The sequence below is a fragment of the Muscardinus avellanarius genome (assembly GCF_963383645.1).
Source record: "Muscardinus avellanarius genome assembly, chromosome: 16".
Lineage (NCBI taxonomy): Eukaryota > Metazoa > Chordata > Mammalia > Rodentia > Gliridae > Muscardinus > Muscardinus avellanarius.
The window spans coordinates 26,144,199-26,267,157 of record NC_137802.1 but is presented as its reverse complement, the minus strand read 5'-3'; the positions used below and the strand labels follow the sequence as shown (position 1 = coordinate 26,267,157).

Sequence of the window (122,959 nt, the reverse complement as noted above, 5' to 3'; positions counted from 1 at the left end):
AGCTGAGGCTATCTGAGAACTTTGATCCTCCTGTCTCAACCTCCCTAATTCTCCCCAGCCCTTTAAGCTTTTCGATTTTTTGTTTGTTTATTTTTTTGTTTTTGTACTTGGAATTGAACTCAGGGATATTCTACCTCTGAGCTATACCTGCAACCCTACTGTAAGATTGTAGAAATGCGGGTGTGCCCCATTAGCATAGAGACACGCCGAGATCCATAATAAGTTACGAGAGGCTTTATTCGTGGGGAGTCAACCCCCAGCCCCCGCGTGGCCGCGGGGGCCGGTGGCCGGCGGGAGAATGCCTCCCTCCCTCTCCGGGTCCTCTCTGAACTCTCTCTTCCGGGGTGGGAGGCCTGGTCCCCGGAATCGCAGGGCTCCGCCTCCTAGCTTCCGGCCCTGCCTCAACTTTACATTCCGACCTCTTTGACTCAGGGGTGCAGAAGGGCTTTGACTAAGGGGTGCAGAAGGGCGTGGTTTTTGCTCATCTAGCGGCTTCAAGCTGAGGCTGGGCGACGTCAATCAAGGGCCCCAGTCAAAGGCCCCAGGTCGGGAGAAGTCGGAATTTGAGCCGCTGGAAGGGAGCAGGTGGCTGTGGTCGCAGGGAGAGTTGGAGGTTACCCTGGAGAGCTCGGTGACTGGTTTGCTTTGAGGAGACTAACAGGCAAGGTGCTATTAAAGAAAAAGAAAATTGTGAGAGCGGAACCCAGGCTGGGCAGAAGCCCTTTTAGACGCAAGGCAGTCACTAGATCTACTAACTTAAATAGCAACATTTTCCTGAGGAGAACATCTACCGCCCCTTTAGCAGTTTTTCATTAGACCAGAGTTATTAATAGCAGCAACTCCCGAAGCAGACCCCACACCACTCTTTTTAGCATTGAGTGAGTATGGATTTGTCTGGTCAAACACCTGTCACTGCATTGGGAGCATCAGTTACCCATTTTAGAAGTTTAGTACTTAGGCAATTTGGCATCCGAGGAGGGAGAGCACCATAGTATGTAAACAAGTGGACCTGCTAAAATATAAACATCAAAGAGAGTTATGTTGAGAGAAACAAAGTTTAGTGGATCCCAACACTGTGCAAGAGAATTTGTCCCTGGAGCTGTTGTAACAGAGCCCTTTTAGATATGGCCTAAGCTGTGGGCAGAGGCTGGAGGGCTTGCCTCATCATCCTGAACCGAGACTTGAGAAGGAAACTAAGGCCTGAAAGATCGAGCAGGCCACCAAAGAGGAAACTGGCTTACCCTGTACCTGCAGTTACCCTGGGCCCGCAAGGAAGATGGAGGAAGGAGGACGAGGGATTCCAGGAGCTGTCAGTCCTTGGTCAGACCAAATAGGGCCAGTGGCGGGTCCTTGTCCAGAAGGGTAGACCCCCTGTAGTGAGGTACCTGAGGTCCACCGCTTTTTAAAGGATACTCGCCTTTCAATGGCCATATACTCTACACCTGAAACAGGCTCCTGGAGGTGGTTGTCTTTACTGTCGTCCTCTCCTGGGTGGCGCTTGCCACCCAGAGAGCTGGCCTTCCTCCTCCGGCCTCAGGGCTGCAATCAGGGCCTGGGACTGTAAGTCCGCCATCTGACGAAGATGGAGAGTACGTTCCGCTTCGGCCTGTTCCTCTCTGGAATTAAAGACTTTAAATGCCATGTTCATCAAGTCTCGAATAGGAGTCTGCGGGCCATCCTCAACTTTCTTTAGCTTTTTTCTTATATCAGGAGCCGCTTGCCCAATGAAATGGGTGGCCAATATGATCAAGCCTGCCTCAGAGGATGGATCTAAACGGGTATAGTGTGTAAGAGCCTCTTGCAACCGATTAAGAAAAACTGCTGGGTTTTCATTTGGACCCTGGGTGATTTCCCTGAGCTTATCATAATTAACCGCCTTATGAGAAGCATCTCGCATACCATCAAGAAGACATTGTATCATATAATTTCTCATTTCTATTCCCTCCTTTACATTATAATTCCAATGGGGCTCCTCAGATGGAACTGCAGCTGCACCGATAGGAAGCCCTGGATCTGTTAAATGACTCTGGTCAGCCCTCTCTCTGGCTGCCTTCAGGATCCGATCACATTCATCTGGATTTAGAGAAGAGGTTAGAATGACATGCAAATCCCGCCACGTTAGATCATATGCCTGCACAATATGCTGGAATTCCTTGATAAAACCAGAAGGATTGGAAGAAAAGGATCCCAGTCTCTTTTCCAGTTGAGAGAGGTCAGGAAGGGAAAAAGGAACATGGACCCGGACCACCCCTTCTGCTCCAGCCACTTCGCGAAGTGGGGCCAGGAGAGAGGAAGATGGGGCTTGTAACCCAGCTGGGTTAGACCCCGGCTGTCACGTGCAAAATTCACTGAGAGCCATCAGCGTCCTAGGGTCTAGCGTGCCCATGGCAGGCCATCGATTATCATTGGCTAAATCATATGTCGGCCAGACCTTAGTGCAAAGAGATACGAGGTTTTGAGGAGACAGTTCTCCAGAGAATCCAAGAGCCTGCAGATTAGATAATACACGGCCCAGCGGGGATTGAGAATCAATCTCAATCTTAGATGGCTGACTTCCCCCCATGAGTTGTAAGTGGGCGAGAACAAAGGCAGGAAACTCCAGCGTCCCAGGGCCCTGCCTAGTTCGGTACAGAGTAGGAGTGCCAGAGAGAAGACGTCTCTTCTCTCTTTTACACACCTCGCAATCGTCCTGGACGATCGGAGAACTGGAGGATACCGGTATACCGGGTTTAATAGCAGTCAGTCAGTCAGAACCCTCCGAGTTAGGCGGAACCCACTTACTCACTTAAGAGGAATCTTATCGCTGGGAGGCTGCTGTGGAGATCTGGCCTGAAGATGGCTGCGAAAAGTTTTTTTTAAAAATGGCCGCCGACTCCTAGGATTGGTTAGGAATGGAAAGTGGGCGGGAATAAAGATGGCGGGGCCTCCAGCAAGGCCATGAGGTGGGAGGGGTCAAATATGGCGGGGCCTCCAGTGAGGCCATGAGGGGGGAGGGGTTAAAGAAACATGGCGAACCTCCAGCGAGGCTGTGAGGGGGAGGGGTTAAAGAAACATGGCGGCTCCTCAGTGATTACACGTGGGCCAAAGATGGCGGGCCTCCCCCCCACAGTGATGCCCTGTGGGTGCTTACCAAAATGGTCGGGTCCAGGCAGCGGGGGTGGGCGGGCAGAGGGTGAAGGAATCGGCAGGAATGCAGGAGATCAGCAGAAAGCGGGCGCAGGGGCCTGCGCCATCTGGCAGGCAGGGGCGGGCGGGTCTAAGCACGCCAGGCGCATAGAAAGCATGTGCAGCACAGGCTGGACTTGGCGGGTCGGGGGAGAGCGGTCCGCGGGGCCGCGGGCCTGCCCCGGTGATGGGAGCGCGCGCGCCCGCAGTGCGGCCCCATCCTGGGTCCGCGGGCGCGGCAGCGCGGTCGGGCGCCCAGAGTGGCGTGGGCGCGGCGCCAGGCGCAGAGAAAGCCAAGGCGCGCCAAGTGGCACAGTCCGGTGGGGTCCGCGGATGCCGCGCGAGCGGGCGGCTGGCGGCTCGGGGCCGCGGGCGTGCTCGTGGCGCGGCTCGGCCGGTCGCACAGCCCGGGCTGGGGCGCGGCGGGGGCGGGCGGCATGAGCGCCCATTTTAGGAGAAGCGGCTCAAGCCGCAGCGTGCCGCGGGCGGGCGGGCGCCGCAGCCCATCCCGGCGGCGCCGCGTACCTTTTTTCAGCTTTTTGCAGAAGTCCGCGGGCCAGGCGGGCGGGCGCATAGAGAAGGGATGAAAAGTCTGAGTCCAGTAAGCGCAGATTCAAGCCAGGTCCCATAAGTCCGAGACGAGTTTCGACACCAAAATGTAAGATTGTAGAAATGCGGGTGTGCCCCATTAGCATAGAGACACGCCGAGATCCATAATAAGTTACGAGAGGCTTTATTCGTGGGGAGTCAACCCCCAGCCCCCGCGTGGCCGCGGGGGCCGGTGGCCGGCGGGAGAATGCCTCCCTCCCTCTCCGGGTCCTCTCTGAACTCTCTCTTCCGGGGCGGGAGGCCTGGTCCCCGGAATCGCAGGGCTCCGCCTCCTAGCTTCCGGCCCTGCCTCAACTTTACACCTACTTTTTATTTTTTTGTTTTGAGACAGAGTCTTGCTAAGTTGTTAATGGCCTCACTAAATTGCTGAGGCTGTCCTTGAACCTGTGATACTCCTGTTTCAGCATTTCAAGTACTAGGATTATGAGAGTGTGCCACATCTAGCTAATTTTTATTTTGAGACAGGGTCTCACTAAGTTGTTGAGATTGGCCTGAAACCTAGATCCTCCTGTCTCAACCTCCCAAGTACTAGGACTACAGGCATAGTCCACTGTGTGTGATTTGATAGGGTTACATTTTGATGAGTCTATCACAAATAGAAAATATCAGAAGTCAAAAAGGCATTTAAAGCCAGGTGTGGTGGTGCATGCCTGTAATCCCAGTACTTGGGAGGCTGAGACGGGAGGGTCACAGGATCGAGATCAGCCTCAGCAATTTAGCCAGGCCCTCAGCAACTTAGTGAGACCTTGTTTTAAAATAGAAAATAATCCAGGCGTGGTGGCACACACTTGTAATCCCAGCATTCAGGAGGCTGAGACCAGAGGATCTTGGTTCGCGGACAGCCTCAGCTACTTAGTGAGGCCCTCCACAACTTAGTGAGACCCTGTTTCAAATTAAAGAATAAAAACTAGGGCGGCAGGGAGTGTAGCTCGGAGGTTGAATGCCCCTGGGTTCCATCCCCAGACTCACAAAAAAAGAAAAAATAAAGAAAGAAAATAAAAGATCTGGGCGTGGTGGCGCATGTTTGTAATCCCCACACTTGGGAGACTGAGACAGGAGGATCGCACAGGTTCAAAGCCAGCCTCAGATACTGAGTGAGGCTCTCAGCAAAGTCTGGGCATATAGCCTGGAGGTAGAAAGCCCTGTGTTCCACTCCCAGTACCACCAAAAGAAGAAGAAGAAGAAGAAGGAGAAGGAGAAGGAGAAGGAGAAGGAGAAGGAGAAGGAGAAGGAGAAGAAGAAGAGGAAGGAGAGGAAGGAGAGGAAGGAGAGGAAGGAGAGGAAGGAGAGGAAGGAGAGGAAGGGGAGGAAGGGGAGGAAGGGGAGGGGGAGGGGGAGGGGGAGGAGGAGGAAAGAAAGGAAGAGAGAGAGAGAGAGAGAGAGAGAGAGAGAGAGAAAGAAAAGCAAAGCTGGGCGTGGTGGTGCACACTTGTAATCCCAGCATTCGGGAGGCTGAGACGGGTGGATCGCGGTTCATGGACAGCCTCAGCTACTTAGTGAGGCCCTCTGCAACTTAGTGAGACCTGGTTTCTAAAGAATACAAAACAGGGCAGGGGGTGTAGGTTAGAGGTTGAATGCCCCTGGGTTTCATCCCTAAACCTCAAAAAAAAAAGAAAGAAAGAAAGAAAGAAAGAAAGAAAGAAAGAAAAGAAAAGAAAAGAAAATAGAGCTGAGACAAAGCTCAGTGGTAGTGAAAGGCTCCATTTAGAAAAAAAAATCATAAGCCCCTGGCAGCCAGCTAATAGTTAAAAAGAAAAGTATATTTTACTGCAGCTTACAGCTTAGGAATGTAAAATATGCGATAAGCCCACCCCATCTTATCTATACTGTCTGGGTCAGAGCGCCTTGACCCGGGAGCTTACTGACTACACCTGGTATTTTATCTAACACTTGACTACAGAATGTACTTTTCAAATGATTCTGTAATTTTCTGTAAACGCATGCAATCTAGCCCAAACCCCCCTAACTAGTGGTCTTTTCCCTATAAATACCCTCAGTTTCAGTGGCTCGGGGCCGAACTCCTATACGAGTCGGCCCCAGTGCACTGGCTCCTTAATAACCTTTTACCTTTTGCTTTTGCATCAAGGAGAATAAAGTTTCTCGTGTGTTCTTGCTGTCGTTGCTTATCCCGAGGCTGATTGAGGGTCTCCCCTTGGCGGGGGTCTTTCAGTAGAATGTCCCTGGGTTCAATTCTCAGTACAACAAATAAATAAAAATAATAAATAAGTAAGTAATAAAAATAGCACTTAATATGCTGAAACTAAACATTAGAATTCAGCCCAGTTTACCTTAAACCTGCTCAGAATACTTACATTAGCCTGCAGTTGGGCAAAAACATCCAACACAAGCCTGTGCTATAATAATCCATTGACTCATGGTTTTTTTTTTTTTGTTTGTTTGTACTGGGGATGGAACCCAGAGGGATTCTACCTCTGAGTTACAACCCCATCCCTATTTATTTATTTATTTATTTATTTATTTATTTTGGTGGTACTGGGGATGGAACTCTTCTACCCCCGGGCTACACTCCCAGACCTATTTTATATTTTATTTGGAAACAGGGTCTCTTAAACCAGAGAATCTGGCTTCGAATCTGTGCGGAGCCTCCTGTCTCCGCCTCCCAAACGCGGGGATTACAAGCGTGCGCCACCACGCCTGCCCAACTTATTTTTTTATACTTTATTTGGAACAGCGTCTCACTGAGTTGCAAAGGGCCTTACTAAGTAGCTGAAGCTGTCCTTGAACCGCGATTCTCCTGTCTCAGCCTCCCAAATGCTGGAATTAAAATGCTGGGATTACTAAGCGTGCACCACCGTGCCCCACCGTGCCCGGCTCAGGTCTTTCCTTGACTACAGCCTGCATCGCAGGGCTGGCTGGACACCGCGGCTTACTGCTGCTGCCCAGCGTCCTGTCACAAATCACTAGCCTGGGAAAAGATCAAATTCAGAGTTTGGTTTTTATGAATGTATTTTGCTTTCGCACATTATAAAGCTGAGAAATTGTTAAGTTAAACCATCTTGAGTCATGGAGTATCTGTTGATTTTGTATCACTGGTTTTGTAATTATACCGTGAAGAGCACAATTAAGTAGCAGCATACCTGTGTTAAAATGTGTTAATTAGTGGAGTGCAGTGGCAGGACCTGTTCTTGGGAGGCTGAGACAGAGGCAGGTACGAAGGCGGCCTCAGCAATTTAGCAAGAACCTGTTTCCAAATAAAAAATAAGAGCCGGGCGTGGTGGTGCACACTTGTAATCCCAGCATTCGGGAGGCTGAGACCAGAGGATCGCAGTTCGCGGCCAGCCTCAGCTACTTAGTGATGCCTTCCGCAACTCAGTGAGACCCGGTTTCAAATAAAGAATAAAAAAATAGGGCAGGTGATGTAGCTAGGAGGTTGAATGCCCCTGGGTTCCACCCCCAGACCCGCAAAAAAAAAAAAAAAAGAAAAAGAAAAAAAGAAAAAAAAAAAGGCAGAGGGTGTAGCTCAGAGGTCAAATGCCTCTGAGTTCCATTCCCAGACCTCCAAAAAAATAAATAAAAAATAAAATAAAATATAAAAAATAAAATAGAGCTGGGGGTGTAGCTTAGAGGTAGAATGCCCCTGGTTCAATCTCCAGAATGGCAAACACACAAAATTGTTTATTTATTATTACTGGGGATTGAACTCAGGGGTGTTCTACCTCCAAGCTACACCTATAAGCTTTTTATTTTTTGTCTTTGAAACAGGGTCTCATTAGGTTGCTGAAAGTCTCACTATGTTGCTGAGACTGTCTTTGAACCTGTTATCCTCCTGTCTCAGCCTTCCAAGTACTGGGATTACTGTTGTATGTCATCACACCCAATTTATTTCTTTTTTTTTTTTTTATGTCTGGGGATGGAACCCAGGGGCATTTTACCTCCGAGCTACAGCCCCTGCCCTATTTTTTATTCTTTATTTTGAAACCAGGTCTCACTGAGTTGCAGAGGGCCTCACTAAGTAGCTGAGGCTGTCCGCGAACCGCAATCCTCCGGTTTCAGCCTCCCGAATGCTGGGATTACAAGCATGCGCCACCACGCCCGGCTTATTTCTTGTTTTTGAAGCAGGGTCTTCCTAGGTTGCTGAGACTGTCTTTGAATCTGCAATCCTCCTGTTTTAGTATCCCAGTTACTGAGATTGCAGGTGTGCACCATCTCACTCAGCTATGTTAATTTCTTTTCTTTCTTTCTTTCTTTCTTTCTTTCTTTCTTTCTTTCTTTCTTTCTTTCTTTTTTTGGTAGTGGGAATGGAACCCAGGAAAGAGCATTGTACCTCCAAGCTACCCCCCAGCCCTATTTTTATTCTTAATTTTGAAACAGGGTCTCACTGAGTTGCAGAGGGCCTCACTAAGTAGCTGAGGTTGTCTGAGAACCGGGATTCTCCTGTCTCAGCCTCCCAAATACTGGGATTACAAGTGTGTGCCACCATGCCCCGCTCCAGCTATGTTAATTCTTTTCTTTCTTTTTTTCTGGTACTGGGAATTGAGCCCAGAGGCATTCTACCTCCAAGCTATACCCCAGCCCTATTTTTTAGTCTTCCTTCCTTCCTTCCTTCCTTCCTTCCTTCCTTCCTTCATTTTATTTTATTTTATTTTATTTTATTTTATTTTTTTGGTGGTACTGGGGGTGGAACCCAGAGGCTTTCTACCTCCAGGCTATACTCCCAGACCTATTTTATTTGGAAACAGGGTCTCACCAAGTTGCTGAGAGCCTCACTGCTTTGAACCTGTGTGATCCTCCTGTCTCAGCCTCCCAAGCTCAGGGATTACAAATGTGTGCCACCACGCCTGGCTTATTCTTTATTTTGAAACAGGGTCTCACTAAGTTTTGAAGTCCTCACTAAGTAGCTGAGGCTGCCCACAAACCTGCGATCCTCCTGTCTCAGCCTCCCAAATACTGAAATTACAAGTGTATACTATCATGCCTAGGTATATTTTTTGTTTTGAAACAGTACCTCAGCTGGTGTGGTGGTACATACCTGTAATCACAGTACTTAGGAGGCTGAGACAGTAGGATCTCAGGTTCAAGGCCAGCCTCGGATACTTAGTGAGGCCCTCCACAACTTAGTGAGATCCTGTTTCAAAGTAAAACATAAAATAAGGCTGGGAATGTAGCTCAGAGGTAGAATGCCCCTGGGTACCACAGTACACAGTACACAAAAGAGAGAAAGAAAGAAAGAAAGAAAGAAAGAAAGAAAGAAAGAAAGAAAGAAAGAAAAGGAGAGAAAAAGAAACAGGATCTCACTAAGTTGCTGAGAATCTTGTTAAAATGCTGAGTCTGGTCTTGAACCTGCCATCCTCCTGTCTCAGCCTCCGAAGTATTGGGACTACAGGCCTGTGCCACCATCTCTAGTTTATATTAATTTTATATTAATTTTTCTTCTTTTCTTTTGTGCTGGGGATGGAACCCAGGGACATTCTACCTCTGAGCTAAACCCCTAGGCCTATTTTTATTCTTTATTTTGAAACAAGGTCTCAATCAATTGCAGAAGGCCCCACTAAGTAGCTTAGGCTCTTGGTGATCCTTCTGACTTGACCTCCCAAGTACTGGGATTACAAGTGTGTCCTGCTCTGTTAATTTCTTAAGTGTAAATACTTAAACTGGGCGTGGTAGAGTACCTTGTAATCTCAGTACTTGGGAGGCTTGAGACAGGAGGGTCACAGGTTCAAAGCCAGCCTCCGCAGGTTAATGAGTTCTTTCACAACTTAGTGAAACTCTGTTTCAAAATAAAATAAAATTGGGCTAGGGGGTGTAGCTCAGAAGTAGAATGCCCCTGGGTTTAAACCCCAGTACCACAAATAAAAGAAATGAAAAGAAAGTTGCTGGGTGAACCAGGAATCCCAGCCAAAAGAAGGAGGACGGCTTGGGGTCCTGAGCACTTCCTTCAGGCACAAGGGCGCCACACCGAGGACACTAAGGGATTGACATGCTGCAGCCCTGTGAGCTGCACTCTCCTCCTCGCGGTGCTCACTTACCCTATTTCTCTTTTGAACAAGTATCAGTAGTGCAGATTGACTCCAGGACACGCCAGAGGTTAAGGGTGCAGCTTCAGCTCCCCTCTCCCCCTTTGCGGGGCCAGAGGTGTATATGGGGCACCCCCTGCAGGCCACTCGTAACACCTCGGCCACTGCCACCGGGCACTCTCCATGGGGAGGGGAGGAGGAGCTCAAATACACAAGTACACAAATAAAGGATGAAGTATTTTATGAAACAAATCTTTAATTAAACATAACATTTTGATGCTTGGCATTAGACTTCCTTGTGCCCTCAGCAGATCAAAGCTTCAGCAACTTAGCAAGACCCTTTGCAACTTAGTGAGATACTGTTTCAAAAAAATAAAAAGCCTGGAGTGGTGGCACACGCTTGCAATCCCAGCATTTGGGAGGCTAAAACGGGAAGATCGCGGTTCAGGAAGATCGCGGTTCGCAGACCGCCTCAGCTACTTAGTGAGGCCCTTTGCAACCCCTAAGACCCTGTTTCAAAAATAAAGAATAAAAAATTAGGGCTGGGGAGTGTCACTCAAAGGTAGAATGCCCCTGGTTTCCATCCCCAGTACCGCAATGAAGAAATAAATAAATAAATAAATAAATAAATAAATAAATAAATAGGTTGGGGTGTAGCTCAGAGGTAGAATACTCTTGGGTTCAATCCCCATTACCACACACACGCACACACATGTGTATACACATGTGCACACACACATATGCACATATACAAAAACCTATAATCCCAGTACTTGAGAGGGACAGGAGGATCGTGGGTTCAAGGCCAGCCTTAGCAACTTAGCAATACTCTCAGCCATCTAGCCTTCTTGTTTCCAAATAAAAAATAAAAAGGGCTGGGAGTATAGCTTGGGGATAGAATGCCTCTGGGTTCAATCTCTCTAACACAACACACACACACACACACACACACACACACACACACACTGTATTCCCCCACTTTTAAATTGATTTATTAGCTATAGGGAATGCCTCGGTGTTTATCAAGGACAATTTGATGTTTCTGGTGTTGCCATACTTTATAGCAATGAGGAGAGTGAGCCTAGAGAGGTCAAGAACAAGAAGCCAGCAGGGCCAGATGTTGCCTCTGAGGAATCCAGTTTGGATCCTACAGGCTTAGAGGTGCCCAGGTACAGTCCTGGCTCAGGGGCGGTGGTGCAGAGCTCCCAGGCAGGACAGGGCGGGCGGGAGTCATGTCACGCGTGTGGTACCTGTGGCTCATCCTGTGAGCACAGGCCAAGTGACAGAGAGCCTGGGAGGGGCCTGTTTCAGGAGAGACCGAGAGAAGGAAGCCAAGCAGGCAGAGAGGGAGAAGGAGAAGCGAAAGAATTTTGAACAAATCAGGAAAAAAGGATATGCTGGCAGGGTGGGGAGGGTGGGGCGACAGGCTGGGTCTGAGGTGAGGAGGCCGGGTGGCTGATGGCTGCAGACCTCGCTCCACGGCCTTCCGTGCCCAGGGCCAGCTGCCTTCGGTGGCTCCAGAAGTGGCCGTCACCTACTCACACACGTGTCGGAGGCCAAGCGAGGATACCTCCGCCACCTGTGGAAGCAAACACTTCATGATGCTTCCTCTACTTCTACCTTTTTCACACTTTTAGCTTTCCTTTCCTTTTTTCTTTCCTTCCTTCCTTCTTTCTTTCTCTTTTTCTTTCTCTTTTTTTGTTGTACTGGGGATGGAACCCAGGGGCATTTTACCTCCGAGTTACACCCCCAGCCCTAATTTTTAGTCTTTTTATGTTTGAAACAGGGTCTCACTGAGTTGCAAATGGCCTAAGTAGCTGAGGCTGTCCGCGAACTGTGATCCTCTGGTCTCAGCCTCCCAAATGCAGGGATTACGAAGCATGTGCCACCACGCCCGGTTCTTTCTTTCTTTCTTTCTTTCTTTCTTTCTTTCTTTCTTTCTCTCTTTCTTTCTTTCTTTTTTCTTTCTTTTTTGCGGGTCTGGGGATGGAACCCAAGGGCATTCGACCTCCGAGCTACACCCCCTGCCCTATTTTTTATTCTTTATTTTGAAACAGGGTCTCACTGAGTTGCAGAGGGCCTCACTAAGTAGCTGAGGCTGTCCACGAACCGCGATCCTCCAGGTCTCAGCCTCCCGAATGCTGGGATTACAAGCGTGCTCTACCACTCCCGGCTTCTTCCTTCCTTTCTTCCTTTCTTCCTTCCTTCCTTCCTTTCTTCCTTTTTCTTTCTTTCCTCAGCCCTATTTTATTATTATTATTATTTTTTGGTGGTACTGGGGGTGGAACCCAGAGGCTTTCTACCTCCGGGCTATACTTCCAGACCTATTTTATATTTTATTTGGAAACAAGGTCTCACTAAGTTGCTGAGAGCTTCACTAAGTAGCTGAGGCTGGCTTTGAACCTGTGCAATCCTCCTGTCTCAGCCTCCCAAGCACGGGAATAACAAGGGTGTGCCACCATGCCCAGCTTATTTTTTTAAATTTTGAAACAGGGTCTTGCTAAATTGCTGAGAGCCTCAAAGTTGCTAAAGACCTCACTAAGATTCCTGCCTCAGCTTTCCAAGTACAGCGATCACAGGTATGCCCCCACCACATCCGGCTGAGACCCTGTTTCAAAACCAAAAATATAGCTGGGTGCGGTAGTGCACACTTGTAATCCCCGTACTTGGAAGGCTGGGACAGAAGGATCGCAGGTTCGAGGCCAGCAGCTCATGAGAACTTAGTGAGACCTTATTTCAAAATAAAAAATAAAATAGGGGGTAGCTCAGAGATAGGATGTTCCAGATTCAATCCCCAGTACCAAAAAAAAAAAAAAAAAAAAAAAAAAAGGAATCCCATCAGGTACCTGGCAGCTTGGCTGGAGCTGCAGATGGGTGCTCACAGGATGCTGAGGTTGGGTGATGTGTGTGTTCAGTAGGCAAAAGGCAGATTTAAGGGCCACTTAGAAAGAATGGGACTGCACATCAAAGAGTGGGTCTGAAACAGGAAGAAATGGGCAGCCTCTAAGTGATGACTGAAGGTCACATTCACCTGGAGCCAGGACCTGCCGCCTTGGGTCTGCTGGAAAGCGCGTGAATGAAGACGAGAGAGCCCCTGGGGCAGATTCCTACAGGAACCCTAACTCTTATTTACTTATTTATTTATTTATTTATTTTGGTGGTACTGGGGTTCCTGAAAACCCTTCCACCTCCGGGCTACACTCCCAGACCTATTTTATATTTTTATTTGGAAACAGGGCCTCTTAAGCCAGGGAGGCTGGCTTCAAACCCGCGCGATCCTCCTGTCTCTGCCCCCCAAGTGCGGGGATCACAAGCCTGCGCCACGCCCACCTCGGAACCCGAACTCTTGACCTCCGTTGTGGTTGGGGTCAGCCCCTGCCAGCGCCTGGCCCTCCTCTGCCCACTGCTCGCGGTGCCCCTCTCCCTCCAGGGTCTCTTCCAGAGTGATTATGGTCCAGCAAAGTATAAAGTCAATGTGTGGATTGTCCACTCTGAGACAGGGGAGGTGTGGCTTTCACAGTCAAACCATCTTATGTCACATATTCTAAGATTTAACAACAGTGAACCAATATTGTTCACTGTTTTTGGTGCTGGGAATTGAACTAGGGTTGCTCTACCTCTGGGTTATGCTCCCGGCCATATATATATATATTTTAAATTTTGAAATAGGGTCTCACTAAATTACTGCATGCTGGTCTTGAACCTGTGATCCTTTTCTCAGCCTTTCAACTACTGGGATTAGGAGATGTGCACCAGTGCACCCAGCTACCCTTCAATGCGCACCCGAGCCTGCTTTCAGATATACCTGTCCTCTGTAATTACCCCTCATTTTTGAAATGTATATTTAATCTATTTATTTATTTATTTATTTATTTAGTACTAGGGATTGAACACAGGGATGCTCTAACTCCAAGCTACTCCTCCCAGCCCCATTTTTTGCTTTGAATCGGGGTCTCACTAGCTTGCTAAGAGTCTCACTACATTGCTGAGGCTGTCCTTGAACCTGCAATCCTCCTGTCTCAGCCTCCCAAGTACTGGGATTACAGGCATGCATCACCAAGTCCAGCTCTTAATCTCTCTCTCTCTCTCTCTCTCTCTCTCCCTTTTCCAGTCTGGGGATGGAACCCAGGGGCATTTTACCTCTCAGCTATACCCTCAGCCCTATTTTTTATTCTTTATTTTGAAACCGGGTCTCACTGAGTTGCAGAGGGCCTCACTAAGTGGCTGAGTCTGTCCGTGAACCGCGATCCTCCAGTCTCAGCCCCCCGGATGCTGGGATTACAAACGTGCATCACCACACCCAGCTTGGCATATACTTTTTTTTTTTTTTTTGGTGGTACTGGGGTTCCTGGAAGCCCTTCTACCTCCAGGCTACACTCCCAGACTTATTTTTACATTTTTATTTGGAAACAGGGTCTCCTAGGCCAGTGCACGAGGCTGGCTTCAAACCTGCGCGATCCTCCTGTCTCTGCCTCCCAAGTGAGGGGATTACAAGTGTGCGCCACCACGCCCGGCTTTTTATTATTTGCACTCAGGTGCTTTTTTTTTTTTTTTTTTTTTTTTGTGGTACTGAGGGTGGAACCCAGAGGCTTTCTACCTCCGGGCTATACTCCCAGACTTTTTATATTTTATTTGGAAACAGGGTCTCACTAAGTTGCTGAGAGCCTCACTAAGTAGCTGAGGCTGGCTTTGAACCTGTGCGATCCTCCTGTCTCAGCCTCCCAAGCGTGGAAATTACAAGCGTGCGCCACCACGCCCGGCTACTATTTCTAAAGTATATGTTTGAATAACTTTCCAAATATATACTCTTAAGTGCATTAATTGTGAGTTGCAGGCCGGGCATAGTAGTATATGACTATAATCCCAGTACTTGGGAGGCCGAGGGGAAGATCACAGGTTTGAGGTCAGCCTCAGAAATTTAGCGAGAGCTTTGGTAACTGACCCTGTTTCAAAATTTAAAAAGCTGGGGGAATAGCTCAGAGACAGAGCACTCCTGGATTCAATCCCCAACATACACACACACACAAAAATGTGAGCTTCAAGAACCTCTTTCCACTGTGGACCCTAAAACTGGACAGGGTGGCACACACTTGTAATCCCAGTGCTTGGGAGACCAACCTCGGCTACTTAGTGAGGCCCTCCGCAACTTAGTGAGACTTTGTTTCAAAATAAAGAATTTAAAAAAAATCAGGCTGTGGGTGTAGCTTGGAGGTAGAATGCCCCTGGGTTCAATCCTCAGCACCACAAAAAACCACAACAAAACAAAAAACAGACCTTGGAAGATGGTGGTGGTGTGGAGAGAGCCTGACTGATCCCCATGAATTATAGAAAACTGTAAAACCTGGTGCCAGCTGGCACCCAGCTTCCAAAGGGTGGAATCTTGCTATTTCCTGTTTGTAATTACCCCCTCCCCCCAACTGGGGGTTGAACCCAGGGTCATTCTACCATACCCAGCCCTATTTTTGAACCTAGGGGCATTCTAAGGCCTATTTTTATTTATTTTTTTATTCTTAATTTTGAACCAGGGTTTCACTAAATTACAGAGGCCTCACTAAGTAGCTGAGGCTAGCTGAGAACCTGAGATCCTCCTGTTTCAGCCTCCCAAGCACTGGGATTACAAGGGTGCACCACCATGCCCGGCACTTCCTGTGTGCAGTTTTTTAGGAAACTGCGAATGTCACATTACAAAAAATAAGTAATGAGGACAAAGAAATGTCAGTGACCCAAACGTAATAGAATAAGAATACTGGAATACTAAGCCCAGCATGGTGACACATGCTTGTGAAAGTTCTTGTCTACAATGAGTGAAGAATGACACCCGCAGACCTCAGGAAGAGGAGTAAAAGGTTTATTGGAAGCAGCAGGGAATGGGGCAAGGGTGGCTGAACACCCCAAAGGGGCTGGAACTCTGGGGTCCAGCAGCTGCCTTCAGGATAATACTTGAGAGTAGCCCAAGCCGAATTGCCTTCAGGTACAGGCTGCTTTCTTCCGGAGTCCACGCGATCTGCCAGAAGGGAATAGAGAAAAGTGGCCGAACACCCCATAGGGGCGGTCGGAACTCCGGGGTCCAGTAGCTGCCTTCAGGGTCACTACCCGAGTGTCACCCGAGCCAAGTGCCCATCAGTTGCAAAATATTTTCTCCCAGAGTCCACGCGATCTGCGAGAAAAGAGGTGCAGGTTACCCCTAGGGGCCTGGTCAGCCTTGATGTCCAGCAGAGGCCTTCAGGTCACTACTTGAGAGTTGCCTGAGCCTGCAAGAGAGAGAACAGCTCCCCAAAAGGGGAGGGGGTCCCGAGAGGGAAAGTCCCAATTTGTCATCTGGTCAGGCAAGGCCTGACCGCTTGCAAGTCCGCTTTTGGTTAGGGTGACTTTTGGGATTTCTGGGAAGCAGCTCTCAGGATTTGCATAGGGTATTTGCAAGTCCTTTGAAGGGTCTCATCTCCTTTCATTTAGTAGGAGTATCCACTTGCTCTGTGCTGGCCCCTGGGTTTGCTGATTAGCAAACAGATGGCTTTGTGAAACTCTGGCCTTCTTATCTCTGAGCCTTTGGAATTTCAGGCATTTGTCGCCCCTCAGGAAACTCAGGAAACTCAGAAAATTAACTTTTTCTACCGAGGCCTTTTCCCTATCTGCCTATTTCCTTTTTCTCTCCTCCCTTGTAATACCAGTACTTGGGAGGCTGAGACAGGAGGTTCACAGCTTTAAAGCCAACCTCAGCAACTTAGTGAGGCTATCAGCAATTTACTGAGGCCCTCTTTCCAAATAAGATGTATCCTGGAAGTAGAAGGCCTCTGGGTTTCATCCCCAGTACCACACAGACACACACAAAAAAAGAATACTGGCTAGTGGTTGATGAGTGTTTACCAAGAATTAGGCACAGAAATAGCTCAATTTATCCTGATAGCATCTTATATACAAGCTGGCTATTATTTCTATTTATAGAACAGGAGACGGGTTTATGGAAGGTGAGTGACTCAGCAAGGTTCTTGTGACTAATTAAGGGTCAAAGTAGGAACTGGAACCCCAGTCTGTCTGGTTCTTCTTCTTCTTTTTTTTTTTTTTTCGGGGGGGGGGTGGTGGGTTTAGGGATGGAACCCAGGAGCATTTGACCTCCGAGCTACACCCTCTACCCTGTTTTTTAATCATTTATTTATTTTTGGTGGTACTGGGGGTGAAACCTGGGCCTTTTTTTTTTTTTTTCGAGTCTGGGGGTGGAATCCAGAGGCATTTAAGCTCCGAGCTACACCCCCTGCCCTATTTCTTATTCTTTATTTTGAAACAGGGTCTCACTAAATTGCTGAGGGTCTCACTAAGTAGCTGAGGCTGTCCGCGAACCGCGATCCTGAACTGGGATCCTCCAGTCTCAGCCTCCCAAGCACTGGGATTATAAGCGTGCACCACCACACCGGGCTTATTCTTTATTTTATTTTATTTTATTTTTTTCAGGTCTGGGGATGGAACCCAGGGGCATTCAACCTCTGAGCTACAACCCCAGGCCTATTTTTTATTCTTTATTTTGAAACAGGGTCTCACTGAGTTGCGGAGGGCCTCACTAAGTAGCTGAAGCTGTCCGCGAACCACGGTCCTCCAGTCTCAGCTTCTTGAATGCTAGGATTACAAGCGTGCGCCACCACACCCGGCTGTCTGCTTCTTTTGTGTGTATGTGTGTATCACTGGGGATAGAACCCAGGGGCATTCTACCTCCAAGCTACACTCCCAGCCCTATTTTATTTTTATTTTGAAACCGAGTCTCACTAGGTTGCTGAGGCTGCCCTTGAACCTGCAATCCTCAGGCTCCAAAGTACTGGGATTATATATAGGAGTGCACCACTGCACCTTCCTTAAAGCAATTTATTTGAAAGTTCTAGACAGGTGACTCTGAGAATATACGGAATGCTGACCAATCAGCTCACAAATAGGACAGGGAGCAAGACAGTTCTGGGAATCAAGACTGCAGGAGTCAGACTTTCAGGACATGGTTGTCAGGAAAGATCAGCAGTAACCCAATTCGGTCACTCCACTCTATTCAAGATTCCTGTCCCCAGGGTACAGAGGCCACCTGGCCAGCCTGTGGCCCACACCTGGCCCCTCTGGCAAGAAAGGGTAGGTTGTCATCGGATCCTCTAAGTCTATGCCCAGAGGTACAGAGACTGTTGTCAGAAAGTAAGTTCATCATTAGTCAGCAAGAACATTCAGATACATACACACCGCTGTCCTGTCCACTGTGGAGATCATGGGCTACACTCCCAGACCTATTTTATACTTTATTTGGAAACAGGGCCTCACTAAGTTGCTGAGAGCCTCACTAAGTAGCTGAGGCTGGCTTCAAACCTGTGCAATCCTCCTGTCTCAGCCTCCCAAGCACCGGGATTACAAAAGTGCGCCACCATGCCGGGCTTTCACATGTAAATTTTATGGTTCCCTCATTTTATTGATCTGGGAACAATAAAGGCACGTGAACTGCCTTTTATTAACTCACAGCAAACAACTGACTCTCTTAAACAAGTACTGTATACTGGTTTCAAAAACAACTGGGCTTTAGCCAGGCGTGGTGGCACACGCTTGTAATCCCTGCACCTGGGAGGCAGAGACAGGAGGATCGCACAGGTTGGAAGCCAGCCGCGCTGGCTTAAGAGACCGTTTCCAAAAATAAAAAAGGCATAAAATAGGTCTGGGAGTGTAGCCCGGAGGTAGAGGGCTTCCTTCCAGGAACCCCAGTACCAAAAAAAAAAAAAAAAAAAACACAAAAAAACAACTGGGCTTTGACAACATACATATGCGTAATCGCTGGGTTTTGGCATGCATAGCCAACCATTGTCACTGAACTGAAAGGACCACCATGTGAGACAGTGGCAGAGGATTCTTTGCATCATGAGTCTCGGTTTTCTAACAACAGTTGCTCTCAATTCCCGTGCATCAATTCAACGTCCTGCTGAAAGATGCTAGAGACGCCTAGAAAAATTAGTAAGTCTTTCTCCATGATCATGAAAACAAAGAGTAACAGGAAGTCAGTCGTCCATAGGCAGCTGTCTACTATTCACAGGATCTTCAGAATCCATTTGCAGGAGGCTAAGGACAATTTGCTTTATCACTAAATCTGACCCATACTGAAATTGCACTTGGAGACAGGCGTGGTGGCGCACACTTATAATCCCAGCACTTGGGAGGCTGAGACAGGAGGATCGCAGAGGTTCAGAGCCAGCCTCAGCTACTTAGTGAGGCTCTCAGCAACTTGGTGAGACCAAGTAAAATATAAAATAGGTCTGGGAGTATAGCCCGGAGGTAGAAAGCCCCTGGGTTCCATCTCCCGTACCACCAAAAAATAAATAAATAAATAAAACTGCACTTGGGTAACTAGTCTCAAAGTGGGCCTATGGCTCTGTCTACGTTTACTGCATCCACGCTGTGTGTGACTTCTGATGCTGAACAAAAGAAATACGGCAGTCGAAGGCTTCCCCACACGCGTCACATTGGTGGGTCTCTTGGGTTTTCACTCTGCGTGGATCTTCTGGTGGTTGACCAGGCCACGTTGTTGACCGAAACTTTTGTCACACTTCTCACATGTATAAGGTTTCTCCGTGTGTGTATTCTTTGATGCTGAATAAGACCTGAGTTCTAGCTGGAGGCCTTCCCACATTGCTACATCTATGGGGTTTATTACCAGTGTGAACACCCTGATGTCAGATAAGATTACAAAGCTGACTGAAGCTTTTGCCACACTGTCTGCACAGATAAGGTCTCTCGCCAGTGTGACATCAACTGATATTCAGTAAGAAATGAGCTCCTAGCCGGGCATGATGGCGCACGCTTGTAATTCCAGCTTTCAGGAGGCTGAGACCGGAGGATCACGGTTTGGGGACAGCTTCAGCTACTTAGTGAGGCCCTCTTTCAAAATAAAGAATAATAAAATAGGGCAGGGAGTATAGCTTGGAGGTCGAATGCCTCTGAGTTCCATCCCTAGACCCACCAAAAAAAAAAAGAAATGAGCTCCGACTGAAACTTTTTCTGCATTCAATACAAAGAAAAGTCTTCTCCCTGGTGTGGAGTTTTGTTTGTTTGTTTATTTGTTTTTGTTTTTTGCGGGGCTGGGGATGGAACCCGGGGGCATTCGCCCCCCAAGCTACACCCTCTGCCCTATTTTTTATTCTTTATTTTGAAACCGAGTCTCACTGAGTTGCAGAGGGCCTCACTAAGTAGCTGAGGCTGTCCGCGAACCGCGATCCTCCATTCTCAGCCTCTCAAATGCTGGGATTACAAGCGTGCGCCACCACGCCCAGCTTCAGTGTGGAGTTTTTGGTGCTGTATAAGGTATGTACTTAGTCTAAAGGCTTTCCCACACTCACCACATTTATGCGGTCTTCCTCTAGTGTGAATTCTCTGATGTTCAAAGAGCAATGAATTTTGACTGAAGCTTTCCTTACATTTGGTGATAGGATTTCTCACCAGTGTGAGTTCTCTGATGCTTGATAAGGTGTAACTTCCAACTGAAGGCGTTCCCACGGTCACTACGTTTATGGGGGTTCTCACCTGTATGAATCCTTTGATGTTCCACAAGGCTCCTTCTCTGGCTGAAGCTCTGTTTACAGGTAGGGTCTTTCTCCAGTGTGGATCCTCTTGTCTAATACGAGTTGAGCTCACACTAAAGGTTTTTCCACAGTAATTACACTCATACGGCCTTTCCCCTGTGTGTATTCTCTGATGTTCAATAACAAACGAACCATGACTAATCCTTCTTCCACATTCACTGCATTGAGAAGGTTTCTCACCAGTACGGACCCATTGATGGTGGATGGAATCAGCCTTGTGGACAAAACCCTTTCCACATTCTTCACACTTATGACATTTTTCTTCTGAGTTTGTTCTCTTATGGATAATGTCAGTGTTTCCTCTGAATATTTTCTGTTCTTGGGTCAAAGATTCCCGTGGTATTTCCCATAAAAAGATCCCTCTCTGTTTATCTAACTTACCCACAAGTTCAAAGGTTTCTTTACCCATAGCGTCTCAATCAGTTTCACTTTTGATTCCTGTAACAATTACCCCCTGTGGTTCTACTTCTTCCTCAATTTCTCCAATTTCTTGTTTCACAATTGGCTCTTCATCCTTACCTTTGTTCAAAACATCCAGGGAGACCAAGCTCCCATAATTCTCCATCCTAACAGACCATGTTTCTAAATAAGTAAAAATGAAAAGGCTGGGGATGTCGTTCAAAGGTAGACTGTCCTGAGTTCAATCCCTAATACCAAAAAATAAAATCATTTAAGGACTTTGTTAATATACTTACACACACATGCACACAGAGGATTCCTTCCATAAACCATTTTGGTCATCGAAGCCTTAATTGATCATAATTTTCAATGAGAATGTCAACTCAAGAGACTTAAGATTTCAGAGAAATGACTCCTCTAGGGGATTCCAGGCATCAAATTATTTCAGTAGGTGGAGCCATGTGGTCAGGAAACCATATGATGACCCCCCAAACCCCACTGGTTGATGCTACTGTTGATTCCTGCTAGATGTGGGGCTTCGGGGCCTGCCTTGTCTGTAAAGTGGGTTTCAATGAGATAGTGATTGTTAGATAATGACTGTTAAAGGTTTAATATGGTGGTTTGGCTGAGACAGGAGGATTGCAGGTTTGAGCCTCAGCAACTTAGCGATATCCTCAGCAATTTAGCAAGACTGTGTTTCGAAATTTAATAAATAAAATAAGCCCAGCGTGGTGGCGCACACTTGTAATCTCAGTACTTGGGAGGCTGAGACAGAAGGATCACAGGTTCGCAGCCAGCCTCAAAAATGTAGTGAGGCCCTCTGCAACTTAGTGAGACTCTGTTTCAAAATAAAGAATGAAGACAGATGTGGTGGCACACACCTGTAATCCCAGCATTTGGGAGGCTGAGATGGGAGGATTACAGTTCAAGGACAGCCTTAGCTACTTAGTGAGGCTCTCTACAACTCAGTGAGACCCTGTTTCAAAATAAAGAATAAAATATAGGTCTGGGAGTGTAGCTCAGAAGTAGAATGCCCCTGGGTTCCATCCTCAGTAATGCAATAAGATAAAATAAAATAAAAATAAATACAGGTGTATTCATTTCGAGTCACCCCTCCATGCCAGTCTGGTATGGAGCTGTATTTCTATTTTCTGTATTTCTATCTTTCTAATAAACTTCTTTAAATCTTCAAGAAAAAAAAAGCCAGGCATGGTGGCACATGCTTGTAATTCCAGCATTTGGGAGGCTGAGACAGGAGGATCGCAGTTCACAGCCAGTCTCAGCTACTTAGTGAGGCCCTCTGCAACTTAGTGAGACCCTGTTTCGAAATAAAGAATAAAAAATAGGACTGGGGATGTCACTTGGAGGTAGAATGCCCCTGGGTTACATCCCCAGTACCACCAAAAAATTAAAAAAATAAAAATAAAAATAAAGAACGAATGAAAAATAGGACTGAGGATGTAGCTTGGAGGTAGAATGCCCCTGGGTTCACTCCCCAGTACTGCAAAAAAAAAAAAAAGAAAAAAGAAAAAGAAAAGAAAAAGAAAAAGAAGAAATGAAAGAAAAGAAAAGAAAGAAAGAAAGAAAGAAAGAAAGAAAGAAAGAAAAAAGAAAAATGGGTTAGGTATTCATTCAGATGCTGTTGGCCAAAAATTATAATGTTGATGAATCAACAGTATAATAGATGAGATATCTTTAAATCGAAACACAGTTATGACAAGGTTGTGTATTGATCAAAATATTGTGATTAGAGGCTCAAAGAATTTATCCTTGTATGCCGGGCGTGGTGGCTTATAATCCCCCTGCTTGGGAGGCAGAGACAGGAAGATCACGCAGGTTCGAAGCCAGCCGCGCTGGCTTAAGAGACCCTGTTTCCAAATAAAAAAGTATAAAAATTGGTCTGGGAGTGTAGCCTGTAGGTAGAAGGGCTTCCAGGAACCCCAGTACCACCAAAAAAAAAAAAAAAAAAAGAAATCCCAAGGAGGGGAGTGAATGCTTAGTAGACAAAAAGACAAATGTCCCTAAGTGTGTATATGTGTGCATGCTACTAGGGATGGAGCCCAGGGGCATTCTGACTTTGAGCTGCACCCTCGCCCATTTATTTATTATTGATTGATTGATTGCTATTTCTGAGCTACCTTCCCAAGCCTTTTTTTTTTTTTTTTTTTTTTTTTTTTTTTTTTTGCGGTACTGGGGATGGAGCCCAGGGGCATTCTACTTCTGTGCTATGGCCCAGCCCTATTTTTTATTTTTTATTTTTATTTTGAAACAGAGTCTCACTGAGTTGCAAAGGGCCTCACTAAGTATTTGAGGCTGGCCGCAAACCTGGATCCTCCTGTCTCAACCTCCCGAATGCAGGGATTACAAGCATGGGCCACCACTCCCAGCTTTTTTTTCTTTTTCTTTTTGAAACAGGGTCTCACTAGGTTGATGAGAGTCTCACTACTTGCTGAGGCTGTCCTTGAACTTGCAATCCTCCTGTTTTAGCCTCCCAAGTACTTGAATTCACACTCAGTTATTAATTTTTACTTTGAAACAGTGTCTCACTTAATAGTGGAGGGCGTACTTAAATTGCTGAATTTGGTCTTGAATCTGCAATCCTCCAGTTTCAGCCTCCCAAGTACTAAGATTACAGGCTGCATACTCCTATTTTACATGACAGACAGTGATTTAATTTAGAGATTAGGTAAAGGTAGGACTGTGATGGGTATGAGTGAGGGTTGTTTGGGCGGCTAAATCAGCCTACTTAAATAAGAATGCACTCAGCCGGGCGTGGTGGCACATGCTTGTAATCCCAGGATTCGGGAGGCTGAGATAGGACGATCACGGTTCACAGACAGCCTCAGCTACTTAGTGAGGCACTCCTTAACTTAGTGAGATCTTGTTACAAAATAAAAAAAAAAAAATGGGGTAGGAGCTGTAGCTCGGAGGTCAAATGCCCCTAGGTTCCATCCCCAGACCCAGAAGAAGAAGAAGAAGAAGAAGAAGAAGAAGAAGAAGAAGAAGGAGGAGGAGGAGGAGGAGGAGGAGGAGGAGGAGGAGGAGGAGGAGGAGAAGGAGGAGGAGGAGGAGGAGGAGAAAAGGAGGAGGAGGAGGAGGAATGCATTCAGCTGGGCGTGGTGGCGCACTATTATAATCCCAGTACTTGGGAGGCTGAGATGGTAGGATCGAGGTTGGCGGCCAGCCTCAGCTACTTAGTGAGGCTTTCTGCAACTTACTGAGAATTTGTTGCAAAATAAAAAATAAGTTGGGTGTGGTGGCCCACGCTTGTAATCCCAGCATTTGCGAGGCTGAGACAGGAGGATTGGGGTTCTCAGCCAGCCTCAGCTACTCAGTGAAGCCCTTTGCAACTCAGTGAGGCTGTGTTTCAAATTTAAAAGAATAAAAAATAGGGCTGGGGGTGTAGCTCAGAGGTAGAATTCCCCTGGGTTCCATCCCCAGTACCACACACACACATACAAAAGAATGCTCTCAAGGTCATTGAGGAAAGCACAGAATGAGCTGGAAAACCAGAAGGCAGGCCTGGGAAATAGCCAGGAGCCACAGCTACCCTAAGAACTATTCAGTGGGGACATCAGTGGTCACCTCCGTGACGAAGGCACTATGGGACACACACCCTCCTGTTGACACTACCACTGGACATTGACCCCATGGATGGAATGTACTCTTTCTTATCATCAGACATAAAACTGTACATGTGGAGCTGGGCGTGGTGGCACACACTTGTAATCCTAGTACCTGGGAGGCCAAGACAGGAGGATTGCAGGTTCAAAGCTAGCCTTGGCAATGTAGCAATGATGTAGGATAGAAGAAATAAGTAGGTAGAAAGGAGACAGACAGGAAGGAAAAGTAAAAATATAACTTTAATATAAGAACCTAGAGCTGGAATGCTTCAGCCTCTAGTCCACAAACCAGTTCTCTTTCCCAGGCCTGACTCTCCCATAAATTCTTGGGAAACCTGTAGATCCTAGAGTTAACAATATTTCCGAGAAAACCTATAATTTAGGATATTATAGCTTATCCATCAATCAACTAATGAGGACCCCAATCAACCCAAGATCATCCACCCTAAGGCTGACCAGACCACAGACCATCAGGAAGCGCCTCGGGACTACTGGACTGAGCTCATCCACCCTAAGGCTGCCAGACCACCTGCCCACCATAAACCGCTTTGGGACTACCGCGCTGAGCTCATCCTCGCATACCGTCTCTATCCCACCCCTCACGAAAGTCCCCTATAAGAAGAGAACCCTGAACTCCCCAAAATGCCTTCCTCATCTTGAAGTGGCCCGCATTCTCTCTTGAATGTGTTATTTCCTCCCCTTTTCCCCAAAGAAACCTCTGTCTATGTCTCTAACTGGCACGTGCTGAAATTCTTTTCCATCACGTTAGCCAAGGACCCTGCAGACCCCGAGTTCCTGAGCCGAGAACTCACCCCAACAGCAAGGCTCTCAGAAACCTAGTGAGACCCTATTTCCAGATAAAGAAAAAAAAAAAATCAGGCTGGGGCAAAGTTTGGAGGTAGAATGCCTCTAGGTTCCATCCCCAAGCCAAAAAATCAAAACTGTACATGTGGGCAGATGTGGTAGGCGGGCTATCACACCCACAGTCCAGTTGAGCCGGGTTAGTGAGGTAGGTATGGACAGACCAAAGACCTTAGTTTATTGGGAAGCTTCTAAGAGATGAGTGACTGGTCTAGGAAGAGTTCCGGGACTGGGCGACAGACCGACAGGTGGCTCCTCACAGGGGGTTTCTTGAGAGAAAACCCCAGCGAGTTCTTGTCTACGGTGAGCGAAAAATGACACCCGCAGACCTCAGGAAGGGGAGTAAAAGGTTTATTGGAAGCAGCAGGGAATGGGGCAAGGGTGGCTGAACACCCCCAAAGGGGCTGGAACTCTGGGTCCAGCAGCTGCCTTCAGGACAATACTTGAGAGTAGCCCAAGCCGAATTGCCTTCAGGTGCAGGCTGCTTTCTTCCGGAGTCCACGCGATCTGCCAGAAGGGAATAGAGAAAAGTGGCCGAACACCCCATAGGGGCGGTCGGAACTCCGAGGTCCAGTAGCTGCCTTCAGGGTCACTACCCGAGTGTCGCCCGAGCCAAGTGCCCATCAGTTGCAAACCACTTTCTCCCAGAGTCCACGCGATCTGCGAGAAAAGAGGTACAGGTCACCCCTAGGGGCCTGGTCAGCCATGATGTCCAGCAGAGGCCTTCAGGTCACTACTCGAGAGACACCTGAGCCACGTGCCCTCAGATGAACTCTGCCTTCTCTCAGGGCCAACACGACCTGCGAGAGAGAGAAAAGCTCCCCAAAAGGGGAGAGGGTCCCAGAGTGGGTAACTGATCTGCTAGGGGGGACTAAGGCTTTGTCAATTCCTGGGAATCCTCTCTTGGTTGTGGTGACTTTGGGATTCCAAGGAGAATTTGCATAGGGCATTTGCAAGTCCTTTGAAGGGTCTCCTTTCAGGAATGCCAGACTTGCTCGGTGGGTTTGTTGATTAGGAAACTCAGGATGGCTTTGTGAAGCTCTGGCCTTCTTATCTCTGAGCCTTTGGAGTTTCAGGCATTTGTCACCCCTCAGGAAACTCAGGAAATTAACTTTTTTCTACCAGGCCTTTTCCCTATCTGCCTATTTCCTTTCTACCTCCTCACTGTGGTTTGCCTAGCGACAGCCAGCTGGATGGCTGCCGCGTCCCCTCCATGGTGCCCTGTGTCCCCGCCCCACTCACAGCAGCTCCATCTGCGAGGCTGCACACGCCGTGACATCGCCAGCACCAGCTTGTTTAGTTTGCTGAGGTGACCAGCACCCCAAGCAGCTGTTCTAGAGTACAGATGAAAAAGTAACTTCTACAGGTGCTGTTAACTTGCTCTAGGTCCCAGTGTGTGTAGGAGAAAGCCATTTTTTTTTTCAGTACTGGGGGTGGAACACAGGGGTCTCCTACCTCTAAACTGCACCCTAGCCCTACCTTTTATTTTGAACCAGGGTCTCAGTGGTGGTGCACACTTGTAATCCCCGTGCTTGGAAGGCTGAGAGAGGAGGATCGCGCAAGTTCGAAGCCAGCCTCAGCTACTTAGTGAGGCTCTCAGCAACTTAGTGAGACCCTGTTTCCAAATAAAAATATAAAATAGGTCTGAAAGTATAGCCCGGAGATAGAAAGCCTCTGGGTTCCACCCCTAGTACCACCAAAAATAAATAAATAAATAAATAAATAAATAAATAAATAAATAGTATGGGAATGTACCAGTATTGAAAAATGCCTTCAAAATGTATTTAAAAACAGCTTGTGTGATTAATGTGCTGGTACTGGAAAATGACTTTGGTATCAATGTATTGGAAAATGAATTTGGTAGTATTGAAAATTGGTTTCAAAATGTAAAAAGCAGGGCCTGGTTACTGCCAGGCACTCAGGCAGCTGATATAATGCAGAGTCCCCTCACTAAAAGTAATTAGCAAGTAGACAGAAGAGCTGAGACCGAGGGCCTTCATCTCTAACACCTGATTTACATAATAAATGACATCTAGCAGAAGAGCTAAGAATCCCCCAAGGGGAGGGGGTCCCGAGCGGGAAGTCCCTCCTTTTGCCATCTGACTGGCCGATGCCTGACCGCTTGCAAGTCCGTTTGTGGTTGTGGTGACTCCAAGGAGAATTGCATAGGACATTTGCAAGTTTCCTTTCTATCTCCTCATCTTCTTTTGTGGCACTGGGGGTGGAACCCAGGGGCATTCTACTTCCGAGCTACATCCACAGCCCTATTTTTATTCTTTTTTTTTTGTGGTACTGGGGTTCCTGGAAACCCTTCTACCTCCAGGCGACACTCCTAAACCTATTTTTTATACTTTTTAATTTGGAAACAGGGTCTCTTAAGCTAGCGCACAAGGCTGGCTTAGAACCTGCGCGATCCTCCTGTCTCCGCCTCCCAAGTGCCACCATGCCCAGCTCTATTTTTATTCGTTATTTTGAAACAGAATCTCATTGAGTTGCAGAGGGCCTCACTAAGTAGCTGAGGCTGGCCGTGAACCCCGTCCTCCTGTCTCAGCCTCATAAGTACTGGGATTATAAGTGTATGCCACCATGTCCAGCCTCAATTTTCTCTTCTTTCTTTCTTTCCTTCTTTCTTTTCATTTCTTTCTTTTTTTTCCAGTACTGGGGATGAAACCCAGAAGCTAAGCTACAACACTAGCCCTATTTTTATTATTATATTATTTTATTACTATTATTATTATTTTTTTTTGTGTGTGTGTGTGTGTGTGGGTCTGGGGATGGAACCCAGGGACAGTTGACCTCCAAGCTACACCCCCTGCCCTGTTTTTTATTCTTTATTTTGAAACCAGGTCTCACTGAGTTGCAGAGGGCCTCACTAAGTAGCTGAGGCTGTCCACAAACCACGATCCTCCTGTCTCCGCCTCCCGAATGCTGGGATTACAAGCGTGTGCCACCACGCCCGGCTCCTCTATTTTTTTATTCTTAATTTTGAAACAGGGTCTTACTGAGTTGCAAAGGGACTTACTAAGTATTTGAGGCTGTCCACAAACAGCAATCTTCCTGTCTTGGCCTCCCAAATGCTGGGATTGTAATGGTGTGAGATGGAGCTGCGGGTTCTTGTTCTTAGCTACTTTTAGGGGAAAAAAAAGATAGCCAGAATTGTTGCAAGCTTATGCAATCTTTATTATTACAAAAGTAGAAAGAAGGGACAGAGGTAAAGCACAGTATCAGAGAAAATGTGGTGGAGTGTCTTGAAAGTAAGACACTGAGGTTCTAAACACAGAACAGTTTTTATAAAGATTCATTATTTTCCATTTTGCCTAACCAATAGTCTTTCTGACCCGACTAGGTGTGAGCCCACCCATTAACTCAGTGCAAGTCTTTTTTTCTGATTATGAGGATTTCTTGCTTAACCTGCCTTGATGCAGGTGTAAGCCCAGGTCTTTGTTAAGACCGGAATGTGTCACTTGTAATAAAGTCAACCTGGTACAAAGACCTGTACCATCCTCCTGCATCCTTGGGGAATTTTAACCTATCTGCTAGAGATTATTTGTTATGTAAACCTGTCTTTAAAATATGAAGACCCACCGGGCGTGGTGGCGCACACTTGTAATCCCCGCGCTTGGGAGGCAGAGACAGGAGGATCGCGCAGGTTCGAAGCCAGCCGCGCGCGCTGGCTTAGGAGACCCTGTTTCCAAATAAAAATGTAAAAATAGGTCTGGGAGTGTAGCCCAGAGGTAGAAGGGCTTCCAGGAACCCCAGTAGCACCAAAAAAAAAAGAAGACCTTGGGCTATAACTCTTCTGTGTTTTTGCTAATCATTTTTGGTGCAGGGGAGCTCTGCACGGTAACAGCTGCTTCCTTTCCCTGCCTGATTGCCTGCTCTGACTACTTTTACATTTTAAAATTAACGTGAAAGCATTTGAAATCAATACATTTTTGAAATTAGTACCAAAGCTATTTCCCAAGACTGGCACAGGGATTACTGAGGATTTGCTTCTCAAGCTCCAGCTGCTACTAGGTCCCTGAACATCTCCAAGGTGGTGATATGCTACTTGGGTCTCTCCAAGGAACAAATTTAAAGGAAGAATATTGAGCAGAGAAATAGGAAACTTCTCTGTGCCTTCAATCCAGTCAAATCTTGGACTGTAGGTAGATTTTTAGTAATCCACGAGCTGTGGATTGGGAGAACCCAAGACTTTTCTTTGACTGGGTTATGTCATGGGACATCATGACAACTTCTGTGGGCTCTTGGCTTCTGTAGTGAAAAAATATTTTGACACATTTCAGTCAGAGATAAAGGCAGAGGTTTTAATTCAAGTAAAGTACATGTTCAGAGGAAACGCAGGCCATCTCGAAGCATGAGAGTGGCACAGGGAGAGAGACCAAGAACTGCAAAAGTTACCCCAGAGCTGCCCAAAATGGCCAGAGGCACAAATGATGGCAAGCTCCTTCTTTGAAGCTTTCTGGTTCTCAAAAGGTGTGAATTCCTTTTGGGACAGGACTCCTCCAGACAGGAAGCTGGGGCTGTCAGGGGTGCAGGGCTCTTTAATAAAAGGTGTGACTTTTGCTGGGGATGTTCCTGGAGGTAGACAAAAGGTGAAGCTCTAATCACGTCAGGAATTTCCTGAGCCAGCCCCTTATGATTTAAAAGTATGGGCCTGGCTTCTTAAGAATAACCAAGCTCAGCCAGGTGTGGTGGCACACCAGCTGGGTTACAAGCCCCATCTTCCTCTCTCCTGGCCCCACTTCGCGAAGTGGCTGGAGCTGAAGGGGCGGTCCGGGTCCATGTTCCTTTTTCCCTTCCTGACCTCACTCAACTGGAAAAGAGACTGGGATCCTTTTCTACCAATCCTTCTGGTTTTATCAAGGAATTCCAGCATATTGTGCAGGCATATGATCTAACTTGGAGGGATTTGCATGTCATTCTAACCTCTTCTCTAACTCCAGACGAACGTGATCGGATCCTGAAGGCAGTCAGAGAGAGGGCTGACCAGAGTCATTTAACAGATCCAGGGCTTCCTATTGGTACGGCTGCAATTCCATCTGAGGAGCCCCATTGGAATTATAATGTAAAGGAGGGAATAGAAATGAGAAATTATATGATACAATGTCTTCTTGATGGTATGCGAGATGCTTCCCATAAGGCGGTTAATTATGATAAGCTTAGGGAAATCACCCAGGGTCCAAACGAAAACCCAGCAGTTTTTCTTAATCGGTTACGAGAGGCCCTTACGCGCTATACCCGTCTAGATCCATCCTCTGAGGCAGGCTCGATCATATTGGCCACTCATTTTATTGGGCAATCAGCTCCTGACATTCGGAAAAAACTAAAGAAAGTTGAGGATGGCCCACAGACTCCTATTCGAGACTTGATGAACATGGCATTTAAAGTCTTTAATTCCAGAGAGGAACAGGCCGAAGCGGAGCGTACTCTCCATCTTCGTCAGATGGCGGACTTACAGTCCCAGGCCCTGATTGCAGCCCTGAGGCCGGAGGAGGAAGGTCAGCCCTCCGGGTGGCAAGCGCCACCCAGGAGAGGACGACAGTAAAAACAACCACCTCCAGGACATAACTCTCTTTGATGTTTATATTTTAGCAGGTCCACTTGTTTACGTACTATGGTGCTCTCCCTCCTCGGATGCCAAATTGCCTAAGTATTAAACTTCTAAAATGGGTAACTGATGCTCCCAAGGCAGTGACAGGTGTTTAACCAGACATATCCATACTCACTCAATGCTAAAAAGAGTGGTGTGGGGTCTGCTTCGGGAGTTGCTGCTATTAATAACTCTGATCTAATAAAAATCTGCTAAAGGGGCGGTAGACGTTCTCCTCAGGAAAATGTTGCTATTTAAGTTAGTAGATCTAGTGACTGCCTTGCGTCTAAAAGGGCTTCTGCCCAGCCTGAGTTCCGTTCTCACAATTTTCTTTTTCTTTAATAGCACCTTGCCTGTTAGTCTCCTCAAAGCAAACTGGCCACCGAGCTCTCCAGGGTAACCTCCAACTCTCGCTGCGACCACAGCCACCTGCTCCCTTCCGGCGGCTCAAATTCCGACTTCTCCCGACCTGGGGCCTTTGACTGGGGCCCTTGACTGACGTCGCCCAGTCTCAGCATGAAGCCGCTAGATGAGCAAAAACTCCATCCTTCTGCACCCCTTAGTCAAAGCCCTTCTGCACCCCTGAGTCAAAGAGGTCGGAATGTAAGGTTGGGGCAGGGCCGGAAGCTAGGAGGCGGAGCTCTGCGATTCCGGGAGGGGACCAGGCCTCCCGGTCCGGAAGGGCAGAGTTCAGAGAGGACCTGGAGAGGGAGGGAGGCATTCTCCCGCCGGCCACCGGCCCCCGCGGCCACGCGGGGGCTGGAGGCCAATCCCCCACGAATAAAGATATCCATAAGACCGATTATAGATCTCGGCGTGTTTCTATGCTAATGGGGCACACCTGCGTTCTACAATCTTACAACCCTGTTTCAAAATAAAGAATAAATAATAGGGCAGGGAGTGTAGCTCAGAGGTCAAATGCCCCTAGGTTCCAGCCCCAGACCTGAAAAAAAAAAAAAAAAAAAAAAAAAAACCAAGCTTGAGCCTGGTATGGTGATCGTGGTTTGCAGACAGCCTCAACTACTTAGTGAAGCCCTTTGCAACTTAGTGAGACCCTGTTTCAAAATTAAAAAGACTAAAAAAATAAGGCTGGGGGTGCATCTCAGAGGTACAATGCCCCTAGATTCCATCTCCAGTAAAAAAAAAAAAAAAAAGAATAATCAAGCTCTCTTGTTATTAATCTGAAGATTTCAGATTTTAAAGCCATATTTCCCCTTTTCTTCCCAATTTGTCTCTTTTCTACGTAAAATTTTATTTCCTCTGTTCTGCCTCATCAGGTTAAGTGTTGCTGAATGCCCTATGAGCTATTAAATGTGGGTCCTACATTATGCTAAGTGAGATTAGTCAGTCACAAAAAATAAGAAATCAGATGCTTTCCCTAATATGTGAGAGTTAGGGAGAAATGGGTCATAGGAGGAACTCTTGAAAGAGGAAATCCTATAGAGGAGCAAACAAGACAACCTAAAGGAGGAGAAAGGAGGGGGGAAGAGGAAAATCTCTAAAACACACAAAGTACTTAAACATATAGAAGTCAATCACTAAGCCAAGCAAGGGAGGGAGGGACGGGGAGGGAATGGGGTGGGAATTGGGTAGGGGTTAAATCAGCGATGAGTACATGTTTGTACACACAAGTTTTTTACCCCAATATGTTGTAGGAATATAATGCACCAATAAAAAAATTTAAAAGAAAAAAAAAGTACATAGAAAAAAAAAATAAATAAATGTGGGTCCTAGTGTTCAGCGTGTGTGTGTATGTGTGTGTTTTGTTGGGCCGGGACTATGCGGGAACAAAGAGAGCCACACATCAACAGGTTATTAAAAATTTTATTAAAAGAACTTAGAAGAATTTAGTATAAAAGGAAAATTACCAGCTAGCTGGGGCTACAGCTCTTGAGCTAATTATTAAAGGTGCACACCCCTCTGATAAGTCGGGTCCCTCCTCTCCCCTCCCCCACGTGATCTTGCACTGGGACAGGAGGCAGAACCCTGGGAAGAGGAGATACCGCGAGACTCCAGGTGCCTCAAGACATACTTGAGATCGCGAGACCACAGATGTCGTGAGAGAATTGGCCTATAATTTCAGGAAGACAGTGCAAAGGTTAAAACGGTTTCGGCAGGTACCTACTTTCCAGAGTAACAGCACTGAGTTATAACAGTCTATACAAGATGGAGTCACGTTGGCCCTTCATTGTGTGTGTATGTGTGTTACTAGAGATTGAATCCAGGGGCATTCTACCTCTAAGCTACATCCCCAAATCTTTTTTTTTTTTTTTTGGTGGTACTGGGGTTCCTGGAAGCCCTTTCTACCTCCGGGCTACACTCCCAGACCTATTTTTTTTTATTTTTGGAAACAGGGTCTCTTAAGCCAGCGCGGCTGGCTTCGAACCTGCACGATCCTCCTGTCTCCGCCTCCCAAGCGTGGGGATTACAAGCGTGCGCCACCACGCCCGGCTATCCCCAAATCTTTTTAATTTTTTGTTTTGAAACAGGGTCTTGCTAGGTTGCCCAGAGTCTCTCTATATTGGTGAGGCTGGTCTTGAAGCTGTAATCCTCTTGTCTCAGCCCCCCAAGTACTGGGATTACAGGTATGTGCCACTAGACCAGGCTTAGCATAATGTTTAAATGTTTCTTTTTATCCTTATTTGATAGTCTGTCTTCCTCCTCAAACCGCAAACCCTTTGATGGCAAGGGATGGGCCTGTTACATTGTCCAGCATAGTGCCTTCCCCATAGAAAGTACTCAGCAAACATCAGTTAAGTGGGTAAAAGTGGAATTGATACATTTTCCCCAGCTGAGATCTTTCTGGACTCTCCATGATGCTGCTGCTCAGTAACTAAGTACCACCGGAATTAAACAGTTAGGTTTATCATCTTCTGCAACAAAGGAGCACCCACATCAAGGGGAACTGCTGGGTCAAGGGGAACTGCTGGGGCACTTTTTTTTTTTTTTTTTTTTTTTTTTTTTTTGCAGTACTGGGGATGGAACCCAGAGCATTCTACCTCAGAGCTACAACCCCAGCCCTATTTTTAATTCTTTATTTTGAAACAGGGTCTCACTGAGTTGCAAAGGGCCTCACTAAATAGCTGAGACTGTTCTTGAACCTCGATCCTCCTGTCTCAGCCTCCTTAATGCTGGGATTACAAGTGTGTGACACCACGCTCAGAGTGGGGCATCTTGATAAGAGACAGTTAAGATGGGCTTGTTTGAGACATTGTGCTGGGTGATTTTAGCATGTACTAAGGAAGCGAGGGTAATCATGATGATTAGGTATTTATTTATTTATCTATTTTAGGTACTGGAGATTGAACTCAGGTATTCTACTTTTGAGCTACACTCCCAGCCTCTTTTTAAATTTTTTTTTTTTTGTTGTTGTTGTTCTGAAGCAGAGTCTCACTAGGTTGATGAGTCTCACTACTTGCTCAACTGTCCTCAAACCTATGATCTTCCTGTCTCAGCCTCCCAAGCCCGGCTAAGCCTGGTCATGTTTCATAGTGTCCTGTGTTTATCTCACTCTGTCATGGTCCCAGAACAGCCTCCTCTGATGCTGATATTCTGTCATATAAAGCAAGAGAACACCACAGCCCAACTGCTGGTTACCAGGCCAGTGTGAAGTGATGGCTCGGCACAAAGGATAAGAGAGCCAGGAGGCTGCTCCAGCAGGAGCAGATCCATTGTGGGGTAAGCGACCAGGCTGTCACCAATGGAGCCTGCTTCAAAACCTAAGAGCCAGCAGGGTGACCAACCACCTCTGTATGCCTGGGACTGAGCACTCACCCAGGATATTAGATTTTCAGTGCAAAAACTGGGAGAGTCCTGGAAAAACTGGGATAGCTGATTTCTCTATGAGCCACTATAACTCCAAGCTCTCTTTCTCCTTGGGCGCCGTGGTTCTTCACAGGGTACGTGGCCACTGAATCACTGGAATGTATACATGAAGACACATGCATGTGTCTACCACACACACTAACACTGATACATGCCTCCACATGCACACTCAATATATATACATATAAGACACACACATGAGCATAGATAAAACACACACATACAGTCCTGTACTCCATAAGGACGTTTTTTTCAATGATGAACTGTCTATACAATGTTTTTGTTTTTTGTTTTTTTTTGTTTTTTTGTTTTGTTTTTTGCAGTAATCCGGATGGAACCCTGGGGCATTCTACCTCAGAGCTATACCCCCAACCTGTTTTTTATTCTTTATTTTGAAACCGGGTCTCACTGAGTTGCAAAGGGCCTCACTAAGTAGCTGAGGCTGTCCTTGAACCATGATCTTCTCGTCTCAGCCTCCCCAAATGCTGGGATTACAAATGTGCACCACCACGCCCGACTTATACAATGGTATTTTTGTAAAGTTATATCATCTAGTGACACTGTCACCAATTTAGTTATGGACGTTGAATAACCACATGCTACGATGTTTGCACAATGACAGAATCAACTAATGCAGCATTTCTCAAAACACATTCCTGTTGTTAAGCAACACGACTGTATTAATAAATTTCGTATATATATTAATATACGCATCTAAACATGCATAAAAATATAACATAACCAAATGCAAGCATGTGCAGGAAGGCCACTGGAGAGGCAGGAGAGCTATTCCAGGCAGTGGACACAGAGGACTGGAGAACGAGGACTGAGAGGCTGAGTGAATGATGCTGGGTTGGGAAAGTGTTGTGGTTTGTGTGCCGGTATCGGGAAACATCGTCGGTAAGATAGTGAATCCCCACATCAAAAGGATTGCCTCGGAAAAGGGGTGGATCTATGGGGTCAGAATGACTATTGGTTAAGCAAAGATGGGAGATAAATTCTTTATAAAAACTGTTCTATATCCAAAAACTTCAGTAACTTATTTTCAGTTTACTCCACTACATCCCTCTTAGGTAGTGCTTTTATTCTGTCCCTTCTTCCTGCCTTTGTAATAATAAAATTGCTTAAGCTTACAGCAGAAGAATTCTGGCTATTATTTCCCACAAATAGCTAAGAACAAGAACCCGCAGCTACATCTCATGCCAGTACAGTTTTGCTGTGCCTCCATAACAGTTTGAATGTCTCCACCCAAACTCATGTTGAAATTTATTTATTTATTTATTTATTTATTTATTTATTTATTTATTTATTTTTGGTGGTACTGGGGTTCCTGGAAGCCCTTCTACCTCTGGGCTACACTCCCAGACCTATTTTTAAAAATATTTTTATTTGGAAACAGTGTCTCTTAAGCCAGCGCGGCTGGCTTCAAATCTGCGTGATCCTCCTGTCTCTGCCTCCCAAGCGCGGGGATAACAAGAGTGTGCCACCACGCCCGGCATCATGTTGAAATTTAATCCGAGGGCTGGAAGTGTGGCTCAGTGGAAAGAGCTTGCCTAGCATATGTAAGACCCTGGGTTGTATCCCTAGCACTACCTAAAAGAGGGAGGAAGAGAGGAGAAAGGAAAGGAAGAAGGAAGGAGAAAAGAAAAAAAGAGAAACTTAATCTCCATTGTGAGGTATTAAGAGGGTAGAAATAATTAACTATGGTATATAGGAGTTGGGAACTTTGAGAGTTAAGGTTAACTGAGGCCAGGTGTGGTGGTGCATGCTTGTAATCTGAGTACTTGGGAGGCTGAGATAGGAGGATCGTGGTTTGCGGCCAGCCTCAGCTACATAGTGAGGCCCTCTGCAACTTAGTGTGACCCTGTTTCAAAATAAAGAATAAAAAATAGGCCTGGGGATATGGCTTGGAGATAAAATGTGTCTGCGTTCCATCCCCATTACTGCAAATAAATAAGGCCAGTCCTGAATATAATGGGACTGAGGCTTTATAAGAAGAGAGCCAGGTGTGGTGGCGATTGTCTATAATCACAGTACTTGGGAAGTTGAGACAGGAGGATTGCAGGTTTGAGACCAGCTTCGGCAATATAGCTAGACTCAGCAACCTAGTGAGACCCTGTTTCAAAACAAAAAGCAAAGGAGGATGGGGGTTGTAGCTCAGAGATAGAATGCCTCTGGGTTCAATCATCAGTACAAAAAAAAAAAAAAAAAAAAAAGGAAAGAAAGAAAGAAAAGAAAAGACAAGAGAGGAGAAATCTGTCCTGCTCTGTCTCAGCATGGGTGCCCTGCACTACTTAGGGTTCTGCAAATTCCCCACCAGCAAGAAGGAGCTGGCCAGACATGGATGCCTGGCCTTAGACTACCTTCAGAACCATGAGTAGAATAGACTATTTATTATTTATTTATTTATTGTGGTACTGGGGATGGAATCCAGGGGCATTCTACCTCTGAGCGACACCCCTAGCCCTATTTTTTATTCTTCATTTTGAAACAGGGTCTCACTAAGATACAGAAGGCCTCACTAAGTAACTGAAGCCATCCGTGAACCACGATCCTCCTGTCTCAGCCTCCCAAATTCTGGGATCACAAGCGTGCGCCACCACGCCCGGCAAAAGCAAACTCTTAAAAGGGACTTGATTCCTTTGTTCAGAGAGAACCCAGGGCTTGTTCTTAAATGCTTAAATTCAGTGTTTTCTCTGATGTGCTAGCAAGTCAATAAATTTCTTTTTCCTTCTTCCCAAAGGATGGTCCCAGTTACTTGATTTGGCAAATTGGGGCAGGTACCAGGATTTGGTTACACAAGTACTGGGTAAATACACAAGGCATGGCCACTGTTCCCACAAACCTTTATTTATTTACTTTAAAATTTCTTCCAAGCTGGGTGTGGTGGCGCACGCTTGTAATCCCAGCATTTGGGAGGCTGAGACTGGACGATTGTGGTTCACGGACAGCCTCAGCTACTTAGTGAGGCTCTCCGCAACTTAGACCCTGTTTCAAAAACAGGAAGATTGCAGATTCAAGGACAGCTTCAGCAATTTAGCAAGACCTTATTTCCAAATAAAAAATAAAATTGGGCTGGGGGTGTAGGTCGGAGGTAGAATGCCCCTGGGATCAAATACCAACACCACTAAATAAAATACATTATATATAATGTATACATACATGCATGCATGCATGCATACATACATACATACATACATACATACATACATACATATGGTAAAAATACTGTCCCTAGGGTTGGGTGTGGACGGTGCTTGCAGCACGGGAGGCGTCCAGCAGGGGGCGTGCGGCGGTGCGGCCCGGGCGGCCCTGGGGCTGCCACCCGGCCTCTTCAGGCCCTGGGAGCTGGCAGCTGTCCTGCAGCATTCCTGCGGAGTAGGAGATCTGCCAGCAGGCCACTGTTCTGGCCCTGCCGTCTCTGCCACCCACTGCTGTCTCCAGTGGACCTCACACCCTGACGCCTCTCATCAAGGCGTGGGTGCCCTCAACCCCAGTAATCTATTGCCAGGGAGGGGCTGCAGGATGGTGGGGAGGTGCTGAATCGGCAGCTGAAGGAGCCGGGTTCAGGGCCTCCACGTGGGCCTGACGCCAGTTGTTTCCCTTTTCTGGCACGAGTTTGCCTCTCTGTTCAGCGATTTGGGTTTGTTTTTGTTTGTTGGTTGGTTGCTTGGTTGGTGCTGGGGATTGAACCCAGGGGCATTCTACCTCCGAGCTACACCTCCAGGCCTGTTTTATTTTAATTTTGAAACAGGGTCTGTGTTAATGAGAGTCTCACTGCTGCTGAGGCTGCCCTCACACCTGCGATCCTCCCAGCTCAGCCTCCCAAGTACTGGGATTACAAGCATATATCACCATGCCTGGCTCTGTTCAGTGATAACGACACGGACCTCAGGCAGTGTGGTGAGAATTCAGTGTAGTAACGAGAAGCCAGGGTTTGGCCCACTGTGGGGACAGGCTCGGGCTGGCTGAATGCTTAAAGTGAAATACATAGAGGAAAAGCCCCGAGTTCTAGCCCAGAATAGGCATGTGAATGAACTTTAGAGAATCTCAATCTCTCTCTCTCTCTCTCTCTCTCTCTCTCTCTCTCTCTCTCTCTCTCTCTCTTTCTCTCCCCCCCCCCTCTCTCTTTGATAATGGGGACTGAATCCAGGGCTATTCTATCTCTTAGCTACATCTCTAGTCCTTTTTATTTGAAACAGGGTCTTGCTAAGTTGCTGAGGCTGACCTCAAACATATGATCCTCCTGTTTCAGCCTCCCAAGTATTGGGAGCCTCTTGACTTCTCTGTTTCCTCAGCTGGAAATGTAAAAATCGGGCCTGGATAATCTCTAGCTCCCTTTTCAGCTCTGCTATTGTAGAGCTCTGTGACTGCAGCTTCGGGGCATCCTTTGCTTCCTCAGGGCACACTATAGAGGGTCAGGGATACCGAAGTTGGGGACAGACCCCAGAGCAAAGATATACCCCTGCCATAAAGACCTGTATACTTTGTGGTCTGGGGATCGAACCCAGTGCCTTATGCATGCTGGGTAAGTGTTCTACCACAGAGCTACAACCCCAGCCTATAACCTGTACACTTTGCAAATGAAATGGCAAGGGCTCCACTTGCGGTGCACACAGGTGGGTGCTGGTTAAGGACACCCCGGGGTCCGTCTGGTGGTCGTGTAGAGTCTGCCTGTCAGCTGGCGCCACCATCCTTCAGGCCCAGGGTTCCGAGAGGAGCACTGGGCTGCAGCACACTTTGAACCATCCGCCCAAGGGAGGCAAATCCCATCCCTGCTCTCACGAACTCCTAGAGGACGTGCCAGGGACAAGTGAAACCACCAGAAGTACACTTTGTACCAGAAACCAGAGCAGTCAGTGTGTCCTAAAACGGGTTCTGGGGCCAGTGTGGTCAAGATGGGCAGAGACATTAAGCAGAGATGGCAGGTGTGATTGGCTCTTGGCAAGTGGGGAGAGTTTTCCTGGGGGAAGAAGAGGGTGGACCACATATTCAGCCCGCCAGGGAGGAGCGTGGGGAGCCCTAGCGGGGGTTAGGACGGGTTGTGCACTTATCTGAAGGAAGCTTGGGAGGAAGGAGCTGAAGCTGATGAAAGGGACCTTTGCTTGAGGACCTACTGTGTGCAGGGTACTCTTCATATATTCTTTCCCATAAGCTGCACACCTTCCAGGTATTTTTCCTCCTGTTCATTCTGCGAATGAGTCAGCAGAGACTCAGAAAGACCAAGTGTGGTTCATGCAGCTGGCGAGGAGCAGATCCAAGATGGGAAGTGGGGTCTGGAACCCCAGAAACTTGACCTTCCTCCTGCAGAGGGGAGGGCCCTGTTTTTCCCAAAGACCTCAATCTTCTTCTGGGCAGTGTTCCAGTGGCTCACCTTGCTGACGGAGTACCACAATTCAGGTTACACTGTACCCAGCCACCCCGGCCTTATCACCACCCTCACCCAGGACAAGTTGATTAAGTCCTGCTGCCGTTAGGGAAAAGTCCTTCACCAAAGACACCCACTGCCTGGTTGGGTGTGGTGGTGCACACCTGTAATCCCAGCTACTCAGGAGGCTAAGGCAGGAGGATCTCAGATTTGAGGCCAGCCTGGGCAACTTAGCAGGATGCTGACTCAAAGTAAAAAGGGCTGGGGATGTAGCTCAGTGGCCTGGCATGCCCAGGGCCTTGGATTCAGTCCTTAGTATGAAAAGGAAGGAAGGGAGGGGGATTGGAAATGGAGGAAGGAAAGAAAGAAGAAAAAACAGTGTTCTGTTCTTCACAAACACAGGCCTTCAAGGTCAGAACATTTGAGAGGAGAGAAACTGTCACTGTCACCGTGGGAAGAGGCTTGGTCAGTAGCTGATGATTTATTGGGCAAATAAACTAAAGCTGAATTCTGAGAAAGTACCAGTTTCTTTTTCTTTTCTTCTTCTTTTCTTTGTTATATTTTTGAGACGGGGTCTCTGTATGTTGCCCAAGCTGGCCTCGAGCGCCTGGGTTCAGGGATCCTCCTGCCTCAACCTCTGGAATGCTGGGACCATAGGTATGTACCGCCATGCCCAGCCACGCGTTTCTTGATCCCAAGACTCAAAGGACCCTGGAGAAGGGCTGATCCCACCCGGTGGGGACCGCTGCTTCCACTTACTGAGTGCCCACCCAGAGGTCCTTTCTGTGGGCGCTTCTAATTCTTCTAACAGTCCCTCAGGGGAGATTTAAGACTTTTCTTTGTCTTGCAGGGCGCAGGATGGAACCTAGGGCCTCATCTGTGTTAAGCAAATGATCTACATTGAGCCGTACACCCCCTAGTCCTCAATTCTTTTCTTCTGACTACATTTCCTGTTTCTTCATTGCTTTACAGAGAAAACTTGAAACTCAGTTATCTTGTCCGTGGTTATGCAGGTGCTAAGTTTACAAAGCCTGGTCTCTTAGATTCTAAAACTCTGCTTTTGCCCTCCACCAGTGTTTGCTGAATGAATTAATGAATGGATAATGAATAAATGAATGGGGTTCATTCAGGGACCCAAAGATTGGAAGTCAGAATTCATCTTACCACCATCTTCTGCTATTTCTATGGCCTTCCCACAGTATTAAGATAGATAAAATTAGTTTAAAATAAAATAAACATCAAAGAAAACTGTGTGTGTGTGTGTGTGTGTGTGTGTGTGTGTGTGTGTGTGTGTGACTGGGAATTGATCCCAGGGGAATTCTACCTCTGCACTACACCCCCAGCCCTATTTTATTTTTATTGTGAAACAGAGTCACACTAGGTTGATGAGAGTTTCACTACTACTTGCTGAGACTGTCCTCGAACCTGTGATCCTCCTGTCTCAGCCTCCCAAGTACTGGGATTAGATGTGTGTGCCACCATGCCTGGCAAGAAACTTTAACTGAGATAACAGAGATGCTTCAATAGAACTGAGCATGAGTTGGGCCTGTTGGGGCACACCTATAATCCCAATATTTGAGAGGCTGAGACAGGAAGATCACAGGTTCATAGCCAGCCTCAGCAATTTAGCTAAGCCCTCCAAAATTTAGTGAGATCCTGTTTCAAAATAAAATAATAAGGAGCTGAGCATGGTGGTGCATGCTTGTAATCTCAGTATTTGGGAGGCTGAGACAGGAGGATTGCACTGGTTTGAAGCCAACCTCAGCTACTTAGTGAGGCTCTCAGAAACTTAGTGAGACCCTGTTTCCAAATAAAATATAAAATAGGTCTAGGAGTGTAGCCCGGAGGTAGAAAGCCCCTGAGTTCCATCCTCAGTACCATAAATAAATAAATAAATAAATAAATAAATAAATAAATAGCTGGGCATGGTGGTACATGCTTGTAATCCCAGTATTTGGGAGGTTGAGACAGGAGGATTACAGGTTCTAGGCCAGCCTCAGCTACTTCGTGAGATCCTATTTCAAAATAAAGAATTAAAAATAGGGCTGAGCCGGGCGTGGTGGCGCACGCTTGTAATCCAGGAGGCTGCATTCAGGAGGCTGAGACTGGAGGATCGCAGTTCGCGGACAGCCTCAGCTACTTAGTGAGGCCCTTTGCAACTCAGTGAGACCTGGTTTCAAAATAAAGAATAAAAAATAGGACAGGGCAGGGGGTGTAGCTCAGAAGTCAAATGCCCCTGGATTCCATCCCCAGACCAGAAAAAAAAAAAAAAAAAGGCTGAGCTGGGCATAGTGGCTCACGCTTGTAATCCCAGCATTTGGGAGGCTGAGACAGGAGGATTGTGGTTCTCAGACAGCCTCAGCTACTACTACTTAGTGAGGCCCTCTGCAACTCAGTGAGATACCATTTCAAAATAAAAAATAGGGCTGGGAGTGTATCTCCTGGGTTCCATCTCCAGTACGAAGAAGAAGAAGGATGAGGAGGATGAGGATGATGATGATGATGAGGAGGAGGAGGAGGAGGAGGAAATAATAATAATAATTATAATAAGCCGGGCGTGGTGGCGCACACTTGTAATCCCCGCGCTTGGGAGGCAGAGACAGGAGGATCGCGCAGGTTCAAAGCCAGCCGCGCGCGCTGGCTTAGGAGACCCTGTTTCCAAACAAAAATGTAAAAGTAGGTCTGGGAGTGTAGCCCGGAGGTAGAAGGGCTTCCAGGAACCCCAGTACCACCAAAAAAAAAAAAAAATAATAATAATAATAATAATATAGGGCTGGATGTTTAGCTCAGAGGCAGAATACTCCTGGGTTCAGTTCCCAGTGCCCTCCACCACACACACACAGAGCTGAGCATATACATCTAAGATCTAAGGACACATGTGATAGAGTGAAAACTCAACCCTTGGAGTGGGAGAAAATATTTGTAAGTCATATATTTGAGAAGAGGTTAATATCCAGAATATATTGAAAATTCTCACAATCCAACCTCAACAACAAAAATAACCCAATTTGAAAATGGGCTAAGCATGCTGGGCGTGGTGGCACACGCTTGTAATCCCCGCGCTTGGGAGGCTGAGACAGGAGGATCACGCAGGTTCGAAGCCAGCCTCAGCTGCTTAGTGAGGCTTTCAGCAACTTAGTGAGACCCTGTTTCCAAATAAAATATAAAAAAGGTCTGGGAGTATAGCCCAGAGGTAGAAAGCCTCTGGGCTCCACCCCCAGTACCATAAAAAAATAAAATAAAATAAAAAGAAAATGGGCTAAGCCAAGGATGGTGGCACATACCTGTAATTCCAGTACTTGGGAGGCTGTTATTGGGAGGACACAGGTTTGAGCTTCAGCAAGTAGTGAGACTCTCAGCAACATAGTAAGACCCTGTTTCAGAAACAAATAAAAAATAAAAAAATTAAAAAGGCTGGGGAAAACCACGGGAGTAGTGGCACATACCTCTAATCCCAGTACTTGAGAGGCTGAGACAGGAGGATCTCAGGTTCGCAGCCAGCCTCAGCAACTTTGTGAGACCCTCACAACTCTTTCAAAATAAAATAGTGAAGCTGGGCATGGTGGCGCACACTTGTAATCCCAGTACTTGGGATTGCAGCTTCACAGCCAGCCTCAGCTACTTAGTGAGGCCCTCTGCAACTCAGTGAGACCCTGTTTCAAAATAAAGGGGAAAAAAGGTCTGGGAGTATAGCTGTGAAGTAAAATGCCCATGAGTTCAATCTCCAGTACTGCAAATAAATTAATTAATTAATTAAATAGGGCTGAGGGCGTAGCTCAGAGGTAGAATGCTTCTGGATCCAATCGCCAGTATCACATACATACATACATACATACATAAATAAATAAATAAATAAATAAATAAACAACTGGGGGTATAGCTCAGAGGTAGAATGCTTCTGGGTTCAGATACTACAAATTAACAAAACAAATAGTACACAGGGGTTCTGATTCTCCACATTCTTGCCAAAATGGTATACTTGTTATTTTATTTATTTATTTATTTATTTGTTTGTTTATTTATTTATTGTGGTACTGGGGTTCCTGGAAGCCCTTCTACCTCCAGGCTACACTCCCAGACCTATTTTTTATATTTTTATTTGGAAACAGGGTCTTGTAAGCCAGCGCGGCTGGCTTTGAACCTGCGCGATCCTCCTGTCTCCGCCTCCCAAGCGCGGGGATTACAAGCATGCGCCACCACACCCGGCTTATTTATTTATTTATTTATTGTAGTACTAGGGATGGAACCCAGGGGCATCCTACCTCCAAGTGACACCCCCAGCCCTATGTTTTTATTCTTTATTTTGAAACAGGTCTCACTGAGTTGCAAAGGGCCTCACTAAGTGGCTGAGGCTGGCTTCGAACCTGCACAATACTCCTGTCTCAGCCTCCCAAATGCTGTGATTACAAGCATGGGCCACCACGCCTGACTGATTTTATTTTTTTAAATAGCAGTCATTCTGCCGGGCGTGGTGGCACACGCTTGTAATCCCAGCGCTTGGGAGGCTGAGACAGGAGGATCGCACAGGTTCAAAGCCAGCCTCAGCTACTGAGTGAAGCTCTCAGCAACTTAGTGAGACTCTGTTTCCAAATAAAGTATAAAATAGGTCTGGGAGTGTAGCCCGGAGGTAGAAAAGCCCCTGGGTTCCACCCCCAGTACCACAAAATAAATAAATAAATAAATAAATAAATAAATAAATAAATAGCAGTCATTCTAATGAGTGTGAGATGATATTTCATTGTGATTTTTATTCATATTTCCCTAGTGATTAGTAATGTTGGGCATTTTTCATGTATTTGTTAGCTTATCTGTACATCTTTTTTTGAGAAATGTTTATTCAAATTCTTAGCCTATTTTAATTTTATTATTTATTTATTTGGTACTGGAGATGGAACCTAGGGGCATGGCATTCTACCTCTGAGCTACACACCCAGCCCTTTTTGACCCAATTAGCATACTGGTCTTCAGTAGGTGCTCTATAAACCGACCCTCTCCCTGTGCTCACCCCGTAAAAATGTCCACCCTAAACTGTACAGGTGGCTCTCTCTGTTCTGCCAGAAAAAGTCTCTCTGATCAAAGAGAAAGCATTACAGCTTGTCCTTCTTTTCCTAACATAATGGTGCCAAAACTCTGGACAGGCACTGGAGTGGAGACACTTTCTTACAACCCAGGAAGTGGTGGGCAGCGCAGCTCCTCCTGACGAACTCCTGGAACCTTAAAGTTCTCTGACCTCCACCCTGTCTTCCCTCTTCTCTGCCTATGCCATCGGACTCATTATTCTGGCTGGTTTTCCTATTAGGAATCTTATCTGTCATTTTTGTTCTCTGCCAAAATCTTTGTCTTCTCCCTACTTTCCTACTGGCTGGAATCACTTTTATTTTCATCATCATCATCATCATCATCATCATCATCATCATCATCATCATCATTATTTGAAGGTCTGGGGATGGAACCCAGGGGCATTCGACCTTCGAGCTACACTCCCTGCCCTATTTTTTTTTTTTTATTCTTTATTTTGAAACAAGGTCTCTCTGAGTTGTAGAGGGCCTCACTAAGTAGCTAAGGCTGTTTGCGAACTGCGATCCTCTGGTCTCAGCCTCCCGAATGCTGGGATTACAAGCATATGGAATCCAGGAGCATTCTACTTCTGAGCTATACCTCCAGCCCTATTTTTATTATTTATTTTGAAACAGGGTCTCACTGAGTTGCAATGGGTCTCACTAAGCAGCTTAGGCTGGTCGCAAACCCACGATCCTCCTGTCTCAACCTCTCGAATGCCTGGCTTTCTTGTCCTATTTTTTTATTTTCCGGGTCTGGGGATGGAACCCAGAAGCATTTGACCTCTGAGCTACAACCCTTACCCTATTTTTTATTCTTTATTTTGAAACAGGGTCTCACTAAGTTGTGGAGGTCCGCACTAAGTAGCTGAGGCTGTCTGCAAACTGTGATCCTCTGGTCTCAGCCTCCCAAATGCTGGTATTACAAGGGTGTGCCACCACGCCCAGCTTCTGGCCCTATTTCTTTCTCTTTTTTTGGTGGTACAGAGGCTTTCTACTCTGGGCTATACTCCAGCCCTATTTTATATTTATTTGGAAACAGGGTCTCACTAAGTTGCTGAGAGCCTCTCTAAGTAGCTGAGGCTGGCTTCGAACCTGCGTGATCCTCCTGGCTCAGCCTCCCAAGCGCGGGAATTACAAGCATGGCCACCACGCCTGGCTTCTTGCTCTACTTCTAAAGCGTGTGTTCCCACCCCTGACTGCGGGGTACAGGCGTCTCCGTTCCTCACACTGGCTCCAGCTGTAGAAAATGCTGTTCCTTGTCTTTGCATCCATCAAAGGTCACTGGTTTGTCCCCTGTAACGCTGCCTGGCCCCAATACCATCTTGATAAATGGCAGCCATTGGCCTGAAAATGGAACTTTCCATTCCCGAAATCTTCAGGATTTAGATTACTTCCTCCAGACAAGAGGCACTGGGAGGCGATGGCATATACCCAAGCCTTCTCTCTCAAAGGCAAGCCCTCTCTATATAAATTTGTGGTCCCATCAGGCTCTTCTCCAGAGTTATGCCCCTCCCCAAGTTTCCACACCACCCAATTATACCCCTCCCCATGTCCTCACTGACAAACCCACCTTACTGCCCCGACCCCCACCTACTCCTTCTCCCTCCAACCCCGATATTCTCCCTCCCCCATCTCAAGCGACCCCATCCCCTCTCCCTGCATCTCCATCAGCTCCAACCTCCTCCCCCTCCTTCTGCCTCTTCCCTCCCCGTTTGCCATCTGGCACTGCTGGACCTGTTCTCCCCTCTGAGATGGCAGGAGCCCAGGACGTTGTCCAGGTCCATGTCCCCTTTACCGTTTCTGACCTTTCCCAAACTGAGCAGCAATTGGGATCCTTTTCTGAAAATTCCTTCAAATTTCATAAGGAGTTTCCTTCAGTGACCCAGTCTTTTAATCTCAATCGGAAAACTTCTATACTATCTTAAATAATACCCTTACTGCTCATAAAAAAATGATATGATTTGGCACACAGTAGAGGCCCACGCAGACCAGGTACACGGCCAGGCCCCTGACCGACAGCTTATTGCTGGAGCTGCTGTCCTAGCACTGAGCCCAACTGGGACTTCCTGCCTTCTAGCTGGCCTAAAAAGAAAATCCATAGGTCTGTTGGTTATGAGAAATTAAAGGAGATTACCCAACTACCAGATAAAAACCCAACCCTTTTCCTCTCTCGCTCAATGGGAGCCATGGTTCAACACACCGACTTAACACTCGCTGGCAGAGGCCCAACATTTCCTGCACCACCACCTCATCACCCAATCAGCTCCAGACGTGCGTCAAAAACTAAAAAAGCTTAAGGATGACCCCTTAACTCCCTGCAGAGAGCTCCTCAAATGGCCTTCAGGATCTTTAATGGCAGAAAGAATGAATAAGAGCCCAAGAGGAGAGACATCTCTTCTTTAAATGTCAAACGCTGGCTTCAGTTTTGGCCTGTCCCACCTCCAGCCAGATCCAACAGCCACACCTCCTTCCAGACTCCGGGTGTCTCCTGAAACGATATGGGCTTGCCCTAATCTGTGCCCACCCACCCAGGCCTGTCCACTTTGGGGACAATAAAAATAGAAAGCCCCCAGGCAGAGCATCCCCCACCCCTGTCCACTCAAGCCTGCCTTGTCCTCTAAAAGACCCAAACACTGATTTTACCTCACTCAGGGCCATGACTTCGGATTGAAATCACCCAGGATGTGCAGTGACTGAGCCCAAAGAGCCCAGGGTGATTGTTACAGTGTACAGTAAGCAATTCTCTTTTCTTCTGGATATTGGGGCTAGCCTTCCCATATTAACTAAATTTTAGGGGCCCCTTTTAGTCTTCTGTATCTGTAATTGGCATGAGGGGCACTGAGGAACACTCCTGCAGACGCTTCCTCTTTTCTGCTCCTTTGGAGTGATTACTAGCCCACCTCTTTATGGTTAGGTTGAGATCTCTTACATTAATTAGGGGCCTCCATCTGGTTGGAGGGATTGACGCAAACTCATCTTTATATATCCCTCTGCAAACAGAAAATCCCATCCCCACAATCTTCCTCTATTAAAACAGTTCTTGCCAGGTGTGGTGGCACATGCCTATAATCCCTGTGCTTGGGAGGCTGAGACAGGAGGATCGCAGGTTCAAGGACAGTCTCAGCAAGTAGTGAGACTCTTGTCAACCTAGTGAGACCCTGTTTCCAAATAAGAAATAAAATAGGGCTAGGGATAGCTTGTAGGTAGAATGCCTTTGGGTTCCATCCCCAGTTCCACACACACAATTTTTTTTTTTTTTTTGGTGGTACTGGGGTTCCTGGAAGCCCTTCTACCTCCAGGCTACACTACCAGACCTATTTTTACATTTTTATTTGGAAACAGGGTCTCCTAAGCCAGCGCGCGCGGCTGGCTTCGAACCTGCGCGATCCTCCTGTCTCTGCCTCCCAAGCGTGGGGATTACAAGTGTGCACCACCACGCCCGGCGATTTTTTTTTTTTTTTTTTTTTTTTTTTTTTTTTTTTGCGGTACTGGGAATGGAACCCAGGGACGTTCTACCTCCAAGCTATACCCCAGCCCTATTTTTTATTCTTTTTTTTTTTTTTTTTTTTTTTGTGTGTGTGTGTGGTACTGGGGATGGAACTCAGGGGCTTTCTACCTCCAGACTATACTCTCAGACCTATTTTATATTTTATTTGGAAACAGGGTCTCACTAAGTTGCTGAGAGCCTCAATAAGTAGCTGAGGCTGGCTTCCAACCTGTGCGATCCTCCTCTCTCAGCCTCCCAAGCCCTGAGATTACAAGCGTGCTCCACACTGGCCTATTTTTTTATTCTTTATTTTGAAACAGGTTCTCACTAAGTTGCCAAGGGCCTCACTAAGTAGCTGAAGCTGCCTGCGAACTGTGATCCTCCTGTCTCAGCCTCCCAAATGTGGGATTACAAGTGTGCGCCACCACGCCCGGCTCACAAAAAATTCTTGATCAGGCCGGTCCCCAAGTCTAGAAAACTGACCCCCTGTTCATGGCCACACACCACACTCCTATTCATATCTCATGTAAGGATCCCTCCTGCTCAGTTATGGTTCCCCAATCCCCCCCTTAAACCTGATGGAATACTCGGGCTCAACCCCATCATTTCTCACCTTCTTGCAGCTCATATCCTCATACCCACCCACTCTCCCCATAATACCCCCATCTTTCCTGTTAGAACCCAGTTGTTCTTACTGCCCTGTTCAGGACCTGTGACTCATTAATGTAGCTGTCTGCTCACCTTCCCAGTGGTGCCAACCCCCACACCCTACTCTCCCAAACCCCTCTCTCCACTATGTGCTTCTCAGCATTACACCTAAAAGATGGCTTCTTTACCTGCTGATGCTTCTTCCTGCACCTGTTTGCCTTCAACTGGCCCAACCCGCACACTCCCACTCCATAACAGCTCCTCCAGGCAGTCCCTCCCTCGGGGTGTCAGGGACAGTCCCCATTTCTTTGGGCAGGCTCTACGCAAAGAACCTGTCCACCACAGACCTTACCTCCAGTTGTCTCTTCCAGAAACAAGGTCACTTCTTTGCCAACAAATCAGGCTTAGTAGCCAGGCGTGGTAGCACATGACCGTAATCCTAGTACTTGGGAGGCTGAGACAGGAGGATCACAGGTTCGTGGCCAGCCTCAACAACTTTAGTGAGGCCCTCTGCAACTTAGTGAGACCCTGTTTCAAAATAAAGAATAAAAAATAGAGCCGGGCGAGGTGGCGCACGCTTGTAATCCCAGTGCTTGGGAGGCTGAGACAGAAGGATCACAGGTTCAAAGCCAGCCTCGACAAGTTAGACAGGCCCTCCACAACTCAGTGAGACCCTGTTTCCCCAAGCAAGAAATAAAAATTGGGCTAGGGGTTTAGCTCAGAGGTAGAATATCCCTGAGTTCAATCCCTAGTGCTACACACACACACACAAAATAAAATAAAAAATAGGGCTAGGTGTGTAGCTTGGAGGCAGAATGCCCCTGGCTTCAATTCCCAGTATGGAAATAAATAAATAAATAAATAAATAAATAAATAAATAAATAAAAAGCTTGATTAGAGATGGTGCCACCTGTCTCAAAACTCAGACAAAGGATATCTTCAAAAGAACTTAAAAAAAAAAAAAAAGCTGAGAGTGATGGTGCGGGCTTATAGTCCCAGTACTTGGGAGTCTAAGACAAGAGGATCACAGGCTCATGGCCAGCCTCACCTACCTAGTGAAGCCCTCTGCAACCTAGTGAGACCCTGTTTCAAAATACAAGAATAAAATAGGACTTGGGGTATAGCTCAGAAGTAGAATGGCCCTAGGTTCTATCCTCAGGACCACAAAAAAGAGCTAAAAAGAGACTATAGTCCCCCTCCAACAAAGGCTTGCTCCCCTCCTGGTTCCCCTCGGTATGCTCATCTGACAGCTGATGTTCTTAGCATGCACTGTGTCTTCCAGAGATTCCTGACTGGCTGCATCACCTCACTCTCCCAAGCAATGACCCCAAAGCAAGTGGCCGCTGCTCCCCTCCTTCAGACTCAAAGAAGAGCCCCTCTACTCCCTTGGGAAGATGACCCTCTTGCCAGCAGAAAGTAGCTAGAAAAAAACAGAGAGTATTTCCATTATTGAACAAGAGTCTGAAATGTAGGAGGCAGGCTGCAGCATCTGCTAGAATTTTTCTTTCTCTGACCTAGTACAACAGGGAAGCCACAAAGAAAAACAGATCATTCTATACCTGTAATGGCGCTTCCCAGCAGGAAAGCTCCTGACTTGTTCTCTGCACTGTCCAAATTGCAACCTGTCACCTGATGGCCTGATATGATAATGAAGTCTGACCCGATCAGCATCTGCCTATACTGGTCATCAGTTAGGTTCTTTATAAACCGACACTTTCCCTGTCCTTACCCCATACAAATTTCCACCCTAGGCTGTACAGGTGGCTCTCTCTGTTCTGCAAGAGAACGTCTCTTCCAGGCTTGTGTTAAAGCTTCCTCTTTATGCTGTTAAGCCACATCCCTTGTCTTTTTCCTAACAGTCTTGATAAGTTGCTGAGGTTAGATTCCGACCTTCAACCTCCTGTCTCAGCCTCCCAAATACTGGGATTGCAGGTGTGTAGCACCACACCCGGCACCCATGCTCTAATAGAGGGAATGTAAAATGCTGTAGCCATTGTGGAAAATAATATAGATGTACCTCAAAAATATAAAAATGATCCAGGCATGGTGACGCACACTTGTAATCTCAGTATTTGGGGGGCTGAGACAGGAGGATCGCAGGTTTGAAGCCAGCCTCAGCAACTTAGTGAGACCTTGTTTCCAAATAAAATATAAAATAGGTCTGGAGGTATAGCACTGAAGTAGAAGGCCCCTGGGTTCCAATCCCCAGTACCACACACGATTTTATATATATTAGGCTGGGGGAACCAGGTGTGGTGGCACACACTTGTAATCCCAGTATTTGGGAGGCTGAGACAGGAGGATCATGGTTTGAGGACAACCTCAGCTACTTAGTGAAGCCCTTTGCAACTCAGTGAGACCCTGCTTCAAAATAAAGAATAAAAAATAGGGCCGGGTGTGGTGGCGCATGCTTGTAATCCCCGCACTTGGGAGGTGGAGACAGGAGGATCACGCAGGTTCGAAGCCAGCCTCACTGGCTTAAGAAACCCCGTTTCCAAATAAAAATATAAAAATAGGTCTGGAAGTATAGCCCGGAGGTAGAAGGGTTTCCAGGAACCCCAGTACTACCAAAAAAAAAAAAAAAGATAGAGCTGGGGATGTAGCTTGGAGGTAGAATGCCCTGAGTTCCATCCCCCGTACTGTAAATAAATAAATAAATAAATAAATAAATAAATAAATAAATAAGAGCTGAGCATGGTGGTGCATGCTTATAATCCCAGTTCTTGGGAGGCTGAGAGGATTGCAGGTTTGCGGCCAGCCTCCACTTACTAAGACCTTCTGCTTAGTGAGACCCTGCTTCAAAATAAAAAAATAAAATAAGGATCAAGGTATAGCTTAGAGGTATAAAAACTTTCTCTGGGTTCAATCCCCAGTACCACCCAAACACACACACACACACACACACACACACACACACACACACACACACATACACACTCCATATGACTCAGCAATACCATGCTAGGTATATATCCAAAAATTTAAAGCAGTATCTCAGAGCTGTCTGTACACTCAGATTCATAGCATTATTCATAACAGCCAAAAGGCAAAAGCAACCCAAGCATTCACTGACAGACAATGCATAAACCAAACATGGCACTCACATACAATGGGACCTTATTTAGCCTTAAATGGGAAGGAAATTCTGATACATGGTATAATATGATGAACCTTAAGGGCATTATGCCAAGTGAATCAAGCCAGTCAAAAAAGACCAACACTAAGCTGGGTGTGGTGGTGCACGTTTGTAATCCCAGCATTCAAGAGGGTGCGACAGGAGGATCACAGGTTTGTGGCCAGCCTCTGCTACTTGGTGAGGCCCTTTGCAACTCATTGAGACCCTATTTCAAAATAAAGAATAAAAAACAGGGCTGGGAATATCGCTCAGAGGTAGAATGCCCCTGGGTTCCATCTCCAGTACCTAAAAAAAAAAAAATACTGTATGATTTTATTCCTACAAAATATCAAGAGAAAACGCTCAGAAACCAGTTACAGCCGGGCGTGGTGTCGCACGCTTGTAATCCCAGCATTCAGGAGGCAAAGACAGGAGAATCGCGGTTCACGAACAGCCTCAGCTACTTAGTGAGGCCCCCCACAATTTAGTGAGACTCTGTTTCAAAATAAAGAATAAAAAATAGAGCTTGGGGTGTAGCTCGGAGGTCGAATGCCCCTGGGTTCCATCCCCAGACCAGCAAAAAAAAAAAAAAAAAAAAGAAAGGAAAAGAAACCAAAGTTACATCCGGGCGTGTAACACATGCTTGTAATCCCAGCATTTGGGAGGCTGAGACAGAAGGATTGTGCAGGTTCGAAGCCACCCTCAGCTACTTAGTGAGGCCCTTTGCAATTCAGTGAGACCCTGTTTCGAAATAAAGAATTAAAAATAGGGCTGGGGTGTCTCTCAGAGGTCGAATGCTCCTGGGTTTCATCTCCAGTAACTGAAAAAAAAAAAAGAAAAGAAAAAAGAAACCAAATTTGCCAGGCACTAAGGGGAGGGGAGAAATGCAGAGTTGGTTAATAGGTCCAGGGTTCTAGTGTTGCAAGATGAAAAAGTTTTGGAGTTGACTGTACGACAATATAAATATACTTAAGAACATTAAGCTGTGCACATAAAAATAGCTAAGATGGTAACTTTCATGCTATGTGCATTTTATTACAGTTTTTTTCTTTTTTTTAAAGAAGAGCTGGGCATGGAGGCTTAGGGGAAGAGGGGATGGGGCTTGTTCTTGGTGATGTAGGGAGGCAGCTCTTGGGCTGGTGTATATGAGTTTCAGTTCCCTTTCAGGATAAAATGCTCCCTGGATACTGGCCCAGCTCCCAGCAATTACACAAAAGCAGATACACAGGGCAACTTGGGGGGGGGGTTTACTCACTAGCTCTTCATGGAGGTGTGTGTGTGTGTGTGTGTGTGTGTTTTACTGGAGATTGAACCCAGGGGTTTTCTCTTTTATTTTCTTTTCTCTACACTCTTCTTCTTCTTCTTCTTCTTCTTCTTCTTCTTCTTCTTCTTCTTCTTCTTCTTCTTCTTCTCCTCCTCCTCCTCCTCCTCCTCCTCCTCCTCCTCCTCCTTCTTCTTCTCTCTCTCTCTCTCTCTCTCTCTCTCTCTCTCTCTCTCTCTCTCTCTCCTCTCTCTCTCTCTCTCTCACCTCTGGGGAATCAAACTTAGAGGCATTCTACCTTTGAGCTATACCCCCAGTCCTAATTTATTTTTTTTACTTTGAAACAGAGTCTCATTAAGTTGCAGAGGATCTCAGAAGACTGTTTAGGCTGGCTGCAAACCTGTGATCCTCTTGTCTCAGCCTTCCATGTACTGGGATTACAGGCGTGTGCCACCACAACCAGCTGAACTCAGGGGTTTTCTACCTCTGAGACGAATCCCCAGCCTTTTTTATTTTTATTGAAATAGGATCTCTCTAGGTTGCTCAGAGTCTCACTACTTGCTGAGGCTGTGATCCCCCTGTGTCAGCCTTCCAAGTGCTGGGGTAACAAGTGTCCGCCACCACGCCCAGCTCCTCATGGAGATCTTGATAATGATAAAAAGAAAGAAACCTTTCACTTGTTTTCCTTGTTATCTAACCAATGGCCCCATAAGTCCTAACTGGAGCTCCTGGGACCAGCTCCAGATATACTGGAGGGAGGACTTGGCTTTCTGGTGCACACCTTATACATTCTCTTATGGAAATCCTATCAATTCAGCTACCCACCAACATCCATCTACCCATATTCATTCATTCTCTCTCTCTCTCTCTCTCTCCCTCTCTCTCTCTCTCTCCCCCCTTTTTGTTATTTATTTATTTATTTATTTATTTACTTTCTTATTTGGTATCAGGAATTGAACCCAGGGACATCCTATCACTGAGTTATTATACCCTAGCCCTTTTGATAATTTTTATTTTCAAACAGGGTCTCAGTAAGTTGCTGAGGCTGGCCTTGAACCTGCGATTCTCCTGTTTCCGTCTTTCTAGTACTGGGATTACAAGAGTGCACCAGCATGTCTATCTTTTTTTCTTTCTTTTTTTTTTTTTTTTTTTGCAGTACTAGGGATAGAACACATGGGGCATTCTACTTCCAAGCTACACCCTCAGTCCTATTTTTTATTATTATTATTATTATTTATTTATTTATTTATTTATTTATTTTATTTTTTGTGGTACTGGGGTTCCTGGAAGCCCTTCTACCTCCGGGCTACACTCCCAGACCTATTTTTACATTTTTTTTATTTGGAAACAGGGTCTCCTAAGCCAGCGCGCGCGGCTGGCTTCAAACCTGCACGATCCTCCTGTCTCTGCCTCCCAAGCGCGGGGATTACAAGCGTGCGCCACCACGCCCGGCTATTATTATTTATTTTAAAACAGGGGCTCACTGAGTTGCAAAGGGCCTCACTAAGTAACCGAGGCTGGCTTCGAACCTGCGCGATCCTCCTGTCTCAGGAGGAGGAGGTGGAGGAGGTGCCCACCCAGGGGATTGTCGTCATTTAATCAGACCACATCATGCGTGAGTACCAGCTAGTAGTCCTTGGTTCAGGAGGCGTAGGGAAGTCTGCTCTGACAGTTCAGTTTGTTCAGGGAATTTTTGTTGAACAATATGACCCAACGATAGAAGATTCCTACAGAAAGCAAGCTGAAGTAGATTGTAGATTGCCGACAGTGTATGCTGGAAATCCTGGACACAGCAGGGACGGAGCCATTGACAGCAGGGAGGGATTTATATATGGAGAATGGCCAAGGGTTTGCACTCGTATATTCTATTACGGCTCAGTCCACGTTTAATGACTCGCAAGACTCGAGGGAACAGATTTTACGGGTTAAGGACACAGAAGATGTCCCAATGATTTTGGTGGGTAATAAATGTGACCTGGAAGATGAGCGGTAGTTGGCAAAGAACAGGGCCAGAATTTAGCAAGACAGTGGTGTAACTGTGCCTTTTTAGAATCTTCTGCAAAGTCAAAGATCAGCGTTAATGAGATATTTTATGACCTGATCGGACAGAAAAATAGAAAAACACCGGTGGAAAAGAAAAAGCCTAAAAAGGAATCATGTCTGCTGCTCTAGACCTGAAGTCAGCAGCAGCTCTGAGCCAGATTACCGGAATGAAGACCTGTTGCCTAACTGGAAAGCGCCAGTATCCCAGACTCAAAACTAAATCCGAAGAGGCTTCTCCTGCTTTATATATGATGTGAAGAGTTTAGATCTTATATTGGTTTGCACAAATTCCCTGGAGAAAACAAAAAATTGCTCTGTGAATATGTCTTTGAAAATAAGACAATAGTATTTCTCCTTTGCAATAGCAGTTATAACAGATGTGAAAATAAATATACTTGACTCTAATATGATTATACAAAAAAGAGCATGGATGCATTTCAAATGTTAGATATTGCTACTATAATCAAATTAGTTCATGTTGACCTTTTTATCATGATTCTTCCCTGTTAAGCGCTGAAACGTTGAACCATTATACTTTATCTCTGTAACGATATAATCAATTATGAAATTCCCCCTCAAACTCATTACAGCAGATAACTCTTTTGAGTCATTTAAAATTGTGCATAATGCTTTGAAAAATGGGTCTTTTATAGGAAAAAACTGGGATAACTGATTTCTATGGCTTTCAGAGCTAAAATATATAATATACTAAGCCAACTCTAATATTGCTTCTTGTGTTTTACTGTCAGATTAAATTACAGCTTTTATGGATGATTAAATTTTAGTACATTTTCAGTTGGTTCGTGTGTTTTGTTGTCTAATCCCTTTATTTTACAATGACCACGTTCATTTTAAATAGCTCCTTTCTGCCTGATATCTGCAGAACACTTGGCTTTAAACTGCAGGAACTGGTGATATCTGTAGGAACAGATCTAGTTTCTGTTCTTAGATATATTTATTCCTACTATAAAAATGTATCAGACTACATAGAATAGTTTTATATGTTCTCTCTTGATCTGAAAGATTGTATCTTACTGAATAAAATATCCCACTGTTTATTTTTATATGTAAAGAGATAAGTTTAATACTGTCTCAGGGTTTAATTTTTACTATTTCAAATCTATCACAGCTTGTAATTTCATTAAGGGAAGCCTTTGCCATGTTAATTTATTGGGTATAGGTCTACAAATGAAGTGTTATGTGAAAATTTTAAGCTTGCTTTATAACTGATTGAAGATTTTGAGAATTAAGTGAAAGTTAAACACATAGAAGGGATATATTAGTTACTTTGCATCAACTGTATATAAAGTAGTATAATGACAGTAATGTAAAAAACATTACTGAGGTAAAATTTTAACTGGCTGTAGAGTGGTGCTTTCCTTTTCCTTTTTAGTTATTTTCATCTTTACAAAAGATAGGGCTGAAGTAGGACATGGGCCCAGAGTGACGTTTCTTATGTGATCTCCATAAAGAAAGGTAGGATAGCTCATTAGCCAGTTGAGTGCTAGAGAAGGAAGAGACTTAGGAACCCAGTGCCTTGTCCTTGAATATTAAATGAGGAGATCTGTCCTAGCAAGTCTACATCACTGCTCAGGGATCGAGGTACTGTCTCATTGCAACTGGGTATGGGGAAAAAAAATGTTCATGCCTTGCTGAAATTTTCCAGGGATGTGGTCAATCCATCAGTTACAAAATTGAAATTTAGAACTCAGCTTTCACATGTGAACTCTGACCAACCTGAGAAAATGTTTAAAATAATTGTTTTTTAAAATTTGAAATTGAATTTTTTGAGTTTCTAATAAACTAAGTTATCTAACAACAACAACAACAAAAAAAAAACAACCACAAATAAAAAAATATAAAATAGGTCTGGGAGTATAGCCTGGAGGTAGAAGGGCTTCTAGGAACCCCAGTACCACCAAAAAACAAAAACAAATAATAATAATAATAATAATAATAATAATAATAATAATTAAAGTGGGAAAAATAAAAATAGGGCTGGGGGTGTAGCTGAAAGGTAGAATGTCCCTGAATTCAATCTCCAGTAATGAAAAAATAAATAAATAAAGGATCTTGGGTTCAAGGACAGCCTCAGCAAGTAGTGAGACTTGCATCAACCTAGTGAGACCTTGCTTCCAAAAGTACCCCTCTCTGGAGTGTGGTGGTGCACGCTAGTAATCCCCGCGCTTGGGAGGCGGAGCCAGGAGGATCACACAGGTTTGAAGCCAGCCTTGCTGGCTAAGGAGACCCTGTTTCCAAATAAAAAAGTATAAAAATAGGTACTAGGAGTGTAACCCGGAGGTAGAAGGGTTTCCAGGAACCCCAGTACCACCAAAAGTACCCATCTCTCTATCACAGAGAGAGAGAGAGAGAGAGAGAGAGAGAGAGAGAGAGAGAGAGAGAGAGAGAGGAGAGAGAAGGGAGAAGGGAGAAGGGAGAAGGGAGAAGGGAGAAGGGAGAAGGGAGAAGGGAGAAGGGAGAAGGGAGAAGGGAGAAGGGAGAAGGGAGAAGAGAGAAGAGAGAAGAGAGAGAGAACAAGACCCCTGGAGATCTTATAAAAGGCAGAGCCCAGTGGAGGACCTGAAAACAGTTGAGTCTGACTTACTGTTGAGCGAGTGGTGAGAGCAGAGCAGGAGAGAAGGCAAGGACTGGCTCCCGTAGGGACATGCACACCTTGCCAGGTGCGAAGGCAGGTGGATGAGCATGTGTAAGACAAGCTGAGGCCCAGTTGGAGAGACAGTGGGAGGCGAGGAAGCAGAAGGGCACCTGGAGTCAGATCCTGGGGCCAGGATTCTCAGAGTTGTAAGATAGATACTTAAGCCCTGCTCTACCTCTCTACTGTCTCTGGAGGACGTTTTGGAGGGGAGTGGGTTTTTCCCCTTCCCTCCCTCCTCCTCCTCCTCCTCCTCCTCCTCCTCCTCCTTCTTTTTCCTCCTCCTCCTCTTCTTTTTTTTCTCCTCCTTCTCCTTCTCCTCCTCCTCCTTCTGTCTTCTTCTTCTTCTCCTCCTCCTCCTCCTCCTCTTCCTCCTCCTCTTCCTTCTTCTTTTTCTTCTCCTCCTCCTTCTTCTATTTCATGATACCAGGAATTGAACCCAGGGGCATTCTATCTCTGAGCTACACCCCCAACATTATTTTTCATTTTGAAACAGGGTCTTACTAAGTTACTGAGCCTGGCCTCAAACCTGTGCTTCTCCTCTCTCAGCCTTCCAAGTATTAAGATTAAAGGCATGCATCTCCACACCTGGCTGGAGAGAGTGGTTTTATTGAAAACAGACCCAGTGCCCTGTTGTTGTTGTTGTTGTTGTTGTTGTTGTTGTTGTTGTTGCTGCTGCTGCTGCTGCTGCTGTTCTCCTCCTCCTCCTCCTCCTCCTCCTCCTCCTCTTCCTCCCCCTCCCCCTCCCCCCCTCCTCCTCCTCCTCCTTCTTCTTCTTCTTCTTCTTCTTTGGTGGTACTGGGGTTCCTAGAAGCCCTTCTACTTAAACAGGGTCTCTTAAGCCAGCACAGCTGGCTTTGAACCTGTGTGATCCTCCTGTCTCCGCCTCCCAAGTGTGGGAATTACAAGCGTGTGCCACCACGCCCAGCTTCTCCTCCGCCTCCTCCTCCTCCTCCTCCTCCTCCTCCTCCTCCTTCTTCTTCTTCTTCTTCTTGTGTGATTGACAACCTCAACTCTATTTTTATTTTATTTATTTAGTTATTTTATTTTTATTTTTTACAGTACTAGGAATTAAACCCAGGAGCATTCTACCTCTGAACTATACCCCCAGCCCTATTTTTATTTTGAAACAGGCTCTCACTGAGTTGTGGAGAGCCTCACTAAGTAGCTGAGGCTGGCTGAGAACCTGTGATCCTCATGTCTCAGCCTCCCAAGTGCTGGGATGGATTACAGGCCTGCACCACCATGATTGGTCCAGTGTGCCTTCTCAGCCCTGCTGCACTGTGGTCCACTCTCTGTCCCGGATCAAATCCCTGCCCTCTTCATCAAGTACCCGACGATTCTCCCTACACCTTGTCTTCTCTACTCTAGGCTGGATAGTCCCCAATCTTACAAATCATTCCTGGCGCTAGAATGTCTAGCCACTCTGCCTTTCTCAGGCCACTTGGGATGTGCCTCTGTGAGCTTCAGATCCAACCTGCTCCACCCCAGTTGCCTCAGGGGCCTTTGAATACCCATCCCACATGTCCAGGTATGAAGTTCCTAAAAGCCATCTTTGTGCCTTAGCCCAGATCTATCTCCAGCGCATCAGCCACCTGGCTTTGAGGACAAGCTGGCTCTTGCAGACTGAGCACATCTCCTCTGCCCTAGACTTTCAGCTGTTCTCTGATGACCCTCTCCAGCAGAGCAATGGGCAAAGTGCAATGCAGGTGTTTCCTGGTTATGACCCCCCCCACTGTGAGATAGTACAGAGACCTGCTGCTGGCAGGGGCCCAGCGAAGACTGAAGAAAAACAGCCGTGTACCTGCACAAACTGTTCACAGTCCATCAGGAGCCATGGGGTGGGGGTGGGGGAGCTCAATTATTCCCAACACTAGCTGATGGAGAAGCGGTGGGGCAAACAGGAATTGAACAGGACCTGGCAGGGTGGGGCCTGGCTGTTGTTACCAGGCAAGGGATAAGTTCTCTCAATGAATGTGACAGCTGGAGGTTTCCCAGTGGCCTCGGGACACTGGGACACTGACTTTGAGGTAAATTAATCACAAGGGGTTTTGGCTGCTGCTGATGCAATAGCCCCCAGCATCGATCCTTTAAAAAGAATCAGCATTGCTGGTTGTGGTGGCGCACGCTTGTCATCCCAACATTCGGGAGGCTGAGACAGGAGGATCGCGGTTCACGGACAGCCTCAGCTACTTAGTGAGGCCCTCTGCAACTCAGTGAGACCCGGTTTCAAAATAAAGAATAAAAAGTAGGGCTGGAGGTGCAGCTCAGAGGTAGAATGCCTCTGGGTTCCATCTCCAGTACCACAAAAAATAAATAAATAAATAAATAAATAAATAAATAAATAAATAAAAAATAAAAAAGAGAGAAAGAGAGAGAGAATCAGCAAAAGTCCCCAAAGCCTATGACTTTGAAGAGGTTATAGAAGAGGAATCCAAGGGTATCAGGAAAACAGTCACCTGCTTGTTTGGAAACACTGAGTTATGTCTCAGAGCATGGCGGGCTGAGCCAAGGGCATGTGAGGTCTTAGAGATCTGGGTTCTCTCTCACGTGCTGTGTGACCCTAGACAGGTAACATCACTGCTCTGAGCCTACATCACAGGTGTGGAGAGCTAGGTGAGTGGGGTGAAACTTGACAGGTAGTGAATGTTGCTCCTGGCGGATGACGCCCGCCTGGGTGCTTTGTGGCTGATCCAGAGCCTCAGGCCATGGAGAGGCCTCTTCTTTGGTAAAACAGAATTGAGGTATTGTCCTGCAAGTCTAAAACCCTTTGTGTGTCCCCAGTGCTTCCTGGCTGTCGCTCGCTTTGCCCTGAGCAGGCGGCAGGCTAGCCGTGTGGGCGTGCGGGGCCTGTGCCTGAATGGGGCTGTGGTGGCCGGTCTGTAGCTTCTGGCCCAGCCTGGCCGGGTCCCAGGAACCCTGCCATCTGTGTCTACCCACATCTCCGTGACCAGCTGCAGGGCACTGTGGGTCTCTCTCATACAGACCCACGGGGTCCAGGGACACCTTGCTGGTCTAGCACCCATTTCACTGTATTCCCTGGACGCGTGGCTGTCGGCTCTCAATTCTGCCCCTCAATGCACATGCCGACCACACAGAACCTTCTGTCCTCTGAACTTCACATGCGTCTGTAACTTTGCCAAACCGCATTACCTGCCAGAAACATTCTCCCAGACATCCTGTCTTCCACTGGCACACTCAGATCACCACACTCTGATAAGCTTGGGAAACTTGAATCAAACGCCTACTGTGTGCCGTAGAAAGTGAGGAGGTAAAAGGCACTGAGAGACCGAGGTGCTGTCCAGGTTGATGCCACACGTTTCTGCCTGCCCCTCGACACACGCATCGTGCACACCGCCGCCCCCCAGCCCTCCCTGCACTCTTCCTGCTTCTGGCTGTCCCACGTCCCCTTGTGGCCCAGCTAGACTGCACTCTCCAGCCTCAGCCTGGGTGCCCTCTCCTCCAGGCATCTCGCTGGGTCCCCAGGGCCCTCCTTCCCCCACAACTCCCACTGGACTGGAGCGCTCACAAAGCACGTTGAGCTCTGCCTGGCTCTGAGTGTTCAGGCCTCAGTTTCCCCATTAGTAAATTGAGACAGGAATGCCTGCCCACGAAGTGGCTGTGAAGTCAATGAGCAGGTTGGCTGAGCAGCTCCTGCCACGGCCTCAGTGCTGAGCCGGTCACTGGTGCCGGGGCATGTTTGGCAGATGGATGGATGATACACGGAGAGATCAAGGATGTTTCCAAAGTACAAGACAACCTTTGCCAGTTTACCATGGCATGAGGGAGGGGGTGCAGGTGAAGGAACCAGGAAGAAAAAAGCTAATATTTATTGTACACTCACCACGCACCAGTGCTAAACATACATAAATTGCCTAATCTGAGCCTCACAAGAAGAAAAGATTGCTACAGAAGGAGGAAGTGGCTGCCCTGAGGGGCCAAGTCCGTGGATTGTTGTCACACAGTGAGCCTGAAGTTGTCAAGACTGGTGACTTTCGGGATTCCCCTGATACCTGGAAGGAGAGCGAGGATTTATTGCCCCTGATCTTAGGTAGACTGGCAACTCCGGAGGGTAGGACACCTGGCAGGCAGGGCAGAGGCGGACACCCTGGGCCCCATGTCAATTTCTCAGCTGAGAACCTGGCTTTCAGGGTATAAAAAGAGAGTGGTAGCTGGCTGGCAGGAGGATGAGGGCTCTTACCCTGTGCGAGGCGCTTGGGACTCTCTAAGCACTCTTCTTCCTCGGGAGCAGCCTCTGTGATCAGAAGGAGTTAACTCTGGGCTTAACTTCTTAAAGGAATCTGAAGCTTTGATTCCTTGGTCTTTCCCCTCCCTTTCTTTGCAAAGTCTTCCTGATCTTTCCTCCTCCTGCAGATCCCTCCTCCTACTCCCACCTCCAGACTCCAAAAACACTGTGATTGCCAGGGTGGGTCAATGGTTAACACTCGCCTGGCTTTATATAAGCCTGCCCCAGGCCACCTGCTGGCTTCGCTGCCTCTCTGGTCCTTCAGTTCTTCGGCTCCCAGAGGCCAGAGGCCGCAGCTCTGGCAGTACTGATCGCTCCATACCATGGCCACCTCCTGGCAGGGCCTGTGGGCCTACCGCTCATACCTGATTGTGTTATTTCTGCCCATTTTCCTGCTGCCTCTGCCCATCCTCATCCCCAGAAAGGTAAGGACTTAGGGTTCTGGGGAGAGCTAACCTCAAGGGTAGAAGGGGAGGGACTGCCTGGTCCTAAGCTTGGGGCATCCTTAGGACTCAGCATAACCTCCTCATTCCTCTGCTCTGGCAGTGAGACTACAACCTCCTGGCCCTCCTGAGGGCTGACAGTCAAGAGGTCAGAGGGGCTTTTGCTTGGGACCTGGTACAAGGGCCATGTAAATCACTCAGGTGTATTTGAAATCTGCCACCTTCGGGAAAAGGAAGCCAGGTCTGGAAAGGAGATACAGGAGGAGACAGATGGAGTTGATCTACCTACCATGTGTCCATCCAGTCTTGGGTTGGGCTCAGCAAGGGCTGGGGAAAGGGGGAGGCCTGCGGCCAGGTTTGGAGAGGGTTGAGAGGAGAGGAGGAGAAAGCTGGCCTCAGGAAGTTTGTGCCTTCAGGAGTACAAACAGAGAGAGAGAAGTTCACCTGTGAGGTCTGCTGAGGGTGGAAATCAGAAGAGAACCCCTATTGAGGGTACACAACCAGGACACAGGGTCCCTTCCTCCTCCCCCACCCCCAGCAGAAGTTAAAACTTCATGTTTCGTTCATTTGAGCCCCCATTTCGTGGCCTGCACTCTGCACCTATAATACTATTCCCCATTTTATGAAATGGGTCCTACCGCCCCATTCATAAGATGGGGAAAGTCAGGGTAAGTCATTTATCCTAAGCCCTGGGATGGTTCTTGGTTTCATGGACCCTGGTCACTATGCCCTTTTGCGTTCCTCTGGAGGGAAACCACAAAGTTATGGATCTAAAATTAGCCTGGCTGACTTATAAAATGACTTTTTTCTTGGGCCAAAGCCAGGATGTCTCTGCTGGGGATCTACCAGATGGATTTTGAGATAAGCCAGGGCCACAAGTGTGATAACCCCAACACTACCACCCAGGGAGAAGCACAGCCCAGAAAGAGTCAGTAGCATGCCCAGGTCACACAGGACAATCTGAGTACCAGTGTACCAGTAGCCATGCCTCTTGGTGGGGATGTGTTAGGGGCTCCAGCCTGCCTGCCCGTGGCTGCCTCTGGCGCTGCTGCCTACTGCTCTCTGGCCCATAGATGCTGCCTGCCCTGTCTGAACTCCATGAACTGTGCACGGAGGCCAGGGATGGTACCTGCCCTTTGCAAGGACTCTGCTCCTGCAATTACCCTCTCCCTCCTGTCCTGCATGACCACTTTCTCCTTCCCTGCCTGATCTCGCCCATCAGTATACAATCACAGTGGAATATCTCTCATCTTAAAAAACAAACAAGACAAGCAGGACCCTCCTTCTTCTCATATCCCCGCCTTCCTTCTCTCATAAAGAGAGTGCTTACGCCACACGCGCCTATGTCAAGTGTGCATGACGCTCTTTCCTTGCTCAGCTCCCATCTCCGAGCCCCAAATCCCCATCAACCTCTGCAGTGCACGACCCAGTCTCACCTTCTCTGCCCTCAGCAGCATTTGTCACAGCTGGCCACCTTGCTGCATGCCTTCTCTTGGCTCTAGTGACATGTCTCCCGGGCCTCCTCCCACCTTCCCTGGCCCTCCCCTGACTGCGGAGGCCGAGGTTTCCCAGGGCTCCTCCCCCTCCTCCCTCTCCCCCAGGTGATCCTGTGCTGTCTCTTCTCTAAACAGCGTCTCTGTGTTCAGAGTCCCCAGTCTGTAACTTCAGCCCTAACCTCTATACTTATATTATCCAACTAACCCTGGACACCTCCTCCATCTGAATATTTTCCCTGTAAGCAGCCCACACATCTCCATTCACATCAAAACCCTAAGAGACCATCTTCTCCAGCACATGCCTCCCTCAGTCTTAACAAGAAATACTTCAGCCTGCTACCTGGTTGTGCTAACCCAAAATTCAAAAGCCACTCCAGGTAGTTCACTGTCCATCTCCCTGTGCGCCAGCAGGTCCTGTGCCCTTGCTGTCCTTAAAACATTACACAATCACCCAACTTACGATGGGGTTACATCCCATAAACTCAACCTGAGTTGAAAGTATTAGAAATTGAAAACACATGTCATGGGCCTAGCAATAGCGCACTGTACAGCAATGTAACTGTGGATAACTCGCCGCCCGTGCCCAGCATTGCCCAAGAGGATCTACATGTCACCAGCCTGGGGAAAGACTAAAATTCAAATTTTGAACTGGGTGGGTATGGTGATGCATGTCTGTAATCCCAGTAATTGGGAGGCTGAGACAGGAGGATTGCAGGTTGGAGGGCAGCCTCAGGAACTTAACAAGACCCTGTTTCAAAAAATAAAATAATAATCAAAAGGGCTGTGCTGTAGCTTAGAGGTAGGATGTCCCTGGGTTCAATCCCTAGTGTCCCTTTGTCCCCCAAATCCAAATTTTGTAGTATGGTTGCTACTGAATGCATGTCACTTTAGCACCATCATAAAGTTGAAAATCCCTAAGGGAGGCATCCGTGCTCTGAATGGAATCAGCCCCCACCCGGGGACTGTCCTGGCCTTGTCTTTTCTCACCTGCCCTTTTCCTCCCCAGACCACATTCCACCAACAGTCAAAATGATCTTGAACCCTAAGATCCTGTGACATCCCTGCTTTCAACCCCACAGCAATCTCCCCAGCAAACTCGGATGAAATACAGAACCTCTCAGAGTAGCCATGTCCTTGCCATCTCACCCCTGCTGGCCTCGAAGGGTCCATCCCTGCATCCTACCTCAGGTTCTCCCCGCAGCCTCTCCAGCTTTCTCTGCCCGCCGCCCCGACTGCTCAGCCCTGCCTGGACCATTCTCCTGGGCAGGGTGGTTTCCACTTCGATCCATCTCAGAAGTCTTTCTGACTGCCCCCGCCACTCCGCACTATAGCACTGTATCTGCCTGTGGTTTTGGTTACGGAGCACACTCTACCTGATATTAGATCACTCTACCTGATATTAGATCACTCTACCTGATATTAGATATTTGTTTACTCGTTCGACTTAGTCTCTAACCTCCTGCACTAGAGGGCAAGGACTGAGTTTTGTTCTATGCAGGATTCTAAGGCTTGGCACATAGTTGATGCTCAGAAAATAGTATTGAAAGCCGGGTGTGGTAGTGCAGGCTTGTAATTCCAGCATTTGGGAGGCTGAGACAGGAGGATCATGGTTCACAGACATCCTCAGCTACTACTTAGTGAGGCCCTTTGCAACACAGTGAGACCCTGTTTCAAAATAAAGAATAAAAAATAGGGCTGGGAGTATAGCTCGGAGGTAGAATCCCCCTGGGTCCCATCCCCAATACTGGAAAAAAAAAAAAAAAAAAAAAAAAACTTTTAGAGAGAAGAAATGAAGGAATGGAGAAATGTGGGTAAAGTCACACACCTGTAATCCCAGGACTTGAGAGGCTGAGACAGAAGGATCATAGGTTCAAGGCTAGCCTCAGCAACTTAGGGAGAAACCTCAGCAATTTAGTGCAATTGTGTTTCAAAATAAAAAAGACGGGTGTAGCTGAAAGGTAGATGGGATATAGTTTAGAGGTAGAATGCGTCTGGGTTCAGTCCCCAGGGAAACGCATGTGCGCGCGCACCCCTCCCCACATACACACACGTGGGTAAAAGGGACCTTTCCTGAATTCCTGTTGACTGTCTGCTTTCTAAGCTTGGGGACTTAGCCCCCGGCCCCCAGTGTGGGAAGGGAGAACCCCAGACTAGGTTCAGACCCGTGTCCGTAATAAGAGTTTACATTTACTGAGTATATTGATGTGCTCGGCACTGGACCAAGCACTTCACTTCTCACGAAAGCCTCGGTGATGCTTCAGTGTCGCTGTGAAGTTACTGGTGTTCGCTCCAGTTTACAGACATGTAAACGAAGGTCCAGAGAGCTCAACCCATTTGCTTAGAGTCCCACCCAGAAAAAAGTGTTTAGACTGAAACCTGGTCTTGAGAGCTCTCCTTGAGGCACACAGAGACATAGCAAGAAGGCTGCCATCTCAGAGGAGGGAGTCAAGGGAGGATCTAAAGCAGGTGATATGTGAGTGGGGCCTGGAAGGCTGGGTGAGATGTCAGGAGAGGCGCGGGGCTGGAAACAGCAAGGCATGGGGGAGAAGCTGAAACAGACCCATGAAATGCCAGTCCCTCTGCTGGTCCCCACAGATAGTGGGTCTGAAGCCTTCTTCTTGCTCCCCAGCTCGGCAGAAAGAAGCACCAACCATGTCCATGTATCTTCCGCCCACTCACTCATTCACCCTTTCCTTTGCTTATGGGTGAACCAGGTAGTGGTACGCTGTGTCCTGAGCGCTGTTTAGGTGTAGTGGGAGGGTGGAGGAAGACACACAAAAAGCATTTGCGGTAGCCGGGCACAGTGTTACACACCTATAATCCCAGTACTTGGGAGTCTATGAAGGAAGGATCACAGACTCGAGACCAGCCTCAGCAGTGTAGTGAGACTCTCTGCAGCTTAGAGAGACTCTTTTAAAATAAAGCCAGGTGTGGTGACACACACTTGTAATCCCAATATTTGGGAGGCTGAGACCGGAAGATCATGGTTCACAGACAGCCTCAGCTATTTAGCGAGGCCCTTTACAACTCAGTGAGGCCCTGTTTCAAAAAATAAAAAGACTTAAAATAGGCTGGGGGTATAGCTCAGAGGTACTATGCTCCTGGGTTCCATCCCCAATACCGCAAAAAAAAAAAAGGGCTGAAGGTGTAGCTTGGAGATAGAATTCCTCTAGGTTCAATCCCCAGCACAAAAAAAAAAAAAAAAAAAAAAAAAGGGTGGTGGTGGCTGTGGTGTAGAATGTGGGCTCAGGGTTCAAACTGAAGGGCAAAGTTTGACCACACCAGAGACCGCCTTGTAGCCAAGGGATTTATTGGAGGGGCTGGCATGAAAGGAAAAGAGAGAGAGAAAAAGGAAGGAGAGAGAGAGGGGGGAGAGAGAGAGCACACATGGGGGGGGGGGCTTGGTCAGCGCTATAAACATAAACCAGCTCAGGGAAGTAGGGCGTGGTGGCACGCGCTTGTAATCCCAGCACTTGAAAGGCTGAGACAGGAGGATCGCACAGGTTCAAAGCCAGCCTCAGCTACATAGCGAGGCTCTCAGCAACTTAGTGACACCGTTTCCAAATAAAAAATAGGTCTGGGAGTGTAGCTCGGAGGTAGAAAGCCCCTGGGTTCCATCCCCAGTACCATAAACAAAAAAACAAACTAACTAACTAAAAAATAGGGCTGGGGGTATAGCTCGGAGGTACAATGTCCCTGGGTTCCACCCCCAGTACTGCAAAAATAAATAAATAAATAAATAAATAAATAAATAAACCAGCTCAGGGGTACGTGTTGGGGGCTAATAGGCTAGGAGAAATGCCTTTTGAACTAACTTGCTGGGGTCCCATGGGGGGGGGTGCAGCCAGGTGATTGGGCCAGGGTCAGCAGGGCATGTCCTTTTCACTGATTGGCCAATGTGGACCAGGAGAGGGCAAGTCTTTCTGGTAACAGACCAGGTCTGGCTGGAGGGAGGGATGGTGGCTTATCTGGTAGGACCAGGGCCTCTCAGGAAAAGGACACTTAGCTCATGAGGGGTTTCTGAAATAGGAACTTAATTCATTTAACATTCCTCCCTTTTTCTTTTGGTTGTGGAAATGGCATATTGTTGGTCAGTCTGGCTGCTTTGAGCTGGAAGGGGGCGACATGGGGGATGTAGGGAGGAGTTAATGGGAAGAAAGTCTGGTCTCAAGGCGACTAGGAGTTCAAGGATCCAAGCGTGAAAGGCAAAAATTTTGAAAGGAATAAACTCAGAAAAGGTTCCTTGTAGCCACAGATCTTCAAGGGTGGTGGCCCAATCAGTGACGGAACCAACAGGGGAAATCAGCCAGCTGTCCTATTGGAGCCTGTATACGAATAGTAAACCCCAGCGTTTCAAAGGTAGCATCTTTCAGCATCTATCAGGGAAGTGACAGGAAAATTGTTATCACATCCAACAAAAAATACCAAGGAAAAAGAGACAAATGAAGATGTTACAAGCTGACGGTAGGAGGCGCTCTGTTCTGGTCCAGTCCTGTGGACTAGCAGAACTTAGTCTAACAGAGAGGACAAGAATTTGGGGGATGTAAAGCCCCAAAATCCAGGGGTTAGAGCACTGTTCAAAAGAAGTTAACACAGGACCCATGAATGCTGTATCCCAACCCAAGTGAAGACGAAAAAGTGGACGAGGTCAATGATGGGCAAGTCGATGAGGTAGCTAGTCGGTGTCTGCTCGTGGATCTCGAGACTTTATATCGAGGTGACCACCTCTCCAGATGTCCAGTCCTCTGGTGTCGTTGTCAGGAGTGGCTGATAACCCCTGAGAAGAAGCTGGTTGAACGTTTGATTAGAAATCTGGGTGATTCGATCTTGGAGGCATCAGATGACACAGGGGGGCTATTATTAGGACCAGGCCTAAGGTGAGGGAGGGGCCCAAGAGTGGTAATAACCATGGGCCGTCCCCTCCCATATTCCCCAGGAGGCCTCTTGGTGCCATGAGGTCCTTTTATCCTTTAGGTCTTGTATTATTCCCTTAAGGCGCTGTAGGTTATATTCTACCTGACCTGATTGATTGACATAATAGCAACATTCCTCTGTGAAAAACTTCCTGAGAAAAGGCAAGCGCCCCTTTTTCAGCAGTACAGGTCGAGGGCCCTCCTATTCTGAAGTAGGACCTCAGCTAAAGAGGAAAGTTGTTATTGGAGTGCCGGGATGGACTGCGCAGAGGCCTCGGCTGTGGTAGTAAGTTTTTCATTGAAATCTAAAAGTTCCTGTTCGAAGGCTTGTGCCTGGATAAGAGCATGTGCCAATCCCCCTGCTGCCAGCCCTGTAGCTGTAACTGCTGTAACTGAACTAACCCCTAGGAGGACAGCTAGGGTGGCTGCCCATCTATCACATGTCCTGGATAAGTCGCAGTTAAGTCCAGGGAAGGAGTTGTCAGCCGTGGGAGAGGTGAGCAGGTCGGTGGTGAGCAGATCAGTAACCACGGCCTCAGTATATAGGGTCAGGCTGGGAGTCAGGGCAACTGAATGACAGGGTCCTGTTGGGGCGGGCCCAACACAAGGGAAGACTTGAGAACATAGGAACGGCATGCCTGGGGGAAGGGTAATCGAGCTCCCAATTTAACAGGATCTATCGGGCCACAGGCAGGCATAAGGAACCGTTCCTGGCCCAGCAGGAAGTTAGATTGAGAAAAGAAGGAATTGGGGGAAGGGAGGAGCTGAATAGAGGTCTCCCTGGACAGGTCAAGGTGGTATCACTGGGATGGGAATTAGCCAGGACCTGTGGAGTGGCACACATAGGAAACAGGCTGAAGTACTGACGTTTGAGAAGTTAGCCAATAAGGATAGGGAGGGGAGAAAACTGTGTCCCATGAGAAAGAGAGGGTGAGATTTAAGTGTTTGAGACGAGCCACTTTCTGTTGTCTAGTGACATTGAGGGCTTCCAGAGCCTTGGTTGAGCAAGAATAATTTTAATTTTTCCTCGGCCATGGAAGTAATTGTGATTAACAAATCCCACAGTCATAATGCGGCTCTGCCAGGTAGTAGGGTTGTCAATTTAAAAAGTTACATTATTTTCGCCGCTTTGCTTTTTCTTTTGGTGGTGGTACTGGGGTTCCTGGAAACCCTTCTACCTCCTGGATACACTCCCAGACACCTAGTTTTTATATTTTTATTTGGAAACAGGGTCTCTTAAGCCAGCACGGCTGGCTTCAAACCTGCGTGATCCTCCTGTCTCCGCCTCCCAAGCGCGGGGATTACAAGCGTGCATACAAGCGTGCATCACCATGCCCGGTATTTTTGCCGCTTTTTTACTGTAACTGGGATGGTGTAATTCCCCAGGTCTTAGTTGTTCCCATATATGGGTAGGACCAGTGGTACCTGCATTTCCAATGTGGGCATCCCTCCCATCCTCCAGGGTCTCTGCAAGTGTTATCCATTTGGTCCTCCTGGAAGCAGAGATATTTAATTCCTCTTGAGGTGGGCACTGATGAGCACATGTTGAGACTGCATCAAACATGAGGAGAATATTTGGGCAATTATCAAATGGGCACGATTTTTTTTTTATCAAGAAGACGAATTTGTCTACCCTTGTTATCTAATTACCAGACTTCAAAAATGCATTGGCAAGGAGGTACAGTAAAACTGGGTACTGAGCAATGTAGTTGAGGTAGAAAGGGCAGGAAATAGAGGCCAAGAGAAAGTAAAATCATGCTTCTTCTGGGATGGGAGAAGAAGCACACAGGAGAAGTGGAGTTTAAGGGGATTGTCAAGAGAGGGCGTACAAGTAAAGCAAGAGGAGCGGGGTGAGAGATATTTAGGAGGGTCTGTTGTCACACTCAGCAGGCTTCAGCCTGGAGAAGTGAATTCAGGACATTAGGGTTCCAGAGGGTTCATGCAGCTTAGCAGCGGTGGGGGTGCGCAGCGCCACTTGGAGAGGGCCTGTCCACTTTGGAGCAAGAGAAACCTTTCTTGAGTTCTGAGGGGGAGAAAAATAGACCCAAGATCCAGGTGTTAATGGAAACTGGGAGGCAAGCCTATTTGGGTCAGGAAGCAGTGTGTCCTGAGATTTACAGAGTTGGTGCCTTATAAAGGTAAGAAGTGGGGAGACAAGATCTTTTGGCAAGGGCCCTAAAATGGGGCGATTCCAGGTGGGAGGGCCGGATGCCCGAAATTGCCTCAAAAAGGGAACAGCAAAGAAGGTTTTTTGGGAATAATTTGTAGTCAAAAAAGCACAAGAAGGAGTAATTTTACCCAATCAAGGTGGAGTTCCAGAGAGAGCTTAGAAGCCGAGCATGATGGCGCACTCTTGTAATTCCCTCACTTGGGAGGCAGAGACAGGAGGATAGTGCAGGTTCGAAGCCAGCGTTGCTGGCTTAGGAGACCCTGTCTCCAAATGAAAAAAAAAAATGTATGTATGTATGTATGTATGTATGTATGTATGTGTATACACACACACACACACACACACACACACACACACACATATATATATATATATGTGTGTGTGTGTGTGTGTGTGTGTGTGTGGTCTGGGAGTGTAGCCCAGAGGTAGAAGGGTTTCCAGGAACCCCAGTACCACCAGAGAGAGCTTAGTAAGAACTTCTTTGAGAATTCGATTCATCCTTTCAACTTCACCTGAGGATTGAGGGTGATGAAATTGTGAAAGTGTCACAGGACGTTCAGAGCAGAGGAGAGGCTTTGGGAGTGTGGATATGGGGATGGAGACAGAGAACTTGTCTTTCCCTGGGAAGTTTAGTGTCAAGGAGGACTTGACAGAGAAAGCGATACAGAACAGGAGGCAAGAGTGGAGGGAAGAGAAGGCTTGAAAATCCCCATTGGTGGTCTTTGACAGGGGCCCGGAAGGTAGGTTTCTGGGCTGGGGTAGGGAGTTGGTTAGGGTCTCTTCCCCATTGCTGCTGGAGTTCTTTGTTCTCCCCCTCCTCTGGCCAGGCCTCACAGCCAGACCTCATAGTGCCCACATTCCAGAGGTTTTATAATATTTATATTGGGAAATGGGCAGCTGGATTTTCTCTGGCTACTTCCTGCATGACAATGGGATGAAGGTGGAAGCTGTGTCAAGCTGTGTCGCAGGCACTGTGAGGGTCTTCAGAGGTCCTGTGCATTTGAGAGGAGGGTGTGTTGGCCTTTGGTCTGCAAGAGAAGAACCTCCTTAGCAGAGCAGTTAGTGAGTTGTTGTTGTTGTTGTTGTTTCATTTTGTTTGTGATCTAATCACATTGATTATGCATGGCCCAAAGAGTAGGATGAGGAGGAGTAAGGAGTTAGAGCAACAGCCATGCTATCCAGGAGGAACATACCCAAAGATTGCACTTGATTGGCAAGTATTGTCCAGTTGTTTTTACATATCATGTATTAAACTAGTTATGCTTTTGAATTATTGGTAATATTAAAACAACACACCCCAGGAAATTTCTGACACCCCAAAGGATGGAGTAAGGGCAGGTTATCGTTGCCCTATTTTATCTATTAAATAGGGATGAGGGACGAAACATCAAGGTGAAAAGAAGCAAATTTGGATGGGGGCATTGAGGGGAACAAGTGTAACAAGGTTGATCATATTAGGCCAGGTAGACAACCCATTTGCAACAGGCCATGAGTCATTATATGTAATACCTCGAAGCTTTTGTGACACAAATCTTGAAAAAGATCCAGCATGTTATTTTTTTTTTTTATATTTGCCTCTGGTTATACTATTTTTCTGGGAATTCAAAGCCAAGCTGGGCAAACATATGTTTTTAAGAATTTTGCTGTTAAGGTCAGTCAAGGCTTCACAGGGTAACTCTTAGGGACTTGGTGAGGCTTCACCTCTACCAGCTGTACCACCTGTCAGGACAGGTCATATCATGGTACTGCTGACCACTTGGCTTCGCCTGAAGCATAGAAGACTTCTTCCTCTCTGATGACCTTCCCTTTGCAGAGTATATGTTGGTGGCTCTATCTCTGTGGTCTCCACAATCTCCCTTTTTGGGAGACTGGGTGACTTACCAGAATTTACAAAGCCCTTAGAAGTCCCATCAGTTATTCCCTGGGTTGCATTTGACCTTAGAGGACTAGGGACAAAATATTGGTGGTTTTTGCTTAGTCCTTTATTTTCAGATTGTTTCATAAGTCTCAGCTTGAAGACCCAGAAAGTCAGTTCCACCAGGTCTTTTGAGCTGCCTGGCAGGTGACAGAACAGTTATATAGATCTTTTGGAAAAACACAAAGCAGAGTTACCAGGAAAGATGATAGTCGTAGAGTAATTAGGCCTGTACATTTTTGGAACACAAATATCTAAAACGTTATAGTCCATAGATGTACAGGTTTTGTAAAACTTTACCCAAGGTAGGTCAGTGTAGTAGGAAGGATCATCACAGCAATGTATATTTCCAGTGCCAAAGAAAAACCTTTAAAAGCAATGAACAGCCGGGCGTGGTGGCGCACGCTTGTAGTCCCAGTGCTTGGGAGGCTGAGACAGGAGGACCACACAGGTTCGAAGCCAGCCTCAGCTACTTAGTGAGGCCATTAGCAATTTAGTGAGATCCTGTTTCCAAATAAAGTATAAAAAAGGTCTGTGAGTATATCCCGGAGGTAGAAATGCCCCTGGATTCCACCCCCAGTACCACAAAAAATAAATAAAATAAAAAATATGGCTGGAGGTATAGCTTAAAGGCAGTTCTGCAAAAATAAATAAATAAATAAATAAATAAATGCAATGAACATTGTATTCGGAAACATACGTGAGCTGTAAAAGAGTGAAAATGGCCACATTTCCTGTAATAAAAGCTATATTTTGCTGTAAACTTGTATAAAGACTTGCATCAGAAAACTAGGTCTAGCCAGGCATGGTGGCGCACGCTTGTAATCCCAGCATTCGGGAGGCTGAGACTGGAGGATCATGGTTCGTGGACAGCCTCAGCTACTTAGTGAGGCCCTCTGCAACTCAGTGAGACCTGGTTTCAAAATAAAGAATAAAAATAGGGCAGGGGGTATAGCTTAGAGGTCGAATGCCCTTGGGTTTCATCCCCAGACACACACACAAAAAAAAAAAAAAAAAAGAAAAGAAAAGAAAAGAAAAGAAAACTAGGTCTGCAATTTACCCTTTTAAGTGTGTTGAGTCCCTAACTGGGAACAAAACCCAGGCCTCCAGGCCATTTTATTTTATTTTATTATTATTTGTGTGTGTGTGTGTGGGGGGTGGAACCCAGGGGCATTCGACCTCTGAGCTACACCCGCTGCCCTATTTTTTTTTAAAATTATTCTTTATTTTGAAACAGGATCTCAGTGAGTTGCAAAGGGCCCCGCTAAGTAGCTGAAGCTGTTCACAAACTCTGATGCTCTGGTCTCCGACACCTGAATGCTGGGATTACAAGTGTGTGCTACCACGCCCGGCCTACCAGGCCTTTTTTTTTTTTTTTTTTGCTGCTCAGGGGATGGAACCCAGAGGCATTAGACCTCTGAGTTACACCCCCTGCCCAATTTTTTATTCTTTATTTTGAAACAGGGTCTCACTGAGTTATGGAGGGCCTCACTAAGTAGCTGAGGCTGTCCACAAATTGCGATCCTCCAGTCTCAGCCTCCCAAATGCTGGGATTCCAAGTGTGCGCCACCACGCCCAGCCCACCAGGCCATTTTAAAGCTCCTTTAGCTTTAAAGGGGGTGCAGAGGCAAGACTGAGGCTCAACACTAGGTGTGGGCAGGGAAATAGGTGGGCTTGGAGCCCGGACCCTGAGCCAGGCGGCTGGGAGCATTGAGGAGGAGGACGTGGGAGGGGGAGCAATATTTACAAAGTGATGGCTGGAAACAGAGTAGAAAAAACTGTGGAGATGGAAACACTCCTGCCCTTTTGCCAGTCTGGATAATGAAGTTATCCACATAAAATAAAAGGCCGAAATTTCCCCTTTCTTCTGTGTTGCAGGAGAATGTTTTCCACAGCCAGGTTTTACAGACTGAGAAAGCTTGGGAAGCTGATAAGCAAGCGGATCTCTCTTTAATCAGCCTGATGATCCAAGGCTGTTGATTTGGGCTTTCCAGCCCCTGGCCCATAGTCTGACTTTTGGCCAGGGCTGTGTCATAAAAAACAGAAAAGTCTTTAAGTTGTCCTGTCCCTCTTATCAGGCTGATCCTGTTTACCCCAGGTTCCCATGGGGGAAGTTTTGGGAGTAGGCTGGAGGTGCAACCGGGACGCAGAACCGCCCCCCAGAGCCACCAGGCAGAGCGGGGCTTGGGCGTCCTGGATGCAAGCAACGGTGGCGGGGGGTGGGGCAGCAAGAGCAGCGGGACCTGGCAGCTGGGGCCGCAGGAGGCTGGGCACCTCAGGAGGAGGAGGAGCTCACAGCAGCCTTTCAGGGGGCTCGGGAGGGGGTGTGCCAGTTATGCAGGCTAGGCTCTGAAGCTGGGGCAAGGAAAAGGCGGGGGCAAGAGAGGGCTCGGGAGAGAGTGCAAATGCGCAGGTGGCCCTGCCGGTCTCAGGGTTGGAGTGGGAAAGTTAGCAAGCACCCCAAGGTCCTTTTCCCAGGAGTGAACCTGGGAGCCAGAAGCATTCTGGCAGGGCTGGCTGCAGGTTAGTTTCCGGTCTGGGGAGGAAGAGTAAGGGAAGGTGGCGAAGGGTGTTCGGCTGCAGGCAGTAAGGGGGGTTGTGGAAGGGATGGGGAGGGAGGAGCCACCGCTGATGGCTGCTCGGCTGTGGCTGGAGAGGGAGAGCGCTGCGAGACAGCTGCGGGGAGCGGGGGTGGAGGGTCCCAGGGGTGAAGAGCAGCAGCTGTGGAAGCCTTGTAAGGAGGGGGTTTATCTGCCAGGTTAAAATCACCCAGAGAAGTAGCACAGAGGGCGGGATTAGGTCGAAAAAGAGAAAAGGCTTGTATATAGAAAATCTGTCCATTTTTTTGATCACTCACTGAAGTTAAAGAGATCCCTCAGCAGGAAGGTAGCTAAGCCGTTTGGGTTTAACATGGGGTGGATTAAGAGCATTTAGATGGCTTAGGAGACACTTTAGCGGAGAATCTGCCGGGGATAGAGGAAACACCTCCCATGGTGGGGGGGGGGGGTTGCAGTGGAATATCTGGAGACACGTCCCTCCAGCTAACCACCACTCAGTATCTGCTCACTGAATCCAAGTCACCAGAGTTCAGGAGGCAGAGAGAGGTCTTAAGAGAGCCGGGCTCATGGGTTACCCGGTGCCAGGATTTTTCCCCCTGGGGGAGTGCAAGAGAGAGGGAGAGACCCACGACTGGAAGGGAGGAAAAGGGAGAGCACTTCCACTACCAAGGCCGAGTTCCAAAAAGTAAAGGGAGGGGGGGGCTCCATGAGGACCACTGTGACCTTGAAGGTCTAGGTGGGGTGCATTCCTCCTCCCCGTGGAGATCCTTGAATGGGTTGCTGGGCTATCAACAGTCAAATCCCACCAGACAGATCTTAGGAGCCCAGGAAGGTCAAGGAGGTTGATGGTGAGTGCTGCTGAGGAACAATCAAAAGGATGGACCCTGGTCAAAGGAGCTCGGTGAGTCTTAGTCCTCCGGTCCAGATGGGGCCCTGCCCGGGGTCACCATGAGGCAGAGAGGCCCATCTGAATCACAAGGCACCACTGAAGGGCAAAGTTTGACCACACCAGAGACCGGCCTTATAACCAAGAGATTTATTGGAGGGGCCAGCACGAAAGGAAGAGAAAGAGAAAGGAAGGAGAGAGAGAGGGAGGGAGAGAGAGGAGAGAGAAAGGAAGGAGAGAGAAAGAGAGAGAGCGTGAGGGCCTGGTTCAGCACTATAAACCAGCTGGGGGCGGGTACATGTTGGGGGCTAATAGGCTAGGAGAAATACCTTTTGAACTAATTGGCTGGGGTCCCACGGCGGGGGGTGGGGTGGGGATCGTGCAGCCAGGTGATTGGGCCAGGGTCAGGGGGGCATGTCCTTTTCACTGATTGGCCAAGGTGGACCAGGAGAGGGAAAGTCTTTCTGGTAACAGACCAGGTCCAGCTGGAGGGGGAATGGTGGCTTATCTGGTCAGGCCAGGGCCTCTCAGGAAACTGACACTTAGCTCATGAGGAATTTCTGAAATAGGAACTTAATTCATCTAACACAAAATCCAATATTAAAAAAAAAAAGAAGAAGTAGCATATGCAGTATGTCCTGGGGTCAATGCAGCGGGGGACAGTGGCTGGGGAGGGAGGGGCTGCTCCCAGTGCCCAGCCGCGGGCTTCCTGAGGAGCTCACAGCTACACTGGGGTGGGACTGCAGGTAAGGGCCAGTGGAGACCAGCTCCAGGTGAAGACCAGGCAGAGCCTGCAGCACATGAGGACATTTGACGAGGTGGCCTGAGGGAGGACTAGACGCTGAGGCTAAGCTTAGAGTTGGGTAGAGGTTTGCCAATATCAGCTTGACAAGGCCAGAGGAAGCACAGGTTTTATTTATTTTATTTATTTATTTATTTATTTATTTTTGTGGTACTGGGGGTGGAACCCAGGGGCTTTTCTACCTCCCAGACCTATTTTATACTTTATTTAGAAACAGGGTCTCACTAAGTTGCTGAGACCCCCACTAAGTAGCTGAGGCTGGCTTAGAACCTGTGCAATCCTCCTGTCTCAGCCTCCCAAAGGCTAGGATTACAAACGTGTGTGCCACCATGCCCAGCAAAGGCACAGGTTTTATGCTATGGGCAATGAAAAGTAAATAATTTGCTCAAGGATCACAGGGCTAATAAGTTAAGAGTCAAAAATGCAGATAGGTGTGGTGGCACACACCTATGATCCCAGCAACTTGGGAGGCTGAGGTAGGAGGATTGCACATTCAAGTCCAGCTTGAGCTTTTGAGCAAGACCCTGTCTCAAAATTAAAAAAAAAAAAAGGGCCGGTAGCATAGTTGAGTAGTAGAGCACCCTGAATTCAATATTTAATCCCAAATATTACACACACACACACACACACACACACACACACACACACACATGTAAAAATGCAAATGGCAGTCTAGCATGTTGGCAGGCATCCACCAGTAATCCCAGATGGAAGGCGGAGTCCAGAGAACCTCCCAAGTTCAAGGCTGGCCTGGATAACATAGTCAGACACCATCCCAAAGAAGAAAAAAAAAGCCACCAAAATATTAAAAAGAGAGAAAAAGAAAGGGCTAGGGGTATCGCATGCTCAGTGGTAGAGCACAGCCCCAGAACCATGAGAGAGAGAGAGCGAGAGCAAGAGAGAGAAAGAGAGAGAGAGAGAGAGAGAGAGAGAGAGAGAGAGAGAGAGAGAGAGAGAAGAGAGAAGAGAGAAGAGAGAAGAGAGAAGAGAGAAGAGAGAAGAGAGAAGAGAGAAGAGAGAATGAATATGAATGAATGACTAAAAGTGCCTCCAGGACTCAAAAGGACCCCCTGTAAAGATAATCCCCAAAGAGCACCATGTTGGTCAGATCAGAGCTCAGCAGAAATTCAAAGGCAGCAGAATTTCTTAACCTGCCCTCCTAGAAGGCACAAACAGGATGTGTGCACTTTACAGTTTGTGTAGAGGACCTGTAGTGACAGTGCTTCCTGAGCCCAGTGACAGAGGACTCTGGATCATTTGCAACACAAGAGCTGTACAAGGAGTTTGGACCCTCTATCTCTTGAGACTTCCTGACTCTGGGTTGAGAAAGCAGAGTCCAGAGAATAAACTCTGGATTTTGGAACTAGATAAAATGGAAAGTCAGGTTTTCCCAGATTAGGTACAGCCTGTGACCTTCTCAGGCCTCTCCAAACCCATTCATCTCCAAGGGACTATTCGTTGTGAAGACCAGATGAAACTATCTGCTTACACAGAGTGCCCAGCACCTGGCTCCTCCCACTGGTTCCCTTTGCCCTGGGCCTCCTGTCAGCATTCCTGGGGCCCCAGAAAACACACATTGACCTCGGTTGGTGAAAAGGCCTCACTCTCCAAAGCTAGGTTCAGATGGGCGGGGCCCCAGGTGGTCCCTCCTGTAAAACAGGAGGTGTGTGGTTATCCCCCAGAGAGGTGAACTGTGAACCCCAAGGGCAGCTGTGAGAGGCACCTGGGGCTGTACAAGGACAGGTTTCTAGTCTCTAAGGTGACTGGGAACAGGATTAAAAGGAGCCAGCCTGGGCACAGTGGTGCACACCTGTAATCCCAGCTACTTGGGAATCTGAGACAGGAGGATTGCAGGTTTGAAGCCAGCCCCAGCAACTATAGCTCAGTGGTAGGACACCCCTGAGTTCAATCCAAGAAGGACAAGGAAGGGGAGGAGGACAAAGAGGAGGAGGAGGAGGAAGAGGAGGAGGAGGAGGAGGAGGAAGAGTGGGGGAGGAGGAGAAGGAGGAGGAGGAAGAGTGGGAGGAGGAGGAAGAGTGGGGGAGGAGGGGGAGGAGGAGGAGGAAGAGTGGGAGGAGGAGGGGGAAGAGTGGGAGAGGAGGGGGAGGAGGAGAAGGAGGAAGAGTGGGGGAGGAGGGGGAGGAGAAAGAGAAGGAGGAAGAGTGGGAGGAGGAGGGGGAGGAGGAGGAAGAGTGGGAGGAGGAGGAGAAGGAGGAGGAAGAGTGGGGGAGGAGGGGGAGGAGGGGGAGGAGGAGGAAGAGCGGGAGGAGGAGGAAGAGCGGGAGGAGGAGGAAGAGCGGGAGGAGAAGGAAGAGTGGGGGAGGAGGAGGAGGAGAAAGAGAAGGAGGAAGAGTGGGGGAGGAGGAGAAAGAGAAGGAGGAGGAAGAAGAGGAGGAGACAGAGAAGGAGGAAGAGTGGGGGGAGGAAGAGGAAGAGGAGGAGAAGGAGGAAGAGTGGGAGGAGGAGGAAGAGGAAGAGTGGGGGAGAAGGAGAAGGAGGAAGAGTGGGGGAGGAGGAGAAGGAGGAGACGGAGGAAAAGTGGGAGGAGGAGGAAGAGGAGGAGAAGGAGGAAGAGTGGGAGGAGGAGGAGGAAGAGGAGGAGGAGAAGGAGGAAGAGTGGGAGGAGGAAGAGGAAGAGTAGGAGGAGGAGGAGGAGGAAGAGTGGGGAGGAGGGGGAGGGAGGGGAGGAGGAGGAGGAAGAGTGGGAGGAGGAGGAGGAAGAGGAGGAGGAGAAGGAGGAAGAGTGGGAGGAGGAGGAAGAGTGGGGGAAGAGGGGGAGGAGGGGGAGGAAGAGTGAGGGGAGGAGGGGGAGGAGGAAGAAGAGGAGGAGAAAGAGAAGGAAGAAGAGTGGGGGGAGGAGGGGGAGGAGGAGGAAGAGGAGAAGGAAGAAGAGTGGGGGGAGGAGGGGGAGGAGGAGGAAGAGGAGAAGGAAGAAGAGTGGGAGGAGGAGAAGGAAGAGGAAGAGAAGGAGAAGGAGGAAGAGTGGGGGAGGAGGAGAAGGAGGAAGAGTGGGAGGAGGAGGAAGAGGAGGAGAAGGAGGAAGAGTGGGGGAGGAAGAAAAGGAGGAGAAGGAGGAAGAGTGGGGGAGGGGAGGAGGAAGACTGGGGTGAGGAGGAGGGGAGGAGGGGGGGAGGAGGAGAAAGAGAAGGAAGAAGAGTGGGGGGAGGAGGAGGAGAAAGAGAAGGAGGAAGACTGGGGGGAGGAGGGGGAGGAGGGGGAGGAGGAGAAAGCTCAAAGATCCGAGGCCAAGGGGATTCCCTAGAATCCAGAGAGAAGATTCTCCAACTTGGACTTCACCCCCCAGATTACTAAATTATCTTTCTGCTTATTAGCACTACTGAGTGAAAGCCAGGATGGGAAAGTTATGCAGAATTGTCAACAGCCACATTTCCTGGATGGAGTCCAGCCCAGGGCTGCTGTAGGATCAGATTCGTGGGGGAGTGTGGGAATATTGTGTTCATGTCGCCGGCTCAGCTTGCATTTGCTCCTCAGTGGACACAGCAGGCTGGCCCGGCCCAGACCGTGATGTCAGGCTCTTCTCTCCACCTGTGTTTTCTTGGATGCTCAGAAATCTATTGTTTCAGCCAGGCACCAACATAGCCCAGCTACTCAGGAGGTCAGAGGATTACTTGAGCCCAGGAGTTCAAGGCCAGCCTGGGCCTTGAACATGATGAGATCCCATCTCAAAATGAAGAAGAAAGAAGAAAGAGCCAGGAGGTGGCACAAGCTTGTAACCCCAGCATTCGGGAGGCAGAGACCAGAGGATCCTGGTTTGCAGACAGCCTCAGCTACTACTTAGTGAGGCCCTTCACAACTTAGTGAGACCCTGTTTCAAATAAAGAATTTAAAAAAAAAAAGGGCAGGGGGTGTAGCTCAGAAGTAGCATGCCCCTGGGTTCCATCCTCAGACCAGCAAAAAACAAACAAAAAAGTCTAGGGGTCTAGCTCAGAGGTAAAATGCTCCTGGGTTCCATCCCCGGCACCACAGAAAGAAAAGAAATCATCTCCCTTGTGCCTCTTGCAGCAGAAGATAAGGCAGTACAGCCAGACACATTAAGAAGTGAAAATGCAGAGCTGACCTGGGTGAGAGAGGATGGAGGAGTCAGCCAGCCGCCATCCCGTGCTTGGCAGAGCCTCCGCGGCAGGGAAGGCTTGGGAGGCTTTGGAGTGGAGGCGCACCATGAGGAGGCCATAGATTGGTCAGGGAACACATTTGACTTTCTCAGGTTGGTCCCAATAATTAGAAGTGGGAGAAGGGGAGTAAAAGAGAGGGAAGTTGGTAGTCGAATGAACCCTGGCTGTTTAGGGTCAACTGCTACAGGAATTGTGGCTTGGCTTCTGGGCTGGTTGCTGTGAAGACTCTGGAACATCTTTTTGTGGATGAGTGGCCACTGTCCCCTTTGTTTATTCAGCCCTCAAAGGTAGAAGGCATTTGACATTTGCCTGTTATTCCTGGAAAGGATCTTATTCCCTAGCACAGTTTCATATTATAGTACTGAATTTCTTTCTGTTTCATTATTGCTAGGTGTTGAAGCCAGGACCATTCTACCTCTGAGCTACACCCCCAGCCCGATTTTTTATTGTTGATAAAAAATTTTTTATTTATTTTTTAAAGTCTCACTAAGTTGCAGAGGGCCTCACTAAGTAGCTGAGGCTGGCCACAAACCTGTGATCCTCCTGCCTCAGCCTCCCAAGTCCTGGGATTATAGGTTTGCGTCACCATGCCCAGCCCAGAAACACATCTTGAACTTTTCTGCCTCATTCTGTCCCCTCTGTGCTTTCTCCCTCACCCCAGGCCCTTTGCTCACCAACTGAACTCCATGTCTCAGCACCCTCTCAGCGTCTCTACTCCGGACGCCTTTCTCAGCCCACATGGAAGGAGGCCCAGGGAAGGGCCTCTCTCTCCGGGCTCCCACTCTCCCATCTCCCACTCTTCCCATCTCGCCTTTTCAGGAGTGCTTGGCCGACTGCCACCGAGGGCCCTGATTATGCCCAGGGCCAGCAGCATCCCAGCTTGCAGGGCAGAGGGCCCATCCCCGCCCTGGGTTAACCTTCGATCCCAAAGAGAAAGACCCTGAGGCACCTCGAGGCTGCGGGCATGTTTGCCTCTGCCTGACTGCCGCAGGCTGTGACGGGGTAAAGGCCGGGACACCCACACCCGCCACTCACCAGGGTCCAGAGTCTGCCCTGCGTTCTGGTTCTCGGCCTCCACCCTGACCCCCCCAGGGCAGCCCACATCTTCACACCTGTTATCCCTCTTCATCCTTACGCTGCTCAGGTGAGCACGGCCTTTGTAGATAAGGAAACTGTATAAAGGAAATCCACAGCTCCAGGTGTGGTGGCATACACCTGTAATCTCGGTACTTGGGACGCTAAGACAGGAGGATCACACGTTTGAGACCAGCCTCAGCAACATAGTGAGGCCCTCAGCCACTCAGCAACACCCTGTTTCAAAATAAAACAATAAAAAGGGCTTGGGATATAGCTCAGAGGTCGAAAAATGCCCCTGGGTTTAAGCCCCAGTACCACAAACAAACAAGGAGATACATCTGGTTTATCTGTGTACATCTAATGAAAGTGCTCTTTTTGTTGTTGTTGTTTGTTTTGGTACTAGGGGTTAAACCCAGGGGCATTCTACCTCCAAGTTATACTCTCAACCCTTTTATTTTTTATTTAAAACAGAGTCTTGCTAAGTTGCTGAGGCTAGCCTCAAACCTGTGATCCTCCTGTCTCAGTTTCCCAAGTACTGGGATTACAGGCATGCACCACCACACCTGCCTTGCTCTAGGTTTCTTAGGGAGGAAAAGAGCCAAGAGAGGGTAAGCAACTTGCCCAAGGACACACCGCAGTGAAGCCTGGGCAACCAGGTTTTCTGACTTCCTGATGTGCACTCACCCATGCAAAAGAGGCAAGCTGCTAGCCTCGGGTTTGGAAGCCCCTCTGAGGGTTTGGTGCTTTGGTCTTCGGCCCTTCCTTTTGGGGCAGCCCATCTGCTCCAGTCCTGGGGGCAGAGCTGGTGGGAGTGTCTGTCTCTCTAAGACCTTCCTGCCTTCCTTTCTTCCTTCCCTTTTCTTACTTCCTTCCTGTGAAGGTGCCAGGTTCCCCACTGGGATACTCAGACTCTGCTCCCTGGAAAGTACAGGACAATGCATTGACAATAAAGATCAATGTTCATCATCTAGTTAATAAAATTTAATGCTGGCTGGGCATGCTAATCCCCATAATTCCAGTGACTTGGGAGGCTAAGGCAGGAGGATCGCAAGTTCAAGGCCAACCTGGGCAATGGAGCCAGACTCTGTATTAAAATAAAAAATAAAATAGAGTTGGGGGTGTTAGTTGAGTGGAAGAGCAGGAAGAGCACCCCTGGGTTCCATTCCTAGTACCACAAGATAAAAAAAAAATAAATAAAGGAAAGAAAAACTTAATGTTAATTGCAGGCTGCAATGAGCACCATGCAGAAGTGGTATATGAACTTAGAGCTTGAGAAATGGGAATTCCTTCGCAGCCTGGAGGCCAGGGGAGACAGAGTATTGAGCTGAGATCTCAAGAATGAATAGACAGTAACTAAATAAACTAGGCCAGTGGGGAGAAAAGAGGTCCAGAGAGAAGAACCTGTGTGCAAAGGCCCTGTGGCTGCAGAGAGGATGGAATATGAGGAACCTGAAGAAGACCGGTGTGGCTGGAGTGGAGAGTGGGAGGACAGGGTCAAGGCAGGGGCACAAAGGTCTGGGGATGTGGCTCAGTAGTTCCGGGTACGCACATCGAATGCGCACAGCCTGTAGGGGGTCCGTCCCGGGCACGAAGGGGAGAAAAAAAGACAGGAGGCGCAGAACAGACGGAAAGCAGCTGAGGGACCTGAGCTGCTCTGAGATGAGTGGCTATGTGTTGGGGGAGGGATGCAAATTAAAAAGAGTTGTGCCTTGAGATTACTAGCTGCAGTGAGAAGGGGTCTCAGAAACCAAAGAGGAGGCTGAACGCTGAGCAAGGAGGCTGCTGCAGGAGTCTTGGTGACAGAGGCTGGGCCTGAGACCAGGCTGGTGGCCCAGAACTGGAGAAATGTAAAGGAGTATGTGAAGGCATGACTGCCTGGCCCAGTGACAGTGTTTGTGGCATTGGTGGTGCCGGCCGCCCAAGGGCTTCCAGGAGCGGGGACAAGTGACAAGTGGGGCAGAGACGAGTGGGGCTCTGAACAGGGCAACTTCCAGGATGGGGGTGGCCCAAGTGGAAAAGGAGGATTTCTAGACCCAGGCTTGCACCAGCAAACAAGCAAGGGGTGAGAGACACAGGGGAGAAAAAACCCACGCTCCTGTCTCCAGGACAGATTGCAGGGCGGGGATGTGGCTCAGTGGCAGAAAAATTGTCCAGCATGTACAACGCCCTGGGTTCCATCCACAGCACCAGGGCCACATACAAATATATACAAATATATATACGGGGAGAGGAATAAATGCTACAGTGTTGTAGCCAAGGGGAGAGCTGGGAACTATTCTTCTGACTCAGGAAAGGAGAGAGTGACAAGCAGAAAGAAGAGGGTAGGTGCTGGGAGAACGCGTCTCACTGCTGGCGTCTGAGCTCCAAGAGGTCACTGCAGAGTCTATGCCTTCACAACCCCAAATATGCACGGTGCCCCTGGATGCAGGCTGCGTGAGACAGCGAGTGAGACTGGGGGTGTAAGACAGCGAGTCCCCTGCCATAGGCTACAGCTAAGCTTGTCTAGCCAAAGTTCCGTAGAGCAAGGAGAGAGCGCTAGAGAGGCCCCCAAGTCCCGCCTCTGGAGCAGGGGAGACTGACCTTGTAATCGGACATGCTGAAGAGCCAAGGAGAAAGGAGAAAGGAGCCCCAGAGATTGGCCCTCCAGGAGTGCTCGCGGGGCCAGCACCTGCCCCAGGGAGCACACTGACAGTCCCCCAAACTCACACCAGACCTGCACAGCCTCAACAAATGTTGACGAGGCAACACCAGGCGTCCTCAAGTCTCTGTTTCCCTCCTCCTCAGAATATTGCATTGAAATGTGCAAAATAAAATGTGTGGAATTACAAAGAAAATCAACATTCTTTTTATGGTACTGAGGATTGAGCCCAGGGACATTCTACCTCCAAGCTACACCCCAGCCCTTTTCATTTATTTATTTATTTATTTATTTATTTATTTATTATTTAATTTTTGAAACAGAGTCTCACTAGCCAGGCATGGTGGCGCACACTTGTAATCCTAGTACTTGTGAGGCTGAGACAGGAGGATCGCAGGATCATAGCCAGCCTTGGCTACTTAGTGAGGCCCTCTGCAACTTAGTGAGACCCTGTTTCAAAGAATAAAAAATAGGGCTAGGGTTGTAGCTTGGAGGTAGAATACCCCTGGGTGCAATCCCCAGCAACACACACACATACACACACACACACACACACACACACACACACACACACACACCACAAATAAACCAGAGTCTCACTAAGTTGCTGACAGTCTAGATACTGTCTGTCCTCAAACCTGCCATCCTCCTATCTCAGCCTCCCAAGTACTAGGATTACAGGTGTATGCCACCACACCTGTCCAAAACCAATTATTTTGAAATTTGGTTACCAAAATATGGAAAAATATATTGTAGTTCAGAAATACATGTGCTTCCCAGTGGGGCACAATGGCATATGCGATCCCAGCTGCTGGGGAAGTTGAGGGGAAGAGGTAGCAAGTTGGAGGTCAGCCTGGGTAATTCACTGAGACTCTATCTCAAAATAAGAAATAAAGCCGGGCGTGGTGGCGCACGCTTGTAATCCCCGCGCTTGGGAGGTGGGGACAGAAGGATCCTGCAGGTTTGAAGCCAGCCTCGCTGGCTTAAGAGACCCTGTTTCCAAATTAAAAAAAAAATTAAAAATAGGTGTCTGGGTGTGTAACCTGGAGGTAAAAGGGTTTCCAGGAACCCCAGTACCATCGAAATAAATAAATAAATAAATAAATAAATAAATAAATAAATAAATGGAGCAAGGGCTGCAGCTCAGTGGTAGAACACCCCTGGATGCAACCCCACTTCCTCCATAGCAAAATACATGTATGTATGTGATTCCTTATTAATGCGTTCAAAAGATCTACCGTGGGTAAATAACTACCATACTTTCAAGATAGTGAGGAGAGTAAGTACGCAGTGTGTTGAGATACTGAGATACCTGGAACAGCTGATCTGGCAGGTATTCAATATCTGACAGCACAATAAACTCTTTTTTTTCTTTGTTGTGGTACTGGGGATTGAACCCAGGGGCATTCTACTGCTGAGCTACGCCCCAGCCATATTTTATTTTTTTATTTTGAAACAAGAGTTTCCTAAATTGCTGAGGCTGGCCTCCAACCTGAGATCCCCCTGTCTCAGCTTCCTAAGTACAGGGATTCCAGGTGTGCGCCACTCACAGCCCTATTTTTTTTTTCTTTTTAAACTTTTGTGGGTGCATTGGAGCCTCACATCATAATGCTGTTCATAATGGTAGTGACATACACGCACACAGCACTTGGCGGGCTTTCCCCAGCTCCCCCACCTTCCCCTTCCCCAGACAGTGTCCTGAGGATGGCACTGGTGTTCGCACATAGGTATATGATGTCTTGGAGATTATTCCTCTACGAATTCTCTCTCCCCCACCCTTGGTCCACCTCCCTTGCTCCACTGGATCTTCTCCTACAGTGTCTAAAGTCCTGGTATCCCAGTGTGTGTGTGTGTGTGTGTGTGTGTGTGTGTGTGTGTAACATAGGACCCTTCACTTTCTTTCAGGTGAGACTGGCTAATGTCACTTAGCATAATGCTTTCCAAGTCCATCCATTTTTCTGCAAACGACATAATTTTGTTCTTTATTGCTGTTAGAATTTCATTGTGTGTATATCCCATAATTTTGTAACCCATTCATCCGTTTATTTATTTATTTACTATTTATTTATTTATTTTTGTGGTACTAGGAATGGAACCCAGGGGCTTTCTACCTCTGGGCTATACTCCCAGATCTATTTTATATTTTATTTGGAAACAGGGTCTCACTAAGTTGCTGAGAGCCTCACTAAGTAGCTGAGGCTGGCTTTGAACCTGCGCGATCCTCCTGTCTCAGCCTCCCAAGTGAGGGGATTACAAGCGTGTGCCACCACACCTGGCTTGATTTATTTTATTTTGAAACAGGGTCTCACTAAGTTACAAAGGGCCTCCCTAAATTGCTGAGGCTGGCTCTGAACCTGCAATCCTCCTGTCTCAGCCTCCCAAGTATTAGAATTACAGGCTTGTGCCACCACACACAGCTATAATAAAATATTTTTAAAAGATCCAGGCACAAGCCAGGTGTGGTGGCAAACGCTTGTAATCCCCGCTCTTGGGAGGCTGGGACAGGAGGATCATATGAGTTCAAAGCCAGCCTCAGCTACTTAGTGAGACTCTGTTTTCAAATAAAATATAAAATAGGTCCGGAAATGTAGCCCGGAAGTAGAAAGCCCCAGGTTGCATCCCCAGTAACACACACACACACACACACACACACGAAGAAAGAAAGAAAGAAAGAAAGAAAGAAAGAAAGAAAGAAAGAAAGAAGAAAAAGAAGGTCTTAGGGTATAGTTCAGAGTTCAATCCCCAGGGTTCAATCCCCAGTGCTACAAAAAAAAAAAAAATCACCAATAATATCATTAACAACTGTAATCCTAGCTAGGCAGGAGGCTGAGACAGAAGGATCATAAGTTAAAAGCCAATATGGGCAATTTAGCCAGTCCCTGCTGGTAGAGCAGAGGACTGTAAACAAGTCCCTGTCTCAAAATAAAAGAAAAAGGGTTGAGGATTAGCACAGTGGTGTAGCATGTAGGAAGCCCTGGGTTCAATCCTCAGTACTGGGGGAAAAATACTGTTAACAGTATAGATGTGGCTCAATTTATGATAGAATATGTGCCAATAAACCCATCATAAACTGAAAATATCTCATGTTAAAAATGCATTCAATATGCCTAACCTACCAAATATCATAGGTTAGCCTCATCCATCTTGAATGTGTTCAGAATACTTACATTAGCCTACAGTTAGACAAAATCCTCTAACACAAAACCTGTTTTATAATAAAATGTTGCCTATTTTATGTAATTTATTGGATATTGCACTGCAAGTGAAAAACAGAATGGTTGTAGCAGGGTGCAGTGGCACATGCCTGGAAGCTCCTTATTTGAGAGGTTAAAACAGGAGGATCACAGGTTTGAGACCAGTGTGCGATAATTTACCAAGCCCTCACTTCAAAATGAAAAATAAAAAAGAGCTGGGGATATAGCTCACTGGTAGAATGCCCCTGGGTTCAATCTCCTGTAAATCAAACAAACAACACCCCACCATTAATGGATGCTTAATGTATGTAAAAGCAGGGTTTCTGATCCCCCCCCCCCCCGGGCCTTGTGCATGCTAGCCAAGTGCTCAGCCTACCACTGAGGACGTCCCCAACACCCACTTTTTAGTTTAATTTAATTTAATTTTATTTTTGCAGGTCCGGGATGGAACCCAGGGGCATTCGACCTCCAAGCTACATTCCCTGCCCTATATTTTATTCTTTATTTTGAAACAGGGTCTCACTGATTGCAAGGGGCTTCACTAAGTAGCTGAGGCTGTCCGCATACCACGATCCTCCGGTCTCAGCCTCCTGAATGCTGGGATTACAAGTATGCGCCACCGCGCCCGGCTTAATTCTATTTTATTTTGGTGCTGGGAATTGAATCCAGAGCCTCATACATGCTGGGCAGCTGCTATACCACTGTGCTACACTCCAAGACCCCATTTTATTTTATTTTATTTTATTTTATTTTATTTTATTTTATTTTATTTTATTGAGACAGTGTCTTGCTAAATTGCCCAGACTGGCCTTCTTCAGACTCCTGAGTAGCTGAGATTATAAAGTACGCACCACCACACCTAGCTGCTTATTGCTTTTACAACATGATAAAGTTGGGAAGTCATAAACCTAAGCATTGCGCCAGGCGTGGTGGCTCACGCTTGTAATCCCTGCGCTTGGGAGGCGGAGACAGGAGGATCGCGCAGGTTCGAAGCCAGCCGCGCTGGCTTAGGAGACCCTGTTTCCAAAAAAATAAAATAGGTCTGGGAGTGTAGCCCGGAGGTAGAAGGGCTTCCAGGAACCCCAGTACCACCAAAAAAAAAAAAAAAAAAAAAAACCTAAGCATTTGTAAGCAGAGGAGTATGTATACTACGATGTCACCACCTATGTTCATTTCCTTAGTTAGATGCTAGTGAATAGATGTAATAGTTTGCCTATCTAATTTCAAGGATCCTTGGAATTACACATCCCAGTTAAAAACTCCATGATCCAGGAAGAACATGTCAGCAAGTAATGCTACAGCTTAACAAAGTGCCCAGGAGGCGGGATGGGAACATAGGGCCAAAGCCAGCAGGGTCAGGAAAGGCCTCTGGATGGAACTTTGAGACGGGTTTTAGACAGGGACCCAGCATGGTAGTAAAGGGAGAGTGGGGGCAGGGAGCCACATGTTAAACACACTGGAGCCCACCACAGGTGTAGGTTTGACTATTAACTTCCTTTAGAGTATGCAAATGAGGTCTCCAAAGAGAAGCTCTTAACTGGGCATGGTGGCATGCGCCTGTAATCCCCATACTTGGGAGGCTGAGAAAGGAGGATCGCAGGTTTGAGACCAGTCTCAGCAATTCAGTAATGCTCTCAGCACCTTAGTGAGACCCTGTTTTCAAATAAAAATAAAATAGGGCTGAGGCAGTAGCTCAGAGTTAGAATACACCTGAGTTCAATTCCCAGCATAAATAAATAAAAAATTAATTAATTAATTAATTAATTAAAAAACCCCAAACCAACAACAACAAAAAGCAAAGCACCTGAGTCAGGCCCAATTAGCATGCACATGGTAGTCCCAGCTACTCAAGAGACTAAGAAAAGAGAATCACAAGTTCAAGGCCAACTTAGGCAATTTAGGGAGACCCTCCCCCATCTCAAAACAAAACAAAAGTGGAGCCTGGCACATGTAATTCCACTACTTGGGAGGATCACACGTTTGAGGCTAGCCTCAGAATTTACAAGATCCTGTTTCAAATTTTTAAAAAAGGGAGGGCTGGGCATGGGGGCTGTAATCCCCGCACTTGGGAGGCTGAAACAGGGGATCACACAGGTTCGAAGCCAGCCTCAGCTACTTAGTGAGGCTCTCAGCAACTTAGTGAGACCCTGTTTCCAAATAAAATATAAAATAGGTCTGGGAGCATAGCCCAGAGGTAGAAAGCCTCTGGGTTCCACCCCCAGTACCACCAAAAAAGCTAAAAAAAAATTAAAAAATTAAAATTAAAAAGTTAAAACAGGTAGGGCTGAGCGTGTAGCTCTTGGGTTCAATTTCCAGTACCAAAATAAATAAAATAAAAGCATTTGAAGCATACGGATCACAATGTCTGGAGCACTTTCTTCTTGAATCAGCAGTGTTGGTTGGCCCCCAACGCCCCCCCCCCCCCCCCCCCGTCTCTGGCCAGTGAGTTCCGGCTAGGTGAGGGTGGAGTTGGGGATACCAGGGTCCAGAGGGCCCTTGGCTGGAGGGGTGGGGAGCTGAGTGACCCTTCAGCCTGCAGGTAAGAAAATGGGTAAAGAAGCACCTGCCTCAGCAGAATCCTGGCAGGGGAGGAGAGGGCGGATCTCTGGTCGAGGTTCAAGGGCCCCACCCCTGGAGCTGAGGAGTCTAAGCCTCCCAGTGAGAAGGGGCGGAGGTTTGATGGAAAGAGGCCAGGCTGGACTCAGCTCTGCAGGCTGGGTGCCGCACGGCCTCCCACGGCTCCTGGAGCGCTGCCCCCCCCCCCCATGCCCTGCCCTCTAGCTGGCCATTCTAGTTCTTACTCCCCAGCTCATCCATAAAGTGGGACCACTGCATCCACCTTAATGGCGCTTGTGTTTTCAACGCTAACCTCCTAGCCATCTCTTCCCCCATGCCACCTGCTCCTGCTAGCGCAGGGGACCCTCGTCAGGCTTCAGAGTGCTACGGGGCGAGACCAGCCTGTACCAGGGGAGAGAGGAAAAGGGCAGGTTGAGAGGAGGGGCCCAGCCTGCGGTCCAACTGTCCCGCATGCCATTCTTTTCTTTGGCAAACTGAGAGGGCAGGCGCCTCCTCCCCTGGAGGCCTCCTATGGCTAATGATTCCCCAGCCCCAGGAGAAGCTCTGTCAAAGAGGCTGGACCCCTGACATCTGGGTTGGACAGTCTAACCTCCATGTCTGCCCCAGTCTAAGCTTGCAGTCAAGCTGCCGCCGCCGCCGCCTCCTCCTCCTCCTCCTCCTCCTCCTCCTCCTCCTCCTCCTCCCCTCCTCCTCCTCCTCCTCCTCCTCCTCCTCCTCCTCCTCCTCCTCCTCCTCCTCCTCTTCTTCTTCTTCTTCTTCTTCTTCTTCTTCTTCTTCTTCTTCTTCTTCATTTTTTTTTTCTTTTCCTCTGGGGATAGGGGCACTCTACCTCCAAGCTATACCTCCAGCCCTATTCTTTCTTTCTTTCTTTCTTTCTTTCTTTCTTTCTTTCTTTCTCTCTTTCTTTCTTTCTTTCTTTCTTTTTTTAATGGTACTAGGGATGAAACCCAGGGGCATTCCACTTTGGAGCTACACCCCTAGCCCTATTTTTTATTCTTTATTTTGAAACAGGGTCTCACTGAGTTGCAAAGGTCATCACCAAGTAGTAGCTGAGGCTGTCCAGGAAGCCCAATCCTCCCGTCTCAGTCTCCCAAATGCTGAGATTATAAGTGTGAGCCACCACGCCCAGCCTTTATTTTTTATTTTTGGTGTTTTTGTTGTTGTTTTGTTTGCAGTACTGGGGATAGAACCCAGAGGCATTCTACCTCCAAACTACACTCCCAGACCTATTTTTTATTCTTTATTTTGAAACAGGGTCTCACTGAGTTGCAAAGGGCCTAAGAAGCTGAGGCTGTCCGCGAACCCAGATCCTACTGTTTCAGCCTCCCAAATGCTGGAATTACAAGCGTGCACAACCATGCCCGGCTTTTATTCTTTATTTTAAAACAGAGTCTCACTAAGTTGTGGAGGGCCTCACTGAGTAATTGGCTTTGAACCTGCAATCCTCTTGTCTCAGCTTCCCAAGTACTGGGATTACAAGTGTGCAGCCCCACGCCTGGCTCAAGCTTCTCTGGTCTTGAAGATCTCCTGAGGGAAAGTGAGGGACTTCTGGTGCCCAAAGACTATGTCTCAGGGCCACCCCACAATTCCCTGCACAACCTACAGATGGGGATTGGATCCAGGGGCATCTATAAGTGTGACCATGCCTCTGGAGTGGCATAATGCAGCAGCCAGACCAGGATTGCTAAGAGGGGACCCTCTATCATCCCCCAACTTTCCACTGAAGCATTCATTCAGATGATTTACTCCGAAGCCTGCTAGGTCATGAGCTCCAAAGATCCAGATGCCACAACACTGACTTTCCCTTGGCAGAGGAAACAAACACTAACTGGCCACACAGAGAAGCATCTTCTCAGCCAGGTGTGGTGGCACATGCCTGTAATCCCAGTACTTGGGAGGCTGAGATAGGAGGTTACAGGTTCAAAGCCAGCCTCGGCAACTTAGCAAGCCTCAGCAACTTAGTGAGACGCTGTTTCCAAATAATATACAAAATCAGGCTGGGGTGTAGCTTGGAGGTGGAAGGCCCCTGGGTTCAATCCCCAGTACAAGAAGAAGAAAGAAGAAAAAGGAGGAAGAGGAGGAGGAGGAAGAGGAGGAGGAGGAGGAAGAGAAGGAAGGAAGGAAGGAAGGAAGGAAGGAAGGAAGGAAGGAAGGAAGGAAGAAGAAAAACCTCTATCTAGCAGGCTGTAATAAGAGCGAGGGGAGACCAAGGCCCCTCTCCTTTCTCCGGCAGCCCCCATCTCATCTCAGGAGTCCCACATGGGCCCTGCAGTCCCCTCGGGCTGGATAGGGCCTGGTAGCCAACACTTGTCCCCCAATGGAGCCACACCACAACATCATTTGTTTCTTATTTACATTTTAAAATGGGACCTTGGGCTTGGGAATCTGTGAGTTTGGGTCTCCCAGGCTCTTGGTGCTGTTACAAATGGCCTGGTGTCTCTGGGGGGAAGAAGGAGACTAGAGTCTGGGACTTGGGCCTGCCACTCCAACAGCTCTGTTGCTCTCCTCCGCCTGCAGGAAGCCTACTGTGCCTACGCCATCATCCTCATGGCGCTCCTCTGGTGCACCGAGGCCCTGCCCCTGGCTGTCACCGCCCTCTTCCCCCTCATCCTGTTCCCCATGATGGACGTCATGGATGCCACGGAGGTGAGCCCTGCCCACCGTAGTGCGAGAAGTCCTGGGGATGTGTGGTGGGAACCTTCTTCAGGGTCTAGTGTCCAAGGGAGTCTCATCATAGGCAGGGTGCACAGGAGAGGGGTGCCTGCCTCTGCTAGAAGGGAGAATATTCTAGAAATGCATGTGACTGGTGTGGAGAGTTCTTTCAAAGTGGGAATGATGAGCCTTACCAGGAAGGTGGAAAATCTGGTGCAGGAAAAGGGCTTTGAAAAGCCAGTTAGAAAGTTCATACAGAGCTGGGCCTGGTGGTACACACCTATAATCCTAGTACTTAGGAGGCTGAGACAGAAAGATCACAGGTTTGAGGCCAGCCTTAGCAACTTAGTAAGACACTCAGCAGCTTAAAATTTAATTAAAAAATTAAATAAGCCAGGCGTGGTGGCGCAGGCTTGTAATCCCAGCATTTTGAAGGCTGAGACAGGAAGATCACGGTTTGAGGACAGCCTCAGCTATTTAGTGAGGCCCTTTGCAACTCAGTGAGACCCTGTTTCAAAATAAAGAATAAACAGAAAAAAAGGGGGGTGCTGGGGTCGAGGTAGAATGCCCTGCGTTCCATCCTGAGTACTGCAAATAAAATTAAATTAAATTAAAAATAATTTATACAGTCATCCCTCAGTAGATCTGCAGGGGACTGGTTCTAGGACCTCCATGGATACCAAAATCCTAGGATGCTCAGCCCTTTATGGAAAAGAGGGTGGTATCTGCATATAACCTATGTGCATCCTCCTTAGGCTTTAAACCATCTCTTGATCACTCAACGCCTAATACAATGTAAATAGTTGTTCTACTGTATCGGTTAGGAAATAATGAGGAAAGAAAAGTTTGTACATATTCAGTATAGACACAGTTTTTCATATATTTTCCATATGAGGTTGGTTGTATCCTCAGATGCAGAGCTCACAGATACAGAGGGCTGGCGATGTACTTCTTGGCTCTTGAACAAAACCCAGAATTACCTGGAGGGTGGAGTAGAACACAGATGGCAGGGCTCTACCCCTGAGGTTTTCGTTTGCTTGTTTGTCTTTTTTGTTTTTGTGGTGCTGAGGATTGAACCCAAAGACATTCTACCTTCGAGCTACACCCACAGCCCAATTTTATATCTTATTTGGAAACAGGGTCTCACTAGGTTGCTGAGAGCCTTGCTAAGTTGCCAAGGCTGGCTTTGAACCAGCGATTCTCCTGTCTCAGCCTCCCAAGTACTTACCCCTGAGTTTCTGATTCAGTAGATCAGGGGTTTTCATTTCTAACAAGTTTCACTTGATGGTGATGATGCTGGCCCAGGTACCACCACCACCCTGCTTCAAGAAAGAACATGTTAGTACCTACCTTTCAATCCACAGCTTGAAACCTGAGTAAAATCAAGGTCTCCCAGTCGTCCTGAGGTGAGAGAGAGAGTGAGCCCAGCAACAACAGGGAACCCCAGTTAATATCAAATGGCAGATAACCCAAAGGCCATTCCATCTGCTCCCGAGAGCTCAGGGTGATGCCAGTTTGCTGGGATGTCAGTGACAGCGGCCTTTGCGTGCACGGTGCGAGATCCCAGGTCTGCCTGTGTCTCAGCCCCGCGTGCTCCTGCCCACCAGGTCTGCCTCGAGTACCTCAAGGACAGCAACATCCTGTTCATGGGGGGGCTGATGGTGGCCACCGCTGTGGAGCACTGGAACCTGCACAAACGCATCGCCCTCCGCGTGCTCCTCACCATCGGGGTGCGGCCGGCCATGTGAGTCCCACACACCACGACGGCTGAACCCGGGGTGGGTGGTGCAGTCCGAGGGGCAGTGGGAATGACAGTGTGTCTCTCTGCCTGTCCCGAGGCTAATCCTGGGCTTCATGTTGGTCACGGCCTTCCTGTCCATGTGGATCAGCAACACGGCCACCTCAGCCATGATGCTGCCCATTGCGCATGCGGTCCTGGAGCAGCTGCATAAAGCACCCCCCGACCCGGAGGTGGGGAGTGACAACCCCACCTTTGAGCTCCAGGAGCCGAGTCCTGAGAAGGAACCGACCAAGACTGGTGAGAGAGATGGGCCAGACCCTGCCCTGACACCTCCATTCTTGGAGAACGTCTAAGAGATTGTCACCTTGGAGCCTTGGGGAGCAGAGAGAGAGATGAGAGGCATAGTTACCAACTCCTGCTAGATTTCCTTTTCCTGGTCTTAAAATGCCAAGACCAGCTGGGTGCGGTGGTGCACTCCTGTAATCCCAGTACTTGGGAGGCTGAGACAGGAGAATCATCGGTTTGAGACCAGCCTCAGCACATTAGCATGGCCCATACTACCTTAGCAAAAGCCTGTTTTATTATTTTTTTTATTTTTATTTTTTGGTGGTACTGGGGGTGGAACCTAGAGGCTTTCTACCTCCGGGCTATACTCCCAGACCTATTTTATATTTTATTTGGAAACAGGGTCTCACTAAGTTGCTGAGAGCCTCACTAAGTAGCTGAGGCTGGCTTCGAACCTATGCGATCCTCCTGTCTCAGCCTCCCAAGCGCGGGGATTACAAGCGTGCGCCACCACGCCCGGCTTGCAAAAGCCTGTTTTAAAGTAATAATTTAAGCTGGGCGTGGTGGCACATCCTGTAATCCTAGCATTCGGGAAGCTGAGACCTGAGGATCACGGTTCACGGACAGCCTCAGCTACTTAGGCCCTTTGCAACTCAGTGAGACCCTGTTTCAAAAACAGAGAATAATAAAATAAAAATAGGGCTGGGGGTGTAGCTTGGAGGTAGAATGCCCCTAGGTTCCATCCTCAGTACCAAAAAAATAATAATAAAGTAATTTTTTAAAAAGTGTGTGTGAGCCGAGCGTGGTGGCGCACGCTTGTAATCCCCGCGCTTGGGAGGCTGAGAGAGGAGGATCACGCAAGTTCGAAGCCAGCCTCAGCTGGCTTAAGAGACCCTGTTTCCAAAAAAAAAATATTTAAAAAAATAGGTCTGGGAGTGTAGCCCAGAGGTAAAAGGCCCCTGGGTTCCATTCCCAGTACCACCAAAAAAAAAAAAAAAAGTGTGTGTGAAGCCTGGCGTGGTGGTGCACACTTGTAATCCCAGCATTTGGGAGGCTGAGACCGGAGGTTCACAGTTCGAGGGCAGCCTCAGCTACTTAGTGAGGCCCTTTGCAACTCAGTAAGACCCTGATTCAGAAATAAAGAATAAAAATTAAGACTGGGGGTGTAGCTTGGAGGTTGAATGCCCCTGGGTTCCATCCCCAGTGTTACACACACACACACTCACACAAAAGTGTGTGTGAGGTGGTTTGGGGTATAGCTTAGAGGTAGAAGAAAGCTTCTGATTTCAATTTTCAGTACAAAAACAAGACAATACCAAGACCTATAGGCTGAAGTGTAGCTCAGTGGGAGAGCACTTGTCTACCATGTACAAGGTTCTGGTTCAATCTCTAGCACAGAAAGAGAGAGAGGGAGAGAGAGAGGGAGAACGAGAGTGAGAGGGAGAGCGAGAGAAGAGAGGGAATGCCAAGACCTATATACTAGGAATCCCTTCAGTCCTGGGTAATCCTAGAGGCTTGGTCATCCTAGAAAGAAGAGAGATAGGGGCTCTCTTTTTCTGGCTCATTGATACATTAGTACAGTACTTAATTGTAGCTCATTGGCAGAGTGCTTGCCTAGCATGTACAAGGCCCCACGTTTGATCCTCAGTACCGCAAACACACACACACACACACACACACACACACACACACCTACTCAAAGAAAAGAGAGTCAGGGCAAGAAGTCAGGGTCTAGTTTCCATTCTTCCTACCTGGTTTGGATTATTCTCTGTGTGTCCTCTCTCAAGTAAGTTTGGACCAGATGTTGCCCAAGGTACTCCCAGCCCAAGGATCCAGAAAATTCTGGACCCATGGAGACCCAGGAGCAGCCTCTGTCCTCCTCCCAGCCAAGGTCTGGTGTTCACTGACAAGGCATCCTGGAAATCTTGGAGCCCCTGCCATGCTCCCGGAAGCTGGCCCTGAGACCACTCTCACCTGAGCTTTTCCTGGTTCCCAGATAACGCACAGGTCCGCCCTGTTGCACCTGCTCCTTCGGAGCCAAGGGCTCAGAAGAGCCAGGAGCAGCTCCGCTTCACCCAGTGCCTGAGCCTGTGCGTCTGCTACTCGGCCAGCATCGGGGGCATCGCCACACTGACCGGCACCACGCCCAACCTGGTGCTCCAGGGCCAGGTCAACTCGTGAGTGGCAGAGGGCGGAGTGGGGCAGGGCGTGGGGGGTCTGCACTCTCACCAAGAGGCAGGTGGGGGCTGGGTAGTTGCCAGGGCAACATCACACAGAAGCCCATGTCCCCTTCAGGATCTTCCCCGAGAACCCCAACATGGTGAACTTTGCCACCTGGTTTGGCTTTGCCTTCCCCACCATGATCATCTTACTGCTGCTGGCTTGGCTGTGGCTGCAGATCCTCTTCCTGGGCTTCAAGTAAGTAGTAGGGTGGGAAGGAAGGCCTAGGTCTTCACCCATAGCCCTGGGAGCTTCCCATCGGGTTCAGATGTAGAACGTGGTCATGCCCATGAGAAGCCCTCTTCCTCCCAAGGCCCCTCTGTGCATGAGGGGCATGCATTGAGGAGGTAGAGGGGATATCACCCCAGTGAGCAGCTGAGCAAACTGTCATGAAGAGTGGTTGCAACCAGATTGGTCTATGCTGGAATTGAAAACCAGGTCCCAGCCAGGCGTGCTGACACACGCTTATGATCCCAATACTTGGGAAGCTGAGACAGGAGGAGCTCAGGTTTTTGTCCAGCCTCCGTTACTTAGTGAGGCCCTCCACAAATTAATGAGACCCTGTTTCAAATTAAAGAATAGAAAAATAGGCCATGGGGTGTAGCTCAGGGGTAGAAGTCTGAAAAAAAAAAAAAGAAAGAAAAGAAAAGAAAAGAAAAAAGAAAAAGAAAAGAAAAAAGAACACCAGGCCCCAGGCTAGGCCCTTTCCCATAATGCCCCAGGGTCCGTGGATAAGTGCTTGAGAAACATGCACTACCACATGCTTGGCCCCAGGAGGCACTGACAATACCAAAAGGCTGTAGCTCTCTTCCTGCTGATGCTGGAGGGGGGCATAAGAAGGGGAGCACAGAGGACAGAGTGCCCAGGGGCCTGGGATTCCAGAAGCTCCTGGAGAAGATACCCCTGAGCTGACTCTTGAAGGGCTAGCAGTCAGCCAGGGAGAGAATGAGGGAAGATGTGCAGGTGGTGGGCACATCTTGCACAAAGGCTAAGAAGAAGCTGATGTGGCTAGGCACAGTGGCACACACCTGTAATGCCAGTGTGTGGGAGGCTGAGACAGGAGAAGCACAGGTTCGAGGCCAGCCTCCGCAACTTAGCAACACCCTCGGCAACTTAGCAAGTTTTTTATTTCAAAATAAAAAAAGGGGCTGGGGATGTGGCTCAGAGGTAGAATTCTCCCGGGTTGAATCTGCGGAAGGAAGGAAGGAAGGAAGGAAGGAAGGAAGGAAGGGCAGGTCCAGCCCTGATGTGTTTGGGGGGACTCTTGTTCTGGGCCTGCACCAGGCAGGAGGTCAGGTGCTCTGAGTGTCCATGACGTGAAGACTGACGCCCACAGAAGTCATCTTAAGGTCGGTCACTTCACCCAAGATTCTTGAGAAAAGCATTAGACAAAAAACCAAAAGGAATATCAAGACATGAAGCTCAAGAAACAGCCAGGGAGCTGGACGTGGTGGTGCACCCTTGTACTGGGGTCCTTGGGAGCCTGAGACAGGAGGATCGCAGGTTCGCGGCCAGCCTCAGCTACTTAGTGAGACCCTGTTTCAAAATGAAATAGGGCTGAGGGTGTAGCCCAGAAGTAGTATGCCCCTAGGTTCAATCCCCAGAGCCAATAAGTAAATAAATAATTACATACATACATATATACATAGGGCTGGGAGTATAGCTTAGAGATAGAATGCCCCTGGGTTCAATCCCTAATACCAAAAAAAAAAAAAAAAAAAAAAAAAATTCAGCTTGGTGAGCCAGGCATGGTGGTGCACACTTATAATCCTAGTACTTGAGAGGCTGAGGCAGGAGGATTGCAGGTTCAAGGACAGCCTCAGCAAGCAGAGAGAATCTCAACAACCTAGTGAGACCCTGTTTCAAAACAAAACACAGCCAGGCGTGGTGGCGCACGCTTGTAATCCCCGCACTTGGGAGGCTGAGACAGGAGGATCGCACAGGTTCAAAGCCAGCCTCAGCTACTTAGTGAGGCTTTCAGCAACTTAGTGAGACCCTGTTTCCAAATAAAATATTTAAAAAAAAGGTCTGGGAGTATAGCCCGAAGGTAGAAAGCCCCTGGGTTCCACCCCCAGTACCACAAAAATTAAAAAATAAAATAAATAAAAGCCAGGCGTGGTGTGCATGCTTGTAATCTCAGCTTTTAAGGAGGCTGAGACAGGAGGATCGAGGTTTGTGGCCAGCCTCAGCTACTTACTGAGGCTCTTTGCAACTCACTGAGACCCTATTTCTTTTTTTCTCTTTCTTTCTTTTTTGGGGGGTTATGGGGATAGAACCCAGGGGCATTTGATCTCTGAGCTATACCCCCTGCCCTATTTTTTATTCTTTTTTTTGAAACTGGGTCTCACAGAATTGCAAAGATCCTCACTAAGTAGCTGAGGCTGTCTGTGAACCACGATCCTCTGGTCTCAGCCTCCCAAATGCTGGGATTACAAGCGTGTGCCACCACATCCGTCTTGACACCCTATTTCAAAATAAAGAATTAAAAATAGGGCTGGAGTTGTAGCTCGAAGGTAGAATGCCCCTGGGTTCCATCCTTAGTAACACACACACACACACACACACACACACACACCACACATACCATAAAAAGGGCTAAGGGTGTAGGGCATGGTGGTGCACGCTTGTACTGGGGTGCTTGGGAGGCTGAGACAGGAGAATCACAGGTTCGCGGCCAGCCTCAGCTACCACTGAGGACTGAGAGTGGGGCTCAGGCTGGGAGGGTTATCTGAGCAGGCAGGAGGGAAGGGAGATTTTCCGAAAAGCTGCTGAAGAAGGGAAGCTCTGGAGCTATGCTCAGGAGGCGGCATGGGGTCTGGGCCGCTAGGTCTTCCTTACCCTGGGTCAGGGTGGGCTCAGCACAAGAGACCCCTTGAAGGAAGAGCCATGACCTCTCTGAGTACTCTGCTCTTCTCCAGAATCTTGGGTGGAGCCAGGGTCCTGGCAGAATGTCCCCAAGATGACCCGTGGGCCCCAACCTTCACATCACAGATACCCTAAGTACCGTCCCCCAACCGGTGCAGGCCCTTCACCAGCCACTCCTGCCCTCTGCCCACAGCTTCCGGAAGAACTTTGGCTTCGGGGACCAGGAGCAGGGGCATCAGCGGGCAGCCTTCCAAGTCATCCAGAGAGAGCACAAGCTGCTGGGCCCCATGAGCTTTGCAGAAAAGTCGGTCACCACCCTCTTTGTCATCCTGGTGGTCCTCTGGTTCACCCGGGAGCCGGGCTTCTTTGAAGGCTGGGGCAACTTGGCTTTTGCCAATGACAATGGGGAGAGGTGAGAGCTGTGGGGACAGAGGGGGACACCTGGGCGCAGCGCTCAGGGGTGAGGGCAGGGAGCGGGTTCCCAGTGCGGCACACAAGGTAACTCTTGGGGCTTCTGGCCATCTCCCATCTATCCATGACCGAGCAGGCCCGAGCCACTGACCTTCCCTCCCTGTCCTGCCCACAGCATGGTGTCTGATGGGACAGTGGCCATCTTCATTGGTGTAATGATGTTCATCGTGCCCTCCAGCTTCCCAGGGCTGACCCAGGACCCAGGTAAACACCAGGACTGGGGCGGGAAAGGGTTTCAGGGAAGCCCCTGTCTTCAGCCATGTAACACATCCTTGACAGGAGTCGATGAAGCCCAGTGAGGTTGGGGTGACTTTCTAAGGGCACAGGGGCCTGGGGACAGTGTTGAGATGTTACAGAACTGAGGGCCCCCACCTCTTGCCTGCATTGTGCTCTGATGGGGCGCACACTCAGCGAGGCCCAAAGCAGAGGGGAGGGAAGGCATGCTGGCTCTTGGTGAGCCATCCGTCTCTTTCTGGGGGGTAGAAAACCCAGGGAAGCTGAAGGCCCCTCCTGCCCTCCTTACCTGGAAGACGGTGAACGACAAGATGCCCTGGAATATCATATTTCTGCTGGGTGGAGGCTTTGCCCTGGCCAAAGGCAGTGAGGTGAGAGACTCCGGCCCCCTCCCCAACTTTTTAAGGGAGACCCCGTGGGAGGAAGAGAGGAGCCCTGCTTCTGTCCCACAGAAGGAAGGCATGACCCCATTAGGAGCCCTGAAGTGGGCAAAGCCTTAGCAGAAGCTGGGAAGACATCAGTGACAACCCATCCAGGCCTGCAGAAGAAACAGGAGCTCCAGGGACCCCTCTCCAGGCAGGTCTCTCAGTGCTCAGAGCCAAAGGGGAGATGGCTTCTCTGGTGGGCAGAGCCTGCTTTTAGCAATGAATCTCACCTCATCCAGGTGGGAAGCAGATGGGAGAAAATGAAAAAAAAAAAAAAGCCAGGTATGGTGGCACACACCTGTAATCCTAATATTTGGGAGGCTGAGATAGGAGGATCTCAAGTTTGAGGACAACTTCAACAATTTAATGAGACTCAACCTAGAAAAGCCCTATTTCAAAGCAAAACAAAACAAAAAATTAAAAGAAGCCAGATGTGGTGACACACATTTGTAATCCTAGCATTTGGGAGGCTGACACAGGATGATCAGGGTTCGTGGCCAGCCTCAGCTACTACTTAGTGAGGCCCTTTGCAACTCAGTGAGACCCTGTTTCAAAACAAAGAATTAAAAAAAATAGGGTTGGGGGTATAGCTCGAAGGTAGAATGCCCCTGGGTTCCATCCCCAGAGCCGCAAAAAGAAAAAAAAAAAAAAACAACTAAAAGAGCTGTGGATGTAGCTCAGAGGTAGAACACCCTGGGGCTCAATCCCCAGTAACCCCCCCCCCCCGCCCCCCAAAAAAAGCATCCTGTAATAGGTCTTGCGTTGACACAGTCTGCCCACTGCTGCCACCAGGGGGCGATGTAATCATATCCCGCCACGCTCTGGGGACCGGGCCTCGTTCTCCAGAGGTACCATCCCAGAGGGAAATCCCTGAAACTGCACTGGTGGGCCTCCATGTTCTAACTGAGCCCATTTGCTGCACAGACAGAAAGCAGCTGGCCTGGGTTAGAGATCCGTGCAGGGACTCCTAATCTGTGGTTAGTTCTGCCATTGACTGTACCCAGCTTGGTACCAACGGCAGAGAATGAGGAAGAGTGCGCCCCGTCTAGTATGCAGACGTGGGCAGGAAAGACCCCGAGCTCTCCCTACCTGTGGGCTGCCCGTCTCCCATCAGCCTCTTCCAGCCTCTCCAGGGCCCTCCCTCCCTGCCATGAGCAAGGTCCCCTCAGCCCCAACCCTCTGGGCTGGAGGGAGGAGCTAGAGCTCCAGGAAGGTCCTGGGAGGGGTCAGGAGAGCAGGAATAAATAGGATCCAAGGTTTTACTTCCACCAAGCCTCAAATCTCCCAAAAAGGCCCTTGGGTCCTCTCTCCTAGTTTCTTCTCTGGCCTTTTCCCCCTCACCCAGCTGGTATTCAAGAGCAGCAGAAAGAGCAGTGGGTGATGACATATCCCTGTAATCGGGAGACTGAGATGGGAGGATAGCAGGTTGGAGGCCAGCCTCGGCAACTTAAGCAAGAAAGACCCTGCTTCAAAACAAGAAATTAAGCCAGGTGTGGTGGTTCACACTTATAATCTCAGCATTTAGGAGGCTGAGACAGGAGGATTGCGGTTCACAGCCAGCCTCAGCTACTTAGTGAGCCTCAGCTACTTAGCCTCAGCCCTTTGAAACTCAGTGAGACCCTGTTTTAAAATGAAGAATAAGCCGGGCGTGGTGGCGCACACTTGTAATCCCCGCACTTGGGAGGCTGGGACAGGAGGACCGCACAGGTTCGAAGCCAGCCTCAGCTACTTAGTGAGGCTCTCAGCAACTTAGTGAGACCCTATTTCCAAATAAAATATAAAATGGGTCTGGGAGTATAGCCCGGAGGTAGAAAGCCTCTGGGTTCCACCCCCAGTGTACCACACCAAAAAAAAAAAAAAAAAAAAAAAAAAAAATCCTGCTTTGGCCTGGGCTTCAGCTACTTGTGAGGCTCTCAGCAACTTAGTGAAATCCTGATTCTAAATAAAGTATAAAATAGGTCTGGGAGTATAGTCCGGAGGTAGGAAAAGTCCCTGGGTTCCATCCTTAGTACCACCAAAAAAATAAGTAAATAAATAAATAAAAATAAAGACTCAAAAAATTGGGCTGAGGGTTTAGCCCAGGGGTAGAATGCCCCTGGGTTCCATCCCCAATACCGAAAAAAAAATTAAAATAATAAATTAAAAATTAAAAAACAAGAAAAAATAAACCAGGCATTGTGGAGCATACTTGTAATCCCAGTATTTGAGAGGCTGAGACAGGAGGATTTCAGGTTCAATGACTGCCTCAGCAAGTAGTGAGACTCTCATTAACCTAGCAAGACCCTGTTTCAAAGTAAAAATAAAATAGAGCTGGGGATGGAGCTCGAAGATCGAATGCCCCTGAGTTCACTCTCCAGTAACAACAACAACAACAACAACAACAACAACAAAAATTTTTTTAAAGAGCAGCAGAAGCTGGGCATGGTGGCACACACCTGCAATCTCAGTACTTGGGAGATTGAGACAGGAGGATTGCAGGTTCAAGGACAGCCTCAGCAAATAGTGTGACTCTCATCAACCTAGTGAGACCCTGTTTCCAAATAAATAAAATAAGAGGCTGGGGGTGTAGTTTGAAGGTAGAATGCCTCTGGGTTCAATCTCCAGTACCACAAAAAAAAAAAAAAAAAAAAAAAAGGCAGCAGAGGGCCCTAGATTCTAGCTGGGCCCTGGCCTCCCTGCAGAGCTAGCTCTGAAGACTGTGAAGATGTGGGCAGGAGTAGGACCCTCCCAGAACCCCAGCAGAGGCCTTGGTGGCCCCATGCAACCCTGGCTCTTACACACCACTCTCCTGTGCCCACAGGAATCGGGCCTGTCAGCGTGGCTGGGAGACAAACTGCTCCCTCTGCAGAATGTGCCACAACCCGCCATTGCCTTCATCCTCTGTCTCATGATGGCCACCTTTACTGAGTGCACGAGCAACGTGGCCACCACCACACTCTTCCTGCCCATCCTGGCCTCCATGGTGAGCTAGCCCCGCAGAAAAACCTCCCTAGGTAGCCCTCCCCCCTGGCAGAGCAGCCTTTCCTGAAGAGGACCCTGAGCTTCCGCCTAAGCCCCTGCCTGCTCTGGCCCCGGCCTCACCCCACCCCGTGATGTCACTCCTCAAGCATCCTGATGGGGCTCTCTGGCGGCCTCGCCCACCTCCCTCCCTGGCCCCTGTTCTGGTCATTCCAGAGGTGATGGGGTAAAATTGCTCCCTGGAGCGTCCACAGCCCCTTCCTCCCCAGGCGCATTCCCGCAGCCTTTGATGACGCCTCCTGCGCCCCTTTGAGATCCGTTTTATGGGCCCCTCCCCTCACTGTGCCCCACAGGGCAGGGCTGGACACTCATCCTTCCAGGGAGGTCAAGGGGCCCTTCCCAGGTCACCAGCGCTTTGTGGCAGAAGTGCAGGTTCATGGCCAGAGAGTGTGTTGGGGATAAGGTGACCCCAGAGAGTGGGGAAGCGGGAGGGCTGGGGGCTGGGCCCTCCTCTGCTGGGTGAGGACTGAGGTCAGCTGCATTCCACTGTCCCCCTCCAGGCCCAGGCCATCTGCATCCACCCCCTCTATGTCATGCTCCCCTGCACCCTGGCCGCCTCCTTGGCCTTCATGCTGCCCGTGGCCACCCCGTCCAACGCCATCGTCTTCTCTTTCGGCGACCTCAAAGTGTCTGATATGGTGAGTGGCAGGGGTCTGAAGGACACTGCACTGCCCTGTCCCCTGGGTGGACCAAGAAGTAGCTGGAAGATGCAGAGATCCTCCGAGCTGAGAGTGGGTCCCACTGGGGTGAGCTACAGTGGGGAGACGGGACAGGCCCCTTCAGCTGGAACCCTTCAAGCACTACCAGCCCTGGGCCATGAGAAAGGGAAGAAAAGAGGAGGGCATGAGGAGGGCCCGGGGGCCATGCATCTGGACTCGGGATGATGAACAGGGCAAATAAGGCGAGGCTCATGAGGGCCCCCCTTCTTCCTATTAGCACCAGAAGTAAGAAAAGTAGCAAAGGCAAAGTCTAGGGCTGAGGTGAGACCAAAGGGGGACGTCCCAGGGAGAGTCTGGTTAAAGGGAGGGTCCCCAAGTGCCTTGGAACACCAGCGGGGTGGGTGCTGCGTGTGGTCAGCATCCTTAGTGTAGCTGGCTCCCCTCACTCCAGGCCCGGGCAGGATTCCTGCTCAACGTCATCGGGGTGCTGGTCATCATGCTGGCCATCAACAGCTGGAGTTACCCCATCTTCGACCTGTACAACTTCCCTTCCTGGGCCTACTCCAATGCCACCGCCCATTGCTTCCAGCATCCTCCCACCACCAGTACACCTCAGCCCTAGCCTGGGGGGCAGCCTGGCCAAGCCCAGGAAAACCCACCCTATTCACTTTTCTGCGACAGGAGGGGCACTTCACACCTCAAGCACGGGGCTAAAGGCTGAGAGAGACCTGTATACACGCAAGTGTGTGTGTGTGTGTGTGTCTGTGTGTGTGTGTGTAAAGGTGCATGTGCCCATCTCCAGTATGTCAGAGGCAAATATGTGGATAGATAGACATATGTGTATGTACATATGTGTATGTACATGAATGTGTGGCCATGAGTGTCTGCAGGGTTTGTGTGCATGCTTGACAGTGTACGTGTGTGCATTCACAGAAAACACAGCATGCCCTTCTGTGTCTCCCTGGCTTAGTGACCAGACCCTTTGCACTCTATTTATTGAAAGTCAGGGTTGGAGTGGCCTGGGAGCCAGCCCTGCAGTGGAAACAGCCCTTGGGATTGGCCCAGCTGAGGTCTCCCAGCCTCCTGGGTCTGAGAGGGCGGAGAACAGCCACATTAAAGTCTTTTTCAGTACAGTCTGGATGGCTTTCATGGTGCTTTCGGGGTCTAGTCAGACACGGGTTGGGGAGCAGAGAGGGAGGGGGCCTGGCCCTGGTCCTGCTCCCTCGACACCCTTCCCACCGCTGGGAGAAGGTAATGGTCGGGCACCCCCGCCAGGGCCAGTGGGAGTGGGCGCAGCCACCCAGGGGAGCATCGCTGACATCACCAGCACGGCTAATTGGGAACTGCCAGTCCCTGCGTGTCTTTGGGAAAACCGGCCTCCCTGTTCCCAGAGCACTCCCTGGGCATTTACATAAAACCCTGTGCCCCTGCCAACTCCTCACCGACCCTTCCTCCAGCTAGAAAAACCGGTCCCACCAGACCATAGGAGGCAGGCTGACCCATGCTGGGTGCCCAGAGAGATGGACCCTCACCAGGAATGGCAGCCTGCAGCAAGGATGGAGAGAGAGGCAGAGGAACAAGCTGGAATCTGCCATCCCCTTCTGAGCCCAGAACCAGACCGCTGGGGTGATTCTTCCTCCTTACCCCAGCGTTGCCCTCCTCTGCCACTCCACCCCACCACAGACTCCAAAGCTTACACTTATCTGCAAGGCGGGGGGTGGGCTGGGGAAGGATGCTACTACACCCATCATGCATCCTGGAAGCTCGACTTCCTTCCGGGCTGTAGTTCATCTTCGTGTCTGCCCTAAGTCTCTCTTCCTATGGACGGTGGCGTGTAAGCCTTGAGTTCATCTGGCTGGAAGTTTTCTAGAGTCTCGTCCAGCTCCCTCCTGCAGTGGGAGAGAAGAGAGACTTGCCATCAGGTTCACGCTCAAGTGGAGACAGGAAGAGAAGAAACCAGCAAGGATTCAGTTCTGGATTCCCCTTGGGCTGGGATTCACTGCATCCTCCCAGAACTGGGGGTTCATGGGGAGTGCAGCTGGGAGGGGGTGCCCACACGGGGAGAACATGGCTGTCCCCAGGGGACAGGGGATCCTGATGGGACATGCCAGACACCCAGCAGAGTGAGGAGTGTAGGGTGAGCGGCTCCTCCCTCCAGCCCCCCAGGCTGGCATTCCTCAATCCAGAGAAGCATAACTGTAAATCACAGCCCACACTAGGACCCCCACAGCCCCAGGCGACAGTCCCTTCACTAGGAGTGAGCCAGCCCCAAATGGTGGGGCCCCCCCAGCAGTTTACCCACAATGCAGCAGTTCCTAAGGTGTAGCCTCAGCACTACCCCCACTCCCTGGAATAAAGACCCTCTTCTACTGATTTCTTCTGGACCCTGTGTGGAGACCTGCCATCCAGCCCTGGCCATCTCAAAGTGCACAAGGTTCTCAACTCCATGGCCCCCTTAGTCCCACTCAGAGAGGGCTACATGTAACTGAGATCAAGTCCCAAGGGACGAGGACCCGCTGACTCTGCCTTCTTGGAGGAAGCGGCCACAAGCAGCCTGAGAGTCCAAGTTGGCTGTGGTGGGTACCCTCCTGGGTTCAGGGGCCAAGCCTCCCCCAGTGCTCAGAAACCTCCCTCCTTAGCAGGTAGGAGGGCGGCCGGCAGCAGGCGGCACCTGTCGGCCTAATCACCGTCATTAACTGGGCAATAAAGCAGCGTGGACTGGGCCAGCCTTTGAAGGAAGGGCCCGTCAGCCCGGGTAAGGCTTGTGCAGGCAGCCTTGCTACTCAGCCCCTTCTGCGCACGTGGTCTGGGCTGTAGCAGGTGAATGAGCACTGCTGGGACCAAGGTCTGTGACCTCCCTGCCCATGCCCACGCCCCATCGCTGATGGCTTCCAGGAAGCAAGGGGCTTTGGGTATCTGCTACCTGCAGAATTTGTGCATTGCTGAAACTCAAGAACTTCTGCAGCAGTGAGCTCCCTGTTGCTGGAGAAAATCAAGGCTGAAGATAACTTGAGGCCGGGCGTGGTGGCGCACGCTTGTAATCCCAACACTTGGGAGGCTGAGACAGGAGGATCGCGCAGGCTTGAAACCAGCCTCAGCTACTTAATGAGGCTCTCAGGAACTCAGTAAGACCCTGTTTCCAAATAAAATATTAAATAGGTGTGGGAGTATAACACAGAGGTAGGAAGGGAAGCCCCTGGGTTCTATCACCAGTAACTAACACACACGCGCGTGCGCACACACACACACACACACACACACCCCTCAAGGACAGCCTGCCTGATGAAGCCGTGTCCCCAGGTCCTACATGGGGTCTGGCACAGTGAATATTGTCCAATGAATGTATCAGAAGCATAAGGGGGGGGGCTTCTTGCTCTTGCTCCCAGAGGGAAGATGAACACACTGCCCTCAAAACCCCTTTCTAGACTGCTCTGTAGAGACTGTTAGGTGGTCTGGAGGTGATGTCTTGGCCTCTCTGAGCCCAGGAGATGGTGCAGATTTCTAAGCCAGCTCTTACTGTTTCCCCTGCTCCTTTCCCCTGAGGCCCTGGGGGTTTCCCTGTTTCCTGCCCCATCCTCCTGCCAGCCAGCACCAGACCAGGAGGTGGCTGAGGCAACCAGAGTCCCCAGGGAAGCAGTGCCCAAGCCCTGGTAGGAGAAGCCTGCAGGGTAGAAAGGAGAGGTTGCCGGGGAGGCCGGGAGGTAGGAGACTGCTGACATCCCACTCTCTGGACTTGGGTCCTTGGTCCCCAAATTGGCCCCTTAGGGCTCAGCGTGAGTCCTCTTTCTCCCAAAGTCTGGGGGAAAGGGACTACCTCCTGAAGAGGGGAGGGGTGCAGTCGGAGGACGCAGGTCAGGGTCAGGTGCAGCTCCAGTGGGGTACTAGTCTAGAGAGGGTGCCCCTTGAAGCCTCCAGCTCAGCTCCGGCCCTATTAGTTCTGGTCATCAAAGCCATGAAGTTTACCAGGGGAAAGAAACGTGGGGTAGGAGAAGCCTGGAAAGACTGTGGCAGAGCTGGGAAGGGATGGTGTTTTTGTGGTACTGGAGATGGAACCCAGGGACACTCTACCACTCAGCTGTACCCCCAAACTTTTTCATTTTTTATTTTTATTTTATTTATTTATATTTGTGTGGGGTTGTTTGTTTTGTTTTGCTTTTTACGGTACTGGGATGGAACCCAGGGTCATTCTACCTCCAAGCTACACCCTCGGCCCTATTTGTGTGTGTGTGTGTGTGTGTGTGTGTGTGTGTGTGTGTTACTGGGGATAGAACTCTGGGCTACACTCCCAGACCTATTTTATATTTTATTTGGAAACAGGGTCTCACTAAGTTGCTGAGAGCCTCACTGGGTAGCTGAGACTGGCTTCGAACCGTGTGATCCTCCTATCTCAGCTTCCCAAGTACTGGGATAACAAGTGTGCACCACCATGCCCAGCTTTATTTGTTTGTTTGTTTGTTTGTTTTTACAGTACTGAGGGTGGAACCCAGGGGCATTCTACCTCTAAGCTATACCCCCAGCCCTATATTTTACTCTCTATATTTGAAACAGGGTCTCACTAAATTGCAGAGGATCTCATTAAGTAGCTGAGGCTGGCCATGAACCTGCGATCCTCCTGTCTCAGCCTCCCAAATACTGGGATTACAAGCATGTGCCACCATGCACAGCTTTATTTGTTTGTTTGTTTGTTTGTTTTTGTGGTACTGGGGATTGAACCCAGGGGCATTTTACCTCTGAGGTACATCCTCAGCCCTATTTTTTATTCTTTATTTTGAAACAGGTCTCACTAAGTTGCAGAGGGCCTCACTAAGTAGCTGAGGCTGGCCGTGAACCTGCAATCCTCCTGTGTCAGCTTCTCAAGTACTGGGATTACAAGTATGCACCACCATGCACTACTTCCTATTTTATTTTTATTTTGAAACAAAATCTTGTTAGGTTGATAAGAGTCTTACTACTTGTTGAGGCTGGCCGTGAACCTGCAATCCTCCTGTCTCAGCCTCCCAAGTACTAGGATTACAGGTGTGTGTCACCACGCCCAGCTTATTTTTTGTTTCGAAACAGAGTCTTGCTAGGTTGCTGAAGTCGTCCTTGAATTTGCAATCCTCTTGTCTCAGCCTTCCAAGTACTGAGATTACAGGTGTGTGCCACCATACCTTGTTCCAGTTTTTATTTTGAGACAGGGTCTCATAAATTGCTCAGGCTGGCTTTGAACTTTTGATCCTCCTGCCTCAGCCTCCTGAGTTGCTGGGATTATAGGAATACACCAGCATGCTCAGCTAGAATTGCTCTTAAATGTAGTGAGATGCACAGACATGTGTCCACAGAGCCATGAATTCCTGGGTACACACGAAACCCACTGACACATGCACAGATTTGGGAGTGTAACATACAGTTAGACACACTCATTTGTACTCTTGTGCACCAAAGTACCAGCTCTCACAGCCCTTCAGATACCCAGAGTCACTCACAGAAACCCACATGGACGTATATATTCACAGAAAACTGTACCTCCACACACAAGGTCAGACCTGAGTGTTCACACCAGGACAAACACACACATGCACACAGGTTCTGGCATGAATGCATCCAGCAGTACTTGTATGTGTGTGTGTGTGTGTGTGTGTGTGTGTGTGTGTGTGTGTGTTACTGTGGATCAAACCTAGGGGCATTCTACCTCTGAGCTACACCCCCAACTCTACTTTTTATCCTGTATTTTGAAACAGGGTCTCACTAAGTTGCAGAGGCCTCAATAAGTAGCTGAGGCTGCTGTGAACCTGTGATCCTCCTGTCTCAGATGCCCAAGTACTGGGATTATAAGCGTGCGCCACCACGCCCGGCCCAGCAGCACATTATAGCCCCACAGTGGTGTGTGAGCATGAGGACAGAAATGTAGATATTTGCACACTCCTGCAGAGGTGCGCATGTATGCACTTATGCAGACACTAATGCTAGTGAGCACATGTACACACACACACACACACACACACACACACACACACACACACACAAATAGGGCTGAGGGTGTAGCTAACTTCATCCCTCCCCACCAAGCTTGGAAACTCCCTGAACTTCCCAGGGGGTCAGCCAACCAGAACAGGCTCAAACCTCCCAGCCCAGATGCCTGCCACTCACCCGCTGCAGCTGGGCCTGGAGCCTCTGTGGCAGCTGCAAGTCCTCCACAGCCTAAGAGCTGCCTGCCGGGGTCCCCAAGAAGCCCCTCCTTATCCCCAGATTCCTCAACCCTCCTTAGATGTGGGCTCCTTAGGCTTCAGTGTCTTATGCCAGCTATGCTTGGGCCCTGTTCCTCTGCACATGTTTTGTTTGTTTGTTTGTTTGTTTGTGGTTTTGCAGGGAGGGGTGCTAGAGATGGAACCCAGGACCTCACAATGCTACACATATGCTTTACCACTAAGCTACAACCCGCAGATGTTCTTGTGTGTATATATGTGTGTGTGATACCGAGGATCGAACCCTGAGGTGCTCTACCACTGAGCTACGTCCCCAGCCCTTTTTATTTTTAGTCAGGGTCTTGCTAAGTTGCCAAGGCTGGCCTCAAACTTAGGTCCTCTTGCCTCAGCCTCTTGAGTAACTGAGATTACAGGCACTTGCCACCACAACGGCTTGCAGGTGTTTTTTTTTTTTTTTTTTTTTTTTTTTTTTGCGGGTCTGAGATGGACCCCAGAGGCATTTGACCTCTGAGCTATACCCCCTGCCCTATTTTGTATTCTTTATTTTGAAACAGGGTCTCACTAAGTTGCAAAGGGCCTCACTAAGCAGCTGAGGCTGTCCGTGAACCGCGATCCTCTGATCTCGGCCTCCCGAATGCTGGGATTACAAGTGTGCGCCACCACGCCCAGCTGCAGGTGTTCTTAAGTATATTCCAAGTCGGTGGAATGAGACTTAGGGGACCTGGGAAGCAGCAGGCTCAGTCTTGGGAACTCGCTTTGAGAAAAGCCCAGCCTACAGGAGCAGAAGTAAACAGAAGATGGCCTACCCTGATGTGAGATGCAGGGAAGGCAACCCTTCCACCATCATAGTAGGGCTCCCACCAAAGTGTTCTCTCTGCTTGAGATCCCCAGGGTCCTGCTCTGGACGGGAGTTGGACAGACATTGGCCGCAGGGATCTCCATCCTCAGCCAGGGCTCCGGGCTCAGGACAGCCCAGCCCTGGGTGGAGCTCAGCGACAGACGGCGCCCCAGTCTTGACCTTGGGTTTCCAGTGCAGAGCTTCCCCAGCTCCAGCCTGTTTAAACACCCAGCTCCAGCCCAGATGGGCTCCATCTTGAGTCTGAAATGAGGGTGCTAGAGTGTGTGGGAGCACCCTTCCCTGTGGAAGTCCTTTCCTGGGAGCAGAGCCAACAAGCTAGATAGAGGCCGGACCCAAGGGTAGACTCAGTGGGCCTAGAAGACAGCTCTGGGGCTGCTGTGACTTGAGGAGGAGAAGGTCCTCTCCACAGACAAAGGAGGAGCAGAAAGACCTCACAGATCCCCGTAGCCCAGGCTCTTTGGGTTCCCGAGACTCCTGCTTCAACTCCCAGACTGCCAGCAATGAGGAAGTCTTGCTTCCCAAAGGAGAGAGGGAGCCAGAGCCCACGCCCATTCCTGGGGCAGAGGTAGAGCCTGTCTGGGAGGAAAGCAGCTCTCTCATCTCACCAGTCAGCAGCAGAGTATCACTTTGGAAAACTGAAAACCAACTTTGCATTAATCTGTATTTCCTTAACACACACACACACACACACACACACACACACACACACACACACACGTATATATATATATGTGTGTGTGTGTGTGTGTGTGTGTATGTGTATATATATATATATATATATATACATATTTGTATATTTATTTATTTGTTTCTAGAGACTGAACTGAACTTAGGGGCATTTTACCTCTGCCCTGTACCCCAGCCCTATTTTATATTATTTTATTTCTGCAGTACTGGGGATTGAACCCAGGGGCATTCTGCTTCCGAGTTATACCGCAGCCCTTTTTAAAAATTCTTTATTTATTCTTATTTATTTATTTATTGTGATACTGGGAATGGAACCCAGGGGCATTCTACCTCCGAGTTATACCCTCAGTCCTATTTTTTTATTCTCTTTATTTTGAAACAGGGTCTCAGTTGCAGAGGAACTCACTATGAGCCTGGCCACAAGCCACGATCCTCCTGCCTCAGCCTCCCAAATGCTGGGATTACAAGAGTGTGCCACCATGCCTGGTTTATTCTTTATTTTGAAATAGGGTCTCACTAAGTTGAAGAGGGCCTCACTAAGTAGCTGAGGCTGGCTGCGATTTTGCAATCCTCCTGTCTCAGTATCCCAAATATTGGGATTACAAGTGTACGCCACCATGCCTGGCCTTATTTTATTTTTTATTTGAAACACAGTCTCGCTAAGTTACTGACGCTAGCCACGAACCTATGATCCTCCTGTCTCAGCCTCCATGTCACGCACCATGCCTAGATTTTATTTTTTATTTTGAGACAGTCTCTCTAAGTTTCTGAGGCTGACCTCAAACCTGCCATCCTCCTGGCTCCGCCTCCCAAACACTTGGATTACAGGCATTTTCCTACATTTTTCTTTCTATTTATATGTTTTTATGTGTTTTTATTGTTTTGTTTTTTTGTTTTTGGCGGATCTGGGGATGGAACCCAGGGGCATTCAACCTCTAAGCTACACTCCCTGCCCTATTTTTTAATTCTTTATTTTGAAACCGGGTCTCACTGAGTTGTAGAGGGCCTCACTTAGTAGCTGAGGCTGTCTGTGAACCACGATCCTCCGGTCTCAGCCTCCCAAATGCTGAGATTACAAGCGTGCACCACCATGCCCAGCTGGTTTTCATTTTTATATTAAATCTTTAGTCCATCAGGATTTTATCTTCAATTCTGAAGATTGAAAAATTCTACTACTGACCTTCATTCCAAGCCCTTCATATTTTGGGGCAACAGGCTCTCCCTAAATTGCACAGGGTAACCTTGAATTTGCAGTTCCCTTGCCTCAGCCTCCTGAGCAGCTGAGATTACAGGTATGTACCCAGCAAGATTTTTAGCACTTTCCCTGCTTCTTTAAAATATTATGGCTGGGCATGATGGCACACACCTGTAACCCCAGTATTTAGGAGGCTGAGACAGGAGGATCACAGGTCAAAGCCAGCCTGGCCAATTTAGCAAGACTCAACAACTAGCAAGACCTTATTTCAAAACAAAAAATAAGAGCTGAGTGTGTAGCTCAGAAGTAAAATACCTCTGGGTTCAATCCCCAATACCAAAAAACAACAAAACAACCTTACTATCACACATCCCTTTTGTTTTGTTTTGTTTTGTTGCAGTATGGGGATGGAACCCAGGGGCATTCTACCTCTGAGCTACACCCCCCAGCCCTATTTTTTTATCCTTTATTTTGAAACAGGGTCTCACTGAGTTGCCGAGGGCCTCACTAAGTAGCTGAGGCTGTCCTTGAACCGCGATCCTCCTGTCTCAACCTCCCAAATGCTGGGATTACAAGTGTGTACCACCATGCCCAGTTTACATCCCATTTTCATATATATCCAAATTTATTTTGAACTCTAGATCCTCTACTTATTTATTTATTTCTTCACCAAAGATACACTGTTTTAGCTAGACGTGATGACACATGTCTCTAATTGCAGTGCTTGGGAAAGTGAGATAGGAGGATTGCGGGTTTGAGGCCAGCCTCAGAAACTTAGCAAGCCCCTCAGTAACTTAGTGAGACCTTGTTTCAAATTAAAAATTAAAAGGGTTTGGAAATCTAGATTGGAGGTAGAATGCCCCTGTCTTCAATCCCCAATACTACTACTAATAATAATAATAAATCACTGTTTCATTTATTTATTTATTTATTTTGTGATACTGGAGATGGAACCCAGGGGCATTCTATCTCTGAGCTATACCCCAGCCCTATTTTTTATTCTTTATTTTGAAACAGGGTCTCACTGAGTTGCAAAGGGCCTCACTAAGTAGCTGAGGCTGTCTGTGAATCGCAATCCTCCTGTCTCGGCCTCCCAAATGCTGGGATTACAAGCGTGCGCTGCCACGCCCAGCTTTAAATCACAGTTTTAATTATGGAAGCCTTATTAGACATTTTGAAGACTGTCAAATTCCCACTATTAGCTTTCTTTCTTTCTTTCTTTCTTTCTTTCTTTCTTTTTTCTTTTCTTTCTTTCTTTCTTTATTCCTTTCTTTTCTTTTTTTTTTTTTTTTTTTTTGTGTGTGTGTGTGTGTGGTACTAGGGATTTAGCCCAGGGCATTCTATCTCCAAGGTACATCCCTCAGCCATATTTTAATTTTATTTGGAAACAGGGTCTCTCTAGATTGATGAGTCTCACTAGTTGCAGAGGCTGTCCTTGAACCTGTAATCCTCCTGTCTCCGCCTCCCAAGTACTGGGATGACAAGAGTGTGCCACCATTCCCGGCTATTAGTCTTCTTTTACAGAAAGCTCAGCTAGGCATGGTGGCAAACACACTGTAATCCCGGTACTCAGGAGGCGGAGACAGGAAGATTGCAGGTTCACAACCAGCCTCAGCAATGTAGTGAGAACCTTTGCAACTTAATGAGAACTTATTTCAAAATAAAAAATAAAAAAATAAGACGGGTGGTGGCACTCGCTTGTAATCCCAGTACTTGGGAGGCTGAGACAGAAGATCACAGGTTTAAAACCAGCCTTAGCTACTTAATGAGGCCCTCCGAAACGTAGGCTCTGTTTCAAAATAAAAAATATAAAATAAGACTGGAGGTTTAGCTCAAAGGTAGAATGTCCCTTAGTTCAATCCCCAGTACCTCAAACAAAAAAAAAAAAATGTTAAAAATTATCCAGGAGTGGTAACGTAACCCTTGTACTTGATAACGTTCCCAGTACTTGGGAAGCTAAAACAGGAGGATTTCAGGTTTGTGGCCACCCTCAGCTACTTAGTGAGGCCCTCCGCAACTTAGTGAGACCCTGTTTCCAAATAATAAATTAAAAAGGAGCCAGGCGTGGTGGCACATGCTTGTAATCCCAATTTGGGAGGCTGAGACAGGAGGATTGCAGGTTCACAGCCAGCCTCAGCTACTTAGTGAAGCCCTCTACAACTTACTGAGACCCTGTTTCAAATTAAATAATTAAAAAATAGTGCTGGGGGTGTAGCTCGGAGATAGAATGCCCCCAGGTTCAATCCCCAATGCCCCCAAAATAAAATATAAAATAAAAAGGGCTAGGGGTGTAGTTTGGAGGTAGAAAACCCCTGAGTTCAATCCCCAGTCCACAAAATAATAATAATAAATAAAAAATAAAAACAAAAAGGGCTGGGATGTGGCTCCGAAGTAGAATACTCCAGGGTTTAATCCCCAGTAGCATTAAAAACAAAACGAAAGTCTCTAAGCTGTTCACATTTATTTATCCTTCCCCCAAACTAGAATCAATTTGTCAAGTTCCCAAGGGGAGAAAAAAAAAAGCTTTTAATTTTTAATTTGTATTACATTTCCTTTAGAGATTATTTACAGGACAATCAACTTCTTTACAATATTTTATTCAGCCAGGCATGGTGGCGCCCGCTTGTAATCCTCGGTTTGGGAGGCAGACAGGAGGATTGCATAGGTTCGAAACCAGCCGCGCTGGCGTAAGAGATCCTGTTTCCAAATAAAAATATTTTTTTAAAAAATAGGTCTGGAAGTGTAGCCCAGAAGGACTTCCAGAAACCCCAGTACCACTAAAAAATAAATAAATAAATAAAAATTTAAAAAAAAAAAATATATATATATATATATATTATTCAGTTTTTCTTTTTCTTTTTTCTTTTCTTTTCTTTTTTTTTTTTTTTTGTGTGTGTGATACTGGAGGGTAGAACCCAGGGGCTTTCTACCTCCAGGCTATACCCCCAGCCCTATTGCATAATTTATTTGGAAACAGGGTCTCAGTGATTTGCTGAGAGCCTCACTAAGTAGCTGAGGCTGGCTTCGAACCTGTGCGAGCCTCCTGTCTCAGCCTCCCAAACCCGGGGATTACAAGTGTGCGCAGCCACCACCAATGTGGTCTATTTTTATTCAGGTCTTGTTTTGCCTGTCAGTAGTTCTATTGTTCCATTCATGTGGATCTTATGTCTCTTTTTATTAAGTTTATTCCTGGGTATTTGGTAACATTGATGCTACTATGAATTGCTTCTTTTGTCTCTGTTTTCTCAGTGGTTGTTTCAAGTTGTATAAAAAAAAATTCTTTTTTTTTTTTTAGGGTCTGGGGATGGAACCCAGGGGCATTCGGCGTCCAAGCTACAGCCCCTGTCCTATTTTTATTCTTTATTTTTTGAAACAGGGTCTCACTAAGTTACAAAGGGCCTCACCAGCTGAGGCTGTCCGCAAACTGCGATCCTCCGGTCTCAGCCTCCCAAATGCTGGGATTACAAGAGTGCTCCACCACGCCCGGGTTTGGTTTTGATTTTTACGCACTTAACAATTATTCTGCTACCTTACTAAATTCTCTCATTAGATCTAATAGCCTTTTAGTTGATTCTCTTAGATTTCCTAAGTAAATAATCACATCATTTGTACTTCTTGAAGACATTAATTCCTTCTTTCTCATATTATATTCCTTTGTTGTTGTTGTTTGGAGGGTTTTTTGTTATTGTTGTTGCTATTTTGTATACTGAGGATTGATCCCAGGGATGTTCTACTACTGAGCTACAACCCCAGCCCTTTTAAATATCTTATTTTGAAGCAAGGTCTTGCTAAGTTTCAGAGGCTGACCTCAAACTTTTGATCCTCCTATCTCAGCCTCTCGAGTAGCTAGAATTACAGGCGTGTATCACCACATCTTCCCCTCCTACTCCTCCTTGCCTCCTCCTTCTTCTTCTTCAGTACTGGGGATCGAACCCAGGGCCATTCTACCTTCAAGCTACACCTCCAGCTCTATTCTTTATTCTTTATATTTATTTTATTTTTTAGTACTGGGGATGGAACCCAGGGGCTTACTACCTCCAAACTATACCCCTAGACCTATTTTTATATTTTATTTGGAAACAGTGTCTCACTAAGTTGCTGGGAGCCTCACTAAATACCTGAAGCTGGCTTCTAAGCTGTGAGATCCTCCTGTCTCAGCCTCCCAAGTACTGGGACTCCCAAGTACTGGGACTACAAGCATGCACCACCACGCCTGGCTTATTCTTTATTTTTATTTATTTGTTTGTTTTGCGGTACTGGAGATGGAACCCAGGGACATTCTACCTCCGAGCTACACTCCTTCCCCTATTTTTTACTCTTTATTTGAAACAGGGTCTCACTAAATTGTAAAGGGCCTCACTAAGTAGCTGAGGCTGTCTTTGAACTGCGATCCTCGGGTCTCAGCCTCCCAAATACTGGGATTACAAGCGTGCACCACCACACCCGGCCTTATCCTTTTTTTTTTTTTTTAATTTATTTAGTGTGTGTGTGTGTGTGTGTGTGTGTGTGTGTGTGTGTGTGTGGTGGTGGTGGTGGTACTGGACGTGGAACTCAGGGGCTTTCTACCTCTGGGCTTTATTCCCAGACCTATTTTATACTTTATTTGGAAACAGGGTCTCACTAAGTAGCTGAGGCTGGTTTTGAACCTGTGTGATCCTCTTGTCTCAGCCTCCCAAGCACCGGGATTACAAGTGTGCGCCACCACACCCAGCTTTTTATCCTTTATTTTCAAATAAGTTCTCACTACATTTCTGAAGCTGACTGTGAAGCTGCAATCATTCTGTGTCAGCCTCCTGGGTACTGGGATTACAAGTGTGCACCACCACACCCAGCTCTGTTATTCTTTATTTTGGAGAACCTCACTAAGTAGCTAGGCTGGTCACAAACCTGCCATCCTCCAGTCTCAGCCTCCCATGTACTGGGATTTCAAGTGTGCAATGCCACGCCGGCTTTTTCTGGTGTTTTTTTTGTTTTTGTTTTTTGTTTTTTGTTTTTTATCTATTGCTCTGGTAGAACCTTCAGAATAATATTGATTGATATCAATGACACCAGACTTTATGCTAACATCTTCCTGGTTCTCTGTGCTCATGGTATTTATAGAGAAATACCTGTGAGATCCAGGTATGGTGCACAGGCTTGTAATCCCAGCACTTTGGAAGGCTGAGACAGGAGGATCGTGGTTTCGTGGCCAGCCTCAGCTACTTAGTGAGGCCCTTTGCAACTTAGTGAGACCCTGTTTCAAAGTAAAGAATAAAAAAATAGGGCTGGGGGTGTAACTCAGAGGTAGAATGACCCTGGGTTTCATCCCCAGTCCCGCGAGGGGAACGGGGGGAGAGAAAGAAATACCTGTGAAATAACAACTTCCTCCTCATTGGCACACACATAGGAAGGTTTTGACAGTTGCTCTTTCCCTATGAAGCTCCAGTGATTATTAGGCTTAATGGAACTGAGTCCCAGAGGAAGTTGGATTGGTTCCAGCCACTTAGGAGGCTGAGTCAGGAGGACTGCAAGTTCAAGGCCAGCCTGAGCAACTTAATGAGACCTTGTCTCAAAATAAAAAAAATAAAAAGGGCTAGAGGTGAAGCTCAGTGGTATAGTGCCCCTGGTTTTAATCCCCAGAAAGAAAAAGATGAGAAAGACAGACAGAGAAACAGAGGAAGGATTCAAATAGGGTCCCGGGCTTAATCCTAAAATAAAAATCCTGAGCCGAGTGTGGTAGCCCATGCTTGTAACCCCAGCATTCGGGAGGCTGAGACAGCCTCAGCTACTTAGTGAGGGCCTTTTCAACTCAATGAGACCCTGTTTCAAAGTAAAGAATAAAAAAATAGGGCCAGGAGTGTCACTCAGAGGTAGAATGCCCCTAGGTTCCATCTCTAGTACCACAAAAATAATAAAATAAAATAAAAATCCTGCACCCAAGTGAGCATATCTTCTTGTCTCACCCAAAACCACAAGATTTTATTGAGCACCTACTAGCTACCAGAGATTGTCCTAGGAACTTTAAATATTTAAATTTATTTCACCTCCGCAACAACCCTATGGATGAATAATCCTGCCTTGTTAACAGATGAGGAAACAGAGGATGAATGGAAGATCACACAGCTAAGGATCACTTAAAAAGAAAGGGAGACACTTATGGGTCTCAGCACCTGCTGGCTTATTAAGCACTGGGCATTCTCTGCCTAAATCAAGACGTCTCCAAAGGTTTTAGTCTGTTCCACACCTGTGCCAGATGGACCCCAGTCTCCTCCCCACAACTTCCTTTCCTAGAAGGAGATACGGTATGTGGGAGGAGCTGACCCTCCCACACCCGGTGACCAGAGGACAAATCTCAGCCTTGCCAGGCTGTAAGTACTAGGTCCCTGGTCCTTTTAGTGCCAGAAAGAGTTTAGAGACCCCACAAGGGGAGGTAGGGAGAAGGAGGGAAAGAGTGACCCGGGACAGGAGACGGGTAGGACAAGGAAGAGGCAGATGGAAGCAGGTAGAAGGAGGGGGGGAAAGAAGGGAGCAGGGAGGCCCAGACCTGATGCCGGAGGGACCAGTGGCGGCCAGCTCCCAGCCTCCCAGGCACCGTGCACCCAGCTTGGACTCTGAGGGGCAGGGCCCCGGCCTCAGCCACGCAGATTTCTGTTTGCATCCTGTAGACCATGCAGAGTGGCTACGGGGTCATGACACAGAGCCGAGAGCCCCCATATCCACCCATACAGACACCCACATACACACAGGGCAGGACTCTGACCCAGCGCAGAGACTGTGCAGACAGGAGGTGGCGAACACGCAGATGACACACAAGACAAGACGTGGGCCTAGATAGGGGGCCACAGACCCAGACACACAGAGACAGGCGGGGAAGACAGGGATGCAGACACACAGCCCCACGGAGAGACTGGCACACTTGGGACACACACACAGAAGGGTCACACGTGTACATGCGGCCGCACACTGGGTCAGGGAGACTGTGCAGAGACAGACGGCCGTGAACAGTTCCCAGCAAGCCTGTGCTGGCACCTGACCCTTGAGGAGTCCCCACCACTGTCCCCTCCACACCACACCTTGTAGAACCCTGGGCCACTGCCACGTGATGTTCCCCAGAACCCCTCTGTCAGCTCTGTGAACATGCGTGTGGCAGCCAGGCTCTTCTGACACACATGTACATGCCCCAACAGGCCTGCGCCCCACCCATGGGGGGCTGACATCCCCATCTGGGGGGGCAGGTGGGGGTCGCAGGACAGCCCCTCCCCTGCAAGCCTCAGACTTTGTGCTCTGGCGTTGGCGGGGACAGGGGGCCCGGGCCAGCTCAGGAGGAGGGAGGGCTGGGGGGCTGGGGTGCGGCCGGGGCGGGCACAGGAGCCGGTACCTGTCAAACGAGAGCCAAGGAGCAAACTGGCTTCTTAGTCACCTTTCTCTTCTCCCCGTTTTGGCAGCAGCCCCTCGGGGCAAGGGGAAGCTGATATCATAATTATTGGCTCACCCGGCAGCTGCCTCCCCTCACCTGATGTCAGCACAGATCCAGGACGGCCGGGCTGACGGACTGACAGACGGACGGAGCTCCTGGCTCCCCAGGCCTGGGCCCCCACGCCGACCTGCTTCACTGAGCAGGTAAGAGGAGACCCGGCCCAAGTCAGCCGTGGAGGCCAGCGGGGGCCGGGCCAGCGTGTGGGGAGGGGGCTCGCCTTTTTAATGAGCCTCAGGAAGGACTGGGGGCACCCAGGGGCCCCCCAGCTTCTCACAGCAGCTCAAGGGAGACTCAGGATTGGGGTGAGTGCCTGGAGGCCAAGGGGCACCCCCACCTCTGCGTCCCTCCCTCTCATTTCTGTTCCAGGCTGCCTGACCTCAATCCTCGCCACTGCGTGGGTCCTGGTTGCGGCTCACGCCGCTGGCTTTTGTGTGTTGGAATGGGGGGCTCTTACCCACCCTGCGCTGGGAGGAATGACAACCCAAATGTTCACGCTGAAGCTGGAGCTGAAAGTCAGGCAGGCCGATTCCCAACTGAATGTCTGTTGGGGACGTGGGGGGAAAGCCCAGCTCCAGAGCCAGGTGGCACCAAGGGCACGTGGGGATCAAGGCTCTGCGCCCACCTCTCTGGGCAGCCTGGGCTGGGGGCTAGGTGCCTGGGGCCCGTGGGAAGGCCTGGGCTGCAGAAA

The 122,959-nt window shown here is 48.2% G+C and overlaps 1 protein-coding gene and 1 pseudogene across 2 annotated transcripts; both read left to right on the top strand.

Moving 5' to 3' along the window:
- Positions 1 to 55,186: 55,186 nt before the first annotated feature.
- LOC308274489 (ras-related protein Rap-1A-like) lies at positions 55,187 to 55,747 on the top strand (annotated as a pseudogene). Its single transcript has one exon. The product of its transcript is annotated as a ras-related protein Rap-1A-like (transcript).
- Positions 55,748 to 62,840: 7,093 nt separating this feature from the next.
- On the top strand, positions 62,841 to 106,511 carry SLC13A2 (solute carrier family 13 member 2; the record flags this gene model as incomplete). Its single annotated transcript, XM_080714004.1, has 12 exons — positions 62,841 to 62,942; positions 93,837 to 93,965; positions 95,579 to 95,715; positions 95,810 to 96,009; positions 97,994 to 98,174; positions 98,293 to 98,415; positions 101,276 to 101,494; positions 101,669 to 101,757; positions 102,037 to 102,158; positions 105,013 to 105,174; positions 105,731 to 105,868; positions 106,341 to 106,511. 12 exons carry the CDS (start codon positions 62,841 to 62,843, stop codon positions 106,509 to 106,511), a joined length of 1,773 nt encoding a protein of 590 aa, XP_080570130.1.
- Positions 106,512 to 122,959: the final 16,448 nt, after the last annotated feature.